Genomic DNA, 144,179 nt, shown 5'->3' with positions numbered 1-144,179 from the left:
GAGGTCCTCCCCGAGGCGCTCCACTCCATCCGCTCCCTGTTATGCACATCCACCAATGCCACCCCTCATGAGCAACTCTTTTCCTTCCCCAGGAAGTCTGCCACTGGGACCACTCTACCAGCTTGGCTGACGTTCCCAGGGCCAGTGCTGCTCCGGAAACATGCGAGGAGCAATAAATACTCCCCGATGGTCGAGAGGGTTCACCTTCTACATGGGAACCCCCAGTATGCCTACGTGGTCTTACCTGAGGGGCGGGAGGACATGGTCTCCGTCCGCGACCTGGCGCCCACAGGAGCACCAGACCCCTACCCCGAACACTCCACGGTGACTATGAACCCCATACCCACCGATGTATATACCCACTAGACACCGTGCACGCCCAGCCCTACACAGACTCCTCACGACACTCCCATACCCAGTGCCACGCACTCGGTGAGGGGTTACTGATGCCCAACGGGCTGGCACCTCAAGTCAGTCCGGAGCCAGCACAACCACCGTCAACGGTGCAATCACCACCGGTGCTACGTAGATCGCAGCGACAGACTCGACCGCCTGATAGATAGACTTGACCTGTAAATATACTTGTAAGAAACTTCGCCCTGTGGGGACTCTCTTTTAAAACAAAGGAGGGGTGAATGTGGTAAACTATGTATACCTGTCTGGACACGCCCCTCTGCTGACTGCTCCTGTGGCTCCTCCCACAGACCCCTGTATAGAGGCGATTGGGGCACTGCTCCTCTCTCAGTCTCTGAGATGTCGTGCTCCCTTTTGCTGCTAATAAAAGCCTATCGTTCACTTCCAGTCTCCGAGAGTTATTGATGGTGCGTCAGGGTCCTTCCCCAGCAGCCTTGCCCCTACATTGTGACAGAGCGCTCTCGCCGAACATGGACCCAGCAGACACAAACACTGTTTATTCAAACTCTCGTTAGCCAGAATCCCGCACAGAGTGCAATTTAGAAATTCAAGATAGTGACTCAAATTCCCAGTTATCAGTTTAGGGGGATGGGGTAAATACGTCAGTTATATAAGGTCAAGGTGTTGTTCTGTTTTGCCCGCCGACCAAAACCCCCTTCACCCACCCGGGTCATTGAGAATACGGGCAAACCTGTTGGTCGCCTGGAGGCTCCCATTAGGGGAGGGGGGGATACTGTCATGGTCCGGATTGGGTTCCCTTTAAATTTACCTTGTCTGTGTTACGATCCGACCGTTGGATCCTTGTTTCCCTTTAATTCCTGGTTTTCCCGTGTCCCTTGGGCTTGGTGATTAAAGACAATTTACTCGCGACCGAACTGGCAGTTTATAAGTTTCCGGCTTCAGCCGTTCAGCGAGTGAGCGTTAACGAAGCTGGTGCGAGTCAAAGTCATCTATCCGGAGCCAACTAGGTTTCTTGCCGGAGCAAGCCAAGTCTCCTCCCGAAGGCAGGACCAGTAAGCCGCCTTCCCTTGCCCGAGCAGGTCCGGCAAGGTTAACCCGCCAGGGTGAGTCAAGAGCTCCCGCTGCTTGGGGCAAACTTGTGCCCAGTTATAGTACCGTCTATCGTTGTGTGGTCTCCGTATCCATGTCCTGTGTTTAAAAGGGGTCCCGGCCCTGTACCCTAGAAGGGTCAAGAAGAGTCCCGACTCCGTCCTGTTCCTAAGGAGGATTCCAGGCTCAATGCTTTCTGTCCTGTGTCTGAGTCTGTCCCGTGAATAAGAAACTTAGAAAATAGGTGCAGGAGTAGGCCATTTGGCCCTTTGAGCCTGCACCGCCATTCAGTATGATCATGGTTGATCATCCAACTCAGAACCCTGTTCCTGCTTTCGCTCCATACCCCTGGATCCCTTTAGCCACAAGGGCCATATCTAACTTCCTCTTAAATATAGCCAATGAACTGGCCTCAACTGTTTCCTGTGGCAGAGAATTCCACAGATTCACCACTCTCTGTGTGAAGAAGTTTTTCCTCATCTCGGTCCTAAAAGGCTTCCCCTTTATCCTTAAACTGTGACCCCTTGTTCTGGACTTCCCCAACATCGGGAACAATCTTCCTGCATCTAGCCTGTCCAATCCCTTTAGAATTTTATATGTTTAAATAAGATCTCCCCTCAATCTTCTAAATTCCAGTGAGTATAAGCCTAGTCGATCCAGTCTTTCTTCATATGAAAGTCCTGCCATCCCAGGAATCAATCTGGTGAACCTTCTCTGTACTCCCTCTATTGCAAGAATGTCTTTCCTCCGATTAGGGGACCAAAACTGCTCACAATACTCCAGGTGTGGTCTCACCAAGGCCTTGTACAACTACAATAGAACCCCCCTGCCCCTGTACTCGAATCCTCTTGCTATGAATGCCAACATACCATTTGCCTTTTTCACTTGCTGTACCTGCATGCCCACTTTCAAGGACTGGTGTACAATGACACCCAGGTCTCGTTGCACCTCCCCTTTTCCTAATCGGCCACCATTCAGATAATAATCTGTTTTCCTGTTCTTGCCACCAAAGTGGATAACTGCACATTTATCCACATTAAATTGCATCTGCCATGAATTTTCCCACTCACCTAACCTATCCAAGTCACCCTGCATCCTCTTGGCATCCTCCTCACAGCTAACACTGCTGCCCAGCTTCGTGTCATCTGCAAACTTGGAGATGCTGCATTTAATTCCCTCGCCTAAATCATTAATATATATTGTAAACAACTGGGGTCCCAGCACTGAGCCTTGCGGTACCCCACTAGTCACTGCCTGCCATTCTGTAAAGGTCCCATTTATTTCCACTCTTTGCTTCCTGTCTGCCAACCAATTCTCTATCCACATCGGTACCATACCCCCAATACTGTGTGCTTTAAGTTTGCACACTAATCTCCTGTGTGGGACCTTGTCAAAAACCTTTTGAAAATCCAAATATACCACATCCACTGGTTCTCCCCTATCCACTCTACTAGTTACATCTCCAAAAAATTCTATAAGATTCGTCAGGCATGATTTTCCTTTCACAAATCCATGCTGACTTTATCTGATGATTTCACCTCTTTCCAAATGTGCTGTTATCACATCTTTGATAACCGACTCTAGCATTTTCCCCACCACCGATGTCAGGCTAACCGGTCTATAATTCCCCATTTTCTCTCTCCCTTTTTTAAAAAGTGGGGTTACATTAGCCGCCCTCCAATCCTCAGGAGCTAATCCAGGATATAAAGAGTTTTGAAAAATTATCAGTAATGCATCCACTATTTCTTGGGCTACTTCCTTAAGCACTCTGGGATGCAGACCATCTGGCCCTGGGGATTTATCTGCCTTTAATCCCTTCAATTTACCCAACACCACTTCCCTACTAACATGTATTTCCCTCAGTTCCTCCATCTCACTAGACCCTCGGCCCCCTACTATTTCTGGAAGATTATTTACGTCCTCCTTAGTGAAGACAGAACCAAAGTAGTTATTCAATTGGTCTGCCATGTCCTTGTTCCCCATGATCAATTCACCTGTTTCTGACTGTAAGGGACCTACATTTGTCTTAACCAATCTTTTTCTTTTCACATATCTATAAAAGATTTTACAGTCAGTTTTTATGTTCCCTGCCAGCTTTCTCTCATAATCTTTTTTTTCCCTTTCCTAATTAAGCCCTTTGTCCTCCTCTGCTGGACTCTGAATTTCTCTGGTTAATTTGTATGTTTCTTCTTTGGACTTGATACTATCCCTAATTTCCCTTGTCAGCCACGGGTGCACTACCTTCCCTGGTTTATTCTTTTGCCAAACTGGGATGAACAATTGTGGTAGTTCATCAATGCACTCTTTAAATGCTTGCCATTGCATATCCACTTTAAGTATCATTTGCCAGTCTATCATAGCTAATTCACATCTCATACATTCAAAGTAACCCTTCTTTAAGTTCAGAACCTTTGTTTCTGAATTAACTATGTCACTCTCCATCTCAATGAAGAATTCCACCATATTATGGTCACTCTTACCCAAGGAGTCTCGCAAGACAAGATTGCTAACTAACCCTACCTCATTGCTCAATACCCAGTCTAGAATGACCTAGTCTCTAGTTGGTTCCTCAACATGTTGGTTCAGGAAACCATCCCGCATCCCTTGTTCACCCTGGAGCTATGTCTCTGTGATCCCAACTATATCATATTCATTAATAAATATCTGCACATTCAATTCATCCACCTTGTTACGAATGCTCCTCGCATTGACACACAAAGCATTCAGGCTTGTTTTTACAACACTCTTAGCCCTTGTACAATTATGTTGAAAAGTGGCCCTTTTTGATATTTGCCCTGGATTTGCCTGTCTGCCACGCTTACTTTTCACCTTACTACTTTTTGCTTCTACCCTCATTTTACACCTCTCACTCTCTCTGCACTTGTTCCCATCCCCCTGCCACATTAGTTTAAATCCTCCTGAACAAGAGTTCTGGCTCCATGTCCTGTGTCTAAGGAGCAGTCCTGGCTCAGTGTTCTATGTCCTGTGTTCAAGTATCGCGTCCTGGCTCTAAGGTCCGCGATCCGAGTCCTGGCTGCGATGTCCGAGCTCCAAGTCCTAGCCCAGACCCTGAGTCCTTGTCCATTACACCTATTCCCGGTTCCACTTTGCTCTCCTTGATTTCTCTCTGTTCTATCCTTGCGTCACGGCTCTCCTTGTAAGTAGTAATAAACTCTATTTAGTTAACCCTACAAAATGTGTTTGTGTCCTGCATTTGGGTCCTTCCCCTGCACCCTTGCCCCCACATTGTGACACCCTCCATGACTCCCTCCTTTTCTGCAGCCGTGCCACTATCTCCGATCAGCAATGTCACGCCTTCATCTCTTTTTCCTCCTTCCCTGTCCTTTCGGAAACATCTAAAGCCTGGCATTCGAAGTAGCCATTCCTGCCACCGAGCCATTGAAGTATCTTTAATGGGCACAACATCACAGCACTGATCCACACTCTAAGCTCAGCCGCTGTGTTTGTGAATCGTTCATTAGTGGAAGGGAAAATACTGGAAAACATTTTACAGGACAAAATTTATTATCAGAGATGAAGCAATAGTGGTTTGAGGCAAATTTCTACCCCTGAAGAACAATTTCAATGAAACCACAAGTACAAATCCAATCAGAAAGGAAGCCAACTGGTATGGCAAAATGTCGTGGGCATCCTTCAGGACTGGGAAGGAAGGGGGAAGGTGCCAGAGTGTAAAGGTGGGGGTAGGGGAGGGGCAGCAGGAAGCTGAGAGGTGAAGCCAGATGGCTGGGGAAGGTCAAGAGCCGAAGAAGAAGGAATCTGATAGGACAGGAGAGAGGACCATAGAAAAAAGGGAAGGAGGAGGAGACTCGTGGGGGGTGGGGGTGGAGTAATAGGTGAGAGGAGGTAAAATGGTCAGAGTGAGGAATAGAGGAAGATGGAGGTTAGGGTAGAATTGATTTACCGGAAGGAGAAATCAATATTCATGTATTCGGGTTGGAGCTTACCCAGGTGGAATATAAGGTGTTGCTGCTCTGTCCTGAGGGGGATCTCATCACGGCACAAGAGGAAGCCATGGAGTGACACATCAGAACAGGAATGGGAATGCAATTAAAATGTTCAGCCATCGTAAAGTTCCTCCTCTGGCGGATGGAGTGGAGGTACTCGATGAAGCGGTCCCCCAATTTACGACAAGTCTCACCAAAGTAGAAGAGGCCACATTGGGGCCACACTGGACACAATAGACAATCCCAGCAGATATTCAGGTGAAGTGTTGCCCCACCTGGAAGCACTGCCTTGGGCCCTGAAGGGAGGGGGTATATGGGCAGGTGCAACACTTAGGCTGCTTACTGGGATAAGCGCCAGGAGTGAGATTAGTGGGGAGGGAACGATCCCTACGGAAAGCGGGGGGGGGGGGGGGTAGGTAAAGATACGTTTGTTTAGTGGTAGGATATTCAAATGCAGGTTAGTTTTTTTTCCAACAAATGACGCCTCTGATAAAGCAATGATCCCTAATTACTGTGTCACAATGTTCTGCCGAGTATAGCTCACTGAACTGGGGTTTTCTTTTCATCTTGTGATGGAAAGGCTTCAAGCAGATTAACACTAAAGGTTCAGTTCATTGCAGTGTGCAAATAGATTAAATGGACTTCTGAACCAACAGAATAGGCTGCCGGCAACGGTGGTGGAGATGGACACGATAGGGTCTTTTAAGGGACTTTTGGATAGGTACATGGAGCTTGGGAAAACAGAGTAAGCCTAGTAATCCAGTAACTTCTGGATTACTAGGGACATGTTCGGCACAACTTTGTGGGCCGAAGGGCCTGTATTGCGCTGTAGGTTTTCTACGTTTCTATTATATGGCAGACCAGGAAGTGCGACGCCATGACAGGGTGAATTGTGAGATCAAGAAACCATCTAAACTTACAATTATCACCAGTCTTATAACATTGAGATACTGTAGCGTGCAAAAGTCTTATACCTGGGATGCTGAAAACTTTAGCACAGCACTGTGTTTGACAGCATGAAGCGGAAAGTGAGTTTGTGAATCTGGCAGGAGCAAAGTATGTTTGAAATGGCGAGGGTGGAGTGTCGAGGGAGGGGTGGCCGAGAAGGAATGCGACAGGTGGTGGGGGCCCTGCAGTTTCCATACCATGCAGTCGTGCAACATGTTAGGATGCTCTTTATTTCACATCTGTAGAAGAGCGTAAGTATTGCTGTGCGTAGGCCATCTCTCTTCAGCCTCCGGAGAGAGAGTTATCTTGACTTCCATTCTCGATGTCGTCACTTGCAGAGCTCAGTCATTTTGGATCGGCAACAACAACCCCTCCGCGGTCTCCATCAGCACAGGTGCATCACGAAGCTGTGTGCTCAGTCCCCTGCTCTACTCGCTTTGCACTCATGACTGTGTGGCTCAGCACAGCTTCAGTGCGATATTCAAGTGTGCTGACGACACCGCTGTCACCGGCTGAATCAAAGGTGGTGGCCAATCAGCATATAAGATGGAGACTGAAAATCTGGCTGACTGCTGCTGTAACACAAACCTCTCACTCAATGTCAGCAAGACCAAGGAGCTGAGTGTTGACTTCTGAAGGAGGAACACAGAGATCCACAAGCGAGTACTCATGGGAGGGTCAGAGGTGGAGAGGGTCAGCAACTCTAAATTCCTCCGTGTTTTTATTTCCGAGAATCGGCCCTGGACCCGCCACCTATGTGCAATTGCAAGGCACCTCTACTTCTATACAAGATATTTAGAGGAATAGGCAGAGTGGACAGCCAGCGCCTCTTCCCCAGGGCACCCCTGCTCAGTACAAGAGGACATGGCTTTAAGGTAAGGGGAGGGAAGTTCAAGGGGGATATTAGAGGAAGGTTTTTCACTCAGAGAGTGGTTGGTACGTGGAATGCACTGCCTGAGTCAGTGGTGGAGGCAGATACACTAGTGAAGTTTAAGAGACTACTAGACAGGTATATGGAGGAATTTAAGGTGGAGGGTTATATGGGAGGCAGGGTTTAAGGGTTGGCACAACATTGTGGGCCGAATGGCCTGTACTGTGCTGTATTGTTCTTTGTTCTTTATGAGTTTGCGAAGATTTGGCACGACATCTAAAACGTCGGCAAACTTCTACAGATGTGTGGTGGAGAGTACATTGACTGTGTGCATCACAGCCTGACATGGAAACACCAATGCCCTTGAACGGAAAATCATACAAATGTAATGGATACGACAGAGTCCTTCACGGGTACAGCCTTCCCCACTATTGAACACATCTACACAGGAGGCTGATGCAGGAAAGTAGCATCTGTCATCAGGGACCCCAATCACCCAGGACATGCTCCCTCTCACTGCTGCCATTGAGAAGAAGGTACAGGGGTCTCAGGACTGACAGAACGAGGGTCAGGAATACTTATTACCCCTCAAGCATCAGGCTCATGAACCAAAGGGAATGACTTCATCAACTTCACTTCATCATTAGATAATAGGAGCAGAATTAGACCATTCACCCCATTGAGTCTGCTCCGTCATTCCATCAAGGCTGATCCGGATACACTTGCCTTCTCACCAAATCATTTGATGCCCTGACCGAGCAGGAAACGATCATCCTTTGCTTTAAATATGCCCACGGTCTCTGCCTCCACCGCAGTCTGTGGCAGAGAATCCTACAGGTTTATACTCTGGCTAAAAAATTCCTCCTTATCTCTGTTCTAAAAGGTCACCCTTCAGTTTAGAGACTGTGCCTTTTAGCTCTGGTTAGCTGCTACAGAGGAAACATCCTCTCTACATCCACACTATATAGTCCTTTCAACATTCGTTAGGTTTCGCATCCCTCGAAATTCCAGTGAATACAGGCAGAAAGCTGCCAAACACAGCTCATATGTTAACCCCTTCATTCCCAGAATCCTCCTCATGAACCTCCTCTGGACTCTCTCCAATGAAAGCACATCTTTTCGGAGATATAGGCCCAAAACTAAGAGGAACTAAAATAAGAGGAAAGTGTGATGATTCTGGGTCTGTTCTCGATGGTGTTTAGCAGAATGGGACGGGGTGAGCTCACTGCATTCTGTCGAAAGGCTGAGATAGAGGAGATGGTGAGAGGATGCTTCCTATAGTGGTGAGTCTAGGACCAGAAGGGACAGTCTCCGAATAGAGGGGTGTCCTATTAAAACAGAGATGAGGAGGACTTCGCTAGTCAGGGTATGGTGAATCTGTGGAATTCATTGCCACAAATGACAGTGGAGGCAATGTCATTGTGTATATTTAAAGCAGAGGTAGGTAGGTTCTTGATTAATGAGGGTGTCAAACATTGCTGTGTAAAGGCAGAAGAAAGGGATTGAGGGTTAAAACAATTAATCATGACGGGATGGCTGACACGTCATGTGGGTTGAATGGCCTAATTCTGCTTTTGTAATTTGCGGTTGTATTTGAGGATGTCTTTACAAACACTCTGAGAACTAAGTAATACAACTCCATATCCAACAATGGGAAAATGGTCCATCACACACAAGAACACTTCCATACACAGGAAGAGGCAGAACAAACGTGAAATACTACAAGACATCAAACAATCCATGGCCAAAGTCACTCAAATCTCATGTCTTCCCCATTCTGATATGTGCTCTGAAAAATAGCTGAAATTCTTGACCACATCTGCATGCCCTTTTGCATTTAGTTACTGTCATATGATTTGCTGATTAGGTCATTGGATTAACGAGCAGGTGTACTTAGTAAAGTGGCCAGTTGTATAAGTCACTCATAAGAAATTTGACTGAATGCTTGACAATATAAAAAAAGAAACTCATTTCTCATTTCCTGCATCTGTAATGTTCGGATTTCCAGCAAAAATCTCTGCCTTAGGCTATGGAAGCTTTCAATGGTACCGAACATTTCTTCAGATATGAAAAGTGTAAAAGAGAAGTAGGAATGGATCTCGGACCACTGGAAAACAATGCTGGAAGACACTAGCACATGGCGGAAGTTCCAGGTTTCAGGGGTCATGAAGTGTGTGAAGTTACCATTGTTAATGAGAAGGTTCTTGAGAACCGAAAGGTCTGAAGGTAGAAAAGTCATCTGAACCACATGGTGTACACACCAGAGTTTTGAAAGGGGTGGCTGAAGAGATCTTTGAGTCATTAGTAATGATCTCTCAAGAAACACCAGGTTCTGGAATAGTTCCGGAAGACTGGAAAATTGCAAATGTCACTCCACTCTTCAAAAAGGGGAAGAGGCAGAAGAAAGGAATTTACAGGCCACATGATAGCATAGCATGTAGTCAGCATAGTTTCCTCAAGGTAAAATCTTGCCTGACAAGTATATTTGAATTTTTTTGAAGAAAGAATAAGCAGGATAGACAACGGAAAATTGGTTCATCTTGTGTACTTGGATTTTTGGAAGTCCTTTGACAAGATGCCACACACGGAGCTGCGTTACAAACTACTCACCCATGGTATTACATTGAATATCCTAACATGGATAAAAGAGATCAGGGTATGAAGGGTCCTGGCCCGAAACATCGACTGCTTACTCTTTTCCTTAGATGCTGCCTAGCCCACTGAGATCCTCTCGCATCTTGTGTGTTGCATGAAGGGAGCCTTTTCTGGTTGGCTGCCGGTAACTCGTGATGTTGCACAGGGGCCTGTGTTGGGACCGATTCTTTGTACATCATACGTTAATGATTTGGATGATAGAATTGTTGGCTTTGATGCAGACTTTGCAGATGATACGAAGATACGTGGAAGGCAAGGTGGGTTTGAGGAAGTGGAGCGACTACAGAAGGACCCAGATAGATTAGGAGAATGGGGAAAGAAGTGGAGATAGAATGCATTGTCGGTAAGTGTATGGTCATGCACATTGACAGAATAAATGAAAGGTTAACTATTTTTTTAAATGGGGAGAAAATACAGAGTAAATACAAAAAAATACAGAGGAGCAAAATGACTTGGGAAACCTTGTTTAAGATTCCCTCAAGATTGAGACTCAGAAAAGATGACCAGTGCAGGTTGACCTCACACCTACTCATTGTCTTCTCCTGTCCATACTACACCAACCGCTGCCACTGGGCTATAAACGTGCAGGAGCAGTGTGGGGTTAAGTGCGTTGCATGCTGCCTCGGCTGGGGCTCGAACCAATGACCTTCAGATCGCTAGCCCAAAGCCTTAACCAATTGGCCACATGCCCCACTCACTGTCCTAAGTCCAATAGTGATTGCTGTCTGTGCAGCATTTACCACTGCCTTAATTAGGCCTCTATCTACGATCTTTCTCTGGTTCTACATATTTGGCATATTCAGCCCAGAATTGTGCAACAGGTTGTAGAGTCAATGTAGGAGGAGGTCAATTAAAAACAGATAACATTTCTTCACGTGGAACATGGTGTTCTCGTTGGATCTCGTTGCGTCTGCACCTTGTGGTTGGAAAACCGGTCTTCTCAGTCTCCTGCGGTGGATCAGTCTTGTCGCTTTCTGTGGACAGAACGAAACGGTTAACACAAATCTAGATCATGCAATGACACCACATCCGACTCCCTCCCCCCAATTCACTTATAACCTTTGAAGGGATTTGGATTGAGATATGAATGGGATTTCCCACAGAATAAATTTTGTCGTTGGTATCAGTGTTTGACAACAAAACTGGAGATGAGCCCAAACATTGATTCAGTTATTTAGTTGGAAACTTTATGATGACGTAACAATATAGGTCGTGTTGTTGACAGGAAGATGGTATTAGGCTATAGGATAATATTGATAAAGTAGTATGGTACTTAGATTCAGACCGTGAGCATATGAAATAGCATCAGACTTTCAGCATTCAGCCCTTCTATTCTGCTCTGCTATCCCATCGTGATTGATTTATTATCCCTAACAACCCTGTTCTCCAGTCCTCATCCCATCATCTTTGACACCCTTACTATTCAGGAACCCAACAATCTCTGTTTTAAGTATTGCCACAGGCATTTATGGCTGTAAATTCCACAGATTCAGCATCCTCTGGCTCAGGAAATCCCACGGAATATCCGTTCTAAAGGAAAATCCTCTATGAATGGCAGAGTGAATTTAATCCTGTCTGTGATTCAATTTCTAGGATACAGGTATTTGAATATCAGATTTCTTAGGATGAATCTGGAAGAGAGGGAAATGGATACAAAAATCATAGGAACTAAGTAAATGAAACAAGTTGGGGACAGTAACAGATCGAGGCTGTAATTTAAGGAGGAACCTGATTATCAATGATATTAGAGACATGGAAATCATTTGAATACTTTTCAGTGTTAATATGTTTGAAGTTGATACACTAACAGTTTAAACTGGATTATTGTGAAGGGAGATGGCTGCAGAGATTCAGTCAAGAGCTAAATCTCTGAGGGATTTTGCCTCATGGACTAGTCTTGTGTAGACCAAGAGACCAGATTCATCCTGGGTTGACTACACTACCTGATCCCAGTGCATGTGGGATGGCTAGAGTCGAAACTTTCCCGTATTGTTGTTTCTTCTGGGTTCCAGAGTGTCCTTTTGTGCACATCAACATTCGATTTGTAATTAGAATGTAGAACATTCCAGCACAGTACAGGCCCTTCGGCCCTCGATGTTATGCCAACCTGTCAGCCTTCTCTAAGCTCAATCTATTATTTATCATTTTGTTATTTACAGAGACAACGACCCACCAAGTCGTGACACCCAGAAACTCAGGGATGTAATTCCAGCCTAATCACAGGACGGTTCACAATGAACAATTAATCTGATAACTGGAACATTTTTGGACCGTGGGAGGAAGCCAGAGCACCCGGGGAAACCGACGCTCACATGGGAAGAGCGCACATTCTTTCTAACAAAGGGCGCCAGATGCTCTAACCCTTTCCTCTAGTTCTGCCGAAGGGTCTCTGCCCGAAAGGTCGACTGTACTTTTTCCATAGATGCTGCCTGGCCTGCTGAGTTCCTCCAGCATTTTGTGTGTGTCGCTTTAATTTACACCATCTGCAGGTTCTCTCTCGTTTGCTCCTACACATCCATACATTTGTCTATCATTTAGTGGCTGTTTTGCGGGTACGTTTAATCCGAAATGTATCTCAAAATGCTAAATAATCCACAAACACTTCTGAAGGAGTCACTCTTATGATGCAACGAGTATTTTCTGCGGTGCTCCCACAAACAGCAAACGACAAGTACTTACTGGGACACCTCAAGTGTTTGAGCCAGTTCCCAACGTCCCCCGACTGTCTGAGTGAATCTGATTTCAGTCACGTCACGGCAAGAGCCTTCAGCATTAGTACATACAGTACCTGAGTTTGTCACCGTAGAGAATGGCACCCATCACTAAAAGGGCGAGAGTTTTCAGTCCGAGTGGGATACACAACATCAGCACGGTTTCAGAAGCGCCTGTCCCTGAAGTGAAAGTGAGAGAGGTCAATCCAGACTCAGGCAAAGGGGGAGAGACCAATAATGTAGACTGATTAAAATCTGTAGGTGTGTAGATGAATTTATCATTTAGCAGATTTTTACTGAAGAAGCTACAGATGATAACGTGTGTGAAGGAATTTAAAAAAAAAAGGGTAATAATAAGAATGTACAGATCAGAGTGACAAGAATTAAACATTTGAACAAAAAGTTTTAACCTGTAGTAAGCCCATAGATCATAAGGTACAGGAGCAGGTCTGGGCCATTCGGCCCATCGAGTCTATTCTGCCATTCCATCATGTCCAGTTTGTTATCATGTTTGCTGTTGTGTGCTGGGGCAGCAGGCTGAGGGTAGCAGACACCAACAGAATCAACAAACTCATTCGTAAGGCCAGTGATGTTGTAGGGGTGGAACTGGACTCTCTGACGGTGGTGTCTGAAAAGAGGATGCTGTCCAAGTTGCATGCCATCTTGGACAATGTCTCCCATCCACTCCATAATGTACTGGTTAGGCACAGGAGTACATTCAGCCAGAGACTCATTCCACCGAGATGTAACACTGAGCGTCATAGGAAGTCATTCCTACTGGTGGCCATCAAACTTTACAACTCCTCCCTCGGAGTGTCAGACACCCTGAGCCAATAGGCTGGTCCTGGACTTATTTCCACTTGGCATGATTAACTTATTATTATTGAATTATTTATGGTTTTATATTGCTATATTTCTACACTATTCTTGGTTGGTGCGGCTGTAATGAAACCCAATTTCCCTCGGGATCAATAAAGTATGTCTGTCTGTCTGTTATTCTTCTCAACTCCATTCTACTGCCATCTCCCTTAAAATTTGATGTCCTTTCTAATCAAGAAGTTCTCAACCTCCACTTAAAGACCAAGATTTGACCTTCACCGTCATCTGTGGCAACGAATTCCTCAGATTCACCACCGTCTGGCTGAATAAATTCCCCCCAACTCTGTTCTAAAGGGACGTTGTTCTATCCTGAGGCTGTGTCCTCTGGGTGCTCCGGTTTCCTCCCACAGTCTCAGGATGGACCGGCTCGTCGGTTAATTGGTCATTGTAAATCGTCGTGGGTTCAATAGGTGGGTTTCTGGGTGGTGTGGCTTGTTGGGTTGGAAGGGCCTGTTCCGTGCTGTATCTCTAAATGAATAAACAAATAAATAATGAGGTGGAGAGCCCATCTTATCGTACTGGGGGACCACTCTGTAGTTATAACTGTAGGATAAAAGCTGTCCTTCAGCCTGGTGGTCCGTGCATCCAGGCTGTTGTACCTTCTGCCCAGTGGGAGAGGGCCGAAGAGAATGTCCAGGGTGGATGGGAGGGTCTCTGATTTTGCAGTCTGTTTCACAGAGACAGTGAGAAGTGTAGACAGAATCCATGGAGGGGGCTGGCTTCTGTCTTCTGCCCAGCGAAGTAACTGTGGTTTCTTCAGTAAATATATTTAAGAAACAGTTAGAAAGGTTTTTACATAGTAAGGGAATTAAGGGTTTTGGGTGAAAAGGTAGGGAGATGGAGCTGAGTTTACGGACAGATCAGCCATGATCTTATTGAATGGCGGGGCAGGCTCAATGGGCCGGATGGCTGAATCCTGCTCCTATTTCTTATCTTCTTATGGATCAATGTGACAGGTTGAGCCCTGTAATCGTGTCCTGTCTGCCTCCTCCCCCTGACATTCTGCAGAATCACAATCGGGATTAGGATAATTTCACCGGCTTGTGTTTTGTGCAGCAGTACATTGCAATCATCATCATCGGTATGTGCTGTGTTGTGTGATGTGGGCAATCACAGTCTCTTAACCATGATGAACACACACAAAATGCTGGAGGAACTCAGCAGGCCAGGCAGCATCTCTGGAGAAGAGTAAACAGCTGACGTTTCAGGCTGACCCCTTCATCAGGACCGTGCAGAACAGGCCCTTTCATGAGTTCTGATGCAGAGTCTCAGCACAAAACATCGACTGTTTACTCAATTCTGGTGGGAGGATTGTTTGAAATTCTGAGATTGATGTGACTGTTGGGCTGTAGTTTATTTTGCTCTCCTTCCGTTTCTGTTTTCTTTCTTGTTGCTGATTGGTGGGTTGGGGTTCTAGAGGGACGATGTATTGTTTTTTGTGTGAGGGAGGGGTTAGGGATTGGTGTCTGATGTTCCTGTTGCTGATTGGTGGGTTGGGGTTCTAGAGGGACGATGTATTGTTTTTTGTGTGAGGGAGGGGTTAGGGATTGGTGTCTGATGTTCCTGTTGACTTTTCTGTGTGGGGAGAGGGTGTTGGGTTTGGTGTTGTCCGCACTGTATTTTTTGAGAGGTAGGGGTTTGGATTCTTGGGGCTTTTGATCTTCTAACGATCGTCTTCCAGGTGGGCGATCTGTTGGCTTTTGTGCGAGGGAGGGAGGTGGGGGGGGGGGGGGTTTGAGGTTTGCGAGATTTTTCTTTTTCCTTTTCATGTGGGGGTATTGACGTCTTTTGTAACGAATCCCATGGTTTTTCTGGATATCATGGTTATCTGGAGAAGATGAATATCAGAGTTTCTACATGCAAACTTTGACAATAAAATGAACCTTTGATCCTTTCCCCATAGACACTGCCCGACCTGCTGAGTTCCTCCAGTATTTTGTGTGTGTTGCTCAGGATTTCCAGCAATGGCAGATTTTCTCCTGTTTATGACCATGATTGGTCTTGGCAATTTTTCTACAGAGGTGGTTTCCATCGCCTTCTTCTGAGCAGTGTCTGTACAGGACGGGTGAGCCCAGCCATTATCAATACTCTTCAGAGATTGTCTGCCTGGTGTCAGTGGTCGCATAACCAGAATTTGTGATCTGCACCAGCTGCTTGTACGACCATTCACCACCTGATCCCATGGATTCACGTGACCCTGATCGGGTGCGAAGCAGGGGCTACACCTCGCCCAAGGGTAAAGTGAAGGCTAGTGGAGGGTAGGAATGTCTTACACCTCCTTTGGTAAAGACGTATCTTCACCCTGACACCCTGTTATACATTGCAGTACATATTAATTAAAAACTGTAAATTTCAATAAGAAATATATACCTACATGTATAATTTTAAATTAAATAAGTAGCACAAAAAGAGGGGAAAAAGTGAGCTTTTTTTCTTCTCATTTTTACTTTTCTGATTTTCACTTTTCTGATTGTCCATTGAGAAATCCGACGGCAGAAAGGAAGAAGCTCTTCCTGAAACGTTGAGTTGTGTGTCTTCTCTGGGAAGCTTCCTGATCCTCCGTTAGAACTAAACTCATTCCTTCCAGGCTCAGGCAAGGCCCCACCAGGGGGCTCGTTGAAGGTCTGGGGGCCACCCTGTGTGAGGGACCGTCTGAGATGGAGATGTGGTGGGGAATTGGAACTCATCATCAGCTGAGGCTGGGAGTGGCCGATATAACATTCATCCCCAGAGTCTGGACACAGAATACAATGGGTGCTGGAGGTTCCGACCCATCCCTGGACACTGCAGAAGATGCCGAGATGGTGTGGGAGAGAGCAGAGGCCTCTGTGGACGTGCTGGAGTCTGTCGTGGGTTGGGGACAGGCCCCTCCCATGGGTGCTGCCTTCCTCTTTTGCTCAGTGCTGCCCCCTAGTGTTCACTTAGTGAGTGACAAGCTGGACCAGGACAATATCCAATCTACCATCCAGCTCCAAGCCAGACCACTCAGGAACTTGGGCTATATTATGTCTTTTTGTGACTGTATGCTTTTCTGAGATCGTAACGATGTGTACTGTGTGCTGTTGCTACTCTGCTTTACACCTTGTCCTGGAGGAACGCTGTTTTGTTTTGCTGTATGCACGTGTGGCTGATTGACAATTAAACTTGAACTTGAATGTGGCGACGGGTTCTTTTCCGGGTCTCATCTACAGTCAGATCTCACTCGGGGACAGACAGATAAACCCGGGGGGGGGGGGGGGTTGATTAGAGAAAGGATAATGGTAGCAGGCTTCCCCCTCCCACCCCTAAAACCCTCACCATACCCTGCAGAATGTGTCAATGGTTTCTTACCTGGTCTGACCTGCAGCTGGATCTCACTCTGGATCACATGGATATACGGGGGTTTGACGTGGTCTCCGTTGGGCAAATGATAATAATCATGCTCGCTTTTCCTGAACTCAGCCAGACACAGGTAGCTGTGACTGTCCTCCACTCTCAGCTGCTTTATCCTGATCCAGGCATTTCCCAGCTCTGGGTCCCTGACGAGCTCGTACCGAGTCACTCCATTTTCTGCTGCCCACGATCCATTTCCTCGGTGCCTGAAGGTGACGATGTGTCGGTAGGGATCCTTCCTCATCCACGTCACCGTGTGTGCGGTGAGGTTCTGCCGAGGCCGTGTGAACACACAGGGTAACGTGGTCGAAGCTCCTTCAGTCCCGTTCAGCACTGGAACACTCTCGCCGGGAGCTGAGGGAAGGACAGGTGCCTGAATATATCAGTTAACCCTCACCAAACATGTTTAACCACTGACAAAATTTCCAGTCAACAAAACAATAAATACTCCCCTCAGTGACCACCAGAATGAAAAGACCCCCACATGTGTCTCACTGATTGCAAACCATTCAAACTAGGGAAACTCTTTCGAATATAAAACAGCCCCATCGGACTGGAGGTAGAGAAGCCTAAATCTCACACCACCACGTTCAGGAACAGCTAATTCCCTTCAACCATTCAGTTGTTGAACCAACTGACACCATCACTAATCAGTGGAGTGTAACAACACTAATGAGTACAGTATAACAACACTGATCAGTACAGTATGACAACACAATCACCACAATGAAACACCAGTCAGTATTGTATAACAACACTGTACTGTAACAGCCTAATCAATACAGAGTAATAATACTGATCAATACAGTATAACAACGCCAGTCAGTCCTGTGTAATGGCATTAGTCACTAACTTATTAACTTAGCTGTGGGAATATTTTGCATTATGAGCTGTGTGTGATGTGATACTGTAGATGTTTTCTGGGTGCACTGTGATCCAGAGGAACGCTGTTACATTTTGTTGTGGAGATGTACACTCAGATGACAATGACAGTGAACCCTCTCCAATATAATATTTACTATACTGAAAACTTTCAACAGCCTAAGCTGGTGTGATTGACAGGGAATTCTGCAGTGAACCCTCTCCAGTGTAATACTTACTATACTGAAAATATTCAACAGACTTAGCTGGTATATTTAACAAGGAATTCTACAGTGAACCCTGCTATCTTCCTTTAAGCCAATTTTTTATCCAAACAGCCAAGGTTCCATTGACTCCATGCCTCATGACTTTCTGGATGAGTCTCTCGTGGGGGACCTTGTCAAATGCCTTGCTAAAATCCATGTAGACTATATCTACCACCCTACCCTCATCAATTTCTTGTGCTACCTCTTCAAAAAAACTCAGGCTCGTGAGGCATGACCTTCCCTTCACAAAGCCATGTTGACTATCCATGTAGACTGTACTTCTCCAAATGCTCATAGATCCTATCCTTAAGAATCCTTTCCAATAGATTCAGAGCACTGACGTACGACTCACCAGTCTCTAGTTCACAGGATTCTCCCTATTAACATTTTTAAACAAGGGGAGCTACATTTGCCATTCTCCAATCCTCCGGCACCTCCCCTGCAGCCAAAGAGGATTCAAAGATCATAGCTACTGTTCCAGTGATTTCTTCTCTCACCTCCCACAGCAACCTGGGGTATATCACGTCCGGTCCTGGGGACTTATCAATTTTGATGTTTTTAAGAAGATCCACTACTTCTTCCTTAATCTCCACATTGTCCAGAACACAGACCTGCTCTATTTCGACCTCACCCTGATCAAGGTCCTTTTCACTTGTGAATACTGAAGCAAATTATTCATTTAGGACCTCCCCAACCTCCTCCACCACCAGGCACATTTTGCCCTCTTTATCCTTTAGTGGCCCCACCTTCATTCTTGTCATCCTTCTGTTCTTCACATACACATAGAACGCCTTGGGGTTCTCCTTAATCCTATATGCCTAGGCCTTCTCATGTCCCCTTCGAGCTCTCCTAAGTCCTTTCTTAAGCTCCTTCCTGGCTACCCTATATTTCTCATGAGCCTCTCCTGCTTCCTGCTTCTTATATCTAACATATGCTTCCTTCTTCCTCTGGACGAGTTGCCTCACATGTTTCGTCAGCCACGGTTCCCTTTTCCTACCATTTTTTCCTTGCCTCAGTGGGACAAATCTATCCTGAACCCAGCACAAGTGGTCCCTAAACTTCTCCCACATTACTTCTGTGCTTTCCCCTTTAAACATCTGTTTCCAATTTACTCTCGCTAGTTCCTGCCTCATCCCTTCATTGTTAGCCCTTCCCCAGTTAAGCACTTTCCCATTTTGTCTGTTTTTATCCTTTTCCTTAGCTATGCTGAAGCTAAGGGAGTTGTGGTCACTCTCACCAAAATGCTCCCCCACGAAGAGGTCTGTCACCTGACCAGGTTCATTACCCAGAACCAGATCCAGTATGGCCTCTCCTCTCATCGGCCGGTCCACTTACTGTGTCAGGAATCCTTCTTGAACACACCTGACAAATTCAGCCCCATCTATCTCCCTTGCTGTCAGGAGGTACCAGTCAATATGAGAGAAGTTGAAATCACCCATAACTACAACCCTGTATTTCCTGCACAATTCTAAAATCTGCCTGCTTATCTGCTCCTTGGTGTCCTGAGGGCTATTTGGGGGCCTATAGACTACTCCCAGCACAGTCATTCCTTCCTATTTCTGACTTCCACCCAGACCGACTCAGTGGACACTCCCTCTGCAGCGTCCTCCCTTTCTATAGCCGTGTTACTATCCCTGACCAGTAATGCTACTCACCCCCCCTTTCTACCTCCCATCCTGTTCCTTTTAATACACCTAAACCCTGGTACCTGCATCAGCCAATCCTGCCCTTCCTCCAGCCAAGTTTCAGTAACGGCCATAACATCGTAGTTCCACGTACTGATCCATGCTCGAAGTTCATCCCCTTTATTCCTAATACTCCTAGCACTGAAATAGACACATTTCAACCACTCTAACTGGCTACATTTATGTTTTGTCCCCTGCCTGTCCTTCCTCACCAACTCAGAACACATAGCATCATGCCCTTGTCCTTCTACCCTAATCTCTGCACTCACATTCTGATTCCCACCCCCCTGCCAAACTAGTTTAAACCCTCCCCAACAGCTCCAGCAAACCTGCCCGCCAGGATATTGCTCCCTTTCCAGTTCAGGTGCAGCCCGTCCTTTTTGTACAGGTCAGACCTTCCCCAGAAGAGATCCCAATGATCCAGAAATCTGAACCCCTGCCCCCTGCACCAACTCTTCAGCCACGCATTCATCTGCCATAACTTCCTGTTCCTACCCTCTCTGTCTCGTGGCACAGGCAGCAGTCCCGAGATTACCACCCTTGACGTTCTGTATCTGGGTACAGTCAGATGGCAATAAACTTGACCTTGATTGCTGCTTTTCTGATGCAACGCTCTGTGCCTGTGTTGCTGCGGCAACTGGATTTTCACTGCACCTGTGCAGACACATAGGCAGACGTGCAATGAAAATCGAACCTGCAGCAGCAAGTAAGTTCAGTTCCACTCACCTCATTATAGGAAGGATGAGGAAGCTTTCGAGAGGATGTAGAGGAGATCTACCAGGATGCTGCCTGGACCAGAGAGGATGTTTAATGAGGAAAGGTTGAGCGAGCTGGAGACTTTCTCTTGGGAGTGAAGAAAGATGAGAGGTGACTTGATAGAGGTGAACAAGATGATAAGAAGCATAATCGAGCAGACAGCCAGAGACTTCTCCTGGAAAGTATTGGGGGGATGTCAGAGGTCAGGGGCAGGTTCATTACACAGAGAGTGGAGGGTGTGTAGAACAGATGGAGTTCAACCCAGATAAGTGTGAAGTGATTCATTCTGGTAGGTCAAATTTGAATACAGAATATATGAATGGTAAGACTGGTGGCAGTGTGGAGGATGAGCTGGATCTTGGGGACTCTGTCCATAGGACACTCAAAGCTGCTGCACAGGTTGACAGTGGTGTTAAGAAGGTGTATGGTGGACTGGCATTCATCAGCTGTGGGACTGAGTTCGAGCCCTGAGGTAATCTCTCTGGAGTAGGTTACATGGTCAGCACAGCATTGTGGGCCGAATGGCCTGTAATGTGCTGTAGATTTCTGTTTCTATATTCTCTGTAAGAGAGGATCACTGATCCTCCAGTTTCGGGGGTTCAGCTCAGGGTAACAACCCTGACGGGTAAAACAATGTTGTTATGGAAACAGCAATGGAGAATCCTTCGACATCTGAGTGTGACGGTATTCCTGAGTCCCACTCGGGAATTGTATGACTGACAGCAGTGAAAACCGAGAGGAAGCTACTGACACGATGAAGGAAGCCCTGAATGCTGCCAGAGATGGAGGCCCTTCATTGCTGACTGAAATGGCAGCAGCGTCACGGACCGGGGAGAGGGAGAGGGGGAGGGCGAGAGGGGGGGGAGAAGGGGGAGGGGAGAGGGGGAGGGGAGGGGGGGGGAGGGGAGAGGGGGGGGGAGGGGAGAGGGGGGGGAGGGGAGAGGGGGGAGGGGGAGAGGGGGGGAGAAGGGGGAGGGGAGAGGGGGAGGGGAGAGGGGGAGGGGGGGAGGGAGGGGGAGAGGGGGAGAGGGAGGGGGAGAGGGGGAGAGGGGGAGGGAGGGGGAGAGGGAGGGGGAGAGGGGGAGAGGGGGAGGGAGGGGGGAGAGGGGGAGGGGGAGAGGGAGGGGGAGGGGGAGGGGAGAAGGGGGTGGGAGAGGGGGAGGGGAGAGGGGGAGGGGGAGGGGAGAGGGGGGGAGGGGGAGGGGAGAAGGGGGAGTGGGGGAGAGAGGGGGGAGGGGAGAGGGGGAGAGGGGAGAGGGGGATAGAGGGGAGAGAGGGAGTGGGAGGGGGGAGACAAAAAGAGTAAGTGTGTGTGCGTGAGAGAGAGGGAGGTAGAGAGACAGGGAGACTCTCAGACAGGTACGGGGACGTTATAGAAATGGAGGGCTATGTGGGAGGCTAGATTGGTCTTCGAGCAGGTTTAAGGATCAGCACAACATTGTGGGCTGAAGGGCCTGTACGGCGCTGTAGTGTTCGATGTGATAGTGCACATGACAATCACATTTATTTGACATGATCATCCTGCAAAATATACTTGTAAATTATGAATAAAATGAGTTTTCAGGGAGATAAAATGTGAAATGATTAGTGTAGTTTTACAACTCAATGCTTAAACATCGGTCCTCACCTCTCACAGACAGATCTGTTAGAACCACCGTTCGAAACTTGCCAACATTGAGCTCCACCCGGCACCGATACCGACCACCGTCACTCCGGTTCAGACGCTCCACCATTATCGAGGCATCTCTCCGACTGAGGTTCCCCACGAATCCGAGCCGCCCTCCTCCAGCCCCCTGTGTTGTTGTATCGCACCAGGAGGGGCCGGAACCGGGATATGTGCAGTTAAACACCAGTTTTTTAGCACCTGGTGTCTCCCTGTACCAGATCACGGAGCCGGACGGGACGACATCAGGAGGTGGGTGGGTGAAAGTACACGGTAACACAGCGGAGGCTCCTTCCACCGCAGAGACCACATCAGCGCCGGACATTGACCAACCTTTGAACAAATACTCTGCAGAGAGAGAGAGTGTGAGAGTGAGTGAATGAGAGAGAGTAAGAGAGATAGTGAGATAGAGAGAGATAGTGAGTGAGTGAGAGAGAGTGAGATAGAGATAGTGAATGAGAGAGGAGGGAGAGAGAGAGGCAGTGATAGAGAGAGAGAGTGAGAAATTGAGTGAGAGAGAGAGAGGTCGATATTTGAACAACAATCTGCTGAAGGAATTCAGCGGTCGAGTTGCATCTGTGGGTGTGAAAGGATGTTGAAGTTTTGGTTTGCATCAGGACTGATAGAGGAGTGTCGAATGGCCAGAGGGAAAGGGGAGGTGAGACATGAGTCTGAGGGGATAGATGGATTGAGGAAGGTGAGACCGGAATCTGAGGTGATTGATGGACTGAGGAGGGGTGAGAGAGGAGTCGGGGTGATAGAGGAGGGGTGGGAAAGGAATTCTGAGGTGATTGATAGATTGAGGAGGGTGGGAAAGGAATTCTGAGGTGATTGATAGATTGAGGAGGGTGAGACAGGGGTCTGAGGTGATTGAGTATTGAGGAGGGTGAGACAGGTCTGAGGTGATTGAGGTGGGGTGTGAGTTTAAGGGCAGGTTGTGCTGGGTGGGGAGGGGGAAGGGAGATGGGAGATGTGGTAAGTGGTGAAAGATAGAGAAGAGGGAAGGAAAGGAGATTCAGATGGAGAGAGGTGATTGTAATCAGTTGTTTGAGGGAGGGCCACCAAGGGCTCACTCTCCAGCCTGATACTCTGAGATGAGAATGGGACCCACTGGGGGAGATGCGTCTGGCAGGTGGAACCGGGTCAAGAGTGGGGAAGGTGGGGAAAGTGGGTGAAAATCTGGGAAACAGACCTGGAGTTTCACTACTGTCACGAGTGGATCTTCAGATGTCAGTGGGCCTGACGACCATCAAACCAGGGGAGTGGGTTACAGACTGGGCCCTGACATGGGGGAGGGGAATCAGAATCAGGTTTAATATCACCGGCATCTGTCGTGAAATTTGTTGTTTTGCCACAGCTGTACAGTGCAAAGCATAAAATAAAACTATTATTTACATTAAATATATATAAAAATTCAATTCGATAAGCAGTGCAAAGGTTTTGCTGTTGTCCGGGTGAGCCAAGGCCACGTGAGAAGCCAGTGAGATTGCATCCACTGTAGACCTGTTGTGGTGACGGGCAAATTGCCATGGGCCCAGGCTCTTCCTGAGGCAGGAGTGGATTCCAGCCAAGACCAACCTCTCGAGGCATTTCATGGCAGTAGATGTGAGTGCCACTGGGTGATGGTCGTTAAGGCAGCTCACCCTGCTCTGCCTGGGCACCGGTCTGATGTTACCCTTTTGAAGCAGGTGGGGCCTCTGACTGCAGCAGTGAGGGATTGAAGATATCCTTCATCTTTCCCAACAGTTGAGTGACACAGGCTTTCAGCGATCTTCCAGATACACCAGCAGGGCCTGACAACTAAATGATCAGTAATGGATAGCCAGGACTGGGAACAGGCTGTGATCCATAGGAGGGTCCAGGCTGGGGGGTTTATATGTGCAATAATGGATACTCAGGAGTGGGCTACACGTTGCGGTCTGGTGCTCTAGAGTCCAGAGTGGGGGTTACGTCAGAATCAGAATCAGATTTAATACAGAAACAATAGAATAGACAACGAGATTTGTTGTTTTGCAGCTGCAGTGAAAGGCAATATATAATGATAAATTCTATAAATTACAGTCAGTGCATATAAAATAAGGAAAGGAAATAAACAAGTTGGGCAAAAAGAGTGAAAAAATACTGAGGAAGAGCTCATGGATTCATTGACCATTCAGAAATCTGATGGCGGAGGGGAAGAAGCTGTTCCTGAATCGGTGAGTGTGTGTCTTCAGGCTCCTGTTCCTCCTCCCTGATGGTGGCAATGAGAAGAGGGCATGTCCTGGGTGTTGGGTCTGTAATGATGGATGCCGCCTTTTTGAGGCGTTGCATTTTGAAGGTGTCCTGGGTGCTGGGGACACCAGTGCTCACGATGGAGCTGACTGAGTTTATAACTTTCTGCTGGTCTTTCTGACCCTGAGCAGTGGCCCCACCAGACCAGACGGTGATGCAGACAGTTAGAACGCTCTCCAGGTATATCTGTAGAAATTTGCCAGTGTCTTTAGTGACAAACCAATTCACCTCAGACTCTTATTGAAATATATAGCGTTACAGGCTGGGGTCGAGTCAGGGTTTCGGGGGTTTGTCATTCTCTCTCCATGCACAGGTTTCCACCATCGCACCTGATGAGTCCTATTCTCACACGGCTCATCCTCATGCTCTTCACATACTTGTACAATGCTTTCCTTAATCCTGATCACCAAGGTCTTCTCATTCTGGTTCTCCTAATTCCATTTTTAAGCTCCTTCCTAGCAACCTTGTAATTTTCTACAGCTCTAACAGTACCTAGTTTCTTGAACCTTTTGTAAACTTTTCTTCTTAACTAGATTTTCTACATCCTTTGTACACCATGGTTCTTTAACCCTACCAACCTTTCCCTGCCTCAATGGAACATACCTATACAGAACTCCATGCAAATGTTCCCTGAATATTTGCCACATTTTGGCCTTGCATTTCCCTGACAACATCTGTTCCCAATTTATGGTCCTATGTTCCTGCTTGTTACGTACCCGTAATGGTTTAAATGAACCAGCAGCAATAGAGCATGCCTGGAGTCTGGTTTTGATGTTGAAACCACTATCTTTATTAGTATCTATTTAATATAGCAATGTAAACAAGAATAATCAAAAGTTAACAGTGTTATGAGTATCCATATGTGTAAATATAACTCCCAAACTATTGAGCTCAGGGTGGGGTGGGGGGGGCACCAGGCTTAAAATCGTGAGATGGTGAGGTATGAAAGTTCAGTTCATCCACAGATTAAATGATGTGAGAGAGAGATTTGTAGTCCAAGGTGAATGTCGAGAGAGGACATTTATGTCGTACTCTACAGGTTCCACGGTGGTAAAACAGGGTAACAACTGGTGTAGGTTTTATCCGTCGTCGTTCCAAATCCACTTACGAATTATCACCAATAGTAGCTTTTCACAGGGGTACCGTCTTCAAAGGGAACTACCACCCAGGCAAGGGTTAACATATAGGTGGATTCCACAAGGTTGCCCCCAGTCACACAACGTTATAGCCACTTATCAACGTGCTGGGTCAATGCTCAACCCACCCTTGTGGGCACTCGGACGTTCCAACCAGTGACCCCTTAGTCACTAGCTTCCTTCCCTTGTCCGACTCCAACTGCGACTGACTGTGTGTGAGTGAGTGTCCTTGCTTAAATCAAAACAAGCTGCAGAGTTGAATAGTTCCGCCCCTCTCTCTCTCTTAGTAAGAATCAAACAGGAGCCGAGAAAGCTGGTGGCTGACGTCACTCAGGCACTCTCTCTTAAAATGACAGTCCACAACAAGATAAACCTAGGGGTTCATCACACTGCCTAACAGCATCATATTTTCCCCGACCCCAATTACGTGTTTTCCCAAATTGTCTGCTCCTATCCCTCTCCAGCGCTGTGGTGAAGAAGACAGAGTTGTGCTCATTACCTCCAAAATGTTCTCCCACAGAGAGATCTGACACCTGACCAGGTTCATTTCCCAATACCCAATCGAGTACAGCCTCTCCTCTCGTTGGCTTATCTACATATTGTGTCAGAAAGCCTTCCTGAACACACCTAACAAACTCCACCCCATTAAACCCCTCTCTCTAGGGAGATTCCAGACAATAGTAGGAAAGTTAAAATTACCAATCACAACAACTCTATTATTAGAATAATCTGCCTCTCTATCTGCTCCTCGGTATCCATGTTACTATTGCAGGGTCTATAAAAACACCCAGTAGAGTTATTGCCCCTTTCTGTTTGTGACCTCCACCCACACTAACTCAGTAGACCATCCCTCCATGACTTCCTCCTTTTCTGCAGCCATGACACTATCCCTAATTAGCAATGTCATGCCCCCACCTCTTTTGCCTCCCTCTCTGTTCTTTTTGAAACATCTGAAGCCTGGCATACTCAGCAGCCATTCCTATTCCTGAGACATCCAAGTCTCTGTAAGGGCCACAACGTCAATGTACTGATCCACGCTCTAAGTTAATCAGCCTTGTTTATGATACTCCTTGCATGAAAATAGACACATCTGAAATGAAAAGGCTGAGTGGATCTTCGCTCTAACATCTGCCCATCCTTCCTCACAAACTCACTGCTGTCTCTACTTGTGCTCCAACCTCCCCATCCTCTGCCACTTCACTTCAGTTTCCAACCCCCTGCAAATCTCATTTAAACCCTCCCCAAGAGCCTTAGCAAACTTCCCCGCAAGGATATTGGTCCTCCTCAGATTCAAGTGCAACCCGTCCTGTTTGTACAGGTCATACCTGCCCCAGAACAGGTCCCAATGATCCAAAAATCCTTCAGCCACACATCGATCCTCCATCTCATTCTATTCCTATACTCACTGTCGTGTGGCACAGGCAGCAATCCCGAGATTACTATCTTCGAGGTCCTGCTTCCCAGCATCCTTCCTATCTCCCTGTATTCTGTTTTTAGGACCTCCACCCTTTTTCTGTCTTTGTCGTTGGTACCAATATGTACCACGACCTCCGGCTGCTCACCCTCCCATTTCAGGATATTGTGGACTGCCCCCGTCCTTTCCAGCCCAAATCGATGACTGTACATTCCTCTCAGTAGTTGATGCCTGATCTGCTGAATTCCTCCAGCATTTCCTGTGTGTTACTCCACAGGGCACAGCTTCAGCTTAGAGGGACGTACCTTTAGAATGGAGATGAGGAGGAATGTCTTTAGTCAGAAGGGGTTGAATCTGTGGAATTTATTGCCACAGATGTTTGTGGAGGCCGTCATTGGGTGTATTTAAAGCAGAGGTTGATAGGTTTTTGACTTCTAAAGGCATCAAAGGTTACATGCAGAAGGCAGGAGAATGGAGTGAAGAGTGATAATAGATCCTTCTAAAATTTTGAGTTGCTACAGTAGTACAGTGGTTAGAGTTACGCTGTTACAGAGCCAGTGACCTGGGTTCAATTCCCACAGTTGCCTGTATGGAATTTGATGTAAGGTCTTGGCCCAAAACCTCAACAGTTTATTCCCCTCCATCGATTCTGCCTGACCTGCTGTTTCTCCAGCATTTTATGTGGCTCTGGATTTCCATCATCTGCCAAATCTATATATTTGTGCTTTTGCATGGAGCCAGCCTGAGGTCAATGGGCAGAATGGCCTTTTAAAAGGGCTACAACCAGCGCTCAATGCCATCAAGCAGTGAAACCTCTTGCTTCAATGCATTTCAGTGGAATCTGTGACAGTTTTGCAAACAGCTGTGTTTAGCTTCCCCCGATCTAACCGCACGCCTGGAGTTCTTGCATCCTTTACAGATAGGGTAAATGCAAACAGGCTTTTTCCACTGAGGATGGGTGGGACTACAAACAGAGGTCATGGGTTAGGGGTGAAAGGTGAAAATTTTATGAGGAATTCAGAGGGTGGTGAGACTGGAATGAGCTGACAGTATAAGTGGTGCATAGAGCTCGATTTCAACATTTGAGAAAAGTTTGGACAGGTACACTGAAGGAATATGGAGGGCTATGGTCCCGGTGCAGGTCGATGGGAGTAGGCAGATTTAATGGTTTCGGCATGGTCTAGATGGGCCAAAGGGCCTGTTTCAGTGCTGTAGTTCTCTATGACTATATAAACAACAAGGCTTCATTGGGAGGTTGAGATGGGGGTCAAACTATGACCATGTCCAACAAGACAGAGTTACTTACATTCCCAGAGCAGTACTGGCTAATATGAGAGGGTCTAATTTTAAGGTGACTGGCAGAAAGTATAGGGAGTAAGTTTTCGACAGAGAGTGGTGGGTGTGTGGAACATCCTGGTGGTCGTAGAGGCTGAGACATTAGGGACACTGAGATAGACACACTGATAGAAGCGAAATGGAGGGTTATGTGGGAGGGAAGGGTTAGATTGAACTTGGAGCAGGATAAAAGATTGAAGTAACATTGAGAGCTGAAGGGTCTGTACTGTGCTGGACCGTCCAGTGTTCTCTGCGTCCTTTTGGTATTCAATAGATGGCCACAAGTGTGAAGCAGAACAAAACCATTGTTACTCTGGATCCAATGCAGCACAAAAATACAATAAAATAAAGAGCACAATAATAATAACACAATAAATATAAACACTGTACATATGATAGTTTCTATACATAGATTGATATATAGATTGACAGATAGACTTTATGTCCATAAAGTGACTCCAGGCTCAGGAGTGTCTGTACTTCAGGTGACTGACAGGAAATGATAAAGTTGTCATTCATATGGAACTTTATGTATATACAATCAATCCACGTATATAAGCTGTCTAATGTACTAATACTTACTGTGTTCTTTAGTATTATAAATTATTATGTTATTCTTATTCAAAGTCAATATAACATCCCAACTCTGTACTCAATATGTCTTCACCAACAACTTGTACAACTACAACATCACACAACCCAGGACAACAGTGACCACTTGAGCACCCAGTCAGTACTCCCTCCTTCCACCGCCAGCGCACAGTGGCCGCGGTGTGCGCCGTCTACAACATGCAACGCAGTTACTCGCCCTGCTATTCCAGCAGCCAGCACCTCTCCACATCAGGGTATCGGGTGGATGTGAACACCACCACCCGCAGGCTCCCTTCCCAAGTATATTCATTTACTGAGACACAATGCAGAATAGGCCCCCTCCGGCCTTTTGAGCCGTGATGCCCAACAACCCGAGCCTAATCACGGGACAATTCACAATCACCAATTAACCCACCAACCAGTAGATTATGGGAGAAAACCAGAGCACCTGGAGGAAACCCATGAGGTCACAGGGAGTTCAGAGTTCAATGTATATATAGATTATACATCCTTGAGATTTGTCTCCTTACAAGCAGCCACAGAACAAAGAAACACAAAAGAACCCATTATTGCTACAGTCCTGATTCATAAGTTACAGAACCTGGGCCTCAGTACCTCCCTCTGCAACTGGACCCTCGAAATCCTAACCGGAATGCCACAATCTGTGCGGATTGCTAATAACATCTCCACTCCAGGAGTGAGATATGCCGATTAGTGGAGTGGTGTCGCAGCAACAACCTTGCACTCAACATCAGTAAGACCAAAGAGCTGACTGTGGACTTCAGAAGGGTAAGACGAGGGAACACAAACCAATCCTCATCAGGGATCAGAAGTGGAGAGAGTGAGCAGTTTCAAATTTCAGGGTGTTTCAAAACATCGGAGGACTGAACCTGGTCCCAACATGTCGATGTAATTACAAAGAAGGTACGACAGCGGTTATATTTCACCAGGAGTTTGGGAAGATTTGGTATGTCACGTAAAAGACTCGCCAATCTCTACAGACGTACGGTGGGGAGCATTCTGACTGGCTGCATCACTGCCTGGAATGGGGGGTGGGGGGCTACAGCATAAGATGGAAGGAATCTGCAGAGAGTTGTAAAATTACTCAGCACCATCATGGGCTCTAGCCTCCGTAGTTTCCAACACATCTTCGAGGAGTGGTGCCTCAGAAAGGCAGCATCCATCATTAAGGACCCCCATCACCCAGGACATTCCTTGTTCTTATTGCTACCACCAGGCAGGAGGTACAGGAGCCTGAAGACACACACTCAGCGATTCAGGAACAGCTTCTTCCTCTCCGCCATCAGATTTCTGAATGAACAATGAACCCTGAATACTACCTCATTACTTTTTTATTTCTGTTTTGGTGCTATTATTTAACTACGTTATACACATATATACACTGACTGTGGTTCAGTTTTTCTCTGTTATTAGGTATTGCATTGTACTGCCGCCACAAAGTTAACAAGTTTCACAACATATGTCGGTGATATTAAGCTTGATTCAGATTCTGAAGACCGTCGAACAGCCAATGTGCAAAGGGGAAAGATCGTGAAAACAATAAAAATAAGCAAATAGCATTCAGAACTGAAGAACGTACAGACAGCGGCGAGAATTGAACCTGGGTCACAGGGAATGTTAAGCATCACGCAAACCACCACACTACAGCTTCGCTCCAAATTCCATACCACCCAGGCTTGGAATTGTGCCCGGCCTTTAACTGGGCATCAAACTTGGACGTCTCTTCCCAATAGTACTGGGGTTCATCGGCACCAGAAGGCAGTCCACCCCAGCACTCAGGGAAGGACAGGGTCCCAACGCCAACCCTCCACTGGCAGAACCAACGTCCAAATAGATCGCGCTGCACCAGAAAGTAAAACGAGCCTTTCGGAGAGAGACAACGGGGAGATAGGGGACAATGGAAAACACCTACTGTATCCCCGGACTGAGACGGACAACAGGACCGTGCAGAGACAAACCCGGAGAGAGAGCATTTCCAGCGCTTCAGTGTGGAGTCCTCTCACACTTCAGTTCTTTCTTTATTCTCTCGCTGAAATACAGAAGCTGCTCGATTTGCTGCTTCACTTCTTCAAAAAAACATTTTCAGGAACTGTCGAAGTTAGTTAGAAGTCTTTGGCACCCCAGCTATATATAGGTGTCTAAGACTTTTGCACGGAACTGTAGAATTTCCAGAGAATTCTGCAGGAGGCTAGATAGAAAGTCATAGAACAGTATAGCACAGGAAAAGACATTTCAGTCCACAAACTACTTAAACTCGTAATTAAATGTTTAACTAAACCAACTAACTGCTTCTGCTACACCAAGTCTATATCCCAAACCACAATTCATGCATCAGTCCAAGAGTCTCTTAAACGCCTCTACGGAATCTGTCTCCCCCTCATCACCCCGACAGTGCGTTCTGCACACCCACCACTCTCTCTGTAAAGATAAATTTGTCCCCACACCCCCTTTGAACTTACCCCCTCCCAGCTGAATCACACACCCTCTGGTATCAGACATTCTTCAGCCAGACAATTGTGATTCTGTGAGAGAGAGAGGGCAGGAAAATGGGGTTGAGGGGGAAACTAAATCAGCCATAATGGAATGGGGGAACAGACTCGATGGACCAAATGGCCTAATTCTGCTCCTATATCTTGTGACCTTACGCTCCAATTCCTAGAGTGAACAGGGATAAGATACATGGATCTGGCAATTGCAATTAGCGGGTGAGGTCAAAGGGAAAGAGACCATAAAGTACGGGACTGGAGGGGGAGAACTGACCAGGAGGAAGAGGTCCTGCAGGTAACTGGACACAGGAGGAGTTAGTGTCCGGGGTTTCACTGAAGGCAGTGTGACCATCATCATGGGGGCACAGGAGACTGCAGATGCTGGAAACAAAACACACTGCAGAAACCCCAGATTCAACATTCAACATTCAAATTGTTTCACATCATTCCCAGTAGACAAGTGTAAAGGAGAATGAAATAATTGTTACTCTGGGTTCGAAGCAACACAAAAAAAAAAAACTGAGATAAAGAACACAATAATACAAAAAATACCCAAAATAAGAATAAACGCATAAGATAGTTTCTATACACAGATCAATTGTGTGTCCATAAAGTGACATGAGGCACAGGAGTGTGTGTACATAAGGTGACTGTCAGGAAATGATGAAGTAGTGGTGGTGGGGGTGTGGAGAGGGGAGGGGTTGATCAGACTTGCTGCTTGGGGAAAGTAACTGTTTTTGAGTCTGGTGGTCCTGGTGTGGTGCTGATGGGAGTGGGACAAACAGTCCATGAGCGAGGGGGGAGTGGGTGTGAGATCATTCATGATGTTACCTGCCCTTTATTGGCACCTTTCTGTGTATATATGAGTTTGATGCTGGGTAGGCTGGTGCCAGCGATGCGTTGGGCAGTTTTGACTACCCGTTGTAAAGGGTTAATGTTATTATAGCTGAGGGTGGTAATACGGACAAGCTCCCACTACCTATTAAACGCTCCCAATGGCGTGTGCCTCAAATAGCCTCTGACAGCCAAGTCCAGCTCCTGGCCTTCACGTGTGGCTCAGCTACTAAACCCAGAGGAACCGTTTCTAAAACTCTGATCTCAAATCTCCACCCCTTGTGGCTGTACTCACTCATGAGGAAGGCTTCGGGAGTAAACCCCCAAGGTGAAATTCTGGAGCTGGAGTCCATCAGGCAGCTCTACATTAAGTTCAACACTGACTGGCAACTCCTGCGATGCAACTGGTGCCAAACTGTACCAGTCTCTGCCATTCCTTTGGGTTCATCAGATGCTTGGAGAGGGGGAACAAACCCCCTCTTAAATATACATAATGACTCGGCCTCCATAGCTGCCTATGGCAACAAATTCTACAGATTCACCACTCTCTGGCTAAAGAATTTCCTCCTCATCTCTATTCTAAAAGGATGCCCCTCTATTCTGAGGCTGTGTCCTCTGGTCTTAGACTCCCCACCATAGGAAACATCCTCTCCACATCTACTCTATCGAGGCCTTTCACCATTCGATAGGTTTCAATGAGGTGACTCCTCATTCTAATGAATTCTGGTGAATACAGGCCCAGAGACATCAACCACTCTTAATGTGACAAGCCATTCAATCCTGGAATCATTTTCGTGAACCTCCTTTGAACCCTCTCCAGTTTCAGCACATCCTTTCTAAGATAAGGGGCCCAAAACTGCTTCCGATATTCAGAGGAACAAACAGAAGATTCTGTGGATGTGAACAGGACACCCAGATGCTATGTTGCCTCCCAGGTGCCAGAGTCAGGGGCATCACGGATTGCATCCACAGCTTTATGTAGAGGGAGGGAGAGCAGCCAGACATTTTGATACATATTGGTACCAATGACATCGGAAAGAAAAGCAAAGAGAGAATTTAGACAGCTCGGTAGAAAGCTGAGAAGCAGGACCTCCAGGGTAGTAATCTCTGGATTGCTGCCTGTGCCACGCGGCAGTGATGGTAGAAACGGGATGATTTGGTAGATCAACGTGTGGCTGAGAAGCTGGTGAAGGGGGCAGGGCTTTGGTTTTGGATTATTGGGATCTCTTCTGGGGGAGGTATGACCCTGTTCAAAAGTGACGGGTTGCACCTGAACTCAAGGGAAGCCAATATTCTCACGGGCAGGTTTGTTAGAGCTGTTGGGGAGAGTTTAAACTAATTTGGCAGGGGAATGGGAACTGGAGTTCAGGGACTCAGGATAGGATGGATGGTAAAAAAGCAAAGATTGCATGCAGTCAGACTGTCAGGAAGGGCAGGCAGCCATCAGGGTGAGTGTCAGTGCATTAGGGGTGCAGAATCAAAAAGGGTAGCAAATACAGTAGGCAGCCGTCAATCCCAGGGGATGATGGGTTTGTGCCTCTGGTGGACTGTGTCCTCTCCAGGGTGTAAGCCTGGGTGGGAAGATTTGAAGAACCAGCTGTTTCCCATGCAGCGGGTTCCCCATCTCCACGTCACTGATGGAGTCCAAGGGAAGGGCAAACCCGATACAGCCTGGCACCAGTGTCATCACAGGGGTTGCCAGAGTGAAGTTGTAAACAACATCAAACTGCTTTAAGGACCCCGGCTACAGATTTCTTCCTCGGGGTTTACTCCCGAAGCCTTTCCCGTGGGTGGGTACGACCACAAGTAATGAAGGCTTAAAATCAGAGTTTTCCTTGTCCTCGGCAGGCTGCCGTCCAAGGCTGATGAACCCCACCTGTCTGAAAAGCAAATACAGTACTCAAAGTGTTATATCACAATGTACTGAGAATAAGAAATAAGGTGGATGATCTTGTTGCACAATTACAGATTGTCAGGTATGATGTTGTGTCCATCACTGAATCATGGCTGAATGATGATCGTAGTTGGGAGCTGAATGTCCGAGGTTACACGTTGTATCAGAGGGATAGGAAGGGAGGCAGAGGGGGTGGTGTGACTCTACTGGTAAAGAATTGCATCAAATCATTAGAAAGATTAGGGAACTGGAGCTGGAGCTGAATGAACCTCGGATCATTTGGGAGGCAGAGGCAGAAATAAACAGGAGTTACAGGGAGATCATCACCCCTCTTAGACAGGTAGCTGGGTGACTGTCAGGAGAGGAAAGGTTAGACAGAATGAGCAGAGCACCCCTGTGGCTGTTCCCCTCAATAATAAGTATACCATTTTGGATACTGTTGGTGGGGACGACCTACCAGGGACAAGTTGCAGTGGTTGCGTCTCTGGCACCGAGACTGGACCCTCAGCTCAGAAGGGAAGGAGGGAAAAGAGGAGAGCTGTAGTGATAGGGGATTTGATAGTTAGGGGGACAGATAAGAGGTTCTGTGGGAGAGATTGAGAATCCTGGATGGTCTGTTGCCTCCCTGGTGCCAGGGTCCACGATATCTTGGAACGAGTTCTCAGTATTGTCAAGAGGGAGGGTGAGCAGCTGGATGTCGTGGTCCATGTAGGGACCAATGATGTGGATAGGAAGAGTGAGGAAGTCCTGAAAGGTGACTTTAGGGTGTGACGGGGTCCTGAATTGACTCTATGAACTATGCTCTTAAAAAGAAAGAGAGAGAGGGAGGTGTCCAACGCAGAGACCTTGTTATTAAGAGAGAGAGAAGTGAAGAGTGCTCGGAAGATTGATGCTATGGTTTCTCGGCAGTTTGTTTTCATTTCCACAAGGACACTGTCTGCTTGTAAGTTCTGACAGAGAGAGGAGGACGGAGCAGTTTGATGGACAGCTGGTGTTCAGCATGCTGAAGTAAATACCAGGTCAGCTGCTGGACTCGGACACACACGGTTTTGGAGACTGGATGGGCTTTGTTGTGCCCACAGGAAGGTGGGTTTTTGGAGGATCGATTCGGGGAAATCGATCAGTGGCTCTCGCAGTGCAGAAAAGGTGTGATAAAATATATAATATAATATAATATAAAATATATAATCATTGTTAACCAGTTTGATATATCTGCATTTATATCTCTGTATTGTGTAGTTACTAATAAATAGCATTGGTTTGTAGCAGTACCAGACTCCACGGAGTTTCCTATTTCTGCTGGTTCTTTAACCCATCACGGGGTACGTGACAAGGGAATTAGGCACCAAGTTAAAGGACAGGACCTCCAGGATAGCAATCTCAGGATTACTACCAGTGCCACGTGCAGGCAGGTTTAGAAATAGTAAGATAGCGCAGATCAACACGTGGCTGAAGACATGGTGCAGGAGGGAGGGCTTCAGATTTATAGATATTGGGAAGTCTTCCAGAGAAGGTGGAACCTGTTCCAGCAGGATGGTTTACATCTGAACTGGAGGGGTACAAATATTCTTGCAGGTAGGTTTGTTAGAGAGGCTCCAGTGGATTTAAACTAGATATGAGGCGGGAGGGGAACCAGAGTGTAGGAACAGATGTATGGGAGAAGGAAGAAAAAGAAGACAGTAAAGTTCTTTGTACTGTAAGAGATAAAGAGAGAGGAGGAGGTGGAGGATTTCTTAAATGCATTTATTTTAATGCTAGGAGCATTGTAAGAAAGATGGATGAGCTTAGAGCATGGATTGATACCTGGAAATATGATGTTGTAGCTATTAGTGAAACATGGTTGCAGTAGGAGTGTGATTGGCAACTAAATATTCCTGGATTTCATTGCTTCAGGTGTGATAGAATCGGAGGGACAAGAGGGGGAGGTGTTGCATTGTTTGTCAGAGAAATTATTGTAGGGGCGCTCTGGCAGGATAAATTAGAGGGCTTGTCTAGGGAGGATATTTGGGTGGAATTGAGGAATGGGAAAGATGTAGTAACACTCATAGGGGTGTATTATAAGCCACCTAATGGGGAGCAAGAATTGGAGGAGCAAATTTGTAAGGAGATAGCAGATATTTGTAGTAAGCACAAGGTTGTGATTGTGGGAGATTTTATTTTTCCACACATAGACTGGGAAGCCCATTCTGTAAAGGGCTGGATGGTTTGGAGTTTGTAAAATGTGTGCAGAATTTTTTGAAGAGGTTACTAAGAAAGTTGATGAGGGTAAGGCAGTGGATGCTGTCTACATGGACTTCAGTAAGGCCTTTGACAAGATTCCACACGTAAAGTTAGTTAGGAAGGTTCAATCAGTAGGTATTAATATTGAAGTATTAAAATGGATTCAACAGTGGCTGGATGGGAGATGCCAGAGAGTAGTGGTGGATAACTGCTTGTCACGTTGGAGGCTGGTGACTAGTGGTGTGCCTCAGGGATCTGTACTGGATCTAATGTTGTTTGTCATCTACATTAATGATATGGATGATGGGGTGGTAAATTGGATTAGTAAGTAGCAGATGATACTAAGATAGATGGTGTTGTGGATAATGAAGTAGGTTTTCAAAGCTTGCAGATAAATTGAGGCTAATTAGAAGAGAGGGCTAAACGATGGCAGATGGAGTTTAATGCTGATAAGTGTGAGGTGCTACATTTTTGTAGGACTGATCAAAATAGGACATACATGGTAAATGGTAGGACATTGAAGAATGCAGTAGAACAGAGTGATCTAGGAATAATGGTGCATAGTTCCCTGAAGGTGGAATCACATGTGGATAGGGTGGTGAAGAAAGCTTTTGATACGCTGGCCTTTATAAATCAGAGCATTGAGTATAGGAGTTGGGATGTAATGTTAAAATTGTACAAGGCATTGGTAAGGCCAAATTTGGAGTATTGTGTACAGTTCTGGTCACCGAATTATAGGAAAGATGTCAACAATATAGAGAAAGTACTGAGAAGATTTACTAGAATGTTACCTGGGTTTCAGCACCTAAGATACGGAGAAAGGTTGAACAAGTTAGGTCTTTATTCTTTGGAGCGTAGAAGGTTGAGGGGGGTCTTGACAGAGGTATTTAAAATTATGAGTGAGATAGATAGAGTTGATATGGATAGGCTTTTTCCATTGAGAGTCGGGGAGATTCAAACAAGAGGACATGAGTTGAGAGTTAGTGGGCAAATGTTTAGGGGTAACACGAGGAGGAACTTCTTTACTCAGAGAGTGGTAGCTCTGTGGAACGAGCTTCCAGTAGAAGTGGTAGAGGCAAGTTCGATATTGTCATTTAAAGTACAATTGGACAGGTATATGGACAGGAAAGGGATAGAGGGTTATGGGCTGAGTGCAGGTCGGTGGGTCTAGGTGAGAGTAACGTTCAGCAAGGACTAGACAGGCCGAGATGGCCTTGTTTCTGTGCTGTAATTGTTATATGGTTATATGGTTGTAAGATGTGACATTGGTTCAGAAGATATTGAGTCCTTGTGGGTTGAGTTAAGAAACTGCAAAGGTAAAAGGACCCTGATGGCAGTTAAATACAGGCCTCCAAACAGTAGTTGGAATTTGGAATACAGATTACAAAAGGAGATAGAAAAAGCATGTCAAAAGAGCAATTTATGATAGTCATGGGAGATTTTAACATGCAGGTCAATCGGGAAAATCAGTTTGGTAATGGATCTCAAGAGAGTGAGTTTGTTGAATACCTGAGTGATGGCTTTTTAGAGCAGTTTGTCATTGAGCCTACTAGAGAATCAGCTCTGCTGGATTGGGTGTTATGTACTGAAATGGAGGTGATTAGGGAGCTTAAGGTAAAAGAACCCTAAGGAAACAGTGATCACAATATGATTGAGTTCAACTTGAAATCTGAGAGGGAGAAAGTAAAGTCTGATGTAGCAGTATTTCAGTGGTGTAAAGGAAATTATTGTGGTATGAGAGAGAAGTTAGCCAAAGTAAATTGGAAGGAGATGCTGGCAGGGATGACAGCAGAGCAACAATGGCATGAGTTTCAGGGAAAAATGAGGAAGGTGCAGGGTAGATGCATTCCAAAAACAAACCAAATCTCAAATGGCAAAATATACAATTGTGGTTGACAAGAGAAGTCAAAGCTAATGTAAAAGCAAAAGAGAGGGCAAGAGGCTGAGTACAGAGGAATGGTGGACAACTTTGTTGAGTGGTGTGGGCTGGATCACCTGCAGCTCAACACCACCAAGACAAAGGAGTTGGTGGTGGAGTTCAGGAAGGTGAATGCACCCTGCATTCCCATCTCCATCAGGGGAACAGATGTGGAGGTCGTCCAAGACTACAGATTCCTGGGAACTCACATGGACAATAAACTGGACTGGACTAAAAGTACAGTGCTCAGTACAAGAAGGGACAGAGCCGACTATACTTCCCGAGGAGGCTCCAGTCATTCAATGTCTACAGTACTCTGCTGCAGATCTTCTACAACTCAGTGTGGCCAGCATTCTACTCTGCATTGTAGTCGCTGGGGCAGCAGGGTGAGAGCAGCTGATGCTTAGAAGATCGATAAGCTTGCCAGGAAGGCTGGTTCTGTTCTGGGGGTGGATCTGGATCCCCTGGTGGCTGTCTGAGATGATGATTATGCAGAAGCTATGGCATGTTATGGACAATCCCTCTCACCCCTCCATGACACACTGGACAAAGAGAGGAGCACCTTTAGTAACAGACTGATTCCACAGAGGTGCACCACTGAACGCTACAGGAGATCCTTTCTCCCTCTGGCTCTAAGTCTCTACAGCTCCGTCTCCTTAATTATATTAGTATATGGTTTCATTGTTCATCTGTATTTTCCACTGTTACTTTTTAATGCACATTTTGTATTTTTTAATATCCCAATGCTTACGTTTTGTATTTTAAAGTTTATATTTCTTACTGAGCAACCTTGCAACAATAATTTCCTTCGGGATAAATTAAGTGTTATCCTATACAAGAAAGCAAAAATGAGCAGGAAGATAGAGGATTGGGAAGCTTTTAAATACCTAAAAAAGTCATCAGGGGTTAAAGATGAAATATAAAGCAAGCTAACAAACAGTATCAAGGTGGATAGAAAAAGCTGTTTTCAAGTACACAAAACATAAAAGAGAGATGAGAGTAGATACAGGACCGCTAGAAAATGAGGCCAGAGAGATAATAAGGAGATGGCAGGTGAACTAAATGAGTATTTTGGAAGACACTAGCAGTGAGCCAGGTGTTGGACAGTGTGAGGGAAGAGAAGCGAGTGCAATTACTATTATCAGGGAGAAGATGCTCAAAAAGCTGAGAGACCTAAAGATACATAAGTCACGTGGACCAGATGAACTGCACTCAAGGGTTCTGAAAGGTAATGGTAAAGATTGCAGAGGCATTTGTAATGATATTTCTGGCATGGTTCCGGAAGACTGTAAAATTGCAAATGTCACTCCACTCTTTAAGAAAGGAGGGAGTCAGCAGAAAGGAAACAATAGACCATTTAGCCTGACCTCAGTGGTTGGGAAGATGTTGGAGTCAATTGTTAAGGATGAGCTTTTGCAGTACTTGGTGACACAGGACAAGTTAGGACAAAGTCAGCATGGTTTCCTTAAGGGACAATCTTGCCTGACAAACCTTTTGGAATTCTTTGAGATGATTAGATGTAAGATAGATAAAGTGGATGCAGTGGATGTTGTATATTTGGATATTCAGAAGGCCTTTGACAAGGTGTCACACGTGAGACTGCTTACCAAGTTAAGAACCATGGTATTGCAGGGAGGCTTCTGGCCTGGTTAGAGCATTGGCTGATTGGTAGGAGGAAGTGAGTGGAAATTCAAGATTCTTTATTTGTCGGCTACCAGTGACTAATGGTGTTCCACAGGGGTCGGTTTTGGGACCACTTCCTTTTATGCTGTGTATAAATTATTTAGATGATGGAATAGTGGCTGTGTTGCCAAATTTGCAGATGATATGAAGATTGGTGGAGGGACAGATAGTGTTGAGGAAACAGGTAGGCTGCAGAAGGACGTAGACAGATTAGGAGAATTGGCAAGAAATTGGCAAATGAAAAGCAATGTTGGAAAATGTATGGGCATGGTAAAATAAATAAATGTGCGGACTATTTTCTAAACAGGGAGAAAATTCAAAAATCTGAGATGCAAAGGGACTTGGGAGTCATGCAGAACACCCTAAAGGCTAACTTGCAGGTAGAGTCGGTGGTGAGGAAGGCAAATGCAATGTTAGCATTCATTTCATAAGGTCTAAAATACAAGAGCAGGGATGTGATGCTGAGGCTTTATAAGGCACTGGTGAGGCCTCACCTTGAGTATTATGAATAGTTCTGGGCTCCCTATCTAAGAAAAGATGTGCAGGCATTGGGGAGTCTTCAGAGGAGGTTCACAAGGATGATTCTTGGAATGAAGTGGTTATCATATGAGGAACATTTGATGACACTGGGCTTGTACTCGCTGGAATTTAGAAGGATTAGGGGGATCTCACTGAAACCTTTCGAATGTTGAAAGCCCCAGACAGAGTAGATGTGGAAAGGATGTTTCCCATGGTGGGGGAGTCTAGGACAAGAGGGCACAGCCTCAGGATAGATGGGTGTCCATCTAAAAGAGAAGTGCAGAGAAATTTCTTCAGCCAGAGGATCATGAATTTGTGTTATTTATAACCACAGACAGCTGTGGTGACCAGGTTGTTAGATGTATTTAAGGCGGTGATTGATGGGTTCTTCATTGGCCATGACATCAAAGATTACCAGGAGAAGGCTGGGTAGTAGTGCTGAAGAGGGAACATAAAGGATCAACCATGATTGAATGATGGAGCAGACTCAATGGGCAGAAAGGCCTAATTCTGTTCCGATGTCTTATGGTCTTATTTTCTAATTGTAGAAACATAGAAACATAGAAAACCCACAGCACAATACAGGCCCTTCAGCCCACAAAGTTGTGCCAAACATGTCCCTACCTTAGAAATTACTAGGCTTACCTATAGCCCTCGATTTTACTAAGCTCCATGTACCTATCTAAAAGCCTCTTAAAATACCCTATCATATCTGCCTCCACCACAGTTGCCGGCAGCCCATTCCACACACTCACCACTCTCTGAGTAAAAGATTTAACCCTGACATCTCCACTGTACCTACTCCCCAGCACTTTAAACCTGTGTCCTCTTGTGGCGACCATTTCAGCCCTGGGAAACAGCCTCTGACTATCCACGTGATCAATGCCTCTCATCATCTTGTACACCTCTATCAGGTCACCTCTCATCCTCCTTCACTCCAAGGAGAAAAGGCCGAGTTCACTCAACCTATTCTCATAAGGCATGCTCCCCAATCCAGGTAAGAATCTTGTAAATCTCCTCTGCACCGTTTCTATGGTACCCACATCCTTCCTGTAGTGAGGCGACCAGAACTGAGCACAGTTCTCCAAGTGGGGTCTGACTAGGGTCCTATATAGCTGCAACATTACCTCTCAGCTCCTAAATTCAATTCCATGATTGATGAAGGCCAATACACCATACGCCTTCTTAACTACAGAGTCAACCTGCACAACTGCTTTGAGCGTCCTATGGACTCACACCCCAAGATCCCTCTGATCCTCCACACTGCCAAGAGTCTTACCATTAATACTATATTCCGCCATCATTTTTGACCTCCCAAAATGAACCACTTCACACTTATCTGGGTTGAACTCTATCTGCCACTTCTCAGCCCAGTTTTGCATCCTATCAATGTCCCACTGTAACATTTGACAGCCCTCCACATTATCCACAACACCTCCAACCTTTGTGTCATCAGCAAACTTACTAACCCATCCCTCCACTTTCTCATCCAGGTCATTTATAAAAATCACGAAGAGTAAGGGTCCCAGAACAGATCGCTGAGGCACTCCACTGGTCACTGACCTCTAAGCAGAATATGACCCGTCTACAACCACTCTTTGCCTTCCGTGGGCAAGCCAGTTCTGGATCCACAAAGCAATGTCCCCTTGGATCCCATGCCTCCTTACTTTCTCAATAAGCCTTGCATGGTGTATCTTATCAAATGCCTTGCTGAAATCCATATACACTACATCTACTTCACTTCCTTCATCGATGTGTTTAGTCTCATCCTCACAAAATTCAATCAGGCTTGTAACGCACGACCTTCCTTTGATAAAGCCTTTCTGACTATTCCTAATCATATTATGCCTTTCCAAATGTTCATAAATACTGCCTCTCACGATCTTCTCCATCAAATTACCAACCACTGAACCAAGACTCACTGGTCTATAATTTCCTGTGCTATCTCTGTTCGCTTTCTTGAATAAAGTAACTACATCCGCAACCCTCCAATTCTCCAGAACCTCTCTCATCCTCATTTATGATGCAAAGATCATCGCCAGAGGCTCAGCAATCACCTCCCTTGCCTCCCACAGTAGCCTGGGGTACATTTCGTCTGGTCCCAGCGACTTATCCAGCCTGATGCTTTCCAAAAGCTCCAGCACATCCTCTTTCTTAATATCTACATGCTCAAGCTTTTCAGTCTGCTGCAAGTCATCACTACAATCACTAAGATCCTTTTCCATAGTAAACACTGAAGTATTCATTAAGTATCTCTACTATTTCCTCTGGATCCATACACAATTCCCCACTGTCACACTTGATAGGTCCTTTTCTTTCACGTCTTATCCTCTTGCTCTTCACATACTTGTAGAATGCCTTGGGGTTTTCCTTAATCCTGCCTGCCAAGGCCTTCTGATGGCCCCTTCTGGCTCTCCTAATTTCCTTCTTAAGCTCCTTCCTAGTAGCCTTATAATCTTCTAGATCTCTAACGTTACTTAGCCCTCTGAACCTTTTGTAAGCTTTTCTTTTCTTCTTGACTAGATTTATTACAGCCTTTGTACATCACGGGTCCTGTACCCTACCATAACTTCCTCGTCACAAGGAAAGTTATCAAGAAAGGCATTGCTCTATTATATGCCTTTTCTTTGGCTTTCATGTTGGCTTTGAGTTCCCTTGTTGGCCATGGTTGTGCCATCTTTCCTGGAGAATACTTCTTCCTCTTTGGATGGATATATCCTGAGTCTTCTGTGTTGCTTGCAGAAATTGCAGCCATTGCTGGTCTGCCATCATCCCTGCCAGTGTTCTTTCCAATCAAATCTGACCATCTCCTTACTCATGCCTCTGTAATTCCCTTTGCTCCACTGGAATTCTAATACATCTGGCTTCCACCCCTTCTTCTTAAATTTCAGGGTGAATTTGATTATATTATGATCACTTGTACCTTAGGGTTCCTTTACCTTAAGCTCTCAATCAATTCTGGTTCATTGCACAATACCTAATCCAGAATAGTTGATCCTCTGATGGGCTCAGCCACAAGGTGCTGTAAAAAGCCATCTCGTAGGCACCCTGGAAATTCCTCCTCCTGGAATCCAGCACCAACCTGATTTTCTCACTCTATTAGCGTATTAAACTCCCTCATAACTATTGTAACTTTGCCCTTTTGGCGTTCATTTTCTATCTCCCAGTGTAATTTGTAGGCCACATCCTTACCTCTGTTTGGGCATCTGTATACAACTCCCATCAGGGCTTTTTGACCCTTGCAGTTCCTTAGTTCTATCCACAATGATTCAACACCTTCCGACCCTCTGGCACCTCTTTCTAATAATTTTATTTCACTTTTCACAACAGAGCAACGCTGCCCACTCTGCGTTGGCCTCGTGACCGCGGAGGTTTCCTCCAGTTTCCTCCCACAGTCCAAAGACGCACATTTAGTAGGTTAATTGGTCACTGTTGAGGGCTGCTGCTTCCTGTTGGAACAAGTGGACGAGGGGGAAGGGTTGATGCTTTGTTGCTGCTTCAGAGTAGAGGGGGTGGGGGGCTTTGGGGGGGCTAACATTTTACAGAATTTCCTTCTTTTGTTTTTTTCGTGGATGTCTGTGAAGAGTAAGAATACTGTAAACTCTTACTGTCTCTCTTCTGATTTTCAATTCCTTTCTGATTATTTGTAATCAGCCTGGTTTTTATTGGTATTTTTGTTATTTGCAAGTCACAAGCTAGACAACTCATTTGCTCATTAACTTTGTCTACAGGTCCTTTCAAGTCCTACCTGATCGATCTCTTCCTTAGAGGTTCAAAGTTCAAAGTGAATTTATTGTCGAAGTACGAATATGTGGCCAGACGCTACCCTGAGATTCATTTTCTTCCAGGCATTCACAGTAGAACAAAGAAATCAATAGAATCAATGAAAAACTACACACAAACAAAGACAGACATACAACCAATATGCAAAAAAAGGGAAACTGGGCAAAAAAAAGAGGTAAGTAATACTGAGAACATGAATTACAGAATCCCTGAAAGTGAGTCCGTAGGTTGTCGAATCAGTTCAGAGTTGAGGTGAGTGAAGCATTCCACTCTGGTTCAGGAGCCTGATCGTTGAGAGGTCATAACTGTCCCTGAACCTGGTGGTGTGGGTCCTGAGGCTCCTGTACCTCTTGCCTGATGGCAGCAGTGAGAGGTGAGCATGGCCTGGATGTTGGGGGTCCTTGATGATGGAAGCTGCTTTCTTGTGGCAGCGCTCCTTGTAGATGTGTTCAATGGTGGGGAGGGCACCTCCTGTGATGGACTGGGCCGTACCCACCTCTCTTTGTAGGAATTTTTGTTCTTGGGCATTGGGGTTTCCATACCAGGTCATGATGTGACCAGTCCACATACACTCCTCTGTGAATTACAGAAGTTAGTCACACCAGAGATCACAGGTTCATGTTACAATATTGGTTACAATAGTGACAACCAAAAAGAGGAACTTAGATGGTGTGAGAGAATGACTTCTTTGAGCTTGTCTGCAAAAGAGCTCAAATTCCAGTCTCTTTTTTCCCTTTACCAGGGTGAAGGAGTCCTGTCGGAGTCCATGATCTCCAACTGCACTCAAACTGCAGTTCTTCACGGCAGTGGGTTCCCACTCCCAGAGCTTGCTGACTGTCCATTTTTGATATCTCCAGGAGTGGCCTGGAAGATGTGTATCTTTGGGCTGTGGTCTTGCACAGCTCCTGTGGACTGGGTTCCTTGGCAGTGTCACCAACTGAACCGTTGCAAAAGATTGAAACATTGAGTCAGGGGGTGTGGCTGACAAAGGTCTCTGCACTACGCTCTCCCTCTCTCCCTTCCTCTCTCTCTCTCTCTCTCTCTCTCTCTCTCTCTCTCTCTCTCTCCCCCCCCCCCCTCCCTCTCCCTCTCTCTCTGTGGGGAGAGAGTCAGCCGGTTCTTGAGTTGGGTGAGCTCGAATAAGCATTGTTTCAAATCATAATGTTGAAACATTGATCTGTTGATCTCCCCTTGATCAACCCCAGCCTGCACATTCAGGCACCTCGCATCTCCACCCAGCCAATAGGATTCACCTGCCGATCATTCCAGAATCATCACTGGCAGCCTATTTCAACCCAGCTCTCATCCACACTCCTTGTTCACTCATCAAACAAGCTGACCTCAAATCGTTGCTCCCAGTCCTCACTCTCCCTGCCTAAAGTTTACCTTATTGCCTGTTGTGTTCAGTTTCAGTCTCACTCATTTTGTGCCCCCACCCCTGTAGCTTGTTATTTTACAGTCTATTATTAAAGTTATTGTTCACAGCTGAATCATCAAGAATTCCCCACAGTCAGAAACACCCTCTCCATGTCCAATCTATCTAAGCCTATCAGTATTGCATAGGTTTCAATGAGATTCCCTGCACCCCCCCAGCATTCATCTAAACTGCAGTCAGTACAAGACCAGAGTTATCAAACACCATCGACAGCACCCTGTCTGGGTGCATCTCGGCTCGATGTAGTACATCTCTGTCTGTGACACAAGAAACTCTTTATTTCGATGAATATCTGACAGATAAAGCCAATCTGTAACATAATCCTGCCCAAGTCACTGATAGTTCTGTGTTGTTCTTCCTACCGCAATGAAAGAGGAGATATTTCCAGCTACTTCCTCATTTACCACATCCCAAAACGGCAAGTTCAGTCTTTTCAGCTGTGAAACTAATTGGGCATTATCATTATCTTCCCTCAGACCAAACCCAGTCTGTCCGATCACCCTCAGACCAAACCCAGTCTGTCCGATCTCTCCTCAGACCAAACCCAGTCTGTCCGATCTCCCCTCAGACCAAACACAGTCTGTCCGATCTCCCCTCAGACCAAATCCAGTCTGTCCGATCTCCCCTCAGACCAAACCCAGTCTGTCCGATCTCTCCTCAGACCAAACCCAGTCTGTCCGATCTCCCCTCAGACCAAACCCAGTCTGTCCGATCTCCCCTCAGACCAAACCAAGTCTGTCCGATCACCCTCAGACCAAACCCAGTCCGTCCGATGTCCCTCAGACCAAACCCAGTCTGTCCGATTTCCCCTCAGGCCAAACCCAGTCTGTCCGATCTCCCCTCAGACCAAACACAGTCTGTCCGATCTCCCTCAGACCAAACCCAGTCTGTCCGATCTCCCCTCAGACCAAACCCAGACTGTCCAATCTCCCCTCAGACCAAACCCAGACTGTCCGATCTCCCTCAGACCAAACCCAGTCTGTCCAATCTCCCCTCAGACCAAACCCAGTCTGTCCGATCTCCCCTCAGACCAAACCCAGTCTATCCGATCTCCCCTCAGACCAAACCCAGACTGTCCGATCTCCCCACAGACCAAACCCAGTCCGTCCGATCTCCCCTCAGACCAAACCTAGTCTATCCGATTTCCCCTCAGACCAAACCCAGACTGTCCGATCTCCCCACAGACCAAACCCAGTCCCAAGGGGGGAGCATGAATATAGAGATAGTGATTGGCATGATTTAGCTGGAGAAGCTACTAGGTACAGTTACGATAATTACAAAACACCATTTCCCGAGGAATTCCCACCGACACCCTCCCAACGGGAGCCGGTGCTACTGTCTGCACGATTGGCGCCCTTCGTTACTATCAGAGAGGAGGGAGCAGGACAGCAAATCAAACTCAGGCTGTAACATACACCACACTGTTCGGTGTACAGCAACTTAAAGATATTGCTAAGGTTATCAGGACACGTGTGCTCAGAGACGATACTCAAGAGCTTTTCCAAGCAACTAGCCATCAGAGAGAGCTTCAAGGAAAGGAGATTGATTATAATGTGTCCCATCCAAATATGCACTCGGCTTTGCCGGATCTACAATGAGATGGTGGGGGACTGAAGAACGCAATATTGACTGCTATGGGTGTTAACAAAGGGGACCCAGTCGACGCACTGGACAGATTTTACCAGAGGAGAGGTGAACATCCCACTGCATTTGCATCCCATTTATGGACTGTGTTCCAAGGAGTGTAGGAACAGCAGTAGAGTGCGGCCATTTAGACGGTTGTGTATACTGGCGTCTCACTATACCGTTGAATCTAAAAAGTCACTGGAAATGTTTGATCCTTCTGAACCCACACATACTGAGGCACGGTCACTGAGGAAAATGTGTAGAGCGAGCCAAAAGGAGATACAGAGACCGTCTAAACTCCCTAATGGGAAGGTGATGCCTGTTAAAAGTCAGGCACCTGCCTGGAGAAATGAGGATAGGAGACCCACCCCGAGGGCCTCCCTGCCACACCATCAAGGGGCAAGGAAGGGCAGAGGAAATGGAACAGGGCCAGCAACAGGGAGAACTGAAGGTGAAATAATCAAATGCTATCCCCCTCCTACCCCTCCTCACAGCCTCCCACCCTGCTCTCATGACTACACCCCTCCCACACCTGAAACCACCACGGTGGGCTTCACAGCTGAACAGGTGAGAAGACAGCTGAATCGTCTCCATCCAAGCAAGGCTGCAGGCCTGGATGGTTTCAGCCCCAGGGTGCTCAAAGCCTGTGCCCCCAGCTATGTGGAGTACTTCACCATGTCTTCAGCCTGAGCCTGAGTCTCCAGAGGGTTCCTGTGCTGTGGAAGACGTCCTGCCTCGTCCCTGTACCGAAGATGCCGCGCCCCAGTGGCTCCAATGACTACAGACCGGTGGCATTGACCTCCCACATCATGAAGACCCTGGAGAGACTTGTTCTAGAGCAGCTCTGGTCTACTTAGACCCCCTCCAGTTCACCTACCAGCCCCGACTAGGAGTTGAGGATGCCATCGTCTACCTGCTGATCCGTGTCTACACCCACCTGGACAAGCTGGCGAGCACTGTGAGGGTCATGTTTTTTGACTTCTCCAGTGTGTTCAACACCATCCGCCCTGCTCTGCTGGGTGAGAAGCTGACAGTGATGCAGGTGGATGCTTCCCTGGTGTCATGGATTATTGATTACCTGACTGGCAGACCACAGTACGTGCGCTTGCAACACTGTGTGTCAGACAGAGTGGTCAGCAGCATCGGGGCTCCACAGGGGACTGTCCTGTCTCCCTTTCTCTTCACCATCTACACCTTGGACTTCAACTACTGCACAGAGTCTTGCCATCTTCAGAAGTTTTCTGATGACTCTGCCACAGTTGGATGCATCAGCAAGGGAGATGAGGCTGAGTACAGGGTTACGGTGGGAAACTTTGTCACATGGTGCGAACAGAATCATCTGCAGCTTAATGTGAAAAAGACTAAGGATCTGGTGGTGGACCTGAGGAGGGCTAAGGCACCGGTGACCCCTGTTTCCATCCAAGGGGTCAGTGTGGACATAGTGGAGGATTACAAATACCTGGGGATATGAATGGACAATAAACAGGACTGGTCAAAGAACACTGAGGCTGTCTACAAGAAGTGTCAGAGCCGTCTCTATTTCCTGAGGAGACTGATGTCCTTTAACATCTGCTGGATGATGCTGAGGATGTTCTACAAGTCTGTGGTGGCCAGTGCTATCATGTTTGCTGTTGTGTGCTGAGGGAGCAGGCTGAGGGTAGCAGACACCAACAGAATCAACAAACTTATTCGTAAGGCCAGTGATGTTGTGGGGGTGGAACTGGACTCTCTGACGGTGGTGTCTGTAAAGAGCATGCTGTCCAAGTTGCATGCCATCTTGGTGAATGACTCCCATCCACTCCATAATGTACTGGTTAAGCACAAGAGTACATTCAGCCAGAGACTCATTCCACCAAGATGTAACACTGAGCGTCATAGGAAGTCATTCCTGCCTGTGGCTATCAAACTTTACAACTCCTCCCTCGGACTGTCAGACACCCTGAGCATTTAGGCTGGTCCTGGACTTAATTCCACGGCATGATTAACTTATTTTTATTTCATTATTTATGGTTTTATATTGCTATATTTCTTCACTGTTCCTGGTGGGTGCTGCTGTAACAAAACCCAATTTTCCTCGGGATCAATAAAGTATGTCTGTCTGTCTGTCTCTCTGTAACTGTGGGAGACAGAGTGTCCAAACCTGAGACAGGAAAGAGCAGAACAATGCAGTTTGTCTTTGGAGGGGCCAGAAAGATGGAGCCCACAAAATAACATGGTGGAGACACCACCATCCAGGGAATTGTACCCTGAGCCTGAATGATGGTGTCAGGCCTCACCAACATGGTTGTGACACAAGGTGGGATGAAACTGGAAGACCTCGAGTGATTGGTAGGGTCGGAGGCCGCCCTGTTACCTTTTTATGGGACACTGGAGGATCCCGAACCACCGTCAACACCACTAATGTAAATAACGTAAATTGGGAGATACAAGGTAGAGTTATCCTCATTGGATTCTCAAACATCCACAAGTGGGACGTGTGAGTGTGCCATTGGAATTAAGGATAGGAGACATAGCATCGAAACATTCAACAGTGCTGAATTCATCATTCACACATTCATCGAAATAAACAGTTTCTTGTGTCACAGACAGAGATGTACCACATTGAGCTGAGATGCACCCAGACAGGGTGCTGTCTATGGTGTTTGATAACTCTGGTCTTGTACTCACTGCAGTTTAGAAGAATGTTGGGGGGTGCAGCAGATCTCACTGAAACCCGTACAATACTGAGAAACCTGGAGAGAATGTTTCCAATTGTGGGGAAGTCTTGGAACTGAGGGCACAGCCTCAGTATAGAAGGACGGCAATTTAGAACAGAGATGAGGAGGAATTTCTTTAGCCAGTGAGTGGTGAATCTATGGAATTCATTTCCACAGGCAGCTGTGGAGGCCAAATTATTGGGAATATTTAAAGCAGAGCTTGATAGGTTCCTGATTAGTCAGGGAGTTAAAGGTTGTGGGGAGAAGGGAGGAGAATGGTGTTGAGATGGAAAATAAATCAGATATGATGGAATGGTGGAGCAGACTTGATGGGCTGAATGGCTTTATTCTGCTCCTATGTCTTATGGTGATGTAAAAAGTTCATTCTTGTAAATTGTTTGTATAATAAATTAAAAACACACATTTCTGATGTCACCGAGCTGTGGATTTGCTGAGAGGATGTGGAGAAGATACAAGAGCCCGTGTTACAGTTCATTCCCAGCAGCTGTGTAACAGTGGACTGACTCTCTGATGTACGGGTGTACCCCGGCAGACTACAAGTCTGCTGGAAGATCATCAACTCAGTGACGGACGTACTTTGTGTCAGGGAATGTCGAGGAGGCTTATCCCCAAAGCAGAGCAGTGAGACGGTTCAGCCATGAGCAATAACTTTAATAACAGACTGTACAATAACAATCCACAGGGGGCCATAAAACAAGAGAAACAGAAATTGAACACAACAGGGGGGTTGTTTCAGCTAATGGGAGGCCCCTCCCATCTGCTGCTTTATTACAATATATATCTGAAGAGGCAAAGGGAAAATAATATGGAGTCATGAAGGTGAAGTCCCACTCTAAATCATCTCCTGAGGGAAATAGAAAGGCTGATGAATTGGCGAAGCAAGGTGCTTTTATTGGGCAGAAATGGCAGCTACAGGTTGGGAGTCTGGAAGGCAGAAGGGAAAACATATTAAGGTTATGGATTTAACAGAGGAGTCCGCAAGGGATGACCAGAAGGGACATTAGAGGATTAGAGGAGTTAGGATTAGATTTTCCTTATGCCTTGATGATAATAAGGAATACAGTGGCGTCTTCAACTGGTTATATCCCGTATAAACTCATGACCGGAAGGGATATGAAAGGAGGTGTTGTTAGGATTAGATTTGTCAGAACCCGATATCGATGGGTTTGTGTCAGAAAAGTGGTACAACAATTGGTAGAGACAGTGAAAGAGGCCAGTTATGTGGCAGCCTACCAAATAGGAAAGAAGAAGCAACAGAGTAAATTCGGCTCTGACTCAAAAGTCAGTCCCATGGAATTAAACGCAGGACAAAGAGTGATGACTAGAATACACCAACCCACTCATTGTTAAATCCAAAGTTTGCAGGGCCCTGTGAAATTATAGACAAATCAAACCCTTCAGTGTACAATGCTGACTTCTCATGATAAAAGTGGGTGGTACCGTATCAACCAGCTGAAATTGGTGGGGGAGAAACAGGAATGTGATCACCATCAGCACATAACAATTGATGTATATGGTAGTCCGGATTTGGGGGACTTGAGGATGGAACAACTGTTCCAAGAAGATGGGAACCTGCCCACTCAAGGAGGTGATTTTCATTTTCCACATCCTGAGAACCAGGGGAGTTTTGTCAAAAAAAATTAAAGGGAAAGGAAGATATGCCAGTGTTTGTCTCTCCTATCCCAAAACAAAATTGGGTGATTAAAAATGAATGCCTTGAATCCAAAGACAACTGGGAGTCTGGACTGGTTTGTCTAGAAAAACAAGTAGAAAATATGCACAAAATAATTTAAGATTTAAACTGGAAGTAAGAGTGGATATTATCCTTAAATATTACAGTTTTTGTCAGTGGCCAGGCCCTTTCCAGGTTTTCAAAACTATTAGAAAAATCACTGCTCCATACCCACAAGTGATGGAAACTACACCAGAGCCTAAATGTAGTGAGACCCAGCGTAACACAAATGGGACAGGCTTAGTGTTAGGAGATACAGGGGAATTTGACATTTTGGTACCAGGGTACGAGCACTCGTAGATAATTTTTAATCTAACTGAAATAATGGTGCCTGAATAGTGCTCACCTACAACAAAACAATTATTTACTCACCCTTATGAGAGACAACTAAGCAGAGCGAGGTTAGGCCAGTCAAAAACAGTAGGAAAAGATGACTACTGGAATTAGTGGGAGTAGGTTATGCATCAGGGGCAGCAACAGTCAACAGCCTCGATATAGCAGAATTAGAAAACCAGACACGGTCCCTCCAGCAGAAAATAAGGGATATTACTGGAGAGAATTACAGAGATCAGGTACAAACTAATCAGATTGGTTGAGATGCATCCGGGTAACCCTGGATACTGGTAAATTTCTGTAGCCCCTTCATGATACAACAAATCCGATTACTGACCACATAGAACTCACGTCTAAGGAAATGCAGAAAACTGAGATCCGTGCTACGTATGCTAGTTGGTTGCTCACCATGACTGGCACTAATTTGTTGCAACTTGATGCACATCAAGGAGCAAAATGGGTCTCAGATGAGCATCTAAAAGAATGGGTTGGAGAAAGGGTGCCATTGTATCATATCAGAAGCCTCACGGTAACCAACAGAGAACTCGGTACCCGTGATGATGGTAAAGGAAGGTTTGCTTATGTCAGAGCGGTTTTCCATATTTTCCCCATATGGAAATAATTCAACCTACACTTTGAAAAATGTTCACAATTTTGGAAATTATCATCAGAATACATAGATATCCTTAAGTAACCCACTGATATATGCTACTGTTATGAATGGTACTGGGAAAGGGGCGATTTATCAAGATGCTATCAAAGGGGAGATAACTGGTCTTGTCCAGAAGAAATGACAAAACAGAAGTTTAAAAACTGTACTTGTGAAAATTATTCATTGTCTATTTTGCCTGTGAATAACTAGGCTTTCTTACAATATGCATTGGTGGGACAGACGTATTACATAGCAACAGTGGCCACAAGTTATACCAAGGGATGGAAACAATGCCCTTTGGAAAGTCACAATATCACGAGAGGGAATGTGACTTTAGACCTGGCCATTGGAGGATGAACTTTGCCTCAGCCAGGGGGAGAACTTCAAGACTCGATGCACAGATACAGATCAATATCTGTGGGACTGTGTTGTTACTGAGTTGCCACCAATTCCTCACTTGACTGCAGACTGGACACATGTTGTGGCAGAGGAAACGGAGATAATCCATCGATGAACAAAACACACAAAAGTAATTAAAACACACGCTGGAGAAGCAAATGAAATATTGAGTCACCAGGCTTTTGGAGTAAGTTTTGGAATTGGAGGACAAATGTTCAAATACATCCATGGGTAAGAATAGTATCACATACCGCTGCAATACTAACTTTATGTCCCCTGATAATTGTATTGCTCAATGTATATCAACTGGGAAGACGCAATAATGGAAAAAAAAAATCAAGGATAAGGTTTCCATGAAAAAGCAGAGATGATTGTCAGTATAAAGTGGGTGAAGTTAGTACATGTTAATATTATTTATAGAATGTAAGTGTTACACACCTACAAGGCAGTCCTATGGGCAGTCATCTGAATGAGAGGAGGATAATGATCTCAAGATAAATATCTTTGGATGAAGAGGAGGGAGATGTTGGCCAGAAGAATCTACAGTCTACAATTAGTGGAAAGATTCAAATACACAAGTCTGGGGTGGGCAGGACCAGTAAACAATGCTGGTTATAGCCCTGTACAATGACCAGTAAGAAGGTGACCCAGGTAGGTCAGGTGACCTTGAGTCAAAGGGATGGAGATCCACCAGTTCAATTGATGAGGAACAGTATAAGATTCAGGAGCTCCAAATACATAGGAGCCATAACTCTCCTGCAGTCAGAGAACAACCATCAGGGATACGGAGGACATGTGGAGATCGAGACCATGAGGAACACCTAGCCAGCGTGGACTCATTTCCCAGATAATTGCTTTCCTCTTCATTCACTATTCATGGAGGGTCAGGGATCCCAGTAGGGTGCACACAGGTAGTTAGTTGGAGAACCCACATTCTTTTCAGTTGTGAAGTTGCTCATCAGTAAATGCAGATTCTCTGTACCACCCTGATCATCGTTACAAGTGGTGCTTCGTGTAACAGTCCGCAGAGTAGACCCTGATTCTCCAGTCTCACCTCACATCCTCCTCAGAAAAAGAGAGGGCTATGTGAAAGGGAAATTCTAGGCAGTGGCTAGAGTAGTTGACATAGTCAGCACAGCATTGTGGGCCGAATGGCCTGTAATGTGCTGTAGATTTTCTATCTTCCTATGTTTCCAACACACTTTCCTCAGAACAAGCCCAGTCTGTCCAACCGCTCAACAGAACAAAGCCAGTCACTCTAATCTCCCCTCAGAACAAATCCAATCTCTCTAATCTCCCATAAGAAAAAAGAAATTCTCTATGATCTCACCTTAGAACAAACCCAGACTCTCTAATCTCCCATCAGAACAGACCCAGTCCGACCAATCTTTCCTCAGAAAAAATAGTGTCTGCGATCTACACTCAGAACACACCCAGTCCCTCCAATCTCCCATCAGAACAAATCCAGTATTAAATCAATTCCTTCAGCGGTTTGATCAGGGCATGACTGCGCAAGCGCGCGGACGTCAGCCAGTGAGAACAGCGGGAGGAGTTTAAAAGGAGACAGCTTTACAGAACAGGCAAAATAGTAGAGGGAAACAGACGAGGAAGGCTTTGACTCAACAGGGCTTCGGCGGTAATGGGTCGAGGCCAGGTAGGTTATCTGTGTAGAATACAGACAGGAAGAATGTGCGTGAAGCCGGTGTTCTGTTCTCGGTGTCCGATGTGGGAGGTCCTGGAGACTCCCAGCCTCTTGGACGGCCACATCTGCACCAGGTGTGTCGAGCTGCACCTTCTTAGGGACCGTGTTAGGGAACTGGGGCTGCAGCTCGATGACCTTCGCATGGTCAGGGAGAGCAAGGAGGTGATAGAGAGGAGCTATAGGCAGGTAGTTACACTGGGGCCTCGGGAGTTAGGTAAATGGGTAACAGTCAGGAGAGGGAAGGGCAAGAGTCAGATGCTAGACAGTACCCTTGTAGCTGTCCCCCTTAACAGTAAGTACTCCTGTTTGAGTACTGTTGGGAAGAACAGCCTACCGGGAGAAGCAACAGTGGTCGCGTCTCTGGCACAGAGTCTGGCCCTGTGTCTCAGAAGGGTAGGGAAAGGAAGAGGATGGCAGCAGTGATTGGGGACTCCATAGTTAGGGGGTCAGATAGGTGATTCTGTGGACGCAGGAAAGAAACGCGGATGGTAGTTTGCCTCGATGGTGCCAGGGTCCAGGATGTTTCTGATCACGTCCACGAGATCCTGAAGTGGGAAGGTGAACAGCCAGAGGTTGTGGTACATATTGATACCAATGACACTGGTAGGAAAAGGGAGGAGGTCCTGAAAGCGGACTACAGGGAGTTAGGAAGGAAGTTGAGAAGCAGGACCACATCTCGGGATTACTGCCTGTGTCATGTGACACTGAGCACAGGAATAGAGTGAGGTGGAGGATAAATGCGTGGCTGAGGGATTGGAGCAGGGGGCAGGGATTCAGATTTCTGGATCATTGGGACCTCTTTTGGGGCAGGTGTGACCTGTACAAAATGGTCGGGTTGCATTAAAACTGTGTGGGGAGAGGGTGTTGGGTTTGGTGTTGTTGGCACTGTATTTTTTGAGAGGGAGGGGGTTGGGGTCTTGGGGCTTTTGATCTTCTGACGATCGTCTTCCAGGTGAGCAATCTGTTGGCTTTTGTGTGAGGGAGGGAGGTGGGGGGTTGAGGTTGCGAGATTTTTCTATTTCCTTTTCGTGTGGGTGGTATTGAATCCCATGGTTTTTCTGGATATCATGGTTATCTGGAGAAGATGAATATCAGAGTTGTTTTCTACATGCAAACTTTGACAATAAAATGAACCTTTGATCCTTTCCCCATAGACGCTGCCCGACCTGCTGAGTTCCTCCAGTATTTTGTGTGTGTTGCTCTGGATTTCCAGCAACGGCAGATTTTCTCCTGTTTATGACCATGATTGTTCTTGGTAATTTTTCTACAAAAGTGGTTTCCATCACCTTCTTCTGAGCAGTGTCTGTACAGGACGGGTGAGCCCAGCCATTATCAATACTCTTCAGAGATTGTCTGCCTGGTGTCAGTGGTCGCATAACCAGAATTTGTGATCTGCACCAGCTGCTTGTACGACCATCCACCACCTGATCCCATGGATTCACGTGACCCCGATCGGGGGCTAATCAGGGGCTACACCTCGCCCAAGGGTAAAGTGAAGGCTAGTGGAGGGTAGGAGTGTCTTACACCTCCTTTGGTAAAGACATATCTTTACACTGACACCCTGTTATACATTGCAATACATATTAATTAAAAACTGTAAATTTCAATAAGAAATATATACCTACATGTATAATTTTAAATTATATAAATATCACAATAAGAAAGGGAAAAAAGGAAACAAAATGAGCTGGTCCTCACTTTTCTGATTGTCCACTCAGAAATCTGACGGCAGGAAGGAAGAAGATCTTCCGTGAGTTATAAATACACATTCCTTATGGACTGTTTGTCCCACACCCATGTTTCCTTTTTTACCATCCATCCTTTCCTGGGTCCCTTTAATCCGGTTCCCACTCCCCTACCAAGTTAGTTTAAACCCTCCCCAACAGCTCTAACAAACCTGCCCATGGGAATATTGGTCCCGTTCGGGTTCAGGTGAACTCATCAATTTTATGCAGGTCCTGCCTCCCCCAGAGGAGATCCCAATGACCCCAGAACCTCAAGTCCTGCCCCCTGCGCCAGCTTCTCAGCCACATATTAATTTGCCAAAACATCCTGTTTCTACCCTCACTGGCCATGGCACAGGAAGCAATCCTGAAATTATTACCCTGGATGTCCTGCTTCTCAGCTTCTACCTAGCTCTCCAAATTCCCTTTTCAGGACAACTTTGCATTTTGTTCCTATGCCATTGGTACCAATATGTACCAAGACATCTGGCTGCTGTCCCTCCCCCTCCAAAATGTTGCGGACACAATCCGAGATGTCCCTGACCCTGGCACCTGGGAGACAACGTACCATTGGATCCCACAACCAAAATATACCTTTCCCTCTCCCCACCCCCCCACTATCCAAAGGGTCAATCCCTACATGACTCCATTGTTCATTCATCCATCCCCACGATCTCCCTCCTGACACTTATCGTTACAAGGAGAAGCAGTGTTACACCTGTCCCTACACCTCCTCCCTCACTACCATTCAGGGCCCTAAACAGTCCTTCCAGGTGAGGCGACTGTGAGTCTGTTGGGGTGATATACTGTGTTTGCTGCTCCTGATGTGGCCCCCTACATAACCTGACGTAGATTGGGAGTCCGCTTTGCCGAGCACCTATGCTCCATCTGCCAGAAAAAGCAGGATCTCGCAGTGGCCACCTATTTTAATTCCACTGTGTCCATCCATGGCCTCCTCCACTATTGCAATGAGACCACACCTAGATTGGAGGAACAACTCCTTATATTCTGGTTATGTAGCCCCCAACCTGATGGCATGAACATTCTGCAGTGGTTCCCACCCTACCCCCTCCTGCACTATTACCCATCCCCTTTTCCCTGCCTCACCTCATCTCCTTGCCCGCCCATTGCCTCCCTTTGATGTTTCAGGTTCTTGGATCATTGGGATCTCTTCTGGGGGAGGTATGACCTGTTCAAAAGAGACGGGGTGCACAGGAAAGAGGAAGAAGAGGACAGCAGTAGTGATGGGGGACTCATTAGTCAGGTGAACAGGTAGAACATTCTGTGGATGTGAACGGGATGCCTGAATGGTACGTTGTCTCCCAGGTGCCAGGGTCAGGGACATCTCGGATTGTGTCCGCAACATTTTGGAGGGGGAGGGAGAGCAGCCAGATGTCTTGGTACATATTGGTACCAATGGCATAGGAACAAAATGTGAAGAGGAGGTCCTGAAAAGAAAATTTAGAGAGCTAGGTTAGAAATCTGGATTAAATCTGGATATAATTTCTGGATTGCTGTCTGTGCCATGCGCCAGTGAGAGTAGAAACAGAATGTTTTGGAAAATTAATGTGTGGCTGAGATGCTGGTGCAGCGGGGGCAGGACTGAGGTTCCTGGATCATTGGGATCTGGGGGAGGTATGACCTGCATAAAAGTGATGAGTGCACCTGAACCCAAATGGGACCAATATTCTCATGGGTGGGTTTGTTAGAGCTGTTGAGGAGGGTTTAAGGTAATCTGGCATTGGGGTGGGAACTGGAGTGAAGTGGCTCAGGAAAGGATGGATGGTAAAAAAGCAAAGATAGAATTCATTCAGGCTGTCAGGAAGGACAGACAGATGATAGGATGTAATTGTAGACCAGCAGAGTGAGTATCGGTGCATTTGGGATGCAGAATCAAAAATAGTAAATATGATACTCAAAGTGTTATATCTCAATGCACAGGATGTAAGAAATAAGGTGGATGATCATGTTGCACTATTACAGATTGTCAGGATTGATGTGGTCATCACTGATTCATGGCTGAAGGATGGTTGTAGTTGGGAGCCAAATGACCAAGTCTACTCATTGTATCAGAGGGATATGAAGGTAGGCAGAGGGGGTGGTGTGGCTCTGCTGGTAAAGAATGGCATCAAGTCAGTAGAAAGATGTGAAATTGGATCAGAAGAATTTGAATCCTTGTGGGTTGAGTTAAGAAACTGCAAGGATAAAAGGACCCTAATGGTGCTTATATACAAGTCTTCCAACAATAGCTTGGATGTGGACAATGGATTAGAATGGGAAATAGAAAGAGTATGTCAAAACAGCAATGTTATGTTTATCATGGGAGATTTCAACTTGCAGGTTGATTGGGAAAATCAGGTTGGTCATGAATCTCAAGAAAGTGAATTTGTTGAACACCTAAGAGATGGCATTTTAGATCAGTTTGTCATTGAGCCTAATAGGGGATCAGTTATACTGAACTTGATGTTTTGTAATGAACTGGAGGTGATAGGTGCGTTTAAGGTAAAAGAACCTCTCGGAGACAGTAATTACAATATCATTAAGTTCAACTTGACATTTGATAGGGAGAAAGTAAAGTCTGATGTAGCAGTCTTTCAGTGGAGTAAAGGAAATTACAGTGGTATGAGAGAGGAGTGGGCCAAAGTAAAGTTAAAGAATTTGCTAGCAGGAATGACAGCAGAGCAGCAATGGTGTGAGTTCCTGGAAAAATGAGGAAGGAGCAAGATAGATGTATTCCAAAAATGAAGAAATACTCAAATGGGGAAATAGTACAGCCATGGCTGACAAGGGAAGTCAAAGCTAAGGTAAAAGCAAAAGAGAGGACATACAACAAAGCAAAAATGAGTGGGAAGACAGAAGATGGGGAAGCTTTTAAAACCCTACCAAGATCAACTGAAAGAATCTTTAGGAGGGAAATGATGAAATATGAAAGCAGGCTAGCAAACAATATCAAGGTGGATAGTGAAAGCTTTTTCAAATATGTAAAAATTAAAAGAGAGATGAGAGTGGATTTCGGACCGCTAGAAAATGAGGCTGGAGAAATAATAACGAGGGATAAGGAGATGATTGATGAATCATCAGGCTTCACTGTGGAAGACACTCACAGTGTTCCAGATGTTGAAGGGTGTGAGGGAAAAGAAGTGGGTGCAGTTACTATTACAAGGGAGAACTTGCTCAAAAAGCTGAAAGACCTGACCAGATGAACTGCACCCTAGGGTTCTGAAAGAGGTAACAGTCGAGATTTTGGAGGAATTTATAACGATCTTTCAAATCAATCATTGGACTGGCATGGTGCCAGAGGACTGGAAAATTGCAAATGTCACTACACTCTTTAAGAAAGGAGGAAGGCAGCAGAAAGGAAACTCCCTATACCGACCATCTTGCTGGCGAACGTGCAGTCTCTGGTGAATAAAATCGATGATCTCAGAGTTAGGGTACTGAATCAGAGGGACATTAGGATCGTGTGTGTCCTTTGTTTCACAGAATCCTGGTTAACCCTTTCCGTACTGGATGCACCGATCCTGATTGATGGGTTATAGTGTTATTCCACGCCCTCACTTCAGGAAGTCTGATCACCTGGCTGTACTACGACTCCCTGAGTACAGGCAGAGGCTGAAGACTGCTGCACCAGTAGTGAGGACCAAGAAGGTACGGTCAAGGGAAGCACAGGAGCCTTTGTAGGACTGCTTTGAATCAGTGGACTGGACTGTATTCAGGGATTCATCTTGGAATCTGGATGAGTATGTATCCATTGTTACTGACTTCATTGAAACGTGTGTGTGTGTGTGTGTGTGTGTGTGTGTGTGTGTGTGTGTGTGTGTGTGTGTGTGTGTGTGCGCGTGTGTGTGTGTGTGTGTGTATGAGAGTGTGTGTGTGTGTGAGTGTGTGTGTGTGCGTGCGTGTGTGTGTGAGTGTGTATGAGAGTGTGTGTGTGTGAGTGTGTGTGTGTGCGTGCGTGTGTGTGTCTGAGTGTGAGTGTGTGAGTGTGTATGAGAGTGTGTGTGTGAGTGTGTGTGTGTGAGAGTGTGTGTGTGTGTGTGTGTGTGTGAGTGTGAGTGTGTGTGTGTGTGAGTGTGTATGAGAGTGTGTGTGTGTGTGTGTGGGAGTGTGTGTGAGAGTGTGTGTGGTGGTGCCTGCAAAGACTCGCTTTACATTCGCAAACCAAAAGCTGTGGATGAACCAGGAGGTACATCATTTGCTGAAGGCTACATCTGTGGCATTCTGGACTGGTGACCGAGATCTGTACCAAAAAACCAGTTCTGAATCGTGGAGGGCTATTTTAAGGGCAAAGAGACAATTTTGAATGAAGTTGGAGGTGACATTGGATGCACGGCAACTCTGGCAGGGTATGCAAGACATTACTTCCTACAAAGCGAAACCCAAATAGCATGAATGGCCACGATGCCTCAGTACCAGATGAACTCAACACCTTCTATGCCCACTTTGAAAGGGAGAACACAACTACAGCTGTGATGATCCCTGCTGCACCGGATGACCCTGTGACCTCTGACTCGGAGACCAGTGTTAGGCTATCTTTGAAGAGGTTGAACCCTCGCAAGGTGGAAGGTCGGGAGCATTCAAGGACATTTTCAAACTTTCACTGCTACAGGCGGAAGTTCCCACTTGCTTCAAAAAGGCAACAATTATACCGGTGCCTAAGAAGAATAATGTGAGCTGCCTTAATGACTATCGCCCAGGAGCACTCACATCAGCAGTGAAGAAATGCTTTGAGAGGTTGGTTATGATGAGACTGAACTCCTGCGTCAGCAAGGAACTGGACCCACTGCAATTTGCGTATCACCACAATAGGTCAACAGCAGATACAATCTCAATGGCTCTTCATACGGCCTTAGACCACTTGGACAATACAAACACCTATGTCAGGATGCTGTTCATCGACTACAGCTCAGCATTTAACACCATCATTTCAACACTCCTGATTGAGAAGTTGCCGAACCTGGGCCTCTGTACCTCCCTCTGCAATTAGATCCTCGACTTTCTAACCAGAAGACCACAATCAGCGTGGGTTGGTGACAACATATCCTCCTCGCTCACATTCAATACTGGTGCACCTCAGGGGTGTGTGCTTAGCACTCTGGTTGGTTGATGCTTTTGTCGTTGCCTCTGAGTGAGTGGGCAGTGGGGGTCTTTGGGATTCTGGGATTTTCTATCGTTGATTCTTTGGAGGTTTTCTTTCTGCTTCATGGATGTCTGCAAAGAGTAAGAATTTCAGGTTATATAGAAACATAGAAACTTGCAGCACAATATGGGCTCTTTGGTCCACAAAGTTGTCCTGAACATGTCACTACCTTAGAAATTACTCGGGTTACCCATAGCCCTCTATTATATGTGGAATACATTCTCTGATATTAAATTCAACCATTGAACCATTAAACCATTGAATCGCTGTATGAAAGTGAATCTTGGGGTAGTATGTGATGATATATACGTACTTTGGTAATTAGTTTCAACTTTGCAAGGAATCTGGAATCACAGACTCAAGTCATCTGCAATCACATCAATTCAGATTCAATTATGTATTAATTACACGTGAAATGCACCATTAGCGTAAGGAATCTATGTGCTGGGAGGCAGGCAGTGTACAAGTGTCCTTACAATTGAAGGATCTATCCTTCCCATGAGCTTGGCCTGACACCAGAGTCCATTTCACAGCCTCCCTCGCACCTCACAGGTACCCCCGCTCTACCTCCCTGATTCTGTCTCAGGAATAGTCCCTCCTATAACCATTCCACAGCCTCACCATCACTCTGCACACCTCCCAGCTCCACCACCCCGTTTCCCTCTCAGGAACAGTCCCTCCTCTTCATCCACCCCCCACCCTGAGCCCAGTTAACAGATAGGGGGCATTCGGTTGTCCTGCCCTGCTCCACCTGTCAATATGACCATGGCTGACTGTCGACTTCAGGATCCTTAACCACAATACCTTCGGCAGTGAGACATTATACAGGAACTCAGCAAGTCAGGCAGCATCTATGAAAGGAAGTCGATGTTTTGGGCCAAGATATTTCATCATGACTCAGGTGTTTATTCCTTTCCATTGATGCTGCGAGACTTGCTGGGATCCACCAGAATTTGTATGTGTTACTCTAGATTTCCAGACTCCATTTATTTATGATTTGGCATTATGAAATTGTTCCTTCTTGAAAATATTTTGGGACTCGGCCGCCTCTGCATTCTATGCTGGAGACAATTCTGTAATGTTCACTTCACTTGGAGATAGGGAAATTTAAAGTATCTTCGGAGTGGTACCATGTGTGTCCCATGGCTGTGGCCAGAGGTCTTGTACGTCACATTGAGTATGAACAACTAAAGTGAAGGATGAATCTGCTATTGGTACCCTACCCTGACACTAACTACAGGAAACTGCAAAGACAACCCTAGAGTCCTTCACCCTCTCCTCAGTGCTTTGGACTTCTCACTCACTGCACTTTACTTCCTGACCCTGAAATACTGACTTTTTATTCAGTTGCTGTAGAATATTGAGGAACTGTTAAACTGCACTTACGACTCACAGGAACCACACTGTTGACCACTCAAAAGAAGAAGAGGTGGAACAGAGGGTAAAGTTATTCTAAGAACTTAAGGCAACAACTGCAAAGTGTGCCTCAATGCACTTACCATATTCTGTGTAAAACAAACCTGCCCTGCTCTTTAAACTGCACACCCTCCCCAACCAACACACATACACAAAGCTTAAGGTAGTGCTTGTACTATTTGTAGCAATGGAGCAGTTTGGGAACAGTTTGTTCTCCTTCTCTGATGAAAGCCCTGCTGGCATTGGGGGGGGGGAGGGGGCAGAGGAGGGTGACAAGAAAGATTCCAGGAGTGAAATAGTTAACACATGAGAATCATTTGACAGCTCTGGGCCTGTCCTCACTGCAGTTTAGAAGAAGGAGGGGACATCTCACTGAATCCTTTTGAATATTGAGAGCCTGAGATAGAGTTGAAGTGGGGAGGATGTTTCTTAATGTGGATGAGTCTAGGACCAGAGGGAATGAATCAGAATTGAGTGATTTCCATTTAGAACAGAGCTGAGGAGGAATATGGTTTGGCTGGTGGTAATGAATTGTGGAATTCATTGGCACTAACGGCTGTGTATGCCAAATCATTGAGTATATTTAAAGTTGAGGAGGATAGGTTATTGGTGTCAGGGCATCAAAGGTTAGGGGAAGAAGGCTGAAGAGAGGGATCCAGTGGGATAATAAAATAGTCATGATGGCATAGCAGGGGATAGTCGATGGGTCGAATGGCCGAATTATTCTCTTGTGTGTTACGGTCTTAACTACAAAAGCCGTTACAAACTCACTGTGAACTAAGTCGTGTAAACACACTGGCAAGAATATGACAATACCCTATCAAACACAATTTCATATAGAGGAAGAGGTACAACAGACATGAAATGTGACGGATAATCAAACATTTCACAGTCAAAGGCATTTAGATCACGTCTTCCCCATTCTGAAATTTGTTCTGAGCAACAACTGAACCTTTCAAACATCTCTGCATTGGGCTGCTGCCACATGAGTGATTGAAGGGGTTTAATTGAGCTGGAGCTCTGTAATTAGGGATGTTTCATAGGGTTTTGTGCTGGGACCTCTGCTGTTTGTGATGTACGTAAGTGACCAGGATACAAATGTAGATTGGTGGGTTATTAAGTTTGTAGATGACACTAAGATTAGTGGATTGTGGGTTGTGTAGCAGACTGGCAAAGAATACAATACGATATATATCAGTAGTAGATCTGGACAGATGGAGTTTAACTCAGATAAAAGTGGGGTTTTACACCTTGGTAGGGAAATTGCAAGGAGACAATACACTGTCAGGCAAGACTGTCAACAGGTGCGTTTTGCACCTTGGACCCAGAGGAACACTGTTTCATTTGATTGTTTTCAAGTGCACGGGTGAATGACAATTGAACTTGAATAACATTTCACACTACAGCCACATGTCTCTCAATCCCATAGATCAGACGAAGGGCCTTCAATCACAGGTACTCTGCTGTTTCAAACACCTACACTTATCTCTGGTTAATCCCAGGCTCATGAGCATGCCTGAAAGGAACTAATGACTCTAGTACTGGGTTGGAATTTATGCCATGGACCAATAACATTAAGCAAGGGGTCCATGGACCCCAGGTTGAGAAACCATGCTCTATAATTTACATAGAAGACAACTGTCTTACTAATAGAGGAAACTTTATTCATGTTATTATTTAGAGATACAGCACAGTAACAAACCTGCGGCGCTTACATACACAAAAGTGACTAATTACCCTCTCAACACATACATCTTTGGAATGTGGGAGGTAACTGGTACACCCAGAAGGAATCCATGCAGTCTTGGGATGAGCATACAAACTTATTACAGACAGTGGTGAGTAGTCGCTGGCACTGGTGTTTGCATGTTGTCCCTGTGGCTGTGGGTATCCCATGCGTGTTCTGTTTCTTTTCCAATGCACTAAGGATGCATGGGATGATTGGTTAATAAATTATCCTGAGTGGATTTTGGAGGCAGTTAATGTGCATTTATGAGAGACAATGGGGTACAAGAAAATAAAGAGGGAATGGGACAACTGGGACCACTCTGCTGGGAGCCAGCATAGTCCAATGGCTGGATGGTCTCCCTTGGAGTAATAAGTAATACCAAACAGTTCTTGATTTCAAGTACCATCTGTAGATAGAGATGAACAATTCAATACAACACACACAAAATTCTGGAGGAACTCAGCAGGTCAGCCATCATCTACAGGAATAAACATTCAACATTTCAGGCCAAATCCCTTCATCAGGACTGCAAAGGATGGAGAGAAGCCTGAATGAACAATACAGGGAGTAAAACGAGTACAAGTTCGAAGGAGATAATTGAAGCCAGTGGGTTGGGGAGGGGGGTTGATGTAAGAAGTAGGGAGGTGATAAGTAGAAAAGCCAAGGGGCTGGAGAAGAAAGGATCTTATAGGAAATTATAATGGAAGATGGGAAATGGGGAAGGACATTAGGAGGGCGCTGGGGCAGTTTATAGGCAGGGGATGGGATGAAAAGAGTTAAGGGGGCAGTGTGGGGAATTGAGGAAGAGGGAAGGGGAGGGGGATTAGCAGAAGTTGGAAATATTGATGTTGTTGCTCTGAGCTTGGATGCCATCCAAACTGAATATGGTGTGCTGCTCCTCAAATTGAGAGTGGCCTCATTGTGGCAGTAGGTGGGACCATGGACCAACGTGTCCAAATGGGAATGGGGATTTTTGGATGGAACGAAGGTGGTTGACAAAGCGGTCCCCAATCTATGCCTGGTGTTAATTTCGTGAATTAAATATATATATTTTTTACATATTGCGCCTTCTTACGATCCCATAGATAAATGCTTTTGGTACTTAATTAAAAACATTATCAGAGGAATTAATAAGACAAACATAGTGACTGTCTTACGTACCCGTGACACGTGACTGTGGTGTTGAAGCTATACTGGACTTAAGGTAGTGGTCTTGTGATGGTGGAGTGACGTCATTTTCCCGCCAGTAGAGGTCATGTGACAGTTTTTTTTTACAGGGTATAAAAGGAGGACCCCTCCCTGTGAGGAGGGGCAGTACGTGGCTGGATTTGCCATTTTGACTCCATGCCACTGCGTGGTCCAATATTATGACGCAGTTTTGTTGAAAGGTGGAGTTTTATTTAATGCCTAAAGTTTAAAAGATCATTGCCAGCAGTTTCTTTATAATACTGCCAGTTAAAAATCAGTGGAGAGTGAAGATCGGAGTTTGGGAGCTAAATGATCGAGGAAAGTCGATTTCGACGGTGAAACAGTTTCGACCTTGTTTGATCCCCATTCGGAAGGAATTCTTTGGCTGTCCCTGTGTTAATCCCTGTGAATAGCAGAAAGGATTGGGTACAGTTTTGTAAAGGAAAGGTCAGTGCCTTTAAGCCGTTTCATTTTCATCTTCGTAAATTCTCCGGGGAAAAGTATAGTTCGACTGGGAACCGCAACAACACGACGTGAAAGAGAATTTAAATCGTCTAAAAAGTCTCTCCTTTAACGGACTGTAAGCATTTTGAACTTTTGCAGAACTACTTTGAAGAACTGTTTTTGCAACATCGTTTTAAGAACTGTTTAAGCTTTATTGCTTTAAGAACTGTTTAAGCTGCCGCACAGCAGCTGATTTCCGGTTACGTTAGTTGTTTGTTTACTTTTGAGGGTTTGTTTTTCGGTGTTTAATTAACGTTTTGTTTGTTATAAAAACCCGGCCTCACTCATATATTTATAGTTGCTGAATCCGTAACAACTGTTATGGATGGTTCGGGTAAGATGTTCCCAGTGTTTAAGTAGGTGCTGCCAAGCGAAACAATGGAAATAGATCAACATATCACTACAGTTGTAGAGTCCTAAAGTGTTAGCACAAAAACTGACCCTTTGACCCATCTAGTACACACCAAACTATTTGGGCTCGGCCCATCGATCCACACATGATCCGTTGTCCTCCATACCCTTTTCATCTATGTACGTATCCAAACTTCTCTTAAGAATTGTAGGCATTCTGTTCAGTGAAGAAATTGTCCTTTGGGCCCACAACGTGCATGACAACCTGTTGCCTATCTATGCGGCCCATTCGACCCCCATAGGTGCATATTGCTGAATATTTGCCAAAGTAGTCTTCAGTGTCCTGCCTAAATGGCTACTGTCCTGTTGCACTCACATCCATTATCATGAAGTGTTTCGAGAGGCTTGTCATGAGGCATATCAAGATCCTACTGCCCCCCTCACTGAACCCCCTGCGGTTTGCGTACTATCCCAACCGCTCAACAGACGATGTCATTGGCATCACCCTCCACCTGGCCCTAACCCACCTGGACAAAAAAGATACATATGTTCAAATAACACACACAAAATGCAGGTGGAACACAGCAGGCCAGGCAGCATCTATAAGAAGAAGCACTGTCGATGTTTTGGGCTGAGACCCTTCCTCATACGTTCAAATGCTGTTCATAGACTTCAGTTCAGCATTTAACACAATCATCTCTCAGAAACTGATTGGAAAGCTGAGCCTACTGGGCGTGAACACCTCCCTCTGCAACTGGATCCTGGACTTCCTGACTGGGAGACCTCAGTCAGTCCGGATCGGGAGGAGCATCTCCAACACCATCACACTGAGCATGGGGGCTCCCCAGGGCTGTGTGCTCAGTCCACTGTTGTTCACTCTGCTGACCCATGACTGTGCTGCAACACACAGCTCCAACCACATCATCAAGTTCGCCGATAGCACGACCCTGGTGGGTCTCATCAGCAAAAATGATGAGTTAGCTTACAGAGAGGAGGTACAGCGGCTAACGGACTGGTGCAGAGTCAACAACCTGTCTCTTAATGTGAACAAAACAAAAGAGATGCTTGTTGACTTCAGGAGGGCACAGAGCGACCACTCCCCGCTGAACATCGACGGCTCCTCGGTAGAGATCGTAAAGAGCACCAAATTTCTTGGTGTTCACCTGACAGAGAATCTCACCTGGTCCCTCAACACCAGCTCCATAGCAAAGAAAGCCCAGCAGTGTCTCTACTTTTGGCGAAGGCTGAGGAAATTCCATCTCCCACCCCTCCATCCTCATCACATTCTACAGGGGTTGTATTGAGAGCGTCCTGAGCAGCTGCATCACTGCCTGCTTCGGAAATTGCACCATCTCGGATCGCAAGACCCTGCAGCGGATAGTGACGTCAGCTGAGAAGATCATTGGGGTCTCTCTTCCCGCCATTATGGGCATTTACACTACACGCTGCATCCGCAAAGCAAACAGCATCATGAAGGATCCCACACACCCCTCATACAAACTCTTCTCCCTCCTGCCCTCTGGGAAAAGGCATCGAAGCATTCGGGCTCTCACAACCAGATTATGTAACAGTTTCTTCCCCCAAGCTATCAGACTCCTCAATACCCAGAGCCTGGACTGACACCTTACTGTCCTATTGTCTTGTTTATTATTTATTGTAATGCCTGCACTGTTTTGTGCACTTTATGCAGTCCTGGGTAGGTCTGTAGTGTAGTGTAGTTTTTTTTCTGTGTTGTATTTTACGTAGTTCAGTCTAGTTTTTGTACTGTATCATGTAACAGCATGGTCCTGAAAAAACATTGTTTCATTTTTCCCATGTAGTGTACCAGCAGTTATGGTCGAAATGACAATAAAAAGTGACTTGACATGACTTGATATCTTTCTACGCCTTGCCTATCTAGGTACCTGTGTCAATGCATCAAACACATTCCAGAGATTAAACAGTCCAAGTGTAAATTTTGGTTCATGCAAAAACCCTTTCTCACTCTCACTGTATTAGCTCATATTGTATTGTCTTCTGTGTAACGTTTGTTGGAAATTGGAAACACTCCGACAAACAGCAGATCGAAACTTCATCAATAATTGGCAGTCAGAGAAGATCTGTTTTCTCTAATAATAATGAGAGGAAATACCGATGCCCAAGAATGTAAAACCGACAAAGAGTGATGTATACAGTCCTGTCCGTCACACGCAACGTCCTCCCCACCATTCAGCACATTTAAAAGCAGCACTGCCACAAGAAAGCAGCTCCCATCATTTAGGGCACCCACCGTCCAGCCCACTCTCCCTTCTCTCTTGCTGCTATCAGGAAGAAGATAAATGCCCCTTAGGTTGAGGAAGAGTTATTACCCTTCAGTCATCAGGTTTCTGAAATAGTGTGGATGACTTCACCTACCTCAGCACAAAACTGATCACTGAACACAGCTCGTGAACTCAGTTTCAAGGATTCTGCAACTTACATTCTGCATATTGTTATCTATCTATCTATCTATTACTTGTTATTTTTTGACAGCTGGTCTTCTTTTGCACAATGGTTACTTGTCAGTTCTAACTTTACTCGCTTTTTCCCTCTCAGGGACAATTCATCCCTTTAAACCCACCCAACACTGTGGGACCCGTTAACAGGTGTAGGCCATTTGTCTGACCGACCCTGCTCCCCCAGTCAACGCAATCATGATGGACCGTTCACCTCAGGATCCTTCATCTTTAATCTCTTTGCCATTAGGAGATTATGCAGGACCTCAGAAAGTCAGGCAACATCTATGGATAGAAATAAACCACTGACATTTCTGGCCAAGATCCTTCATCAGGCCTAGACTGATAAAGGGTTTCAGTCCAAAATACCAGCTGTTTATTCCTTTCCATTGATACTTACTGATTTGCTGAACTCCTCCAGCTTGTTTTTGTGTGTTACACTGGGTTTCCATCATCTGCAATATGTTCAAAGGTTCATTTTATCATCAAGGTATATATGCATAATAGAACTCTGAAATTTGTCTTCTCCAGGTAGCCATAGAGCACAGAAAATCATATGTTGGAAGACATCAATGCCCTCCTGCATGAAAAGAAATAAACAAAAACCCACAAACTGCTAACACCCCAAACCCTCCCTTACACAAAAACTACAGATCACCCAAACCCCAGCCCACCAATCTGCAGCAAGAAATAATGGGCGAGACCACGAGAAAAAACATAGAACTGTAAGAGGCCAATATGAACTACAGTCCAATCCATAAATCTCAGAATATCGATAACATCTCCAAGAAAATCAGGAGTGGTCTCAGGATGCAAGACATAATATGTCCACAAGACTATAAGTCATAGGCACAGAATTTGGCCATTTGGCCCATCAAGTCTGCTCCGTCTCTCAATCCTGGTCAATCCTTTCTCTCCCTCCTCAGCCCCGATCCCCGGCCCCTTCCTCGTAACCTTTGATGCCCTGTCCAGTCAAGAACTTATCACTCACTGCCTTAAAAAACCCAGTGACTTGGTCACTACAGCTGCCTGTGGTGACAAATTCCACAAATTCATCACCCTCTGACTAAAGAAATGTCTCCACATCTCTGTTTTAAATGGACACCCCTCTATCCTAAGATTGTGCCCTCTTGTTCTAGACACCCCCACCATGGAAAACTTCCTTTCCATATCTACTCTGTCCAGACCTTTCAACATTTGGAAGGTTTCAATGAGAACCCCCCCCCCATCCATCCATCTAAATTCCAGTGAGTACAGACCCAGAGCATCAAACGTTCGTCATATGATTACCCTTTTGTTTCCAGAATCTTCCTTGTGAACCTGCCCTGAACCCTCCCCAATGCCAGCACCTCTTTTCTCAGATGAGGAGTCCAAAACTGGTCACAATACTCATGATGAGGCCTCACCAATAGGTTCAATAGGTACATTTAATGCCAGAGAAATCTGTACAATATACAAATTCTTTTTCTTCGCTAACATCCATGAAAACAGACGAGTGCCCCAAAGCATGAATGACAGTTAAACGTTAGAACCCAAAGCCCTCCCCGGTTCCCCCTCCCTCACACAAGCAGCAGCAAGGCAAAGCCCCCCCCCCAGCAAAGCATCAATAAAGACACAGACTTGCAGTACCCCAAAGACTATCCGTTCCCCTGGTAATTCGACATACCACAGGTTCTCTCTCCCACTTATAAGGGAAAAAGAGATGTTCCCATATCTCAGCGAGAGGGGATGCATAATGAACAACTGATTTATGATGTTAAAAGTTTGCTGCGTCGCATTTTCCGAGCTCTGCGCCCAGAGAATCGGCCCCGAGGACCAAGTCTTGGACACACAATAGACAATAGGCGCAAGTTTGGCCCTTCGAGTCAGCACCGCCATTCAATGTGATCATGGTTGATCATCTATAATCAGTACCCCGTTCCTGCCTTCTCCCCATATCCCTTGACTCCGCTATCTTTAAGAACTTTACCTCACTCTTACTTGAGAGCATCCAGAGAATTGGCCTCCACTGCCTTCTGAGGCAGAGCATTCCATAGATCCACAACTCTCTGGGTGAAAAGGTTTTTCCTGAATTCTGTTCTAAATGGCCTACCCCTTATTTTTAAACTGGGACCTTCGGTTCTGGACCCTTATTCTTAAACTGTGGCCTCTGGTTCTGGAACACAACAGGCAGCTAACCCACTGCTCCTGATGTTCCATGTTCTCCCGCAATGCCTCAGTCAGGGGCACCGGCCTTGAATTCCCCGTCTCCAGAACCACGAAAATCCGGCACACTGAAGGCGAGCTTGCAGGCCTCGTCCTTGGGGTATCAAAAAGCGCCGGTCGTGAGGCCCTGAGAGCGGGTCCCATTCCCGCAAAGAACCAAAGTCAGGGTGTAACTCTGGGTCAGGGTCTTAAAAAGATCCTTCAAAAGCGAGAAAAGACATATCGAAGATAGAAAAAGAGCTGTCTTGGAAGATGCAAGCAAAAGAGTCGCCATTTGGCGCCATCTTCATTTTGCTCCACCCTTCCAGTGCCTTATAAAGCTTCAGCATCACATTTTGTCATTTTGTCACTCATAGTTCAGTCCCTCCCCACCTACATCCAGAATACATCCCATGCCCTCCACCACTTCAATAACTTCCAGTTCCCCGGTCCTGACCGCTTTATTTTCACAATGGATGTCCAATCCTTATACACTTCTATTCCCCATCTAGAAGGCCTCAACCCCCTCCGCTACTTTCTGGACAATAGACCTCACCAGTTCCCCAACACCACCACACTCCTCCAGTTGGCAGAACTGGTACTCACACTTAATAACTTCTCTTTTGGCTCTTCCCACTTTCTTCAGACCAAGGGTGTAGCTATGGGCACTCGCATGGGCCCCAGCTATGCCTGCCTCTTTGTTGGTTATGTGGAAGAGTCTATGCTCCAAATCTATACGGGCGCTGTTCCCCAACTTTTCCTTCAATACATTAACAACTACATTGGTGCTGCTTCCCGCACTCATGCTGAGCTCATCAATTTAATCGACTTTGCCTCTAACTTCCACCCAGCCCTCAAATTCACTTGGTCCATCTCTGATACCACTCCCCTTTCTCGATCTCTGGAGACAGACTGTCCACTGACATCTTCTATAAACTGAAGGACGCTCATAACTACCTCGACTATCCCTCTTCCCATCCTGCCAAATGCGAAATTGCTATTCCCTATTTCCAGTTCCTTCGTCTCCGCCGCATCTGGTCCCAGGTTGAGGCTTTCTGTTCCAGGACATCTCAGATGTCCTCTTTCTTTAAGGATCATGGTTTCCCTTCTGCCGTCATCAACAATGCTCTCACCTGCATCTCCTTCATTTCCCGCACTTCGGCCCTTACCCCATCCTCCCGTCACCACAACAGGAACCGAGTTCCCCTTGTCCTCACCTACCACCCACCAGTCTACAGATCCAGCACATTATCCTCCGCAACTTACGCCAATTTCAACAGGACCCCACCACTAAGCACATTTTTCCCTCTCTACCCCTCTTTGCTTTCTGCAGGGATCGTTCCCTCCGCGACTCCCTGGTCCACTCATCCCTCCCCACAGATCTCCCACCTGGCACTTATTCCTGCAAGCGTAAGTGCTACACCTGTCCCTACACCTCCTCTCTTACCACCATTCAGGGCCCAAACAGTCCTTCCAGGTGAGGCAACACTTCACTTGTGAGTCTGTTGGGGTCATCTATTGCATTTGGTGCTCCCGGTACGGCCTCCTCTACATCGGAGAGACCCGACGCAGATTGGGGGACTGCTTCATTGAGCACCTCTGTTCCATCTGCCACAAGAAACAGGATCTCCCGGTTGCCACCCACTTCAACTCTGCTTCACATTCCCATTCGGATATGTCCATACATGGCCTCCTCTACCGCCATGAAGAGGCCAAACTCAGGTTGGAGGAGCAACACCTCATATACCGTCTGGGTAGTCTCCAGCCCCTTGGTATGAACATTGAATTCTCCAACTTCCGGTATTTCCCTCCCTCTCCCTCCCCCACCCTTTGTCCTTTCCTCTTACTGGATTTTCACCGGCACCTACCAGCCTTCTCCTTCCCACCCTCACCTCACCTTCTCTATAGGGCCCCTGCCCCCTCCCTCTTCAGTCTTGACGAAGGGTCTCGGCCCGAAACGTTGACGCTCGTTTCCACAGATTCTGTCTGACCTGCTGAGTTCCTCCAGCGTGTGGTACGTGTTGCATCAATCCGCCGAATGCGCACTTGCCACATTCCTGCAAAATTCCTCATTCTCACAGAACTCGAGGGCACAGCCTCAAAACTGAGGAGCGACATTTTAGAACAGAGGTGAGGAGGAATTTTTTTAGCCAGAGATCAGTGGAATTCTCTGCAACTGATATAGGTAGTGGTGTTGATAGGAAGCCAAATGGCCTTAGGCTATAGGATAGTATTGATCGAATGGTATGGTTCTTAGATTAAGACCATAAAAGAAAGGAGCAGAAATAGAAGATTCAGCCATTCTATTCTGCTCTGACATTCGACTGTGGTTAATTTACTATCCCTATCAACCACACTCTCCTGCCCTCATCCCGTATGATTCTGCCTGACCGAGACAGACAGACAGACATACTTTATTGATCCCGAGGGAAATTGGGTTTCATTACAGTAAGTTCCACAGATTCAGCCACCTGTGGTGTAAGGAAATTTCTCCTAATCTCTGATCTAGAGGGACGTCTTTGTATGAATGGCAGAGTGAAGTAATCCTGGCTGTGATGCAATTTCTAGGACATAGACATTGAGTGTTGGGTTTCCGAGGATTATTCGGCAACAGAAGGAAGTGGGTACAAAAATCCTAGGTGCTACGTAAATGCAACGTACTCTGTAATGGATCAAGGTTGTAAATTAAGGAGGAACCTGATTATCAGTAATATAAGAAAATGTTACGTGAGTTGAATCACTTTTCGATTGTTAATATGTTTGAAGCGGTTATGACGACAGTTTAAACTGGATTACGGTGAAGGGAGATATGGCAGAGATTCAGTCAGGAGCCAGATCTCTGAGAGATTTGCCTCGTGGGCGAGCTTTGTGGAGAATGAGAAGAGCAGAATCACCCCGGGTTGACTGAGTGCCCTGATCCCAGAGCACGTGGGATGGCGGGAGTCGAGACTTTCCTGTATTGCTTTTTCCGCGGAGGTCCGGGGTGACATTTTGTGCATATCAGAAATTAGATTTGTAGTTAGAACATAGAACATTACAGCAGAGTACAGGCCCTTCGGCCCACGATGTTGTGCCGAGCTGTCAGCCTTCTCTAAGCTCAAGCTATTATTTATTATGTGATGGTTTACAGACACAGGGCTGAACAGTCACTACCAGCCCACTCACCGAGCCGTGACACCTAGCACCTCACCGATGTAATCCCAGCCTAACCACCGGACGATTTACAATTAACAATTAACCTGCTGACGTCTTTAGGTTGTGGGATGGAACCGTAGCAGCTGGAGGAAACCCACCCGCACACGGGAAGAACGTACACAGTTCCTAACAAAGGACACCAGAAATGAACTTCGAACTGACGCCCAATGTGTAATCGCATCGTGCTAACCGCTGCGCTACTGTGGCGTCCTAACCCATCCCTCCTGCAGATCCTCACATTTGTCTCTCATTCAGTAGGTATTTAGCGGGTACATTCAATCCAAAAGGTATCTCAAAACGCTAAACAGCTTACAAACACTTCTGAAGCAGTCACTCTTATGATGTAGTAGTCACTCTGATGAGTATTTCTGCGGAGCTCCCACAAACAGCGATCGGGCAGCGAGATTTTGTTGACAACTAAAGACTGGGACGCTTCAAGTGTTTGAATCACGTCCCAGCGCCCACCGACTGTCCCAGTGAATCGGATTACAGTCACGTCACGGCATGAGCCTTCAGCATTATTACATACAGTACCCGAGTAGATCACAGTAGAGAACGGCGCCCATCAATAAAAAGCCGAGAGTTCTCAGTCCGAGTGGGAGACACAACATCAGCACGGCAAAAGTGTCTGTCCCTGAAGAGAAAGTGAGACAAGTCAATCCAGACTCAGGGAAAGGGGGAGAGACTGACTGAAATCTGTAGGTGTCGAGACATACATATAATGTAGCAGATTTACCCTGACGGAGCTACGGAAGATAACGTGTATGTTATAAGAATAAGAAAAGGATATTGCTAAGAATGTGGAGATCACAGTGACAGGAATTAAACACTGTCACTGTTTAATTGTGACAGTGACAATTGTCACAATTGTCAAAAAATTGTGACAATTTTTTGACAATTGTGACAACTTCTGATAAGGAAGTTTAGCCTGGAGTCAGATCATAGATTATAAGATATAGGAGCAAACCTGTCCATTCGGCCCAACACGTCTGCTCCCCATTCCATTAAGGCTGATTAGTTATCCCTCTCAACCTCATTCTCCCGTCATCTCGCCGTAAAACTCCGCAGTCATCTACGTCAATGTATTCCACATATCCACCACCATCTGGCTAAATAAATTCCTCCTCATCTCCGTTCTAAGGGACGTCCCGGTTTCTGAGACTGTGCGCTCTGGTTCTGGACTCCCCCGCTATATGAACACTCTCCACATCCACTCTATGCAGGCCTTCCAACATTCGATAAGTTTCAATGGGACCCCCCCCCCCCCCATTTTTCTAAACTCCAGTGGCAGGCCCAGAGCCGTCAGATGCTCCTCATACGTTAACCCTTTCATTCCAGGAATTATTCTCCTGAAACGCCCCTGGAGATAGATATATATATATATAGTATATACTGTACTCCAGTTTTCAAACACTCCCTTACGTAAAACCATGACAAATTATTGTCCTTCTGCTCTACCATATTCCGACTGATTTTCGGATCTTCTGCATATTACCCCACTGGGTAAAGTTCCCTTTCATTTGTAATGACCAGTGTGTGGAAATATAACTATAGTAAGGGATCTTTACTCAAATAGAGTCACAGAGTCATAGAGAAGTACAGCACAGAAACAGGCCCTTTGGCCCATCTAGTCCATACTGAAACTATTTTAACTGCTTATTCCTTTCGAGTTGCACCGGGGCCATCAGCATCCATGTACCTATCCAAACTTCTCTCTGAAACGTTGAAATCGCGGTTGCATGCACCACTTGTACTGGCAGCTCGTTCCACACACTCACGGCCCTCTAAGTGAAGAAGTTTCCCCTCATGTACCCCTTAAACTATTCACCTTTCACCCTTAACCCCTGATCTGTGGTTGTAGCCCCACCGAACCTCAGTGGGAAAAGCCTGCTTACATTAACCCTGTCTATACCCTCAAAATGTTGTATACCTCTATCAAGTCTCCTCTCAATCTTCTACGTTCTAATGAATAAAGTAACCCATTCAATGTTTCCTTATAAACCAGGTCCTCCAGACCTGGCAACATCTTTGTAAATTTTCTCCATATTCTTTCAACCTTATTTACGTCTCTCTTGTAAGTAGTTGACCAAAACTGCATGCAGTATGCCTAATTAGGCTTTACCAAATACTTATACAACCTCGACATAACATTCCATCTCCTGTACTCAATACATTTATGTACGAAGGCCAATGTAGCAGAAGTCTTATTTACAGCCTTTATACTTGTGACACTTTCAATGAATTATGGACCAATATTCCCAGAATCTTTTTTCAAAGACTTTTTTGCAAGCCCTGGTAACATTCCCCACTGTCCACTACAACCCCATTCTTGGTGTAATCCGCAAATTTGCTGATCCAGTTAACCACAATACCATCCAGATCACTGACACAACAAAGGGACCTGCACTGAACCATGCGGCACTCCGCTAGCTACAGACCTCCAGTCAGAGAGCTAACCATCTACTACAACTCTCTGGCATCTGCCTCAAATCCAATTTACTACATCATCTTGGATGGACAGCGACTGTACCATTTTGACCAATCTCCCATGTGGGACTTTGTCAAAGGCTTTACTGAAGTCAATGTAGACAACATCCAATGCCTTCCCTTCTTCAAATTTTTCGGTAACTTCCTCAAAAGACTCGACCAAATTGATTAGACATAACCTACCATGCACGAACCCATGCTGACTAACCTTAATCAGTCCATGTCTATCAAAATACTTACATGTCCGGTCTCCTTAGAATACCCTCCTTTAGCTTTCCCACAACTGATGTCAGACTCACTGGACTATAATTTGCTGGTTAATATTTGGAGCCTTTTTTTTTTTTAAAAACAGTGGAACAACATAGGTATCCTACAATCCTCTGGTACCTTTCCTGACACTAATGATGATGTAAATATCTCTGCTAGGTCTCCAGCAATTTCTGTGTTTTCCTCCCTTTGGGTCTGAGGGAATACCTTGTAAGGCCCTGGGGATTTATCCACCCTGATTTGCCTCAGGATAGCAAACACCTACTCTGCAATCTGTACAGGACCCATGAAGTTAATGTGTTTTGCTTCACTTCTATAGAATCTGTGTCCTCATCTCAAGTAAATGCTGATGCAAAAAATAATTAAAATCTCCACCATTTGTTTTTGCTCCACAGATTGATTAGCAATCCGGCCCTCCAGAGGATCTATTTTGTACATTGCAATCCTTTTGCTTTTAACATATCGCTAAAACCCCTAGGATTTTGCTTCACTGTTCCTGCTAGAGTAACGTCGTGCCTTCTTTTAGCCTCCCTGATTACTTGCTTATGTGTCTCTTGCATTACTTCTACTCCATAAACTTCTCACTTGTTCCTTCCTTGTCATACGGGGGGCGTTGGGAATGGACCCAAATGCAGGACACAGACACTGAAGTACTAGGAACGGGACGGGACAAAACTAAAACACAGGACAGGTCGCAGACTAGGCTAGGGAAGCAGGACCAGGACGAGGGACTGGGAACAAGGAGCCTGGGCATGGACTCCGAGCCCGAGACTGGACAAGGACCCAGAACCTGGGTCTTGACTTGGGCTTGGACCCCAAACCAGGTGAAGACGTGACGAGGCCTGGGTTCTTGGAGCTTGAGGCTGGGGTCTTGAAGGCAGACTAGGAACCGTACATCAACATAAAGCCAGGGCTTATCCATCGACAAGCCGGGACTCCTCTTTAACAAGACACTAATGTGAGATTGGACAGTACATAGACACAGAGCCGGGACTTATCCTTCAACAAGCCAGGACTCAACTTTCACCCCACACCAAGGTGGGACAGGTCCACCCATCTGATAACGGCAGAACAGCCGGACTTACCCGACAGAGGCAAAGACAAGGCAAAACAGATTCCCCCTGCAGGGCAACAGCAGAATGGCCTGACTTAACCCACAGAGGAGAGGACAAGACAGATCATCCCACAGGGCAATGGCAGAACAGCCTGACTTACCCCATAGAGGAGAACACAAGACAGATCATCCCACAGGGTAATGGCAGAATGGCCTGACTGACCCCACAGGGCAAGGACAGGAAGAGACAAACATCAAAAAACGACAGACAATTCCATCTCTGCATCAGGGTTGCTCCAAGTCCCAGTTACGGCCATCAACCTCAGCTGGCTACAGAAACAACTAGATCCCTACCTAGCTTGGAGAGGCTGACGGCCACCCAGCTGGCCTGGGAAACAGCTGAATCCATACCACAATGACAGCTCCGACTACTGACAGCAAGACTCCCAGAAGCCATGGTTCTCCAACACAGCCTAAAGCTGGCAAGTGGCTGTTCTAGCCTTCCACCAGCCATTTACTCCCAGGAAATCTTGACAAGACAACCCCCCAACCACACTCAATCCCAGGGCTACTTATATACCCAGCCCCAAAATGAGCATCAGGTGCTTATGATTAAGTCCAACCAAAACAAGGGACAACCGGAGGACCCGGAGTCCGGAGTCCGCGGACTGGACCGTGAACCGGAATGTGGACTTCGGACCGGACCGTGACATTCCTGCCTTTACCTGCTATGCACCTTCTTTCTTTCTCTTCACCCGGGCCTCATTATCCCTTCAAAACCAAGATTCTATACATGTGTTCTCTTTACCTTTTATTCTGACTGATACATTCAGTCTTTGTACTGTCAAAAGTTCGCTTTTGAGCCCCCCCCCCAACCACTCACTTACCAAGTGCACATTTGCTATAAAATACCCTGTCCCAATCCAGACTTGCCAGATAATTTCTGATACAATCAAAATTAGGCTTACTCTAATTTAGAATCTCATTCCGTGAACTAGACCCATCTTTATGCATATATACTTTGAAACAAGCTAATGGCTTTAAGGTGGCTAAATGCAGTGTTCCCCTACAGAAACTTCTGTCACCTGCCCTATCTCATTCCCTAACAGCAGATCCTATCACACGCTCTCATTGGGACTTCCACGTACTGATGAAGGTAACTTTCTTGAACACAAACTTTATCCCATCTATTCCTTTTATAGCCTGGGATCCCCAGTCAATAAGTGGAAAGGCAAAATCACCTCCTATACCAACCTTATGTTTATTGCAACAGTCTGCGATCTCTTTACATCTAAATCCCGCAGACTGTCAGATGGTCTGTAATATCGCCCCATTAACGTGGTCATAACTTTCTTATCTCTCAGTTCCACCCATAACGCCTCTCTAGACCAGTTCACCAGTCTATCCTGACGTCCTGCTGCCGTGACATTTGCCCTGACTAGTAACTCCACGCTTCCTCCTTTAACCCTTCCCGCTCTGTTACATCTAAAACAACAAACCCCTGAATATTAGGGTGCCAGTTCTGCCCCTCCTGCAACCAAGTTTCTCTCATGGCTACAGTGTCATGATTCCAGGATCTGATCCATAGCCTGAGCTCATCCACCTATATTTTGTTATTTCTTGCATTGAAATATACACAGCTCAGGACATAGTCACACCACGCTGAACTTTTTGATTCTCGACTTTGAGTTTTTTCAGCATCTGTTTCCACAACCTCTCCACTAATTGTTCTGGCACTCTATTTTCCATTCCACTGCAACTCTAGTTTAAATACCACTGTGCACCATTAACAATCCTTCCCGCTAGGATGTTAGTTCCACACCAGTTTAGGTGCCAACCCTCCCTTCTATACTGATCCACTTTCCCTCGAAGACAGCCCAGTGATCCAAAAATATTATGCCTTCAATCCTACATCAACTCCTTACCTATGTGTTAAACTGTATAATCATCTAGTTCTGGTGTCACTAGCCCGTGACACGAATACCAATCCTAGGATCACAACCTTGGAGGTCCTGCCCTTTAACTTAGCAATTAACTTTCTGAACCCCCTGTGCAGAACTCATCACTCGTCCTTGGTACCTGCATGGATCACAACTTCTGGGTGTTCACTCTCCCAATTGAGATTGCAGAGAACTCGATCCAAGATGCCCCGGAACCTGGCAGCCGGTAAGCCGGATACCATCGGGAATCATGTTTTCGCCCACAGAGTCTCCTGTCTGCTCCACTAACTAACAAATCCCTAACAACACAGGGTGCCTTTTCTCCGTCCAACCCTTCTGGGTGACAGAGCCAGACTCGATGACAGAGAAACACCCGCTGCGAATTTCCACAGCGAGGTCATATTCCTCCCCCACCCCACCCCCATAGTGTCCAAAGTAATATACCTGATTTTCAGGGGGATGGCCACAGGGGTACTCTGCACTGGCTCCTTAACCCCTTTCTATTTCCTGACTGTCACCCACTTCCCTATGCCCTTGCCCTTGTGTGTAACTACCTCGCTACATGTCCTATCTATCATCCCTTCAGCCTTCCGAATGACCAGAGTTCATCCAATTCCATTCCAACTCCTGAACACGGATTGTTAGAAGCTGCAGCTGGCTGTACTTGTCACAATTGTAATGATCAGAGATACTGAAGGACACCCTGCCTTCCCACATCCCACAAGAGGACCATTCAACTGCCCTGCCTGGAATCTCTACTGCCCTAGCTGAGCTAATGTAAAGAAGGGATGAGGGAAATGTTTCTTTTTCACTTTTTCTGACTGAGGCCTCGAAGAGTTAAAGCCTCAGGATCACCACTCTGACTCTGTCCACTCCGACAATCGCTGCTGTGCTTGCCCCTGCCTTCCTTTAATTTGCTTTTGCTAATCAATTATTTAGTCAGAGCTGCAAATAAACTACTGTGACTTGTGACCTTTTCTACACCGTTAGCGAGCCTGAGTGAAATTCCCTCTTTTCAAGCTGCTGATCTCACGATCGGTCACTGTTCAAAGATGCAAAAAATACTGTCGCGTGTTGCCACTCAAAATTCTGAATTCCAACAAACATTGTTAAGTGAAGGCAGCTCTGACGGAATGCTTTGCTCATCCCCAGGGCTGAGGGGTTTATGGATGGTGGTAATTAGTGTCAAGTTTGGCTGGGGTCGTCACGATTCTCCAAATCTGTCGTTGTGTGATCTCAACCTGGCTACATTGTCTCCCTCATATATCTCCAAACTAATTCCCATGATGAGCAAAATGTAAGGGGTGGGTCAAATTCAAATCAGCAAATGAATTATGCATAGATAAACAAAGTAAAATTCATAAATTAAATACTGAAGGGTGATATAAAATGAAGGTGATGACATAGAAATCTTTTTTCATAACAACATGCGGGCATTCTGGAGGCAGACACAGTAGAATTTCACAAATCCAAAAATACATCACATTGATATACCCTGAAGACCAAAGAGATTTTGACACGTTGGTCCTCATAAATCAAAGTATTGAGTACAAGAATTGGCATGTTATGTTCAAGTTGTATCAGATGTAAGTGGGTATTTGTGCATTTCTGGTCACCCTCCTGCAGCCAAGGTATCAATAAGTTTGAAAGAGTGCCCAAAAATGTGACGAGATGTGTTGGTCTTGGGGACCTGAGCTACAGGGAAAAGTTACAGACATTAGGACCTTATTCTCTGAAGCGCAGGAGAATAAGAGGACATTTGATGGAGCGATACAAAGCTATGAGAGGAATAGAGAAGGTCCATCCATCCGCCAAAAGCAGAACCTCCAAGTGACACAACATTTGAAATCTGATTTCCAACCCGTTCTGACATCTCAGTCTATGGCCTCCTTTTGTGTCACAATGAAGCCACCCTCAAGGTGAGGAGCAACACATTATATTCCGTCTGGGAAGCCTCCAACCAAATGGTATGAATACTGATTTCTCCTTCTGGTACAAAAATTCCCCCCACCCCTGCTCTTCTATTCCCTAATCGGAACTCTTACCTCTTCTCAACTTATCTATCACCTACCCCTGGTGCCCTTTCTCCTTCCCTGTCTCTTATGGTTCACTCTCCCCTCCTGTCAGATACCCTCATCTCCTGCCCTTTGTCTTTCCCACCCACCTCGCTTCACCTATTACTTTCCAGTTATCCTTCTTCCCCTCAATCCACATGTTCATTCTGGAGCCTTCCATTCCCGTCCCGAAATGCCGACGGTTTGTTCATTTTCACGGACGATGCCTGTCCTGCTGTGTTCCTCCTGCATTTTGTGCATGCTGCTTTCGATTTCCAGGATCTGTGAAATTCCAAGTGTTCTGGATAGGGTAAATGCAAGGAGGCCTTTCCCCCTGAGGATGAGCGCGATCAGAACTAGACGTCAGGATACCGGGTGAAGGGTGAAATGTTAAGAGTGAATATGAGGGAGTGTTTTTTACTCAGTATGTGGTGAGAACGTGGATGGACTGCCAGCGTAAGTAGCAGATGCGGGGTCGATTTCAACCCCGTATGCGGATGTGAGGGGTGTGAAGGGCTCTGGTACTACTGAATTTCCATGGGACTAGGCAGCATAATTGTTCAGCATAGACTAGATGGACCGATTGGCCTGCTTATGTGCTGTACTGTTCAACTGTTGTAAGGGCAAGAGGCTTATTTCACAATAGGTCCATTGAAATGTCCCATCGAAGCTGACCTTGAGCCTGGTGGTCGGTGTTTTCAGGCTCTGGCATCTGGAGAGGACAGATGAGAGGACCTCCGGGGTATTCGGGCTGTTTGGTTATGCTGGCTCTTTACCGAGACAAAGTCCGCAGAGGGGAAGCTGGTTCCTGAGATGTGCTGAGCTGTGTCTATGGATTCTTATGGTTTCGGGCAGAATAATTGCCATAGCAAGGCATTATATATCCAATGCTTTCTATCGTGCATCGATAAAAATTTGTAATCTGCATTGCGAGCACGCAAACATTCTCTGTTTGTGCCCTGCATCAGGGTCCTTCCCCAGCACCCTTGCCCCTACATTGTGACAGAGCGCTCTCGCCGAACATGGACCCAGCAGACACAAAAACTGTTTATTCAAACTCCCGTTAGCCAGAATCCCGCACAGAGTGCAATTTAGAAATTCAAGATAGTCACTCAAATTCCCAGTTATCAGTTTAGGGGGATGGGGTAAATACGTCAGTTATATAAGGTCAAGGTGTTGTTCTGTTTTGCCCGCCGACCAAAACCCCCTTCACCACCCGGGTCATTGATAATACGGGCAAACCTGTTGGTCGCCTGGAGGCTCCCATGGGGGGGTGGATACTGTCATGGTCCGGATTGGGTTCCCTTTAAATTTACCTTGTCTGTGTTACGATCCGACCGTTGGATCCTTGTTTCCCTTTAATTCCTGGTTTTCCCGTGTCCCTTGGGCTTGGTGATTAAAGACAATTTACTCGCGACCGAACCGGCAGTTTATAAGTTTCCGGCTTCAGCCGTTCAGCGAGTGAGCGTTAACGAAGCTGGTGCGAGTCAAAGTCATCTATCCGGAGCCAACTAGGTTTCTTGCCGGAGCAAGCCAAGTCTCCTCCCGAAGGAAGGACCAGCAAGCCGCCTTCCCTTGCCCGAGCAGGTCCGGCAAGGTTAACCCGCCAGGGTGAGTCAAGAGCTCTCGCTGCTTGGGGCAAACTTGTGCCCAGTTATAGTACCGTCTATCGTTGTGTGGTCTCCGTATCCATCTCCTGTGTTTAAAAGGGTCCTGACCCTGTGTCAAGAAGAGTCCCGACTCCGTCCTGTGCCTAAGGAGGATTCCCGGCTCAATGTTCTATGTCCTGTGTTCAAGTATCGAGTCCTGGCTCCGAGGTCCGTGATACGAGTCCTGGCTCTGATCTCCGAGCTCCAAGTCCCGTCCTAGCCCAGACCCTGAGTGAGTCCCGTCCTAGCCCAGACCCTGAGTGAGTCCCGTCCTAGCCCAGACCCTGAGTGAGTCCCGTCCTAGCCCAGACCCTGAGTGAGTCCCGTCCTAGCCCAGACCCTGAGTGAGTCCCGTCCTAGCCCAGACCCTGAGTGAGTCCCGTCCTAGCCCAGACCCTGAGTGAGTCCCGTCCTAGCCCAGACCCTGAGTGAGTCCCGTCCTAGCCCAGACCCTGAGTGAGTCCCGTCCTAGCCCAGACCCTGAGTGAGTCCCGGTCCATTACACCTATTCCTGGTTCCACTTTGCTCTCCTTGATTTCTCTCTGTTCTATCCTTGCGTCACGGCTCTCCTTGTAAGTAGTAATAAACTCTATTTAGTTAACCCTACAAAATGTGTTTGTGTCCTGCATTTGGGTCCTTCCCCAGCACCCTTGCCCCCACATTGTGACACCCTCCATGACTTCCTCCTTTTCTGCAGCCGTGCCACTATCTCCGATCAGCAGTGTCACGCCCTCATCTTTTTCCTCCTTCCCTGTCCTTTCGGAAACATCTAAAGCCTGGCATTCGAAGTAGCCATTCCTGCCTTGAGCCATTGAAGTATCTTTAATGGGCACAACATCACAGCACTGATCCACACTCTCAGCTCAGCCGCTGTGTTTGTGAATCGTTCATTAGTGGAAGGGAAAATACTGGAAAACATTTTACAGGACAAAATTTATTATCCGAGATGAAGCAATAGTGGTTTGAGGCAAATTTCTACCCCTGAAGAACAATTCCAATGAAACCACAAGTACAAGTCCAATCAGAAAGGAAGCCAACTGGTATGGCAAAATGTTGTGGGCATCCTTCAGGACTGGGAAGGAAGGGGGGAAGGTGCCAGAGTGTAAAGGTGGGGGTAGGGGAGGGCCAGCAGGAAGCTGAGAGGTGAAGCCAGATGGCTGGGGAAGGTCAAGAGCCGAAGAAGAAGGAATCTGATAGGACAGGAGAGTGGACCATAGAAAAAAGGGGAGGAGGAGGAGACTCGTGGGGGGGGGGGGTGGAGTAATAGGTGAGAGGAGGTAAAATGGTCAGAGTGAGGAATAGAGGAAGATGGAGGTTAGGGTAGAATTGATTTACCGGAAGGAGAAATCGATATTCATGTATTCGGGTTGGAGCTTACCCAGGTGGAATATAAGGTGTTGCTGCTCTGTCCTGAGGGGGATCTCATCACGGCACAAGAGGAAGCCATGGAGCGACACATCAGAACAGGAATGGGAATGCAATTAAAATGTTCAGCCATCGTCAAGTTCCTCCTCTGGCGGATGGAGCGGAGGTACTCGATGAAGCGGTCCCCCAATTTACGACGAGTCTCACCAAAGTAGAAGAGGCCACATTGGGGCCACACTGGACACAATAGACACTCCCAGCAGGTATTCAGGTGAAGTGTTGCCCCACCTGGAAGCACTGCCTTGGGCCCTGAAGGGAGGTGGTATATGGGCAGGTGCAACACAGAAAGCGGGAGAGGGGGGGGGTAGGTAAAGATACGTATGTTTAGCGGTAGGATATTCAAATGCATGTTAGTTATTTTCCAACAAATGACGCCTCTGATAAAGCAATGATCCCTAATTACTGTGTCACAATGTTCTGCCGAGTATAGCTCACTGAACTGGGGTTTTCTTTTCATCTTGTGATGGAAAGGCTTCAAGCAGATTAACACTAAAGGTTCAGTTCATTGCAGTGTGCAAATAGATTAAATGGACTTCCGAACCAACAGAATGGGCTGCCGGCAACTGTGGTGGAGATGGATACGATAGGGTCTTTTAAGAGACTTTTGGATAGGTACATGGAGCTTAGGAAAACAGAGTAAGCCTAGTAATCCAGTAACTTCTGGATTACTAGGGACATGTTCGGCACAACTTTGTGGGCCGAAGGGCCTGTATTGTGCTGTAGGTTTTCTACGTTTCTATTATATGGCAGACCAGGAAGTGCGACGCCATGACAGGGTGAATTGTGAGATCAAGAAACCATCTAAACTTACAATTATCAACAGTCTTATAACATTGAGATACTGTAGCGTGCAAAAGTCTTATACCTGGGATGCTGAAAACTTTAGCACAGCACTGTGTTTGACAGCATGAAGCGGAAAGTGAGTTTGTGAATCTGGCAGGAGCAAAGTATGTTTGAAATGGCGAGGGTGGAGTGTCGAGGGAGGGGTGGCCGAGAAGGAATGCGACAGGTGGTGGGGGCCCTGCAGTTTCCATACCATGCAGTCGTGCAACATGTTAGGATGCTCTTTATTTCACATCTGTAGAAGGGCGTAAGTATTGCTGTGCGTAGGCCATCTCTCTTCAGCCTCCGGAGAGAGAGTTATCTTGACTTCCATTCTCGATGTCGTCACTTGCAGAGCTCAGTCATTTTGGATCGGCAACAACAACCCCTCCGCGGTCTCCATCAGCACAGGTGCATCACGAAGCTGTGTGCTCAGTCCCCTGCTCTACTCGCTTTGCACTCATGACTGTGTGGCTCAGCACAGCTTCAGTGCGATATTCAAGTGTGCTGACGACACCGCTGTCACCGGCTGAATCAAAGGTGGTGGCCAATCAGCATATAAGATGGAGACTGAAAATCTGGCTGAGTGCTGCTGTAACACAAACCTCTCACTCAATGTCAGCAAGACCAAGGAGCTGAGTGTTGACTTCTGAAGGAGGAACACAGAGATCCACAAGCGAGTACTCATGGGAGGGTCAGAGGTGGAGAGGGTCAGCAACTCTAAATTCCTCCGTGTTTTTATTTCCGAGAATCGGCCCTGGACCCGCCACCTATGTGCAATTGCAAGGCACCTCTACTTCTATACAAGATATTTAGAGGAATAGACAGAGTGGACAGCCAGCGCCTCTTCCCCAGGGCACCACTGCTCAGTACAAGAGGACATGGCTTTAAGGTAAGGGGAGGGAAGTTCAAGGGGGATATTAGAGGAAGGTTTTTCACTCGAAGAGTGGTTGGTGCGTGGAATGCACTGCCTGAGTCAGTGGTGGAGGCAGATACAGTAGTGAAATTTAAGAGACTACTAGACAGGTATATGGAGGAACTTAAGGTGGAGGGTTATATGGGAGGCAGGGTTTAAGGGCTGGCACAACATTGTGGGCTGAATGGCCTGTACTGTGCTGCATTGTTCTTTGTTCTTTATGAGTTTGCGAAGATTCGGCACGACAACTAAAACGTCGGCAAACTTCTACAGTTGTGTGGTGGAGAGTACATTGACTGTGTGCATCACAGCCTGACATGGAAACACCAATGCCCTTGAACGGAAAATCATACAAATGTAATGGATACGACAGAGTCCTTCACGGGTACAGCCTTCCCCACTATTGAACACATCTACACAGGAGGCTGATGCAGGAAAGTAGCATCTGTCATCAGGGACCCCAATCACCCAGGACATGCTCCCTCTCACTGCTGCCATTGAGAAGAAGGTACAGGGGTCTCAGGACTGACAGATATTAGATAATAGGAGCAGAATTAGGCCATTCAGCCCATTGAGTCTGCCCCGTCATTCCATCAAGGCTAATCCGGATACACTTGCCTTCTCACCAAATCATTTGATGCCCTGACCGAGCAGGAAACGATCACCTTTTGCTTTAAATATGCCCACGGACTCTGCCTCCACCGCAGTCTGTGGCAGAGAATCCCACAGGTTTATACTCTGGCTAAAAAATTCCTCCTTATCTCTGTTCTAAAAGGTCACCCTTCAGTTTAGAGACTGTGCCTTTTAGCTCTGGTTAGCTGCTACAGAGGAAACATCCTCTCGACATCCACGCTATATAGTCCTTTCAACATTCGTTAGGTTTCAATGAGATCTGCTCGCATCCTTCTAAATTCCAGTGAGTACAGGCAGAAAGCTGCCAAACACAGCTCATATGTTAACCCCTTCATTCCCAGAATCCTCCTCGTGAACCTCCTCTGGACTCTCTCCAATGAAAGCACATCTTTTTGGAGATATAGGCCCAAAACTTTTCTTAGAACTTAAAGAAACAACAGCACAGTGTGTCTTAATGCACTCACCATATTCTGTGTAAATCAAACTTGCCAACTCTTATAAGCTGCACCCCTGCCCACTCCACACTACATTCATCCCCACTCACACACGTCAACCTTAAAACTACATCTTGCTATATTTGGGGCCATGGAGCATTGTGACCAGTTTTGGGCCCCTTCTCTAAGAAAATATGGGCTGGCATTGGAGATGTTCCAGAAGAGGTTCACGAGAATGATACCGGGAGTGAGAGGGTTAAAATAAGAGGAAAGTGTGATGATTCTGGGTCTGTTCTCGATGGTGTTTAGCAGAATGGGAGGGGGTGAGCTCACTGCATTCTGTCGAAAGGCCGAGATAGAAGAGATGGTGAGAGGATGCTTCCTATAGTGGCGAGTCTAGGACCAGAAGGGACAGTCTCCGAATAGCGTGGTGTCCTATTAAAACAGAGATGAGGAGGACTTCGCTAGTCAGGGTATAGTGAATCTGTGGAATTCATTGCCACAAATGACAGTGGAGGCAATGTCATTGTGTATATTTAAAGCAGAGGTAGGTAGGTTCTTGATTAATGAGGGTGTCAAACATTGCTGTGTAAAGGCAGAAGAAAGGGATTGAGGGTTAAAACAATTAATCATGACGGGATGGCTGACACGTCATGTGGGTTGAATGGCCTAATTCTGCTTTTGTAATTTGCGGTTGTAATTGAGGATGTCTTTACAAACACTCTGAGAACTAAGTAATACAACTCCATATCCAACAATGGGAAAATGGTCCATCACACACAAGAACACTTCCATACACAGGAAGAGGCAGAACAAACGTGAAATACTACAAAATATCAAACAATCCATGGCCAAAGTCACTCAAATCTCATGTCTTCCCCATTCTGATATGTGCTCTGGAAAATAGCTGAAATTCTTGACCACATCTGCATGCCCTTTTGCATTTAGTTACTGCCATATGATTTGCTGATTAGGTCATTGGATTAACAAGCAGGTGTACCTAGTAAAGTGGCCAGTTGTATAAGTCACTCATAAGAAATTTGACTGGATGCTTGACAATATAAAAAAAGAAACATATTTCTCACTTCCTGCATCTGTAGTGTTCGGATTTCCAGCAAAAATCTCTGCCTTAGGCTATGGAAGCTTTCAATGGTACCGAACGTTTCTTCAGATATGAAAAGTGTAAAAGAGAAGTAGGAGTGGATCTCGGACCACTGGAAAACGACGCTGGAAGACACTAGCACATGGTGGAAGTTCCAGGTTTCAGGGCTCATGAAGTGTGTGAAGTTACCATTGTTAATGGTTCTTGAGAACTGAAAGGTCTGAAGGTAGAAAAGTCATCTGAACCACATGGTGTACACACCAGAGTTTTGAAAGGGGTGGCTGAGGAGATCTTTGAGTCATTAGTAATGATCTCTCAAGAAAAACCAGGTTCTGGAATGGTTCCGGAAGACTGGAAAATTGCAAATGTCACTCCACTCTTCAAAAAGGGGAAGAGGCAGAAGAAAGGAATTTACAGGCCACATGATAGCATAGCATGTAGTCAGCATAGTTTCCTCAAGGTAAAATCTTGCCTGACAAGTATATTTGAATTTTTTTGAAGAAAGAATAAGCAGGATAACAACGGAAAATTGGTTCATCTTGTGTACTTGGATTTTTGGAAGTCCTTTGACAAGATGCCACACACGGAGCTGCGTTACAAACTACTCGCCCATGGTATTACATCGAATATCCTAACATGGATAAAAGAGATCAGGGTATGAAGGGTCCCGGCCCGAAACATCGACTGCTTACTCTTTTCCTTAGATGCTGCCTAGCCCACTGAGATCCTCTCGCATCTTGTGTGTTGCATGAAGGGAGCTTTTTCTGGTTGGCTGCCGGTAACTCATGATGTTGCACAGGGGCCTGTGTTGGGACCGATTCGTTGTACATTATACGTTAATGATTTGGATGATAGAATTGTTGGCTTTGATGCAGACTTTGCAGATGATACGAAGATACGTGGAAGGCAAGGTGGGTTTGAGGAAGTGGAGCGACTACAGAAGGACCCAGACAGATTAGGAGAATGGGGAAAGAAGTGGAGATGGAATGCATTGTCGGTAAGTGTATGGTCATGCACATTGACAGAATAAATGAAAGGTTAACTATTTTTTTAAATGGGGAGAAAATACAGAGTAAATACAAAAAAATACAGAGGAGCAAAATGACTTGGGAAACCTTGTTTAAGGTTCCCTCAAAGATAATTTCCAGTTGAGACTCAGAAAAGATGACCAGTGCAGGTTGACCTCACACCTACTCATTGTCTTCTCCTGTCCATACTACACCAACCGCTGCCACTGGGCTATAAACGTGCAGGAGCAGTGTGGGGTTAAGTGCGTTGCACGCTGCCTTGGCTGGGGCTCAAACTAACAACCTTCAGATTGCTAGCCCAAAGCCTTAACCAATTGGCCACACGCCCCACTCACTGTCCTAAGTCCAATAGTGATTGCTGTCTGTGCGACGTTTACCGCCGCCTTAATTAGGCCTCTATCTACGATCTTTCTCTGGTTCTACATATTTGGCATGTTCAGCCCAGAATTGTGCAACAGGTTGTAGAGTCAATGTAGGAGGAGGTCAATTAAAAACAGATAACATTTCTTCACGTGGAACATGGTGTTCTCGTTGGATCTCGTTGCGTCTGCACCTTGTGGTTGGAAAACCGATCTTCTCAGTCTCCTGCGGTGGATCAGTCTTGTCGCTTTCTGTGGACAGAACGAAACGGTTAACACGAATCTAGATCATGCAATGACACCACATCCGACTCCCTCCCCCCAATTCACTTATAACCTTTGAAGGGATTTGGATTGAGATATGAATGGGATTTCCCACAGAATAAATTTTGTCATTGGTATCAGTGTTTGACAACAAAACTGGAGATGAGCCCAAACATTGATTCAGTTATTCAGTTGGAAACTTTATGATGACATAACAATATAGATCGTGTTGTTGACAGGAAGATGGTACTAGGCTATAGGATAATATTGATAAAGTAGTATGGTACTTAGATTCAGACCGTGAGCATATGAAATAGCATCAGACTTTCAGCATTCAGCTCTTCTATTCTGCTCTGCTATCCCATCGTGGTTGATTTATTATCCCTAACAACCCTGTTCTCCAGTCCTCATCCCATCATCTTTGACACCCTTACTATTCAGGAACCCAACAATCTCTGTTTTAAGTATTCCCACAGGCATTTATGGCTGTAAATTCCACAGAGTCAGCATCCTCTGGCTCAGGAAATCCCTCGGAATATCCGTTCTAAAGGAAAATCCTCTATGAATGGCAGAGTGAATTTAATCCTGTCTGTGATTCAGTTTCTAGGATACAGGTATTTGAATATCAGATTTCTTAGGATGAATCTGGAAGAGGGAAATGGATACAAAAATCATAGAAACTAAGTAAATGAAACGCGTTGGGGACAGTAACAGATCGAGGCTGTAATTTAAGGAGGAACCTGATTATCAATGATATCAGAGACATGGAAATCATTTGAATACTTTTCAGTGTTAATATGTTTGAAGTTGATACACTACAGTTTAAACTGGATTATTGTGAAGGGAGATGGCTGCAGAGATTCAGTCAAGAGCTAAATCTCTGAGGGATTTCGCCTCATGGACGAGTCTTGTGTAGACCGAGAGACCAGATTCACCCTGGGTTGACTACACTACCTGATCCCAGTGCACGTGGAATGGCTAGAGTTGAAACTTTCCCGTATTGGTGTTTCTTCTGGGTTCCAGAGTGTCCTTTTGTGCACATCAACATTAGATTTGTAATTAGAATGTAGAACATTCCAGCACAGTACAGGCCCTTCGGCCCTCGATGTTATGCCAACCTGTCAGCCTTCTCTAAGCTCAATCTATTATTTATCATTTTGTTATTTACAGATACAACGGCCCACCGAGTCGTGACACCCAGAAACTCAGGGATGTAATCCCAGCCTAATCACAGGACGGTTCACAATGAACAATTAATCTGATAACTGGAACATTTTTGGACCGTGGGAGGAAGCCAGAGCACCCGGGGAAACCGACGCTCACATGGGAAGAGCATACATTCTTTCTAACAAGGGGTGCCAGATGCTCTAACCCTTTCCTCTAGTTCTGCCAAAGGGTCTCTGCCCGAAACGTCGACTGTACTTTTTCCATAGATGCTGCCTGGCCTGCTGAGTTCCTCCAGCATTTTATGTGTGTCGCTTTAATTTACACTATCTGCAGGTTTTCTCTCGTTTGCTCCTACACATCCATACATTTGTCTATCATTTAGTGGCTGTTTAGCGGGTACGTTTAATCCGAAAGGTATCTCAAAATGCTAAATAGTCTACAAACTGTTCTGCAGGAGTCACTCTTATGATGCAATGAGTATTTTCTACGGTGCTTCCACAAACAGCAAACGACAAGTACTGACTGGGACGCCTCAAGTGTTTGAGCCAGTTCCCAACGTCCCCCGACTGTCTGAGTGAATCGGATTTCAGTCACGTCACGGCAAGAGCCTTCAGCATTAGTACATACAGTACCTGAGTTTGTCACCGTAGAGAACGGCACCCATCACTAAAAGGGCGAGAGTTTTCAGTCCGAGTGGGATACACAACATCAGCACGGTTTCAGAAGCGCCTGTCCCTGAAGTGAAAGTGAGAGAGGTCAATCCAGACTCAGGCAAAGGGGGAGAGACCAATAATGTAGACTGATTAAAATCTGTAGGTGTGTAGATGAATTTATCATTTAGCAGATTTTTACTGAAGAAGCTACAGCTGATAACTTGTGTGTGAAGGAATTTAAAAAAAGGGTATTAATAAGAATGCAGAGATCAGAGTAACAAGAATTAAAGATTTGAACAAAAAGTTTTAACCTGTAGTAAGCCCATAGATCATAAGGTACAGGAGCAGGTCTGGGCCATTCCATCATGTCCAGTTTGTTATCATGTTTGCTGTTGTGTGCTGGGGCAGCAGGCTGAGGGTAGCAGACACCAACAGAATCAACAAACTCATTCGTAAGGCCAGTGATGTTGTGGGGGTGGAACTGGACTCTCTGATGGTGATGTCTGAAAAGAGGATGCTTTCCAAGTTGCATGCCATCTTGGAAAATGACTCCCATCCACTCCATAATGTACTGGTTAGGCACAGGAGTACATTCAGCCAGAGACTCATTCCACCGAGATGCAACACTGAGCGTCATAGGAAGTCATTCCTACCGGTGGCCATCAAACTTTACAACTCCCTCGGAGTGTCAGACACCCTGAGCCAATAGGCTGGTCCTGGACTTATTTCCACTTGGCATGATTAACTTATTATTATTGAATTATTTATGGTTTTATATTGCTATATTTCTACACTATTCTTGGTTGGTGCAGCTATAACAAAACCCAATTTCGCTTGGGATCAATAAAATATATCTGTCTATCTGTTATTCTTCTCAACTCCATTCTACTGCCATCTCCCATAAAATTTGATGTCCTTTCTAATCAAGAAGTTCTCAACCTCCACTTAAAGACCAAGATTTGACCTTCACTGTCATCTGTGGCAACGAATTCCTCAGATTCACCACCGTCTGGCTAAATAATTTCCCCACAACTCTGTTCTAAAGGGACGTTGTTCTATCCTGAGGTTGTGTCCTCTGGGTGCTCCGGTTTCCTCCCACAGTCTCAGGATGGACAGGCTCGTCGGTTAATTGGACATTGTAAATCGCCGTGGGTTCAATAGGTGGGTTTCTGGGTGGTGTGGCTCGTTGGGTCGGAAGGGCCTGTTCTGTGCTGTATCTCTAAATGAATAAACAAATAAATAATGAGGTGGAGAGTCCATCTTATCGTACTGGGGGACCACTCTGTAGTTATAACTGTAGGATAAAAGCTGTCCTTCAGCCTGGTGGTCCGTGCATCCAGGCTGTTATACCTTCTGCCCAGTGGGAGAGGGCCGAAGAGAGAATGTCCAGGGTGGATGGGAGGGTCTCTGATTTTGCAGTCTGTTTCACAGAGACGGTGAGAAGTGTAGACAGAATCCATGGTGGGGGGCTGGCTTCTGTCTTGATCAATGTGACAGGTTGAGTCCTGTAATCGTGTCCTGTCTGCCTCCTCCCCCTGACATTCTGCAGAATCACAATAGGGATTAGGATAATTTCACCGGCTTGTGTTTTGTGCAGCAGTACATTGCAATCATCATCATCGGTATGTGCTGTGTTGTGTGATGTGGGCAATCACAGTCTCTTAACCATGATGAACACACACAAAATGCTGGAGGAACTCAGCAGGCCAGGCAGCAAGATGGGTGATGGCAGCCATTATCAGTGCATTTCAGAGATTGCCTGCCTGGTGTGAGTGGTCCAGAAGACCATAGGATATAGGAGCAGAAGTAGGCCTTTCAGCCCATCGAGTCTGTTCTGCCATTCAATCATGGGCTGATTCAATTCTTCCAGTCATCCCCACTCCCCTGCCTTCTCCCCATACCCTTTGATTCCCTGGCTAATCAACAACCTATCTATCTCTGCCTTAAATACACCCTGTGACTTGGCTTCCACAGCCGCTCGTGGCAACAAATTCCACAGATTTATCACCCTCTGACTAAAATAATTTCTCCACATCTCTGTTCTAAATGAACATCCTTCAATCCTGAAGTTGTGGTATTTGTCCTAGAATTGTTATGGTCCTGATCGTTTATTCCCTAGTATCCTATAATTTCCTTTGATTGTGCCATGGTTCTGACCGTTAATTTCCCAATTGCTTCTAATTTTCTTTGATGACGGCACACCTATTTTCCATCAGGACCTGCAGTATAAGAACCCTGGTGTTACAAACCCCAGTTGCCAGATCGTTGGTCTTTTTCCTGTCTGATAACTAACGTTTCCCAACCGCTTAGAACCATTTGTTCTAAGTTCAGCTCCAGTTTGAAGGTTTACCTGTGAGACTCTGTCTCTCTGAGTCAAGTCTCAGTGTCTAGGCTCCATATCAATGTTCCTCCTGTTTGCTGTCTAACGTTCACGTCCACGTCTGCATCCTAACTCAATGGAAAACCTACAGCACAATACAGGCCCTTCGGCCCACAAAGTTGTGCTGAACATGTCGCTACCTCAGAAATTACTAGGCTTCCCCACAGCCCACTGTTCAACTAAGCTCCATGTACCTATCTAAAAGTCTCCTAAAAGACCCTATCGTATCCACCTCCACCACTGTTGCTGGCAGCCCATTCCATACACTCACCACTCTCTGAATAAAAAACTTGCCCCTGTCATCTCCTCTGTACCTACTCCCCAGCACCTTAAACCTGTGTCCGCTTGTGGCAACCATTTCAGCCCCGGGAAAAAGCCTCTGACTATCCACACGATCAATGCCTCTCATCATCTTATACACCTCTATCAGGTCACCTTTCATCCTCCGTCGCTCCAAGGAGAAAAGGCCGAGTTCACTCAACCTATTCTCGTAAGGCATGCTCCCCAATCCAGGCAACATCCTTGTAAATCTCCTCTGCACCCTTTCTATGGCTTCCACATCCTTCCTGTAGTGAGGCAACCAGAACTGAGCACAGTACTCCAAGTGGGGTCTGACCAGGGTCCTATATAGCTGCAACATTACCCCTCGGCTCCGAAATTCAATTCCACGATTGATGAAGGCCAATACATCGTACACCTTCTTAAGCACAGAGTCAACCTGCGCAGCTGCTTTGAGCTTCCTATGGACTCGGACCCCAAGATCCCTCTGATCCTCCACACTGCCAAGAGTCTTACCATTAATACTATATTCCGCCATCATATTTGACCTACCAAAATGAACCACCTCACACTTTTCTGGGTTGAACTCCATCAGCCACTTCTCAGCCCAGTCTTGCATTTTATCGATGTCCTGCTGGAACCTCTGACAGCCCTCCACACTATCCACAACACACCTAACCTTGTGTCATGAACAAATTTACTAACCCATCCCTCCACTTCCTCATCCAGGTCATTTATAAAAATCACGAAGAGTAGGGGTCGCAGAACAGATCCCCGAGGCACACCACTGGTCACCGACCTCCATGCAGAATATGACCCATCTAGAACCACTTGTTGCCTTCTGTGGGCAAGCCAGTTCTCCATTCACAAAGCAATGTCCACTTGGATCCCATGCCTCCTTACTTTCTCAATAAGGCTTGCATGGGGTACCTTATCAAATGCCTTGCTGAAATCCATATACACTACATCTACGGCTCTCCCTACATCAATGTGTTTAGTCACATCCTCAAAAAATTCAATCAAGCTCGTAAAGCACGACCTGTCCTTGACAAAGCCATGCTGACTACTCCTAATCATATTATACCTCTCCAAATGTACATAAATCCTGCCTCTCAGGATCTTCTCCATCAACTTTCCAACAACTGAGGTAAGACTCACTGGTCTATAATTTCCTGGGCTATCTCTACTCCCTTTCTTGAATAAAGGAACAACATCTGCAACCCTCCAATCCTCCAGAACCTCTCCCATCCCCATTGATGATGCAAAGATCATCACCCATGCCTGTGTCCTGCACTTGGGTTCTCCTCATTCGCCACGTTCCATTGCAACAGAACGATCTGGTCACAATGGACCCAGTGGATACAAATACCCTGTAACAAACCCTCGCTAGCCAGGGCTCCCTGCTGGGTCTGCATGATCAACTTCTCCGGGAGGTCATGGAGAACCTCCGTTCCCTGTCTGTGAACGTAAAGAAGATTGGTGACCAGGTGGACCGTGTATCCACTCATTTTACCCCATCCACTCCTGGAACTCTGTCTAACCAACCCAGACAGTCTGTAGTGGCAACCCCCTACGTGTCAGCAACACCCACGCCAAGAGAGCCTCACGTACCTGAACCAGAACACTACGCTGGGGATTTGGGGAAGTGCCAGGCCTTCCTTCTGCAATGCTCCTTGGTGTTCGATCAGCAGTCATTGACGTATTCCACAGACAAGTCAAAGATCGCTTATATCATGGGGTTGTTGCGGGGAAGTGCCTTAGCGGGGGCTACAGCTGTTTGGGACAATCAGCTGGATATCTGCTCTTCATTCCCCACCTTTATCACAGAAATGAGAAAGATCTTTGACCTCCCAGTCCGTGGTAAAGATGCCGCTAAGTGTCTACTCATTCCTGTCAGGGTTCACGCAGTGTTGCCGATTATTCTGTGAAACTCCGGACATTAGCGGGTGGAACTCAGGGTGGAACGATGATGCACTCCAAGGGGTATTTCCGAATGGCCTCAGCAACATGGTGAAAGACAAGTTGGTGGCAAGAAACGACACCGACAGCCTGGACTCCTTGATCTCCCTAGCCACCAGGTTGGACAATCGTCTTCAAGAACGTCATAGGGAGACAACTGGTCGTCCACCACCTTTGGCCACTCCACGGCACCCTGTACCGTCTCCCACCAGCACAGGCCTCTCTTCTCCTCCCGCTCCTAGAATAGCTCCCAGTCCGGCCATTTCCCCCATTCCGTGAGAGGAGCCCAAACAGCTGGGCCCGAACTGCCTTTCCCCCACAGAACAATTCCAGAGATTAAGAGCAGGGGATTGTCTCTATTGTGGCCAGTCTGGCCACTTCCGTGCTACCTGTTCCCTTTGGCCAAAAGGGAGGGCTCACCAGTAGAAAGGGGGATCTTGGTGAGCCAGACAACATTCCCTTCTGTCCCCCGAACCCAGATGCAGATCCAAGCTACTTTACGTTAAAACCAACAGTCCCTGTCTCTGTCCGCTCTGGTGGACTCTGGCACCGAGGGAAACCTTTTGGATGGAAACATATCTTCCCGGGCCGGAATTCCTCCGGAGCTGTTGAGTATCCCTCTGGAAGCCCAGGCACTGGATGGTAGACTACTGGCCCGAGTCACACACTGTACACCACGCCTGTCTCTTACTCTCTCTGGAAACCATCGGGAACAGGGACAATTTAACCTAATTTCCTCTCCTCAAGCTCCTACTGTTCTTGGGCACCCCGGTTAAGCTGCCATAATCCCCACATCGACTGGTCCACCTGGAAGATAGTCAGCTGGAGTCCATTCTGTCACTCCACTTGTCTACAGTCGGCCCTTTCTCCTGTGAAAGTCACCGTGACCTCGTCTGCCTCTGAAACTCCTGACTTATCCAAGGTTCCAGCAGAGTATCACGACCTGGGACAAGTGTTTAGTAAACAACAGCCCCTTTTCCTGCCTCCACACTGACCTTACGATTGTGCTATTGACCTTCTCCCCGGGGAGAGCGGACGAGTGAGAGTGGATCCCGAAAAGATCCGGGCGGTGGCGGAGTGGCCAAGACCCACGACGCTCAAGCAAACTTGGGTTTGCAAACTTCTATCGTTGTTTCATCAGGGATTACAGCCGGGTGGCAGTGTCCCTTAGTCGACTCGCATCACCTACGACCCCTTTTCACTGGGACCCCGAAGCGGACTCCGCCATCTAGGAGCTGAAGAGATGTTTCACCTCCACTCCCATCCCGGTCCAACCTGACCCCTCTCACCAATTCACTGCAGAGGTCGACGCCTCTGACTCTGGGGTGGGAGCGGTCCTCTCCCAACGTTCCGGCCCAGACCAGAACTTCATCCCTGGGCCTTCTTTTCTCGTCGCCGAATGAAATTACAACGTAGTGATCCGGGAGTTACTGGCCGTCAAACTCGCTTTGGAGGAGTGGAGGCACTGGCTGGAGGGCGCAGAACATCTGTTTATCGTCTGGACTGATCACAAGAACCTCGCGTACATCCAAACTGCCAAACGCCTGGATTACCAACAAGCCCGTTGGGCATTATTTTTTGGCCGGTTCAGATTCACATGGATGCTCGATGCCCGATGCCATCTCCCATCAATATGTTTCCAAGGAGGACCTTCCCAACCCCAAGACCATCCTTCCACCAGGTTCTCCAGTGGGGGCACACCTCATTTCTCATTTCGCCTGCCATCCCGGAATCGATCAGACTCTGTCCCTTCTGAACAGACATTTCTGGTGGCACTCCATGGATGCTGACACTCACTCCTTCGTCTCTGCCTGTTCTGTTTGTGCCCGTGGAAAAGCCTCCCACCGACCACCTGCTGGGTTGTTTCGTCCCCTACCTGTCCCTAGCCACACTTGGTCTCACATTGCGCTGGATTTCGTTACGGGACTAACCCCTTCACATGGGAACACTGCCGTACTCACCGTGGTGGACCGCTTCTCCAAAGCTGTCCACTTCATAGCCCTTCCCAAACTCCCTACAGCCCGTGAAGCAGCAAACCTTCTCGTCCATCACGTTTTCCATCTTCATGGAATTCCCTCTGACATTATTTCTGACCGGGGTCCCCAATTCGTTTCTCAAGTCTGGAGATCTTTTGTCAAGCCCTTGGAGCCTCAGTAAATCTGTTGTCTGGCTTTCATCCACAGATGAACGGTCAAACAGAACTAGCAAACCGCGATTTGGAAGCAGCATTGCGCTGCATAACCGCCAACAACCCGTCTTCCTGGAGCACCCATCTCGCTTGGGTAGAGTACTCCCACAACTCCCTGGTCAGCACCGCCACCGGAACGTCTCCCTTTGAATGCTCACTCGGTTACCAACCCCCTCTGTTCTCCACGCATGAAGATGATATTGCTGTGCCTTCAGTTCAGGCCCATCTCCGCCGGTGCCGCAAGATCTGGAAAGACAGACGTACGGCCCTGCTCCGCTCAGCCGACCGCAAACAGAGGATTGCCGAATGCCATCGGATTCATGCACCTGATTATCGGCCTGGGCAGAAGGTTTGGCTCTGTTCTAAAGACATCCCCCTCAAGAATGAACCCAGGAAACTCGCCCCTCGCTACCTGGGACCATTCGAGATTGAGAGTGTCATCAACCTCTCGGTGGTCCGACTCAAACTGCCCGGATCCATGCACATCCATCCTACATTTCACATCTCCCAATTCAAACCTGTATCTGTCAGCCTTTTGTGCCCTCCTGCTGAACCCCCTCCACCCGCCCGGATCATTGAGGCCCACCCAGCGTACACCATACGGTGAATACTGGATGCACGCCTCCGATGCAGGGGTCTCCAGTACCTGGTTGATTGAGAGGGATACGGCCCGGAGGAACACTCCTGGATTCCCCACTCCTTCATCCTGGACCCTTCCCTCATCCGTGATTTCCATCGGGACTATCTGGACAAGCCTGGTGGTTTCACCCCTGAAATGGGGAGGGGAGGTACTATCATGGTCCTGATTGTGTATTTCCTAGTTTCCTCTAATTTCCTTTGATTGTGCCATGGTTCTGACCGTTAATTTCCCAATTGCTTCTAATTTTCTTTGATGACGGCACACCTATTTTCCATCAGGGCCTGCAGTATAAGAACCCCGGTGTTACAAACCCCAGTTGCCAGATCGTTGGTCTTTTTCCTGTCTGATAACTAACGTTTCCCAACCGCTTAGAACCATTTGTTCCAAGTTTAGCTATGAGACTCTGTCTCTCTGAGTCAAGGCTCCGTGTCAAGGCTCTGTGTCAAGGTTTCTCCTGTTTGCTGTCCAACGGTCACGTCCGCGTCTGCAACCTAACTAAACCTCCATGCCCGTGTCCTGCTCTTGGGTTTGCCTCGTTCGTCACATCTCATTGCAACAAGAATCCCCTATGTGGGAAATAACTCAGAATGTTTCTATGAGACCCCTCCCCCTCATTGCCCATTCCCCTGTATCCTCAACACTACCCGCTCCTCCACCTATCTTTGTATCATTGGCAAACTTAGCCACAAATCCATTAATCCCATAGTCCAAATCATTGACATACATCGTAAAAAGCAGCGGTCTCAACACCGACCCCTGTGGAACCCCACTGGTAACCAGCAGCCAGCCAGAATAGGATCCCTTTATTCCCACTCTCTGTTTTCTGCCGATCAACCAATGCTCCACCCATGCTAGTAACTTCCCTGTAATTCCATGGGCTCTTATCTTGCTCAGCAGCCTCATGTGTGACACCTTGTCAAAGGCCTTTTGGAAATCCAAGTGCACCACATCTACTGCATCTCCTTTATCTACCCCGCTTGTAATTTCCTCAAGGAATTACAGTAGTTTTGTCAGGCAGGATTTTCCTTTCAGGAAACCATGCTGGCTTTGGCCTATCTTGTCATGTGTATAACCAGGACTTGTGATCTGCACCAGCTGCTTATACGAACATCCACCATCTGTTCCCATGGCTTCACATCACCCTGATTCTGGGCTGGAAGGAGGGGTGGGGGGGCTAAGCAGGTGCTACACCGTGGGCAAGGGTGACCTGCAGGCTTGCGGAGGGAAGGAGCATCTTACACCCCCTTAGGTAGAGACACATCTCCTCCCCGCCACACGATAATACATTACAATACATATTAATAAAAAGACTATAAATTACTGTAACACACTGTACGGTTTCACTGCTAATGTAATGGCTTCACGGTGATGTTCCACCGCTGAGGTAATGGTTTCTCTGGAGCAGCAATGTTTGGGTTGTAACTGGAGATAACGGGGCATGTTTGTGAATGAGAGGGATGTTGTTCTTTCTTGTGTGTCTGGGAGCCGGGAATTCACAGACTTCTGCTGGGGAGAGATGAGGAGAGACGTGAATGGAGAGAGAAGGTAGACCGCCGGATGGAATGGAGTTGGAGTGAGGGTTCGAAGGTCAGCGAAGATCGGAGGAGATTGATGGTGGACGATTGACCTTATCAATGAGCTCCAACGTTTGCACATTCGACTGTTTCTGGAGAATGGGTCCTTTTCTTTTTCTTGTTTCTTTACTTTACAATAAGAAATATATATCTATATGTAGAATTTTAAATTAAATAAGTAGCACAAAAAGAGGGAACAAAAGGAAACAAAGTAAGCTGGTCCTCACTTTTCTGATTGTCCATTCAGAAATCCGACAGCAGAAAGGAAGAAGCTCTTCCTGAAACGTTGAGTGTGTGTCTTCTCTGGGAAACTTCCTGATTCCCCGTTAGAACTCCACTCATTCCTCCCAGGCTCAGGCAAAGCCCCACCATTGAAGGTCTGGGGGTCACCCTGTGTGAGGGACCGTCTGAGATGGAGATGTGGTGGGGAAATGGAAATCATCACCAGCTGAGGTTGGGAGTGGCTGATATAACATTCATCCCCGGAGTCTGGACACAGAATACAATAGGTGCTGGAGGTTCTGACCCATCCCTGAACACTGCAGAAGATGCCGAGATGGTGTGGGAGAGAGCAGAGGCCTCTGTGGACGTGCTGGAGTCTGTCGTGGGTTGGGGACAGGCCCCTCCCATCGGTGCTGCCTTCCTCTTTTGCTCAGTGCTGCCCCCCAGTGTTCACTTAGTGAGAGACAAGCTGGACCAGGACAATATCCAATCTACCATCCAGCTCCAAGCCAGATCACTCAGGAACTTGTGCAATATTATGTCTTTTTGTGACTGTATGCTTTTCTGCGATCGTAACGATGTGTACTGTGTGCTGTTGCTACTCTGCTTTACACCTTGTCCCTGGAGGAACGCTGTTTTGTTTTGCTGTATGCACGTGTGGCTGATTGACAATTAAACTTGAACTTGAATGTGGCGACGGGTTCTTTTCCGGGTCTGATCTACAGTCAGATCTCACTCGGGGACAGACAGATAAACATGGGGGTGGGGTTGATTAGAGAAAGGATAATGGTAGCAGGCATCCCCCCACCCACCACTAAAACCCACCCCATGCCCTGCAGAATGTGTTAATGGTTTCTTACTTGGGGTGACCTGCAGTTGGATCTCACTCTGGATCACATGGATAAATGGGGATTTGACGTAGGATGAATAATCATGATTCCTTTCCCTGAATGCAGCCAGACACAGGTAGCTGTGACTGTCTGACACTCTCAGCTCCTTTATCCTGGTCGAGGCATTTCCCAGCTCTGGGTCCCCGACGAGCTCGTACCGAGTCACTCCGTTTTCTGCTCCCCACGATCCATTTCGAATACGCCTGAAGGTGACGATGTGTCGGTAGGGATCCTTCCTCATCCACGTCACCGTGTGTGCGCTGAGGCTCTGCTGAGGCCGTGTGAACACACAGGGTAACGTGGCCGAATCTCCTTCAGTCCCGTTCAGCACTGGAACACTCTCGCCGGGAGCTGAGGGAAGGACAGGTGCCTGAATATATCAGTTAACCCCCACCAAACATGTTTAACCACTGACAAAATTTCCAGTCAACAAAATAATAGAAACTCCCCACAGCACCCTCCTGAATGAAAACACAACCCATCTGTGTCTCACTAATTGAAAACCATTCAAACAAGAGAAACCCTTTAGAACATAAAACAGTCCCTTCGGGCGGGAGGTAGAGAAGCTTAAATCTCACACCACCACGTTCAGGAACAGTAATTCCCTTCAACCATTCAGTTGTTGAACCAGTTGAAACCAACACTAATCACTACAGTAAACAACACAAATCACTACATTATAACAATACTAATCAGTACAGGTAACAACACAAATCACTACAGTATAACAACACTAATCAGTACAGGTAACAACACTAATCACTACAGTATAACAACACTAATCAGTACAGTATAACAACACAAATCACTACAGTATAACAACACAAATCACTACAGTGTAACAACACTAATCACTACAGTGTAACAACACAAATCAGTACAGTATAACAACACAAATCACTACAGTGTAACAACACAAATCACTACAGTATAACAACACAAATCACTACAGTGTAACAACACTAATCACTACAGTGTAACAACACAAATCAGTACAGTATAACAACACAAATCACTACAGTGTAACAACATGAATCAGTACATTCTAACACAGTACAGGGGACACAACAGCAGAGTGCAGAATAAAGTGCGACAGTTACTGAGAAAGTTCAGTGCGGGCAGGCAGTGAGGTGCAGGGCCATAATGAAGTGGGTTGCCACGGTAGCACAGCCGTTAGCGTGACACTATGACAGCTCGGGGTGTCAGAGTTCAGAGTTCAATTCCTGCACCGTCTGTAAGGAGTTTGTACGTTCTCCCTGTGACCGTGTGGGTTTCCTCCGGGTGCTCCGGTTTCCTCCCACAGTCTAAGGATGGACCGGCTCGTCGGTTAATTGGTCATTGTAAATCGTCGTGGGTTCAATAGGTGTGTTTCTGGGTGGTGTGGCTCGTTGGGTCAGAAGGGCCTGTTCCGTGCTGTATCTCTAAATGAATAAACAAATAAATAATGAGGTGGAGAGTCCATCTTATCGTACTGGGGGACAACTCCGTAGTTATAACTGTAGGATAAAAGCTGTCCTTCAGCCTGGTGGTCCGTGCATCCAGGCTGTTGTACCTTCTGCCCAGTGGGAGAGGGCCGAAGAGAGAATGTCCAGGGTGGATGGGAGGGTCTCTGATTTTGCAGTCTGTTTCACAGAGACGGTGAGAAGTGTAGACAGAATCCAAGGAGGGGGCTGGCTTCTGTCTTGATCAATGTGATAGGTTGAGCCCTGTAATCGTGTCCTGTCTGCCTCCTCCCCCTGACATTCTGCAGAATCACAATCGAGATTAGGATAATTTCACCGGCTTGTGTTTTGTGCAGCAGTACATTGCAATCATCATCATCGGTATGTGCTGTGTTGTGCGATGTGGGCAATCACAGTCTCTTAACCATGATGAACACACACAAAATGCTGGTGGAATGCAGCAGGCCAGGCAGCATCTATACGGAGAAGCACTGTCAACGTTTCGGGCTGAGACCCTTCGTCAGGCGAAGGGTCCTGATGAAGGGTCTCAGCCCGAAACGTTGACAGCGCCTCTCCTTATAGATGCTGCCTGGCCTGCTGTGTTCCACCAGCATTTTGTGTGTGTCCCTTAATAATCTTATATGTTTCAATCAGATCCCTTCTCATCCTTCTAAATTCCAGTGTATACAAGCCCAGTCGCTCCAATCTTTCAACAGATGACAGTGCGGCCATCCCGGGAATTAACCTCGTGAACATATGCTGCACTCCCTCAATAGTATTAATGTCCTTCCTCAAATTTAGAGACCAAAACTGAACACAATACTCCAGGTGTGGTCTCACCAGGGCCCTGTACAACTGCAGAAGGTCCTCTTTGTTCCTATACTCAACTCCCCTTGTTATGAAGGCCAACATGCCATTAACTTTCTTCACTGCCTGCTGTACCTGCATGCTTACTTTCAGTGACTGATGAACAAGGACACCTAGGTCTCATTGTACTTCCCCTTTTCCTAACTTGACACCATTCAGATAGTAATCTGTCTGCCTGTTCTTGCCACCAAAGTGGATAAACGCACATTTATCCACACTAAACTGCATCTGCTATGCATCTGCCCACTCACCCAACCTGTCCAAGTCACCTTGCATTCTCCTAACATCCTCCTCATTTTCACACTACTACCCAGCTTTGTGCCATCTGCAAATTTGCTAATGTTACTTTTAATTGCTTCATCTAAATCATTAATGTATATTGTAAATAGCTGCGGTCCCAGCACCAATCCTTGCGGTACCCCACTAGTCACTGCCTGCCATTCTGAAAAGGACCCGTTAATCCCTACTCTTTGTTTCCTTTCTGCCAACCAATTTTCTATCCATGTGAGTACCCTACCCCCAATACCATGTGCTTTAATTGTGCCCACTAATCTCCTGTGTGGGACCTTATCAAAGACTTTCTGAAAGTCCAGGTACACTACATCCACTGGCTCTCCCTTGTCCATTTTCATGGTTACATCCTCAAAAAATTCCAGATTAGTCTTTTCTTTCTTTTTCAATCCTTTTATTAATATCAACATGATAAGATTAGTACATAGATATTGGGATTACAAACTTACAAAATTAAAATGAACATAAAAGGATACACAAGCAATAAGTATAATATAGTTAAGTCTTCCCAAATCATGAATGATACAAATGTCATACAAACGAAACAAAAAAACTAAGTAATTCATGTTGAAAAAAAACAGAAAAGAGAAAAAGAAAAAAAATATTAATACCCTAAGAAAAACTAAACTAACAAACTAACCACTAACTATTAAGAAAAAAAAGGAAAGAAGTTTATAGTATCTATAAAAAAAATTACAAAACCATCAGTGTCCCCAACTCCGATCCTCTCAACATATATATAATCAAAACCGGAAAAACAAATAGGATTGGAACAGCGTCAAATTACATCATGTGAAAATATTGAATAAATGGCCTCCAAATCTTTTCAAATTTAATAGAAGGGTCATATACGACACTTCTAATTTTCTCCAAAATTAGACATAACATAGTTTGAGAAAACCAATGAAATATGGTAGGGAGATTAATTTCTTTCCAATTCAACAAAATAGATCTTCTAGCCATTAATGTAAGAAATGCAATCATCCGACAAGCAGAAGAAGATAAATAGATTGACGCCATCATTGGTAAACCAAAGATTGCAGTAATAGGATGAGGTTGTAAATCAATGTTCAATACCATGGAAATAATATCGAAAATGTCTTTCCAATATTTTTTCAAAAGCGGACATGACCAAAACATATGAGTTAAAGAAGCTATCTCAGAATGACATCTGTCACATATAGGATTTATATGGGAATAAAAATGAGCCAATTTATCCTTGGACATATGAGCCCTGTGCACAACTTTAAACTGTATCAATGAATGTTTAGCACATATAGAGGATAAATTAACTAATTGAAGAATTTTATCTCAATTCTCAATAGGGATAGTAAAGTTAAGTTATCGTTCCCAATCATTTTTAATCTTATAGAAGGCCTCTGTATGTATTTTCATAATTATATTGTAAACATTTGATATTACACCTTTCTGAAAAGGATTTAGTTCTAAAAATTTCTCCAAAATACCTGAAGAATCAAGATTTGGAAAGGTAGGAAGTACAGTGTTTAAGAAATTCCTAATCTGTAAATATCTAAAAAAATGAGATCTGGGCAAATTATATTTATTAGATAATTGTTCAAAAGATATAAAACAATTATCCAAAAATAAATCAGAAAATCATAGTATTCCTTTAGTCTTCCAAGCTGAATAAGCTTGGTCCATAATAGAAGGATGAAAAAAGAAATTGGATACAATAGGAATAGTTAAAACAAATTGATTCAACCCAAAAATTTTCTGAAATTGAAACCATATACGTAAAGTGTGTTTGACTCTCGGATTGTCAATTTGTTTATGCAATTTAGAAAGAGCAAAGGGAAGAGAAGTCCCTAAAATAGAACCCAATGAAAATCCTTGTACAGATTTAGTTTCCAGATTTACCCAATGAGGGCTAGGAGATAAATCCCAATCCCTTAACCAACATTTCAAATATCGAATATTAATTGTCTAATAATAAAATCTAAAATTAGGCAATGCCAATCCACCTTCCTTCCTTGCCTTCTGTAAATATCTTTTACCTAATCTAGGATTTTTGTTCTGCCATATATATGAGGACATTTTTGAATCAACATTGTCAAAAAAGGATTTCGGAATAAAAATTGGTACCGCTTGAAATATATATATAAGAACTTGGGTAAAATAATCATCTTAATAGCATTAATCCGACCTATCAGAGATAAAGACAATGGTGACCATTTAGCGAACAAACATTTAATCTGATCAATTAAGGGTAAAAAATTAACCTTGAATAACTCCTTATGATTTTTTGTAATTTTAATCCCTAAGTATATAAAAAAGTCATTAACTAATTTAAAAGGTAAATTTCCATAAATTGGAACCTGTCTATTTAAGGGGAACAATTCACTCTTATTAAGATTCAATTTATACCCGGAAAAATTACTAAACTGAAGATTAGTCAAGCACGATTTCCCCTTCATAAATCCATGCTGACTTGGACCGATGGTGTTACTGCTATCCAAATGTGCTGTTATTTCATCTTTTATAATTGACTCCAGCATCTTCCCAACCACTGATGTCAGGCTACCTGGTCTATAATTCAGTTTTCTCTCTCCCTCCTTTCTTAAAAAGTGGGATAACATTAGCTGTCCTTCAATCCTCAGGAACTGATCCTGAATTTATAGAACATTGGAAAATGATTACCAATGCTTCCACGATTTCTAGAGCCACCTCCTTAAATACCCTGGGATGCAGACCATCAGGCCCTGGGGATTTATTGGCCTTCAGTCCCATCAGTCTACTCAACACCATTTTCTGCCTAATGTGAATTTCCTTCAGTTCCTCCGTTACCCTAGGTCCTCTGGCCACTATTACTTCTGGGAGATTGTCTGTGTTCTCCCTAGTGAAGACAGATCCAAAGTACCTGTTCAAATCGTCTGCCATTTCCTTGTTCCCCATAATAAATTCACCAGTTTCTGCCTTAAAGGACCCAACTTTGGTCTTAACTAATTTTTTTCCTCTTCACATACCTAAAGAAGCTTTTACTATCCTCCTTTATATTCTTCACTAGCTTACCTTCATACCTCATCTTTTCTCCCCATATTGCCTTTTTTGTTATCTTCTGTTGCTCTTTAAAAGTTTCTCAATCCTCTGGCTTCTCCCTCATCTTTGCTATGTTATACTTCTTCTCTTTTATTTTTATACTGTCCTTGACTTCCCTTGTCAGCCACAGTTGCCCCCTACTCCCCTTAGAATCTTTCTTCCTCTTTGGAATGAACTGATCCTGCACCTTCTGAATTATTCCCAGAAATACCTGCCATTGTTGTTCCAGTGTCATCCCTGCGAGAGAATCCTTCCAGTCAACTTTGGCCAGCTCCTCCCTCATGGCTCCATAGTCCCCTTCCTTCAACTGTAATACTGACACTTCCGATTTTCCCTTCTCCCTCTCAAATTGTAGATTAAAACTTATCATATTATGGTCACTAGCTCCTAATGGCTCCTTTACCTTGAGTTCCCTTATCAAATCTGGTTCATTACATAATACTAGATCCAGAATTGCCTTCTCCCTGGTAGGCTCCAGTACAAGCTGCTCTAAGAATCCATCTCGGAGGCACTCCACAAACTCCCTTTCTTGGGGTCCAGTACCATCCTGATTCTCCCAGTCTACCTGCATGTTGAAATCCCCCGTTACAACCGTAGTATTACCTTTCCGACATGCTAATTATAGCTCTTGATTCAACTTGCACCCTATATCCAGGCTACCATTTGGGGGCCTGTAGATAACTCCCAGTAGGGTCTTTTTGCCCTTACAATTTCTCAGTTCTATCCATACTGACTCTACATCTCCTGATTCTATGTCACCCCTCGCAAGGGACTGAATTTCATTCCTCACCAGCAGAGCCACCCCACCCCCTCTGCCCACCTGTCTGTCCTTTCGATAGGATGTATACCCTTGAATATTCATTTCCCAGCCCTGGTCCTCTTGCAGCCATGTCTCTGTTATTCCTACAACATCATACTTGCCAATTTCCAACTGAGCCTCAAGCTCATCCACTTTATTTCTTATACTTTGTGCATTCATATATAATACTTTTAATCCATTACTCCTCTTGCTTCTCACACCGATCCCTATTGCACTTGGCCATACACTCCAATCCCTTCCTGAGCTTTCTGCCCCTTTAATTCTGATGTCTTTCTTAACTTTTCTTATTCTCTCTTTCCCTTTAACTCCATCCTTGTATTTCCAGTTTGTCTCCCCCCTCCCCCCCACTAATCAGTTTAAACACACCCATGTAACAATGGCAAACCTGCCTGCCAGAATGCTGGTCCCCTACCTGTTAAGGTGCAACCCATCCCTTTTGTACAATTCATCCTTACCCCAAAACAGATCCCAGTGGTCTGAGAATCTAAAACCCTGCTTGCCACACCAGCTCCTCAGCCACACATTGAGATCCCATATCTCCCTGTTCCTGCCCTCACCAGCACGAGGAACTGGAAGCAAACTGGAGATAACCACCCTGGAGGTCCTGCTTTTCAGCCTTCTTCCGAGTTCTCTGAAGTCACGTTGCAGTATTTCTTTCCTCTTCTTCCCGATGTCATTTGTGCCGACATGCACTACCACTTCCGGCTGTTCACCTTCACCCTTGAGGATGCTCTGCAATCGGTCCGTGATGTCCTGAATCCTGGCTCCAGGGAGGCAACACACCATCCTTAAATCCCGCCTGTTGCCACAGAAACCCCTTTCTGTACCTCTCACTATGGAGTCCTCTACTACCACGGCTCTGCCTGTCGTCCATCTCTTCGGCTTGGCTTCAGTTTTTGACTTGCAGACCTGTCCACCTCTAAGACTAGCAGTGCCTTCTGTCCCGACAGCTTCCAAGAGAGTGAACCTGTTTTCAGGAACCACATCCCCCGGGGTCTCCTGTACTCCAAGCATCCATCCCTTCCTCATCGTCGCCCCCCTCTCTCTTCTGGTATCTTCGGTGTTACAATCTCACTGTAGGTCCTGTCCAGAAAACTCTCGTTTTCCCGGATGAACCCGAGGTCATCCAGTTGCCTCTCCAGTGCCCCAACACGGTCCTTCGGGAGCTGAACCTGGACACACTTTCCACAGTTGCAGCAGCCGGAGGCACCAACAGTGTCGCTGACCTCCCACATCAGGCAAGCATCACACTGAATCAGTTTACCTGTCATCTCTTCACCACCTCTCACCCTCTCCAATTGTGGCGTAGTCTCTTCCCTCAGACTCCTCGCTGAAGGCTCTCGAGCTAAAGATTCGCACTTCCCTCGACAAGGCTGCTTATATCCAATCTACAGTCCAGCTCCAAGCCAGACCACTCAGGAACTTGGGCTATATTATGTCTTTTTGTGACTGTATGCTTTTCTGCGATCGTAACGATGTGTACTGTGTGCTGTTGCTACTCTGCTTTACACCTTGTCCCTGGAGGAACGCTGTTTTGTTTTGCTGTATGCACGTGTGGCTGATTGACAATTAAACTTGAACTTGAATGTGGCGACGGGTTCTTTTCCGGGTCTGATCTACAGTCAGATCTCACTCGGGGACAGACAGATAAACCCGGGAGTGGGGGTTGATTAGAGCAAGGATAATGGTAGCAGGCTTCACCCCACCCACACCTAAAACCCTCCCCATACCCTGCAGAATGTGTCAATGGTTTCTTACCTGGTCTGACCTGCAGCTGGATCTCACTCTGGATCACATGGATATATGGGGGATTGACGTAGGATGAATCATCATGATTCCTGTTCCAGAACTCAGCCAGACACAGGTAGCTGTGACTGTCCTCCACTCTCAGCTGCTTTATCCTGATCCAGGCATTTCCCAGCTCTGGGTCCCTGACGAGCTCGTACCGAGTCACTCCGTTTTCCGTTGCCCACGATCCATTTCGATAATGCCTGAAGGTGACGATGTGTCGGTAGGGATCCTTCCTCATCCACATCACCGTGTGTGCAGTGAGGCTCTGCGGAGGTCGTGTGAACACACAGGGTAACGTGGCCGAAGCTCCCTCGGTTCCAGTCATCACAGAGACACTCTCATTGGGAGCTGAGGGAAGGACAGGTGCCAGAATAAATCAGTTAACCCTCAGCAAAAACGTTTAACACTGACAAAATTTCCAGCCTACAAAATAATAGAAACTCCCCACAGCACCCTCCTGAATAAAAACACAACCCATCTGTGTCTCACTAATTGCAAACCATTCAAACAAGAGAAACCCTTTAGAACATAAAACAGTCCCATCGGGCAGGAGGTAGAGAAGCCTAAATCTCACACCACCACGTTCAGGAACAGCTAATTCCCTTCAACCATTCAGTTGTTGAACTAACTGACACCAACACTAATCAGTGGAGTGTAACAACACTAATCAGTACAGTATTAGAACACTAATCAGTACAGTATTAGAACACTAATCAGTACAGTCTAACAACACTAATCAGTACAGTCTAACAACACCAATCAGTACAGTCTAACAACACCAAGCTGTACAGTATAACAACACCAATCAGTACAGTGTAACAACAAAAATCACAGCAGTGTAACAACACTTGGCACAAAAGTATAACAACACTAATCACTACAGTGCAACAACACAAATCACTACAGTATAACAACACTAATCAGTACAGGTAACAACACAAATCACTACAGTATAGCAACACTAATCAGTACAGGTAACAACACAAATCACTACAGTATAACAACACTAATCAGTACAGGTAACAACACAAATCACTACAGTATAACAACACTAATCACTACAGTGTAACAACATGAATCAGTACATTCTAACACAGTACAGGGGACACAACAGCAGAGTGCAGAATAAAGTGTGACAGTTACTGAGAAAGTTCAGTGCGGGCAGGCAGTGAGGTGCAGGGCCATAATGAAGTGGGTTGCCACGGTAGCACAGCCGTTAGCGTGACACTATGACAGCTCGGGGTGTCGGAGTTCAGAGTTCAATTCCTGCACCGTCTGTGAGGAGTTTGTACGTTCTCCCTGTGACCGCGTAGGTTTCCTCCGGGTGCTTTGGTTTCCTCCCACAGTCTAAGGATGGACCGGATCGTCGGTTAATTGGTCATTGTAAATCGTCGTGGGTTCAATAGGTGGGTTTCTGGGTGGTGTGGCTCGTTGGGTCGGAAGGGCCTGTTCCGTGCTGTATCTCTAAATGAATAAACAAATAAATAATGAGGTGGAGAGTCCATCTTATCGTACTGGGGGACCACTCCGTAGTTATAACTGTAGGATAAAAGCTGTCATTCAGCCTGGTGGTCCGTGCATCCAGGCTGTTGTACCTTCTGCCCAGTGGGAGAGGGCCGAAGAGAGAATGTCCAGGGTGGATGGGAGGGTCTCTGATTTTGCAGTCTGTTTCACAGAGACGGTGAGAAGTGTAGACAGAATCCATGGTGGAGGGGTGGCTTCTGTCTTGATCCATGTGACAGGTTGAGCCCTGTAATCGTGTCCTGTCTACCTCCTCCCCCTGACATTCTGCAGAATCACAATCGGGATTAGGATAATTTCACCGGCTTGTGTTTTGTGCAGCAGTACATTGCAATCATCATCATCGGTATGTGCTGTGTTGTGTGATGTGGGCAATCACAGTCTCATAACCATGATGAACACACACAAAATGCTGGAGGAACTCAGCAGGCCAGGCAGCATCTCTGGAGAAGAGTAAACAGCTGACGTTTCAGGCTGACCCCTTCATCAGGACTCACACCCTGCAGAACAGGCCCTTTCATGAGTTCTGATGCAGAGTCTCAGCACAAAACATCGACTGTTTACTCAATTCTGGTGGGAGAAACGTTTGAAATTCTGAGATTGATGTGACTGTTGGGCTGTAGTTTATTTTGCTCTCCTTCAGTTTCTGTTTTCTTTCTTGATGCTGATTGGTGGGTTGGGGTTCTAGAGGGACGATGTATTGTTTTTTGTGTGAGGGAGGGGTTAGGGATTGGTGTCTGATGTTCCTGTTGCCGATTGGTGGGTTGGGGTTCTAGAGGGACGATGTATTGTTTTTTGTGTGAGGGAGGGGTTAGGGATTGGTGTCTGATGTTCCTGTTGACCTTTCTGTGTGGGGAGAGGGTGTTGGATTTGGTGCTGTCGGCACTGTATTTTTTGAGAGGGAGGGGTTTGGGGTCTTGGGGCTTTTGATCTTCTGACGATCATCTTCCAGGTAAGCAATCTGTTGGCTTTTGTGTGAGGGAGGGAGGTGGGGGGTGGGGGGTTTGAGGTTTGCGAGATTCTTCCATTTCCTCTTCATGTGGGGGTATTGATGTCTATTCTTGTAATGAATCCCATGGTTTTTCTGGATATCATGGCCATCTGGAGAAGGTGAATATCAGAGTTGTATTCTACATGCAAACTTGGACAATAAAATGAAACTTTGATCCTTTCCCCATAAACACTGCCTGACCTGTTGAGTTCCTCCAGTATTTTGTGTGTGTTGCTCTGGATTTCCAGCAACGGCAGATTTTCTCAAGTTTATGACCATGGTTGTTCTTGGTAATTTTTCTACAGAAGTGGTTTCCATCACCTTCTTCTGAGCAGTGTCTGTACAGGACAGGTGATGCCAGCCATTATCAATACTCTTCAGAGATTGTCTGCCTGGTGTCAGTGGTCGCATAATCAGAATTTGTGATCTGCACCAGCTGCTTGTACGACCATCCGCCACCTGCTCCCATGGATTCACGTGACCCTGATCAGGGGCTAAGCAGGGGCTACACCTTGCCTAAGGGTAAAGTGAAGACTAGCAGAGGGAAGGAGTGTCTTTAGTAAAGACATATCGTCACCCTGCCACCCTGTTATACATTGCAATACATATTAATCAAAAAACTATAAATTTCAGTAAGAAATGTATACCTACATGTAGAATTTTAAATTAAATAAGTAGCACAAAAAGAGGGAAAAATAAGAAACAAAGTGAGCTGGTCCTCACTTTTCTGATTGTCCACTCAGAAATCCGATGGCAGAAAGGAAGAAGTTCTTCCTGAACCGTTGAGTGTGTGTCTTCTCTGGGAAGCTTCCTGATCCTCCGTTAGAACTCCACTCATTTCTCCCAGGCTCAGACAAAGCCCTGCCAGGGGGCCCATTGAAGGTCTGGGGGCCACCCTGTGTGAAGGACCGTCTGAGATGGAGATGTGGTGGGGAAATGGAACTCATCACCATCTGAGGCTGGGAGTGGCCGACATAATGTTCATCCCCGGAGTCTGGACACAGAATACAATGGGTGCTGGAGGTTCTGACCCATCCCTGAACACTGCAGAAGATGCCGAGATGGTGTGGGAGAGAGCAGAGGCCTCTGTGGACGTGCTGGAGTCCGTCGTGGGTTGGGGACAGGCCCCTCCCATTGGTGCTGCCTTCCTCTTTTGCTCAGTGCTGCCCCCCAGTGTTCACTTAGTGAGAGACAAGCTGGACCAGGACAATATCCAATCTACCATCCAGCTCCAAGCCAGACCACTCAGGAACTTGGGCTATATTATGTCTTTTTGTGACTGTATGCTTTTCTGAGATCGTAACGATGTGTACTGTGTGCTGTTGCTACTCTGCTTTACACCTTGTCCCTGGAGGAACGCTGTTTTGTTTTGCTGTATGCACGTGTGGCTGATTGACAATTAAACTTGAACTTGAATGTGGCGACGGGTTCTTTTCCGGGTCTGATCTACAGTCAGATCTCACTCGGAGACAGACAGATAAACCCGGGGGTGGGGTTGATTAGAGAAAGGATAATGTTAGCAGGCTTCGCCCCACCCACCCCTAAAACTCTCCCAATGCCCTGCAGAATGTGTCAATGGTTTCTTACCTGGTCTGACCTGCAGCTGGATCTCACTCTGGATCACATGGATAAATGGGGGTTTGACGTAGGATGAATCATCATGATTCCTTTCCCTGAATGCAGCCAGACACAGGTAGCTGTGACTGTCCTCCACTCTCAGCTGCTTTATCCTGATCCAGGCATTTCCCAGCTCTGGGTCCTCGACGAGCTCGTACCGAGTCACTCCGTTTTCCGCTGCCCACGATCCATTTCGAATACGCCTGAAGGTGACGATGTGTCGGTAGGGATCCTTCCTCATCCACGTCACCGTGTGTGCGGTGAGGCTCTGCGGAGGCCGTGTGAACACACAGGGTAACATGGCCGAAGCTCCCTCGGTTCCAGTCATCACTGAGACACTCTCATTGGGAGCTGAGGGAAGGACAGATGCCAGAATAAATCGGTTAACCCTCAGCAAAAACGTTTAACACTGACAAAATTTCCAGCCTGCAAAATAACAGAAACTTCCACAGCACCCTCCTGAATAAAAACACAACCCATCTGTGTCCTACTCATTAAAAACCATTCAAAAAAGAGAAACTGTTTAGAACATAAATCAGTCCCATTGGGCAGGAGATAGAGAAGCTTAAATCTCACACCACCACGTTCAGGAACAGCTAATTCCCTTCAACTATTCAGTTGTTGAACCAACTGACACCAACACTAATCAGTGGAGTGTAACAACACTAATCAGTACAGTAGAACAAACACTAGATGCTACAGGATAACAACACTAATCAGTACAGGTAACAACACAAATCACTACAGTATAACAACACTAATCAGTACAGGTAACAACACTAATCACTACAGTGTAACAAGATGAATCAGTACATTCTAACACAGTACAGGGGACACAACAGCAGAGTGCAGAATAAAGTGTGACAGTTACTGAGAAAGTTCAGTGCGGGCAGGCAGTGAGGTGCAGGGCCATAATGAAGTGGGTTGCCACGGTAGCACAGCCATTAGCGTGACACTATGACAGCTCGGGGTGTCGGAGTTCAGAGTTCAATTCCTGCACCGTCTGTGAGGAGTTTGTACGATCTCCCTGTGACCGCGTGGGTTTCCTCCGGGTGCTCCGGTTTCCTCCCACAGTCTAAGGATGGACCGGCTCGTCGGTTAATTGGTCATTGTAAATCGTCGTGGGTTCAATAGGTGGGTTTCTGGGTGGTGTGGTTCGTTGGATCGGAAGGGCCTGTTCCGTGCTGTATCTCTAAATGAATAAACAAATAAATAATGAGGTGGAGAGTCCATCTTATCGTACTGGGGGACCACTCCGTAGTTATAACTGTAGGATAAAAGCTGTCCTTCAGCCTGGTGGTCCGTGCATCCAGGCTGTTGTACCTTCTGCCCAGTGGGAGAGGGCCAAAGAGAGAATGTCCAGGGTGGATGGGAGGGTCTCTGATTTTGCAGTCTGTTTCACAGAGATGGTGAGAAGTGTAGACAGAATCCATGGAGGGGGCTGGCTTCTGTCTTGATCAATGTGACAGTTTGAGCCCTGTAATCGTGTCCTGTCTGCCTCCTCCCCCTGACATTCTGCAGAATCACAATCGGGATTAGGATAATTTCACCGGCTTGTGTTTTGTGCAGCAGTACATTGCAATCATCATCATCGGTATGTGCTGTGTTGTGTGATGTGGGCAATCACAGTCTCTTAACCATGATGAACACACACAAAATGCTGGAGGAACTCAGCAGGCCAGGCAGCATCTCTGGAGAAGAGTAAACAGCTGACGTTTCAGGCTGACCCCTTCATCAGGACTCACACCCTGCAGAACAGGCCCTTTCATGAGTTCTGATGCAGAGTCTCAGCACAAAACATCGACTGTTTACTCAATTCTGGTGGGAGGAATGTTTGAAATTCTGAGATTGATGTGACTGTTGGGCTGTAGTTTATTTTGCTCTCCTTCAGTTTCTGTTTTCTTTCTTGTTGCTGATTGGTGGGTTGGGGTTCTAGAGGGATGATGTATTGATTTTTGTGTGAGGGAGGGGTTAGGGATTGGTGTCTGATGTTCCTGTTGCCGATTGGTGGGTTGGGGTTCTAGAGGGACGATGTATTGTTTTTTGTGTGAGGGAGGGGTTAGGGATTGGTGTCTGATGTTCCTGTTGCCGATTGGTGGGTTGGGGTTCTAGAGGGACGATGTATTGTTTTTTGTGTGAGGGAGGGGTTAGGGATTGGTGTCTGATGTTCCTGTTGCCGATTGGTGGGTTGGGGTTCTAGAGGGACGATGTATTGTTTTTTGTGTGAGGAAGGGGTTAGGGATTGGTGTCTGATGTTCCTGTTGCTGATTGGTGGGTTGGGGTTCTAGAGTGACGATGTATTGTTTTTTGTGTGAGGGAGGGGTTAGGGATTGGTGTCTGATGTTCCTGTTGCCGATTGGTGGGTTGGGGTTCTAGAGGGACGATGTATTGTTTTTTGTGTGAGGGAGGGGTTAGGGATTGGTGTCTGATGTTCCTGTTGCCGATTGGTGGGTTGGGGTTCTAGAGGGACGATGTATTGTTTTTTGTGTGAGGAAGGGGTTAGGGATTGGTGTCTGATGTTCCTGTTGCCGATTGGTGGGTTGGGGTTCTAGAGGGACGATGTATTGTTTTTTGTGTGAGGAAGGGGTTAGGGATTGGTGTCTGATGTTCCTGTTGCTGATTGGTGGGTTGGGGTTCTAGAGTGACGATGTATTGTTTTTTGTGTGAGGGAGGGGTTAGGGATTGGTGTCTGATGTTCCTGTTGACCTTTCTGTGTGGGGAGAGGGTGTTGGATTTGGTGCTGTCGGCACTGTATTTTTTGAGAGGGAGGGGTTTGGGGTCTTGGGGCTTTTGATCTTCTGACGATCATCTTCCAGGTAAGCAATCTGTTGGCTTTTGTGTGAGGGAGGGAGGTGGGGGGTGGGGGGTTTGAGGTTTGCGAGATTCTTCCATTTCCTCTTCATGTGGGGGTATTGATGTCTATTCTTGTAATGAATCCCATGGTTTTTCTGGATATCATGGCCATCTGGAGAAGGTGAATATCAGAGTTGTATTCTACATGCAAACTTGGACAATAAAATGAACCTTTGATCCTTTCCCCATAAACACTGCCCGACCTGTTGAGTTCCTCCAGTATTTTGTGTGTGTTGCTCTGGATTTCCAGCAACGGCAGATTTTCTCAAGTTTATGACCATGGTTGTTCTTGGTAATTTTTCTACAGAAGTGGTTTCCATCACCTTCTTCTGAGCAGTGTCTGTACAGGACAGGTGATGCCAGCCATTATCAATACTCTTCAGAGATTGTCTGCCTGGTGTCAGTGGTCGCATAATCAGAACTTGTGATCTGCACCAGCTGCTTGTACGACCATCCGCCACCTGCTCCCATGGATTCACGTGACCCTGATCAGGGGCTAAGCAGGGGCTACACCTTGCCTAAGGGTAAAGTGAAGACTAGCAGAGGGAAGGAGTGTCTTTAGTAAAGACATATCGTCACCCTGCCACCCTGTTATACATTGCAATACATATTAATCAAAAAACTATAAATTTCAGTAAGAAATGTATACCTACATGTAGAATTTTAAATTAAATAAGTAGCACAAAAAGAGGGAAAAATAAGAAACAAAGTGAGCTGGTCCTCACTTTTCTGATTGTCCACTCAGAAATCCGATGGCAGAAAGGAAGAAGTTCTTCCTGAACCGTTGAGTGTGTGTCTTCTCTGGGAAGCTTCCTGATCCTCCGTTAGAACTCCACTCATTTCTCCCAGGCTCAGGCAGAGCCCTGCCAGGGGGCCCATTGAAGGTCTGGGGCCACCCTGTGTGAAGGACTGTCTGAGATGGAGATGTGGTGGGGAAATGGAACTCATCACCAGCTGAGGCTGGGAGTGGCTGACATAATGTTCATCCCCGGAGTCTGGACACAGAATACAATGGGTGCTGGAGGTTCTGACCCATCCCTGAACACTGCAGAAGATGCCGAGATGGTGTGGGAGAGAGCAGAGGCCTCTGTGGACGTGCTGGAGTCTGTTGTGGGTTGGGGACAGGCCCCTCCCATCGGTGCTGCCTTCCTCTTTTGCTCAGTGCTGCCCCCCAGTGTTCACTTAGTGAGAGACAAGCTGGACCAGGACAATATCCAATCTACCATCCAGCTCCAAGCCAGACCACTCAGGAACTTGGGCTATATTATGTCTTTTTGTGACTGTATGCTTTTCTGCGATTGTAACGATGTGTACTGTGTGCTGTTGCTACTCTGCTTTACACCTTGTCCCTGGAGGAATGCTGTTTTGTTTTGCTGTATGCACGTGTGGCTGATTGACAATTAAACTTGAGCTTGAATGTGGCGACGGGTTCTTTTCCGGGTCTGATCTACAGTCAGATCTCACTCGGAGACAGACAGATAAACACGGGGGTGGGGTTGATTAGAGAAAGGATAATGGTAGCAGGCTTCACCCCACCCACCCCTAAAACCCTTCCCATGCCCTGCAGAAAATGTCAATGGTTTCTTACCTGGTCTGACCTGCAGCTGGATCTCACTCTGGATCACATGGATAAATGGGGGTTTGACGTAGGATGAATCATCATGCTCGCTTTTCCTGAACTCAGCCAGACACAGGTAGCTGTGACTGTCCGACACTCTCAGCTGCTTTATCCTGATCCAGGCATTTCCCAGCTCTGGGTCCCTGATGAGCTCGTACCGAGTCACTCCGTTTTCTGCTGCCCACGATCCAATTTCATTACGCCTGAAGGTGACGATGCGTTGGTAGGGATCCTTCCTCATCCACGTCACTGTGTGTGCGGTGAGGAGTCTCTGCCGAGGCCGTGTGAACACACAGGGTAACGTGGCCGAAGCTCCCTCGGTTCCAGTCATCACAGAGACACTCTCACTGGGAGCTGAGGGAAGGACAGGTGCCAGAATAAATCGGTTAACCCTCAGCAAAAACGTTTAACACTGACAAAATTTCCAGCCTGTAAAATAACAGAAACTTCCACAGCACCCTCCTGAATAAAAACACAACCCATCTGTGTCCTCCTCATTAAAAACCATTCAAAAAAGAGAAACTGTTTAGAACATAAATCAGTCCCATTGGGCAGGAGATAGAGAAGCTTAAATCTCACACCACCACGTTCAGGAACAGCTAATTCCCTTCAACCATTCAGTTGTTGAACCAATTGACACCAACACTAATCAGTGGAGTGTAACAACACTAATCAGTACAGTAGAACAAACACTAGATGCTACAGGATAACAACACTAATCAGTACAGGTAACAACACAAATCACTACAGTATAACAACACTAATCAGTACAGGTAACAACACAAATCACTACAGTATAACAACACTAATCACTACAGTGTAACAACATGAATCAGTACATTCTAACACAGTAAAGGGGACACAACAGCAGAGTGCAGAATAAAGTGTGACAGTTACTGAGAAAGTTCAGTGCGGGCAGGCAGTGAGGTGCAGGGCCATAATGAAGTGGGTTGCCACGGTAGCACAGCCATTAGCGTGACACTATGACAGCTCGGGGTGTCGGAGTTCAGAGTTCAATTCCTGCACCGTCTGTAAGGAGTTTGTACGTTCTCCGTGTGACCGCGTGGGTTTCCTCCGGGTGCTCCGGTTTCCTCCCACAGTCTAAGGATGGACCGGCTCGTCGGTTAATTGGTCATTGTAAATCGTCGTGGGTTCAATAGGTGGGTTTCTGGGTGGTGTGGCTCGTTGGGTCGGAAGGGCCTGTTCCGTGCTGTATCTCTAAATGAATAAACAAATAAATAATGAGGTGGAAAGTCCATCTTATCATACTGGGGGACCACTCCATAGTTATAATTGTAGGATAAAAGCTGTCCTTCAGCCTGGTGGTCCGTGCATCCAGGCTGTTGTACCTTCTGCCCAGTGGGAGAGGGCCGAAGAGAGAATGTCCAGGGTGGATGGGAGGGTCTCTGATTTTGCAGTCTGTTTCACAGAGACGGTGAGAAGTGTAGACAGAATCCATGGAGGGGGCTGGCTTCTGTCTTGATCAATGTGACAGGTTGAGCCCTGTAATCGTGTCCTGTCTGCCTCCTCCCCCTGACATTCTGCAGAATCACAATCGGGATTAGGATAATTTCACCGGCTTGTGTTTTGTGCGGCAGTACATTGCAATCATCATCATCGGTATGTGCTGTGTTGTGTGATGTGGGCAATCACAGTCTCTTAACCATGATGAACACACACAAAATGCTGGAGGAACTCAGCAGGCCAGGCAGCATCTCTGGAGAAGAGTAAACAGCTGACGTTTCAGGCTGACCCCTTCATCAGGACTCACACCGTGCAGAACAGGCCCTTTCATGAGTTCTGATGCAGAGTCTCAGCACAAAACATCGACTGTTTACTCAATTCTGGTGAGAGGAATGTTTGAAATTCTGAGATTGATGTGACTGTTGGGCTGTAGTTTATTTTGCTCTCCTTCAGTTTCTGTTTTCTTTCTTGTTGCTGATTGGTGGGTTGGGGTTCTAGAGGGACGATGTATTGTTTTTTGTGCAAGGGAGGGGTTAGGGATTGGTGTCTGATGTTCCTGTTGCTGATTGGTGGGTTGGGGTTCTAGAGGGACGATGTATTGTTTTTTGTGTGAGGGAGGGGTTAGGGATTGGTGTCTGATGTTCCTGTTGCTGATTGGTGGGTTGGGGTTCTAGAGTGATGATGTATTGTTTTTTGTGTGAGGGAGGGGTTAGGGATTGGTGTCTGATGTTCCTGTTGCTGATTGGTGGGTTGGGGTTCCAGAGGGACGATGGATTGTTTTTTGTGTGAGGGAGGGGTTAGGGACTGGTGTCTGATGTTCCTGTTGTTGATTGGTGGGTTGGGGTTCTAGAGGGACAATGTATTGTTTTTTGTGTGAGGGAGGGGTTAGGGATTGGTGTCTGATGTTCCTGTTGCTGATTGGTGGGTTGGGGTTCTAGAGGGACGATGTATTGTTTTTTGTGTGAGGGAGGGGTTAGGGATTGGTGTCTGATGTTCCTGTTGCTGATTGGTGGGTTGGGGTTCCAGAGGGACGATGGATTGTTTTTTGTGTGAGGGAGGGGTTAGGGACTGGTGTCTGATGTTCCTGTTGTTGATTGGTGGGTTGGGGTTCTAGAGGGACAATGTATTGTTTTTTGTGTGAGGGAGGGGTTAGGGATTGGTGTCTGATGTTCCTGTTGCTGATTGGTGGGTTGGGGTTCTAGAGGGACGATGTATTGTTTTTTGTGCTAGGGAGGGGTTAGGGATTGGTGTCTGATGTTCCTGTTGACTTTTCTGTGTGGGTGATCTGTGTGGGGAGAGGGTGTTGGGTTTGGTGCTGTCAGCACTGTATTTTTTGAGAGGGAGGGGTTTGGATTCTTGGGGCTTTCGAGCTTCTGACGATCGTCTTCCAGGTGGGCGATTTGTTGGCTTTTGTGCGAGGGAGGGAGGTGGGGGGGGGGGGGGGTTTGAGGTTTGCGAGATTTTTCTTTTTCCTTTTCATGTGGGGATATTGACGTCTTTTCTTGTAACGAATCCCATGGTTTTTCTGGATATCATGGTTATCTGGAGAAGATGAATATCAGAGTTGTATTCTACATGCAAACTTTGACAATAAAATGAACCTTTGATCCTTTCCCCATAGACACAGCCCGACCTGCTGAGTTCCTCCAGTATTTTGTGTGTGTTGCTCTGGATTTCCAGCAACGGCAGATTTTCTCCTGTTTATGTCCATGATTGTTCTTGGCAATTTTTCTACAGAGGTGGTTTCCATCACCTTCTTCTGAGCAGTGTCTGTACAGGACGGGTGAGCCCAGCCATTATCAATACTCTTCAGAGATTGGCTGCCTGGTGTCAGTGGTCGCATAACCAGAATTTGTGATCTGCACCAGCTGCTCATACGACCATCCACCACCTGATCCCATGGATTCACGTGACCCTGATTGGGGACAAAGCAGGGGCTACACCTCGCACAAGGGAAAAGTGAAGGCTAGTGGAGGGAAGGAATGTCTTACACCTCCTTTGGTAAAGACGTATCTTCACCCTGACACCCCGTTATACATTGCAATACATATTAATTAAAAACTGTAAATTTCAATAAGAAATATATACCTACATGTATAATTTTTAATTAAATAAATATCACAAAAAGAGGGAAAAAAGTGAGCTTTTTTCTTCTCATTTTTACTTTTCTGATTTTCACTTTTCTGATTGTCCATTGAGAAATCCGATGGCAGAAAGGAAGAAGCTCTTCCTGAAACGTTGAGTGTGTGTCTTCTCTGGGAAGCTTCCTGATCCTCTGTTAGAACTCCACTCATTCCTCCCAGGCTCAGGCAAGGCCCCACCAGGGGGCCCGTTGAAGGTCTGGGGGCCACCCTGTGTGAAGGACCGTCTGAGATGGAGATGTGGTGAGGAAATGGAACTCATCACCAGCTGAGGCTGGGAGTGGCCGACATAACATTCATCCCCAGAGTCTGGACACAGAATACAATGGGTGCTGGAGGTTCCGACCCATCCCTGAACACTGCAGAAGATGCCGAGATGGTGGGGGAGAGAGCAGAGGCCTCTGTGGACGTGCTGGAGTCCGTCGTGGGTTGGGGACAGGCCCCTCCCATCGGTGCTGCCTTCCTCTTTTGCTCAGTGCTGCCCCCCAGTGTTCACTTAGTGAGAGACAAGCTGGACCAGGACAATATCCAATCTACCATCCAGCTCCAAGCCAGACCACTCAGGAACTTGGGCTATATTATGTCTTTTTGTGACTGTATGCTTTTCTGCGATCGTAACGATGTGTACTGTGTGCTGTTGCTACTCTGCTTTACACCTTGTCCCTGGAGGAACGCTGTTTTGTTTTGCTGTATGCACGTGTGGCTGATTGACAATTAAACTTGAACTTGAATGTGGTGACGGGTTCTTTTCCAGGTCTGATTTACAGTCAGATCTCACTCGGGGACAGACAGATAAACCCGGGGGTGGGGGTTGATTAGAGAAAGGATAATGGTAGCAGGCTTCCCCCCACCCACCCCTAAAACCCTCCCCATGCCCTGCAGAATGTGTCAATGGTTTCTTACCTGGTCTGACCTGCAGTTGGATCTCACTCTGGATCACATGGATAATTGGGGGTTTGACGTGGTCTCCGTTGGGCCAATGATAATAATCATGCTCGCTTTTCCTGAACTCAGCCAGACACAGGTAGCTGTGACTGTCCTCCACTCTCAGCTGCTTTATCCTGGTCGAGGCATTTCCCAGCTCTGGGTCCTCCACGAGCTCGTACCGAGTCAGTCCGTTTTCCGCTCCCCACGATCCAATTTCATTACGCCTGAAGGTGACGATGTGTCGGTAGGGATTCTTCCTCATCCACGTCACCGTGTGTGCGGTGAGTCGTCTCTGCCGAGGCCGTGTGAACACACAGGGTAACGTGGCCGAATCTCCCTCGGTTCCAGTCATCACAGAGACACTCTCACTGGGAGCTGAGGGAAGGACAGGTGCCAGAATATATCAGTTAACCCCCACCAAACATGTTTAACCACTGACAAAATTTCCAGCCAACAAAACAGTAAATACTCCCCTCAGTGACCACCAGAATGAAAAGACCCCCACATGTGTCTCACTCATTGCAAACCATTCAAACTAGGGAAACTCTTTCGAATATAAAACAGTCCCATCGGACTGGAGGCAGAGAAGCCTAAATCTCACACCACCACATTCAGGAACAGCTAATTCCCTTCAACCATTCAGTTGTTGAACCAATTGACACCAACACTGATCAGTGCAGTGTAACAACACTGATCAGTGCAGTGTAACAACACTGATCAGTGCAGTGTAACAACACTGATCAGTACAGTATAACACTGGCCATTACAGTGAAACAGCACAAATCAATACACTGCACCAACACCAATCAGTAGTGTAACAACACTGATCAGTACAGTATAACACCAATCAGTACAGTATAACAACTCTAGTCAGTAGAGTGTAACTATACTAATCACTACAGTGTAACAACTCTGGTCAGTACAGTGTAACAATACTAATCACTACAGTGTAACAATACTAATCACTACAGTGTAACAACACTAATCAGTACAGTGTAACAACACTAATCAGTACAGTGTAACAACACTAGTCAATAATGTGCAATAATGCTAATGACTGAAGTATAACAACATTAACCAGTACCGTGTAAGAACATCAGTCACTACATTGTAACAACACTAGTCACTGTAGTGTGACCACTCTATTCACTAAAGTGTAATAACACTACTCACTACAGAGTGACATCTCTAGTCACAACAGCATAACACTAGGCATAACAGTGTCATAGCACTAGTCACTGCAGAATTATAGCACTACTCAGTACAGTGTAAAAACGCTAGTCACTGCAGTAATAACAACACTAATCAGTACAGTATGACAACATAATCACCACAATGAAACAACACCAGTCAGTATTGTATAACAACACTAGTCACTAAACTGTAACAGCCTAATCAATACAGAGTAATAATACTGATCAATACAGTATAACAACACCAGTCAGTCCTGTGTAATGGCATTAGTCACTAACTTATTAACTTAGCTGTGGGAATATTTTGCATTATGAGCTGTGTGTGATGTGATACTGTAGATGTTTTCTGGGTGCACTGTGATCCAGAGGAACCCTGTTACATTTTGTTGTGGAGATGTACACTCAGATGACAATGAACATGATCTTCATCTGTACTTGAATCTCCTCTACACTGAACCCACTCCAGTGTAATACTTACCGTACTGAAAGTGTTCAACAGGCTGAGCTGGTGTGTTTGACAGGGAATTCTACAGTGAACCCTCTCCAATATAATATTTACTATACTGAAAATGTTCAACAGGCTGAACAGGTGTGTTTCAGAAGGAATTCAACAGTGAACCCTCTCCAGTGTAATACTGATAGTGTTCTATAGCCTGAGCTGGTGTGTTTGAGAAGGAATTCTACAGTGAACCCTCCCCAGGGTAATACTTACTATACTGAAAGTGTTCAACAGCCTGAGCTGGTGTGTTTGAGAAAGAATTCTACAGTGAACCCTGCTTTCTACAAAGATAGTACACTGTGCTGTTTACTGTTTACCTGTGCTGCAAACTACATGCATTCTCAGTTATACTTAAAGAGTAGGGGTCTCAGGATAGATCCTTGTGGCACTCCACTAGTCACCAACCTCCAGGCAGAATACTTTCCTTCCACTACTACCCTCTGCTTTCTTCCTGTAAGCCAATTTTTTATCCAAGCAACCAAGGTTCCATTGATTCCATGCCTCATGACTTTCTGGATGAGTCTCTTGTGGGGGACCTTGTCAAATGCTTTGCTAAAATCCATGTAGACCACATCTACTGCCCTACCCTCATCAATTTCTTTTGTTACCTCTTCAAAAAACTCAATTAGGCTCATGAGGCACAACCTTCCCTTCACAAAGCCATGTTGACTATCCTTGAGTAGACTGTACTTCTCCAAATGCTCACAGATCCTATCCTTAAGAATCCTTTCCAATAGTTTGCAGACCACCGACGTAAGACTCACCAGTCTCTAGTTCACAGGATTCTCCCTATTAACATTTTTAAACAAGGGGAGCTACATTTGCCATTCTCCAATCCTCCGACACCTCCCCTGCAGCCAAAGAGGATTCAAAGATCATAGCTATTGTTCCAGTGATTTCTTCTCTCACCTCCCACAGCAACCTGGGGTATATCACATCCGGTCCTGGGGACTTATCAATTTTGATGTTTTTAAGAAGATCCACTACTTCTTCCTTAATCTCCACATTGTCCAGCACACAGACCTGCTCTATTTCGACCTCACCCTGATCAAGGTCCTTTTCACTTGTGAATACTGAAGCAAAATATTCATTTAGGACCTCCCCAACCTCCTGTGCCTCCAGGCACATATTGCCCTCTTTATCCTTTAGTGGCCCCACCTTCATTCTTGTCATCCTTCTGTTCTTCACATACACATAGAACACCTTGGGTTTCTCTTTAATCCTACATGCCAAGGCCTTCTCATGCCCCCTTCGAGCTCTCCTAAGTCCTTTCTTAAGCTCCTTCCTGGCTACCCTATATTTCTCATGAGCCTCTCCTGCTTCATGCTTCTTATATCTAACATATGCTTCTTTTTTCCTCTGGATGAGTTGCCTCACGTGTTTCGTCAGCCATGGTTCCCTTTTCCTTATCTCAGTGGGACAAACCTATCCTGAACACAGCACAAGTGGTCCCTAAACTTCCTCCACATTACTTCTGTGCTTTCACCCTTGAACATCTGTTTCCAATTTACTCTCGCTAAATCCTCCAGGTTCGGGGGTTCAGCTCAGGGTAACAACCCTGACGGGTAAAACAATGTTGTTATGGAAACAGCAATGGAGAATCCTTCGACATCTGAGTGTGACGGTATTCCTGAGTCCCATTCGGGAATTGTATGACTGACAGCAGTGAAAACCGAGAGGAAGCTACTGACACGATGAAGGAAGCCCTGAATGCTGCCAGAGATGGAGGCCCTTCATTGCTGACTGAAATGGCAGCAGCGTCACGGACCGGGGAGAGGGGGAGGGGGAGGGGGAGGGGGAGAGGGAGAGGGGGAGGGAGAGAGGGAGAGGGGGAGGGAGAGAGGGAGAGGGGGAGGGAGAGAGGGGGGAAGGGGAAGGGGAGAGGGGGGAGGGGAGAGAGGGAGAGGGGGAGGGGGAGAGGGGGGAAGGGGGAAGGGGAGAGGGGGAGGGAGAGAGGGGGAAGGGGGAAGGAGAGAGGGGGGAAGGGGAAGGGGAGAGGGGGAGGGAGAGAGGGGGAAGGGGGAAGGAGAGGGGGAAGGGGGAAGGAGAGGGGGAGGGGGGAGAGGGAGAGGGGGAGGGGGGAGAGGGAGAGGGGAGAGGGGGGAAGGGGGGAGAGGGAGAGGGGGGAGGGGGAGAGGGGGGAAGGGGAGAGGGGGGAGGGGAGGGGGGAGAGGGGGAGGGGGGAAGGGGGAAGGGGAGAGGGGTAGGGGGAGAGAGAGAGACTGACTCTGAGACAGCTACACGGATGTTGTAGAAATGGAGGGTATGTGGGCTAGATTGATCTTCGAGCAGGTTTAAGGGTCAGCAGAACATTGTGGGCTGAATGGCCTGTACGGTGCTGTTGTTCTATGTGATAGTGCACATGACAATCACATCTATTTGACATGATTATCCTGCAAAATGTACTTGCAAATTATGAATAAAATAAGTTTTCAGGGAGATAAAATGTGAAATGATTAATGTAGTTTTACAACTCAATGCTTAAACATCGGTCCTCACCTCTCACAGACAGATCTGTTAGAACGGCCGTATTAAACTTGCCAACATTGAGCTCCACCCGGCACCGATACCGACCACCGTCACTCCGGTTCAGACGCTCCACCATTATCGAGGCATCTCTCCGACTGAGGTTCCCCACGAATCCGAACCGCCCTCCTCCAGCCCCCTGTGTCGTTGTATCGCACCAGGAGGGGCCGGAACCAGGATATGTGCACTTAAACACCGGTTTTGTAGCACCTGATTTCTCCCTGTACCAGATCACGGAGCCGTTCAGGGCGACATCAGGAGGTGGGTGGGTGAAAGTACACGGTAACACAGCGGAGGCTCCTTCCACCGCAGAGACCACATCAGCGCCGGACATTGACCAACCATTGAACGAATAGTCTGCAGAGAGAGAGAGAGAGAGTGAGTGAGTGAGTGAGTGAGTGAGTGAGAGAGAGAGAGAGAGAGAGAGAGAGAGAGTATGTGAGTGAGTGAATGAGAGTCAGAGAGAGAGAGTGAATGTGCGTGAGAGAGAGAGAGAATGTGAGTGAGTGAGAGTGAGATAGACAATAGGTGCAGGAGTAGGCCATTCGGCCCTTCTAGCCAGCACCGCCATTCACTGTGATCATGGCTGATCATACACAATCAGTACCCCGTTCCTGCCCTCTCCCCATATCCCTTGACCCCGCTATCTATAAGAGCTCTATCTAACTCTCTCTTGAATGCATCCAGAGACTTGGCCTCCACTGCCTTCTGGGGCAGAGCATTCCACATATCCACCACTCTCTGGGTGAAAAAGTTTTTCTGCATCTCTGTTCTAAATGGCCTACCCCTTATTCTTAAACTGGGCCCTCTTGTTCTGGACTCACCCATCAGCGGGAACATGCTTCCTGCCTCCAGCGTGTCCAATCCCTTAATAATCTTATATGTCTCAATCAGATCCCCTCTCATCCTTCTAAGAGAGATAGTGAATGAGAGAGGAGGGAGAGAGAGGCAGTGATACAGAGAGAGTGAGTGAGAAATTGAGTGAGAGAGAGAGAGAGGTCGATATTTGAACAACAATCTGCTGAAGGAATTCAGCGGTCGAGCTGCATCTGTGGGTGTGAAAGGACGTTGAAGTTTTGGTTTGCATCAGGACTGATAGAGGAGTGTCGAATGGCCAGAGGGAAAGGGGAGGTGAGACTGGAGTCTGAGGGGATAAATGGATTGAGGAGGGTGAGACCGTAGTCTGAGGTGATTAATGGACTGAGGAGGGGTGAGAGAGGACTCAGAGGTGATAGAAGAGCAGTGGGACAGGATTATGAGGTGATTGAGGATTGCGAAGGGGTGAGACAGAATACTGTGATGGATGGACTGAAGAGGGGGAGACTGGGGTCTGAGGGGATGGATGGACTGAGGAGGGTGAGACAGGAGTCTCAGGTGATTGAGGATTGAGGTGGGGTGAGACAGGGGTCTGAGGTGATTGAGGATTGAGGTGGGGTGTGAGTTTAAGGGCAGGTTGTGCTGGGTAGGGAAGGGGGAAGGGAGATGGGAAGGGAGTGGTGAAAGATGGAGAAGAGGGATGGAAAGGAGATTCAGATGGAGAGAGGTGATTGTAATCAGTTGTTTGAGGGAGGGCCACCAAGGGCTCACTCTCCAGCCTGATACTCTGAGATGAGAATGGGACCCACTGGGGGAGATGCGTCTGGCAGGTGGAACCGGGTCAAGAGTGGGGAAGGTGGGGAAAGTGGGTGAAAATCTGGGAAACAGACCTGGAGTTTCACTACTGTCACGAGTGGATCTTCAGATGTCAGTGGGCCTGACGACCATCAAACCAGGGGAGTGGGTTACAGACTGGGCCCTGACATGGGGGAGGGGAATCAGAATCAGGTTTAATATCACCGGCATCTGTCGTGAAATTTGTTGTTTTGCCACAGCTGTACAGTGCAAAGCATAAAATAAAAACTATTATTTACAATAAATATATATAAAAATTAAATTCGATAAGCAGTGCAAAGGTTTTGCTGTTGTCCGGGTGAGCCAAGGCCACGTGAGAAGCCAGTGAGATTGCATCCACTGTAGACCTGTTGTGGTGACGGGCAAATTGCCATGGGCCCAGGCTCTTCCTGAGGCAGGAGTGGATTCCAGCCAAGACCAACCTCTCGAGGCATTTCATGGCAGTAGATGTGAGTGCCACTGGGTGATGGTCGTTAAGGCAGCTCACCCTGCTCTGCCTGGGCACCGGTATGATGTTACCCTTTTGAAGCAGGTGGGGCCTCTGACTGCAGCAGTGAGGGATTGAAGATATCCTTCATCTTTCCCAACAGTTGATCGACACAGGCTTTCAGCGATCTTCCAGATGCACCAGCAGGGCCTGACAACTAAATGATCAGTAATGGATAGCCAGGACTGGGAACAGGCTGTGATCCATAGGAGGGTCCAGCCTGGGGGGTTTATGTGTGCAATAATGGATACTCAGGAGTGGGCTACACGCTGCGGTCTGGTGCTGTAGAGTCCAGAGTGGGGGTTATGTCAGAATCAGAATCAGATTTAACACAGAAACAATAGAATAGACAACAAGTTTGCATCACTGGTGTATAAATAGTTCAATAATGATGGATGCCGCCTTTTTGAGGCGTTGCATTTTGAAGGTGTCCTGGGTGCTGGGGACACCAGTGCTCACGATGGAGCTGACTGAGTTTATAACTTTCTGCTGGTCTTTCTGATCCTGAGCAGTGGCCCCACCAGACCAGATGGTGATGCAGACAGTTAGAACGCTCTCCAGGAATATCTGTAGAAATTTGCCAGTGTCTTTGGTGACAAACCAATTCACCTCAGACTCTTATTGAAATATAGAGCGTTACAGGCTGGGGTCGAGTCAGGGTTTCGGGGGTTGGTCATTGTCGTCTGTTCCCTGGGGCTGATGGCTTTGACAATCCTGCCACTTCATTTTCAGGTGGGCAAGTGATTGGAGAATCGGGGGCACCGGTTACGGAGAGGAGAGCTCTTGGAATTAGCTCGGAGTGACGGAACAGTTGCAACATTCAGGAGGACATTCAGCCCATTGAGTTCATACTGGCCCTGTGTAAGAACAACCCAGCCAGTCCCACTCCCCCCACCACCAGATTCTGGCATCTTTCCCCTTCCTTTCCATTCGTGGTGAAGGGCCCCAGGCCAAAACATTGACTGTTTTTTCCCCTCCATAGATGCTGCCTGAGCTGCTGAGATCCTCCAGCATTTTGTGTGTTACTCACGTGGTGGTAGATCGTGATGTCAGAAGTTCATTTTTATTACCTGGAAATTGGAAACAGAATGGCTCCGTGAACCACAGGCACCTGGTGAGCCAGGGAGGGAACAACCGGGATTTCTCAGTAGCAGATGATCATAGATTTACTGTATTTAACACGAGAACATAGAACACAGAGCAGTAGAGCACAGACACAGGCCCTTCGGCCCACAATGTGGTGCTAAACCAATTAAATTAGTGACCAACTAAACTAACCCCTCTACCTACACAATGCCCATTTCAATGTCCAATGTCTGTTCATGTGCTGATCTAAATGTCTCTTAAAAGCTCCTAATGTATCTGCCTGTAACTCCTCCCTAGACAGAGCATTCCAGTCACCCGGCACTGTCTGTGTAAAACATTTACCCCTCACATCCCCTTTAAACCCTTTCACCTTCAACGCAGGCCTTTGGTATTAGACATTTCAACCCTGGGAGGAAGATACTCTCTGTCTGCTCTCTCTGTGCCTCTTATAATCTTACAACCTCCATCAAATCTCCCCTCAGACTCCGTCACTCCAGAGAAAACAATGCAAGTTTATCGAACCTCTCATTACAGTAAACACCCTCTAAACCAGGCATCATCCTGGTGAACCTCGTCTGTACCCTCTCCAAAGCCTCAACATACCTCCTACAGTGGGTGATCAGAACTGTACACAATACTCCAGATGTGGCCTAGCCAGAGTTTTATAAAGTTGTAACATAACTTCCTGACTTTTGCCTGGGTGGAGGAGGGGAAAGGACACCGAGAATAAGAATCAAGAGATTATAGTCATTGAGGGGGGATCTCCTTGCAACCTGATTGGTAACCTGAATATTGATAGGCCTAGATAGAGTGGATATGGAGAGGATCTTTCCTATAATCAGTCTGAATATTGATAGGCCGAGATAGAGTGGATTTAGAGAGCATTGTTCCTATAGTTGGTTCGAATATTGATAGGCCGAGATAGAGTGGATATGGAGAGCATCTTTCCTATAGTCATTTGGTGGAGGAACATCTCAGATTCCATCGGTGGGGGGGCCCTCCATCCTGACGGCATCAGCATCGATTTCTCCAAGTTGTGGTAATTTCTCTTCCCTTCTCCCTTCTCTCTGATACTCCCTCCTCTTCTCCTTACCTGCCTATCACCTCCCTCTGGTTCCCCTTCTTCCTTTTCTCCCATGGTCTACTCTCCTATCCTATCAGATCCCTTCTTCTTCAGCCCTTTACTTTTCCACCAATCACCTCTCAGCTTCTTATTTCATCCCACTGCCCTACCCAGACACCCTCTCTCTCACCTGGTCTCACCTCTCACCACCATCTTGTACTCCTCCCCCTCCCCCCCACCTTTGTATATTGTCTTAGAACACAGAACATAGAAATTTACAGAAAATTACAGGCGCTTCGTACCACAATGTTGTACCAACCATTGAAACCTACTCTAGACACTGCCTAGAATTTCCCTAGTGTATAGTCCTCTATTTTTCTAAGCTCCATGTACCTACCTAAGAGGCTCTTAAAAGACCCTATTTTATCCACTTCCATCACCGCCTCCGACAGTGCATTCCACGCACTCACCACTCTCTGTGTGAAAAACTTACTCCTGACATCACCTCGGTACCAATTTCCAAGCACCTTAAAACTATCCCCCCTCGTTTTAGCCATTTCAGCCCTGGGAAAAAGCCTCTGGGTATCTACAAGATCAAAGCCCCTCGTCATCTTATACAACTCTATCAGGTCACTTCTCATCCTCGGTCACTCCAAGGAGAAAAGGCCAACTTCACTCAACCTATTCTCATAAGGTACGCCCTCCAATCCAGGCACCATCCTGGTAAATCTCCTCTGCACACTCTCTATAGTATCCACATTCTTCCTGTAGTGAAGTGACCAGAACTAAGCACAGTACTCCAAGTAGGGTCTGGCCAAGGTCTTATATCGCTGTAACATTACCTCATGGCTCTTGAACTCAATCCCACAACTGATAAATGCCAACACACCATACACCTTCTTAACAACACTGTCAACCTGCACAGCAGCTTTGAGTGTCCTATGAACTCAGACCCAATGATCTCTTTGATCCTCCACACTGCCAAGACTTACCATTAATACTATATTCTGCCATCATATTTGACCTACCAAAATGAACCACTTCACACTTATCCAGGTTGAAGTCTATATGGCACTTCTCAGCCCAGTTCTGCATCCTATCAATTTCCCACTGTAGCCTCTGACAGCCCTCCACACTATCCACAACACCTCCAATCTTTGTGTCATCAGCAAACTTTCTAACCCATCCTTCTACTTCTTCATCCAGGTCACTTAAAAATTACAAAGAGGACGGGAACCAGTACAGATCCTGGCGGAACTCCACTGTCCACCGACCTCCATGCAGAACATGGACCATCTACATCACCCTTTGCCTTCTGTGGTCAAGCCAATTCCGGATCCACAAATCAAGGTCTCCTTGGATCCCATGCCTCCTTACTTTCCGAAGGAGCCTTGCATGGGGAACCTTATGGAATGCCTTACTGAAATCCATATTCACTACATCAGCTGCTCTACCTTCATCCATGTGTTTTGTTACATCCTCAAGGACTTCAATCAGGCTCGTAAGGCATGACCTGCCCTTGACAAAGCCATGCTGACTATCCCTAATCAGATAATGTCTCTTCAAATACTCATAAATCCTGCCTCTCAGGATCTTCTCCAGCAACTTGCCGACCACTGAAGTAAGACTCTCTGGTCCATACTTTCCTGGGTTATCTCTACTCCCTTTCATGAACAAGGGAACAACATTTGTAAACTTCCAATACTCTGGTACTTCTCCCATTCCTATCAATGATGTAAAGATCATCGCAAGAGGCTCAGCAATCTCCTCCCTCACTTCCCACAGTAGCCTGGGGTATATCTCATCCAGTCCCAGTGACTTATCTAACTTAAAGCTTTTCAAAAGCTCTGGCACATTCTCTCACTATGCACATGTTTCCACCATCGCACCTAATGGGTCCTATTCTCACACGGCTCATCCTCGTGCTCTTCACATACTTGTAGAATGCTTTAGGGTTTTCCTTAATCCTGCATGCCAAGGCCTTCTCATGGCCCCTTCTGCTCTCCTAATTCCATTCTTAAGCTCCTTCCTAGCAAGCTTGTAATTTTCTGCAGCTCTAACAGTACCTAGTTTCTTGAACCTTTCGTAAGCTTTTCTTTTCAGCTTAACTAAATTTTCCACATCCTTTGTACACCATGGATCTTTAACCCTACCAACCTTTCCCTGCCTCAATGGAACATACCTATGCAGAACTCCATGCAAATGTTCCCTGAATATTTGCCACATTTTGGCTGTGCATTTCCCTGAGAACATCTTTTCCCATTTTATGCTCCTATGTTCCTGCTTGTTACGTACCCGTAATGGTTTAAATCAGGGGTGTCAAACTCATTTTAGGTCATGGGCCGGATTGAGCAAAATGCAGCTTCATGCGGGCCGGATCAGTCGGACGCGTGCGAACGCAGCTTTCGTTGCCTCCGTTTTTTCAGCCTGCTCTCTTGTGTCTCAGTCTCTGCTATAACTACAAAGTGTTTCACTTTACAAATTCCGTTTCTTATGAAGAAGACTGCCGTGCAAGACTGCCGAATAAACACTAAAAACCCTGAAAACCTGGTACCTGAATAAACTCAGCATTAGCCATATCATACGCCATAGGCGCTTCGATTACTGGGGCCAGCTTTAATAGTAATTAGATATTATCTCGCGGGCCAAAGATAATTCCACTGCGGGCCGGATTTGGCCCGCGGGCCTTGAGTTTGACATATATGGTTTAAATGAACCAGCATCAATAGACTACGCCTGGAGTCTGGTTTTGATGTTAAAACCACTATCTTCATTAGTATCTATTTAATATAGCAACATAAACAAGAATAGTCAAAAGTTAACAGTGTTATGAGTATCCATATGTGTAAATATAACTCCCAAACTATTGAGCTCGGGGGGGGGGGGGGGGGGCACCAGGCTTAAAATCATGAGATGGTGAGGTATGAAAGTTCAGTTCATCCACAGATTAAATGATGTGAGAGAGAGATTTGTAATCCAAGCTGAATGTCGAGAGAGGGCATTTATGTCGTATTCCACAGGCTCCATGGTGGTAAATCAAGATAACAATTGCCATGGGTTTTATCCGTTGTTATTCCAAATCCATTTACAGATTATCACCAATAGTAGCTTATCACAGGGGTACTGTCTTCAAAGGGAACTACCACCCAGGCAAGGGTTAACACATAGGTAGATTCCACAAGGTTGCCCCCAATCACACAACGTGATAGCCACTTATCAACGTGCTGGGTCAATGCTCAACCCACCCTTGTGGACACTCGGAAGTTCCAACCAGTGACCCCTTAGTCACTGGCTTCCTTCCCTTGTCCGACTCCAACTACGACTGACTGTGTGTGAGTGAGTGTCCTTGCTTAAATCAAAACAAGCTGCAGAGTTGAATAGTTCCACCCCTCTCTCTCTCTTAGTAAGAATCAAACAGGAGCTGAGAAAGCTGGTGGCTGACGTCACTCAGGCATTCTCTCTTAAAATGACAGTCCACGACAAGATAAACCTAGGGGTTCATCACACTGCCTAACAGCATCATATTTCCCCCGAAGCCTGGCATACTCAGCAGCCATTTCTATTCCTGAGACATCCAAGTCTCTGTAATGGCCACAACGTCAATGTATTGATCCATGCTCTAAGTTAATCGGCATTGTTTATGATACTCCTTGCATGAAAATAGACACATCTCAAACCAAAACGCTGAGTGCATCAAAGGTTACAACGTCAATGTATTGATGTTTAAAGGCAGGAGAATGAAGTAAAGAAGGATAATAAATCCTTCTAAAATTTCGAGTTGCTACAGTAGTACAGCGGTTAGTGTTACACTGTTACAGAGCCAGTGACCTGGGTTCAATTCCCACAGTTGCCTGTATGGAATTTGATGAAAGGTCTTGGCCCAAAACCTCAACAGTTTATTCCCCTCCATGGATTCTGCCTGACCTGCTGTTTCTCCAGCATTTTATGTGGCTCTGGATTTCCAGCATCTGCCAAATCTTTATGTTTGTGCTTTTGCATGGAGCCAGCCTGAGGTCAATGGGCAGAATGGCCTTGTAAAAGGGCTACAACCAGCGCACAGTGCCATCAAGCAGTAAAATCCCACATTTCAATGCATTTCAGTGGAATCTGTGACAGTTTTGCAAACATCAATGTTTAGCTTCCCCCGATCTAACCACACGCCTTGAGTTCTTGCATCCTTTACAGATAGGGTAAATGCAAGCAGGCTTTTTCCACTGAGGATGGGTGGGACTAAAGACAGAGGTCACGGGTAAAGGGTGAGAAGTAAAAATTTTAAGAGGAACTCAGAGGGTGGTGAGACTGGAATGAGCTGACAGTATAAATGGTGCACAGAGCTCGATTTCAACATTTAAGAGAAGTTTGGACAGGTGCACTGAAGGAATATGGAGGGTTATGGTCTCAGTGCAGGTCGATGGGAGTAGGCAGATTAAATGGTTTCGGCATGCCCTAGATGGGCCAAAGGGCCTGTTTCAGTGCTGTACTTCTCTGTGACTCTATAAAAAACAAGGTTTCATTGGAAGGTTGAGATGGGGGTCAAACTATGACCATGTCCAACAAGACAGAGTTACTTACATTCCCAGAGCAGAACTGGCTAATATGAGAGGGTCTAATTTTAAGGTGACTGGCAGAAAGTATAGGGAGTAAGTTTTCGACAGAGAGTGGTGGGTGTGTGGAACATCCTGGTGGTAGTAGAGGCTGAGACATTAGGGACACTTAGATAGACACACTGATGGAAGAGAAATGGAGGGTTATGTGGGAGGGAAGGGTTAGATTGATCTTGGAGCAGGATAAAAGATTGGAGCAACATTGAGAGCTGAAGGGTCTGTACTGTGCTGGACCGTCCAGTGTTCTCTGCGTCCTTTTGGTATTCAATAGATGGCCACAAGTGTGAAGCAGAACAAAACCATTGTTACTCTGGATCCAATGCAGCACAAAAATACAATAAAATAAAGAGCACAATAATAATAACACAATAAATATAAACACTGTACATACGATAGTTTCTGTACATAGATTGATATATAGATTGACAGATAGACTTTATGTCCATAAAGTGACTCCAGGCTCAGGAGTGTCTGTACTTCAGGTGACTGACAGGAAATGATAAAGTTGTCATTCATATGGAACTTTATGTATATACAATCAATCCACGTATATAAGCTGTCTAATGTACTAATACTTAATATGTTCTTTCGTATTATAAATTATTATGTTATTCTTATTCAACGTCAATATAACATCCCAACTCTGTACTCAATATGTCTTCACCAACATCTTGTACAACTACAACATCACACAACCCAGGACAACAGTGACCACTTGAGCACCCAGTCAGTACTCCCTCCTTCCACCGCCAGCGCACAGTGGCCGCGGTGTGCGCCGTCTACAACACGCAACGCAGTTACTCGCCCTGCTATTCCAGCAGCCACCACCTCTCCACATCAGGGTATCGGGTGGATGTGAACACCACCACCCGCAGGCTCCCCTCCCAAGTATATTCATTTACTGAGACACAATGCAGAATAGGCCCCCTCCGGCCTTTTGAGCCGTAATGCCCAACAACCCGAGCCTAATCATGGGACAATTCACAATGACCAGTTAACCCACCAACCAGTCGCGGCTATCCCTCAACGTCGAGGATGATGGTCTTTGTTCTGTTGATCCACAGAGCGAAGACGCCTGTGCATGTATTTGTTTAATGTAAACTTGATGTTGCACTCCAAGAAGCACACGATACTTCACAAATCAACCAACTGATTCCAATGGCATGGAAACCACGACGATTGGAGCTGATGGATTTGTTACAGCCTTCATCCGCCTTCACAGCCATTGAGTTTGAAGTAACTTTGTCTGCCTGTTCTACCGGTGAGCTCTTGGTTGGGTTGTTCTTTGTCAGAGACCTCACCCTCGACCTTACCATGGGTGACCCTACCAGGAGCATAGCTCCAGACGGCATCGCTCTCGGGATCTCAGGGCCACACAAGCTTCTCCACCACGACAAGGTGACAATCCATGGAGAAGCACCAACCAGTAGGCTGTGGGAGAAAACCAGAGCACCTGGAGCAAACCCATGAGGTCACAGGGAGTTCAGAGTTCAGAGTTCAATGTATATAAACATCATACAACCTTGAGATTTGGTATATCACGTAAAAGACTCGCCAATCTCTACAGACGTACGGTGGGGAGCATTCTGACTGGCTGCATCACCGCCTGGAATGGGGGGTGGGGGTCTACAGCATAAGATCGAAGGAATCTGCAGAGAGTTGTAAAATTACTCGGCGCCATCATGGGCTCTAGCCTCCATAGTTTCCAACACATCTTCGAGGAGTGGTGCCTCAGAAAGGCAGCATCCATCATTAAGGACCCCCATCACCCAGGACATTCCCTGTTCTCATTGCTACCTCCAGGCAGGAGGTACAGGAGCCTGAAGACACACACTCAGCGATTCAGGAACAGCTTCTTCCCTCTGCCATCCGATTTCTGAATGAACAATGAACCCTGAATACTACCTCATTACTTCTTTATTTCTGTTTTGGTGCTATTATTTAACTACTTTATACACAAATATACACTTACTGTGATTCAATTTTTCTCTGTTATTAGGTATTGCATTGTACTGCCGCCACAAAGTTAACAAGTTTCACAACATATGTCGGTGATATTAAGCTTGATTCTGATTCTGAAGACCGTCGAACAGCCAATGTGCAAAGGGGAAAGATCATGAAAACAATAAAAATAAGCAAATAGCATTCAGAACTGAAGAACGTACAGACTGCAGCGAGAATTGAACCTGGGTCACAGGGAATGTAAAGCATCACGCTAACCACCACACTACAGTTTCGCTCCAAATTCTATACCACCCAGGCTGGGAATTGTGCCCGGCCTTTAACTGGGCATCAAACTTGGACGTCTCTTCCCAATAGTACTGGGGTTAATCGTCACCAGAAGGCAGTCCACCCCAGCACTCAGGGAAGGACAGGGTCCAAACGCCAACCCTCCACTGGCAGAACCAACGACCAAATAGATAGCGCTGCACCAGAAAGTAAAACGAGCCTTTAGGAGAGAGACAACGGGGAGATAGGGGACAATGGAAAACACCTACTGTATCCCCGGACTGAGACGGACAACAGGACCGTGCAGAGACAAACCCGGAGAGAGAGCATTTCCAGCGCTTCAGTGTGGAGTCCTCTCACACTTCAGTTCTTTCTTTATTCTCTCGCTGAAATACAGAAGCTGCTCGATTTGCTGCTTCACTTCCTCAAAAAATTCTCAGGAACTGTTGAGATTGGTGGCTGGCAGGAAGTCATTTCAAACACAGTGCCCTTTCTCATGACGGTAGTTACAAAGTCTTCGTGTATACTGGAAGCAAATTTTATGCAAGTACGATGCTGTGGAAAAGTCTTAGTCACCAGATTCTGCAGATTCTGCAAGTCCAGAGCAACACACACAAAATGCTGGAGGCACTCAGCAGGTCGGGCAGGAGGGGAGTGAACAGTCGATGTTTCAGGCCGAGACCCTTTCATTTCGATCCTGAAGAAGGGTCTCGGCCTGAAACGTTGACTCTGGGCTCTTCTCACTAGATGCTGCTTGATCTGCTGACATTAGGGTTAAGGCAAGGGTTGAAATGTCTAATACCAGAGGGCATTGAAGGTGAAAGGGGGGTCGGCTCAAGAGGGCTGTGAGGGGTAAGTTTTTTACTCAGAGGGTGATGGGTGCCTGGAATGCCCTCCTTGGTAGGGTGGTGAAGGCAAATACATTGGAGGCTTTTAAGAGACGTTTCGATAGGTGCATGGGTGTGAGGAAGGTGGAGAGATGGTGGGGGGGGCGTTGATTTACTTTTTAGTTGGTTCAGTGAACATTATGGGCCGAATGGCCTGTTCCTTCACTGTACTCTTCAATGTTCTCTGTTCTATGGCATTTGTGAGTGATGATAAACCTGATGCTGATAGGGGTCTCGATTGTGGACTGAGAGTGGGAAAGGGGACAGGGAGGGGGCAATCATGGCTGGGAAAAGGGGAAGGGAGTGGGAAACACCAGAGAGACATCGTGTAATGATCAGTAAACCAGTTGTTTGGAATCAAATGATCTTGGTGTCTCAGGTCTGGGGGTATCTGCACTCACACCATCCCCTGCCCCAGCACTCCTTCTCTGCCCCCTGTTCCACACGTCATCCTCACCATTCCCAACAGCCTTTGCTTCCACCAGATTTACAAACTCGCTCTCCGCTCCACGTTGACAAATACAGAACTGCAGAAGTCTTTGGCACCCCAGCTATATATAGGTGTCTAAGACTTTTGCACGGAACTGTAGAATTTCCAGAGAATTCTGCAGGAGGCTGGATAGAAAGTCATAGAACAGTATAGCACAGGAAAAGACATTTCAGTCCACAAACTACTTAAACTTGTAATTAAATGTTTAACTAAACCAACTAACTGCTTCTGCTACACCAAGTCTATATCCCAAACCACAATTCATGCATCAGTCCAAGAGTTTCTTAAACGCCTCTACGGAATCTGTCTCCCCCTCATCACCCCGACAGTGCGTTCTGCACACCCACCACTCTCTCTGTAAAGATAAATTTGTCCCCACACCCCCTTTGAACTTACCCCCTCCCAGCTGAATCACACACCCTCTGGTATCAGACATTCTTCAGCCAGACAGTTGTGATTCTGTGAAATTCATTGCCACAGACGACTGTGGGAAGCCAAGTCACTGTGTATATTTAAAACGGAGTCTGATAGTTTCTTCATTAGGAAGTGTATCAAAGGTTATGGAGAGAGGGCACGAAAATGGGGTTGAGGGGGAAACTAAATCAGCCATAATGGAATGGTGGAACAGACTCGATGGACCGAATGGACTAATTCTGCTCCTATATCTTGTGACTTTACGGTCCAATTCCTAGAGTGAACAGGGATAAGATACATGGATCTGGCAATTGCAATTAGTGGGTGAGGTCAAAGGGAAAGAGACCATAAAGTACGGGACTGGAGGGAGAGAACTGACCAGGAGGAAGAGGTCCTGCAGGTAACTGGACACAGGAGGAGATGTGGAGAGGGGAGGGGTTGATCAGACTTGCTGCTTGGGGAAGGTAACTGTTTTTGAGTCTGGTGGTCCTGGTGTGGTGCTGATGGGAGTGGGACAAACAGTCCATGAGTGAGGGTGGGGGGTGGGTGTGAGATCATTCATGATGTTACCTGGCCTTTAATGGCACATTTCTGTGTATATATGAACCCTGATCGACGGAGGCCTCTCTCATCACTCCCACTGTAAAGTATTCCCAGAGTGGTTCTGTCTGTAATCGTGTTGGTGGGTGTCCAATGTGGCAGGAATTGAATTTTTGATATGAGCAGTATCAAAACAGGTCAGACAGCATCTGTGGAGACAGGTGGACAAGGGAGGTTTGGAAGGAGATGAAGAGTTGGTGTTTTGGGTCGAGTTGAGACCCTTCCTGTGAACCTCTCTATCTGTCACATTGTTTCTTGTCCTGCCTGCAGCAATAATCAGTTTGCTATGCACAGGGAAAGTTTGAATGTTTGAGGACATTCTCCCCGGAGTGTAGGAGAATGAGAGGAGGTTTGATTGATGTATACAACATTATACAGACAGTTTAATTATATTATATTACATGGACAGACTTTTTCCACTGAGGTCAGGCTGAGACTGGAGACTGGAGGCCTGGGGTTGGACGACTGTCCATGTGTGTGGGTGGGTGGGTGTGAGGGAGGAATGGGGCTTGTTTCACTATTGACGCTTGGTTGCTGTTGTGTTCAGTGTTGTTATGGTGGGCATGGTGGGCTTGTTATGTGGTAACACCTGCGGGCTGCCCCCAGCTCATCCGCAACACAAATGCTGCATTGGACTGTACGTTCCAATGTACACGGGGCAGATAAAGCTCATCTTATGTGTAGTTTTTCATAAGTTCCTCATTTTCCTCTCAGCCCCAATCTCCTGCCTTCTCCTCGGATCGCTTCATGACCAATCAAGAATCTAACAACCTCTGTCTTAAATGTACATAATGACTTGGCCTCCATAGCTGCCTATGGCAACAGATTCTACAGATTCACCACTCTCTGGTAAAAGAAATTTCCCCTCATCTCTATTCTAAAAGGATGCCCCTCAATTCTGAGGCTGTGTCCTCTGGTCTTAGAATCTCCCACCATAGGAAACATCCTCTCCACATCTACTCTATCGAAGCCTTTCACCATTCGATAGGTTTCAATGAGGTCACTCCTCATTCTAATGAATTCTGGTGAATACAGGCCCAGAGACATCAAACACTCTTAATGTGACAAGCCATTCAATCCTGGAATCATTTTCGTGAACCTCCCTTGAACCCTGTCCAGTTTCAGCACATCCTTTCTAAGATAAGGGGCCCAAAACTGCTTCCGATATTCAGAGGAACAAACAGAAGATTCTGTGGATGTGAACAGGACACCCAGATGCTATGTTGCCTCCCAGGTGCCAGAGTCAGGGGCATCACGGATTGCGTCCACAGCTTTATGTAGAGGGAGGGAGAGCAGCCAGACATTTTGATACATATTGGTACCAATGACATCGGAAAGAAAAGCAAAGAGAGAATTTAGACAGCTCGGTAGAAAGCTGAGAAGCAGGACCTCCAGGGTAGTAATCTCTGGATTGCTGCCCATGCCACGTGGCAGTGATGGTAGAAACGGGATGATTTGGTAGATCAATGTGTGGCTGAGAAGCTGGTGAAGGGGGCAGGACTTTGGTTTTGGATTATTGGGATCTCTTCTGGGGGAGGTATGACACTGTTCAAAAGTGACGGGTTGCACCTGAACTCAAGGGAAGCCAATATTCTCACGGGCAGGTTTGTTAGAGCTGTTGGGGAGAGTTTAAACTAATTTGGCAGGGGAATGGGAACTGAAGTTCAGGGACTCAGGATAGGATGGATGGTAAAAAAGCAAAGATTGCATGCAGTCAGACTGTCAGAAAGGGCAGGCAGCCATCAGGGTGGGTGTCAGTGCATTAGGGGTGCAGAATCAAAAAAGGTAGCAAATACAGTAGGCAGCCGTCAATCCCAGGGGATGATGGGTTTGTGCCTCTGGTGGACTGTGTCCTCTCCAGGGTGTAAGCCTGGGTGGGAAGATTTGAAGAACCGGCTGTTTCCCATGCAGCGGGTTCCCCATCTCCACGTCACTGATGGAG

General features: G+C 46.3%; 1 protein-coding gene across 1 annotated transcript; it reads right to left on the bottom strand.

Annotated features, from left to right (window-relative positions):
• Positions 1–90,516: 90,516 nt before the first annotated feature.
• LOC140728886 (sialoadhesin-like) lies at positions 90,517–140,224 on the bottom strand. Its single transcript, XM_073047963.1, has 5 exons — positions 140,116–140,224; positions 128,680–129,063; positions 103,059–103,439; positions 92,936–93,038; positions 90,517–91,124 (listed from the first exon to the last, which is right to left on the bottom strand). The coding sequence occupies exons 1-5, from the start codon at positions 140,174–140,176 to the stop codon at positions 91,109–91,111; spliced, it is 945 nt and encodes a 314-aa protein (XP_072904064.1). The 5' UTR covers positions 140,177–140,224; the 3' UTR covers positions 90,517–91,108.
• Positions 140,225–144,179: the final 3,955 nt, after the last annotated feature.

This window comes from Hemitrygon akajei, chromosome 6 (genome assembly GCF_048418815.1).
Source record: "Hemitrygon akajei chromosome 6, sHemAka1.3, whole genome shotgun sequence".
NCBI lineage: Eukaryota > Metazoa > Chordata > Chondrichthyes > Myliobatiformes > Dasyatidae > Hemitrygon > Hemitrygon akajei.
The sequence above is the reverse complement of the archived record's forward strand: the minus strand, read 5'-3'. Positions and strand labels throughout refer to the sequence as shown.

Excerpts from the sequence above, each read along its gene's own strand:
- LOC140728886 (XM_073047963.1), bottom strand. The coding sequence starts at position 140,176 with ATGCTCTCTCTCCGGGTTTGTCTCTGCACGGTCCTGTTGTCCGTCTCA. Across the intron at positions 129,064-140,115 it reads CGTCTCAGTCCGGGGATACA|ACTATTCGTTCAATGGTTGG; the intron begins GTAGGTGTTTTC and ends CTCTCTCTGCAG. Across the intron at positions 93,039-103,058 it reads CCAACTGCAGGTCACCCCAA|GGACAGGCGCTTCTGAAACC; the intron begins GTAAGAAACCAT and ends CTTTCACTTCAG.